The following is a 105644-nucleotide window of genomic DNA, read 5'->3' as shown; positions in this document are numbered from 1 at the left end:
GAGTTCCCTACCTCTGATGAGAGAGAAACGTCCCCTGGTGCTTTCAGGGGCTCCCTTTACCAGGGAGTACAGACACCCTCTTGTGGAAGCTGCCCAGCGTTCTATATAAGCGATACACACACCAACAAACCAGCACTCATGTCACAGCAAAAGATATTGTTCCTGTGGACAGATATTCTACCACCTTTCTGAAAAGCCCCAACCCTTGCTTTTACACTAATGAATCTCTTTGCAACATATATTATTATTCCTTGGAGAAATGCTGAATGTTTCTATATTCTTTTCATTAGTGACTGCTCCTTAAATCACATATTTCTGAGATTCAGAGCAGTTTTTCAGTGGGATTCAGGTAAAACTTGGTGAAAAATGGGTGATTCTATATCATTTAATTCCACTGAAAAGAGCAAACAGGAGGACACATCAATACTCAAAAGTTACTTCAGCAAGTAAGTTATTTCTCCCAGAAGAGGTGTTCAAAGAATGAAGAGCCTTAGCTTTTCATTTTGGACTAGCAAATACACTGTACAATGCAATGACCATTTTAGTAATTTTATTATTTATTACATTATTGGTGCACTGTCTGTTCCTTGAGTCCCCAGCATTATACTGAAATAACATTTCTCTCCCACAGCTCAAAAAGAAAAGCTACCAACTAAAAAGTACTAGTTTACTAACAATAGCAAGAAAGAAATACCCAAATGTTCAGAGTCTCAAATTGGAACAGTTGCCAACATCTTCAGACATATAAAATACTTTCTGTAGGCCGTGATGTCTGACATAAATACAGTGCCAGAGTAAGGTCATCCAAATCAAACCCATAAATAGTGGAATGGTGGCAGAAAATGCTAAAAAAATTACGATACTCATGTTCTTTTCCCCTCAGGACAAAAGATTCTCATCATGTTCCTTTTTGTTATGCCAGAAATATTTAACTGATTCATGTTTTGTGGTATAAATACATGTCACTTTCTGTTCCTGTTTCTTAAGACTTCATTTTAAGTACCATACAGATTAATTTGAACCAAAGTAAAGCTTTCTGATCTCTAAAAGTTATTTAGCTCTAAACCTTAACTACCACAAGTAAACGTTTGATGTGGGCCCAGTGGGATACAGCTTCTAACAAGCAAATTCAGCAGAGGTTCGAAGATGGACTTATGTGCATCTCTAGTGTTATTTGTAAACATCATCACTTTGCTTCAAGAGACTGAAGCAGATATTTCCACCACAGAAAACAAAGGGAACAGACTGTTTTCCATCTTAACACTATTGTCACAAGGAAGTAAAATCCAACAGGAGAGAAGTGACATAACCAGGCCATGGTTGATGCACATAGGCAATTCACAATAGAAGATAAGAATCACAGTGTGGGCAAGGCTAAACAGGGAAGCGAAAGCAATCCGTAGCACTATCTATAGTTAGCCCTGAAGTGGGAAGAAAAAGAATGATCTGGGTTCATGACAGGTCATGCAAAAATGCTGCTTTCCAGTTTCAGGAGCAGGAGGTTCACACTGGCAGCACTGCATGCTTGAACAACTCCTGTAATCAGTCAGCTAAAGTCACAGAGTTTAGGGCTTTTTTTTCTTTTTCCCTACAATCATGTTACTGCTTTTTTATATGCAAAAATTGCTAACAGAAAGCAAATTTCAAAATCTTAAGCATGAGTATTCATGGAAACCAAAGTTTAAACAGATCAGTAAACAAGAGAGACAATGACCTGATTTCCACTTGTTATAAATAGGACCACGCCTCACTCACGATGATTTTGTGTCAGTGCCTGGGGGTAATGACAGAATTTTGTAGTTCAGTAAACGCAATGCACTCAATATATTGGAAGTAGGGTAGAACATGACTTAACAAAAGTCTCTTCAAGTAGGTCCCTGGCAAGCAGTACTTAAAAGAAGTCAGCTGAGATCCTATCATGTACCTTAAATACTGCAAATTAAATATGAAACTTTCTCCTAGCCAATGACCTGGCCAGCCTCATTGTTCTGGTCATGGTAGCTTGGACAAATACCCCATAGTCTAAACATAAGAACTTCTAATTGCCTGAGGGTAGACATACATAGTGCACAGTCCTGTGAAGTATAAGAAGCAATGTAGCTTTGTTAACGATGTTTCTGCTTGCGCTAATAAACACCATAATTCTCAGCTGAGCTATTTTTTGCCAATGAAAGTAAGTATTCCAGCTTCTTCAGAGTTAACATAAATCTCTTTGCAACATACAGTGTTATATTTAATATTTCTATATTCTTTGTATTAGCAACTGCTCCTGAAATGACATCTTTTCTGATAGATTTAGATCTCTAGCGGTTTTTCAAGCCCGGCTCCTGAATAAGAGTCAGCCAGGCAGAGAAGAAAATCTTCAAACAGCTAGAGTGATCAGTCATGATGAAACAGCTCCATTTGAAGGGAAAATATTCCATTATACAACAATTTCTTGAAAGACATGCTCTGTACAACTCTAAATTAGAGACTAGTAGAATGAAAATACCATGATGATGTGGATAACACAATCCAAACTTTAACTGGCGAGTGTTTGGCAGTCTTAGATGCATTGCAAATGATTCTTCCTCCTTCCCTGTTTCTCAAGCAGAATCTTTTGGTTATAAAACACCAAATGAGCAACCATAGCGGTTTCACATGTCTGCAAACTGATCTGATATCAGGAAACTTTCCACTTGTGGAAAGTTTCATCAACAAACTTACTGCCAATACAAAACAGAAGCATCCTGCTGCCCTTTCTTGTTAAATGTCGACTGAAAGGTTTGTTTAATGGATTACTACCTTTCAGAAACGATACATGAATAGGTTTATTGCTCCTCAGCAGCCAGAATTACAGGAAAACTCCACGATGAAATTCATAGCCAAAATGGGAAACATCAGTACAGGTGTCTGGCAAAACAACAATCCTTAAATCTTATCACATAAACTACTTAATTAATTTTGTGCTGTGAACACAAACACATGACTGTTTGGGGAATCGTTTAGAATAAGAAACTGTAGTTATACTATTAACAAGGAGATTAATCATTTTAATAGCCAGAAACCTAATAACATCAAAGAAAAAATATAACTATGCTTTGATTCATGGTACGTGTCTGAATAATGCTAGTGTGAAATAATAAAATAAATGGAGACAAATTGTTCCAAAGAACATGTTTCGCTCCTGTGCAGCATTATTTAGTCTGTATTGTTAATCAGATTTGGCATATTCATAATTTTCAACAGGAAAACCAAAGGAAAGCTTGGGGAAAAACCCCAGATATTCTCCCAAGGCAGTAAAGGCAGGTATTAACAATGTTCTCATTCAACCTGTGTATGATTAAACATTGGTGTAGTATTTTTGCCATATGAATAAAATTTCATGAATTGCCAAAAAAAGCAGTCACATGAGCAAAAATGTTTTTCACCATGAAATAAGAAGATATATGTGTGAAAAAGCTCACAGAAAAATATAATGCTCTACCACTACCTCTAAATAAAGATGGCATACCTCTTTCTTGGACTTAATTTATGTTCACATCCTCTCAGACCTTGCCCTTTTTACCAGATTTGGGTAAAGTATGGTAATTTGTACTACTGATGCATACCAATTCATTTATATATTAAAGTATTTAAAACTCTATCTCACACATTACTGACAATTTTAAGGCAATTAAAAGCCTATCCAGTCCAGATTTTTATGTAAACTAATGGTTAAATAGCTCTCTCTGATGTTTTTGGTCTTCTCAATCATTTAGTTCTTTTTCATTAAAACAAAGAAAAAAAAAAGGGAGAAAAAAGCTCTAATTCTAGAACAGTAGGGGAGGAGGTTCTGAAAGTACACTGACTATAATTGTATTTAACAGAAAAGTACCAGGACAGTACTAATGTTTCAAATAAAGCACATATACCTTTAAGTCTGGTCAATTTGTGTGCTGGCTAAGTTAACACACAGAACACAGACCAGTTCTTTCATAAGTACAGCTTTTCTTCACACCATTTAATAATGCAAACAACTGTTACAAGTAAACATAGATTTTTATCTCCTCAAAAGGAAACTGGGCTGGGTTGAATAGGCCTGTAACCTCTCCTGCAGGAAAGATGCTTAATTTACAAACATGTTTAGAGGGAGCTTTTTTTGATTGTTTTCATCGAACACTATGTAATCAAAAATTAAAGCCTTCCAGGTGACAAGGACGGTCATGGTCTAATCATGCTAAGAGATGTGTGAAGATATTTCTGCACACAATTACATCGTAAGTGCAGGTGCCTGTTTCTTCGTAATATTTGCATCAGAATCTATGAGCAACTAGGTACAGATGGTGTATAAGTCTACAGAACTACAGAAGTTTTCTGTGGATTTTATATATCAGCTCCATGCACAGCGAGACAGAGGGTGCTTTCCTTAATAATACACCTTAGTATAATACGTAGTTTTAGAAAAATACATATTACTGAATATTGATTTAAAAGTGGCTTAATTTTGAAACAAAAAAATCAAGATTTGAAACTTTGACATTGCACATTGAGATATGCAAGAGTTAATAAAGTTCAATTATATTGCACAGTTTTGAAAAAAGTGTGATAAATCAGCTATATAATTTCCATATTAATTAGGTTAAACAGTCACCCTAATCAAAACCTTAGCTCTGTGAAAAGCATGAACGTGATTTTAAGTGATAAGCAGAAATTACTAGCAACACAGGAAATGAATTAAAATATAGTTTTTCTTCAAACAATTCAGATTTCAAATCACATCTGATACCTCCAAGAATTGTTTGGCTTTTTATGTTAAGTTAAAATGAACAAAGTTTCTTCCTTATTTCAATTAAACAACTTCAGTATTGCTCCTACCACGGCTATGTGTAGGAAAGCATCACTTACCGGAACTGACCACGAGGTGGTGATATTTGAATAGAAATGAGTTGTATTTGGTCCTAAAGAGGTTTCAGATGTGCTGAATAACATTTTGTGCACTAAGTTTTGGTTTAAAAAGAAACAAACACAAAAGAGCCAGGTTTCATGTGAATTGTTGCCATAAGTAACATAAGTAACGAGTGGTGTCCCTCAGGGATCGGTGTTGGGACCAGTCTTGTTTATTCATCACTGACATGGACAGTGGGATTGAGTGCGCCCTCAGCAAGTTTGCCGATGACACCAAACTGTGTGGTTCGGTTGATACCCTGGAGGGAAGGAATGCCATCCAAAGGGACCTCGACACACTTGTGAGGTGGGCTGATGCCAGCCTCATGAGGTTTAACCATGCCAAGTGCAAGGTCCTACACCTGGGTCGGAGCAATCCCAGGCACAGCTACAGGTTGGGCAGAGAAGAGATTCAGAGCAGCCCTGAGGAGAAGGACTTGGGGGTGTTGGTTGATGAGAAAACGAACATGAGCCGGCTTCAGTGTGCGCTTGCAGCCCAGAAAGCCAACCATATCCTGGGCTGCATCAAAAGGAGCGTGACCAGCAGGTCGAAGGAGGTGATCCTGACCCTCTACTCTGCTCTCCTGAGACCTCACCTGGAGTATTGTGTGCAGTTCTGGTGTCCTCAACATAAAAAGGGCATGGAACTGTTGGAACAAGTCCAGAGAATGGCCACGAGGATGATCAGGGGACTGGAGCACCTCCCGTATGAAGACAGACTGAGGAAGTTGGGGCTGTTCAGCCTGGAGAAGAGAAGGCTGTGTGGAGACCTCAGAGCAGCCTTCCAGTATCTGAAGGGGGCCTATAGGGATGCTGCAGAGGGACTCTTCATTAGGGACTGTAGTGACAGGACAAGGGGTAAGGGGTTAAAACTTAAACAGGGGAAGTGTAGATTGGATATAAGGAGGAAATTCTTTCCTGTTAGGGTGGTGAGGCACTGGAATGGGTTGCCCAGGGAGGTTGTGAATGCTCCATCCCTGGCAATGTTCAAGGCCAGGTTGGAAGAGGCCTTGGGTGATATGATTTAGCGTAAGGTGTCCCTGCCCACGGCAGGGGGTTGGAACTAGATGATCTTAAGGTCCTTTCCAACCCTAACAATTCTATGATTCTATGATAACATGCAGCCACCTGTCTATACAAAAAAAAAACCACTTTATTTTAAGCTTTTTAAACTGCCTAGCATTGAAACCTTAAATAGCAAGCTTGCAAGAAAACCATGACAGTTGTAAAGGGATTAAATGTTCTGTGCGAGGATCTATGCCATCGCCAAAAATCGTTGGCTTAAGGTATCTGGAAAGTAAACAGATGACACATTCACTAGGTCTTGCCCTATCAGGATCAAAACTGAAATAATAATGAAGCAATACGTTTGTAATCAAAGCATTCACCTAATACATTCACTCAGACTACATAGAAAGAAGAATTTAAATTATTTCTTTTTTTACATTAAGGGTGTTAAAACACTGGAGGAAGTTGCCCAGAGAGGTAGCAGATGCCCCATCCCTGGAAGTGTTCAAAGGCTAGGTTGGTTGGAGCAATGTGGTCTAGTAAAAGGTGTCTCTGCCTGTGGCAGGGGGCTGGAACTAGGTGAGCTTTCCTTTCCAACCCCAACTATTCTATGATGCACAATATTCATTAATACTGTAGTGTTACTGTCATGAACTCATTTGTTGCATTGAGCTGATACACCTCCTTGACAAACACAGAGTGTAAAAGGCCACCCGACTGGAAATAAAGTTCCACACTAAAACTGTACCTTGGCTTGAATTCTAGAATTTCAGCATCTCCATTGCTATTTGTGCAACTATATCACCACACAACCGGACCTGGACAGAAGCACTTTCACGTGTTGGGGTGCCTGAGAAGGTGCAGGCAGGGTCTCAGCAACCCCTCAAACACTATGAGGAGATGGAGAAATTGCTCTGGGCCCAGCTGCATCGCCACCCTCAGCATATCGCTGCAGGAAGGTACCAGGATCTCCCAAACCACCTTATGAGATAGCAGGCCTCTTCTTTCAAAGCTCCTGCCAGACTTGGCAAAACTGCGAAGAATCCAAATGGATTTTTTAATTCTTAGTATTATTTTACTTGCAGAGGCCTTTCCATGCTACATCTTGGTCTGGAAGGTACTCCTAAGAGGGCATAAATGTGAGAGAATCACAGAATGGTTTTGGTTGGAAGGGAAAGTTCATCTAGCTCCAGCCCCCCACCACGGACAGAGACACCTTCCACTACAGCAGATTGCTTCAGGAATGACTACCTCTACTCCATTCAAGGAATAACCACCTGTATTCCATTCAAAGAATAGCTCCCTCTACTCCATTTAAGGAATAATTATATCTTCCCTTGCCAGAACATTTTCTCCAGGATTTTGCTGTCAGGGGCTGAAGAGCTTCTCGCACTTGGCTCACAGAATTTATTGTTCAGATACACACACCTCTGCCTACAGCATGAAACACGCTCATCCAGGGAAGGCCATCGCCCACCAAATGAACGTGGTTTAAACCACACGGGACTTAAACTACAATCTTGAATAATTTACTGTTCTACAGGTGGGCTACAGAGGAGCAGTGAATACTCTAGAGCGCACAGACTGCAGGACAGGATTGTTGAGGTGTGCGTGCGCAGTCGGCAGCGCCCCCAGCCCCGCCGGGCGTGCCCGAGGAGGGCAGTCGGCATTCCTGCCCGTTTTTAACATTTATGGATTTATTTTATTGCCTTCCTTCTCCCGGAGGATCCCCCCAGGATACCCACCCCTCCCGCGCTGCTCTTGGGCCGGCCCCCTCATTGGCGGGCTCTGCCGCTCCATGGCCCAATCGCTAGCTACAGCGATCGTCATGACGACGGAGGACGCCGCACGGCCGAGGCAGCAGCATGGCTACCTACAGACCCGGGGTGCTCATCGGCAACTGGAACGAGGACTCGTGTCTGGGGGAGGTGAGGTGGAGACGGGCCCCTCTCCCCTCGCCAGACTCTTCACCTCTCGGTGTCCCCTCAGATTCCTCAGTACAGTTTAAACCTGAGGTTGGGAGTTCTGGGTAACATGCCTACCCCCTCTCTGTCTGCCAGGACCTCTTGAGGGATTTTCTTCATAAAAGAGAACGAGGAGAACTTCTAACACAGAGAATAAACAGGCTTCAAGACAACCTTTTAAGGAAGGTAATTTTTTTAAGACGATTATGTCAATCCTCAATGACTCCCCATAGACTGGAGTAGCTGTTATTAGTATCCTTTATGCATTAAGGATGCTATGGATTAACATTTTGAATGCTGAAATACTTCTGATATTAGCTTCAGATAATTCTGCAAAAAATTATGTATATTTCTATTCAGATACACCTGTCAGTGTCTGAGGATGGATTTGTTCATTTTGGAGACACAGTGATGCTTTTGAATAGTGACGACAAACCCTCGGTGGAGAATCCCTGTGGTGTGTGTGGCAGTCTGACCTTGGCAGTTAATCTGGATGAACTGTCCATATTTTCACCTCTACCATTGCAAACCCTTCATGGAGTTAGTGCAATCAAGAGTGTGGTCCCTGTGGGTAGAAATACTTTCTGTATTTTAAGGTTTGGAAATTTATTCGTTGTTTTCAATGACTACTTTAGCTTTCAGTACCTTGTTTTGAGAAATATGCAATGAAGTTTGCTAATATGCAAATGAATTTGAGGAAGATTAATTTATTTAAGGGACTTTAACTTGGGTTGTGCATTATGCTTGATTCTGTTCCACCTATGTGAATAATTCCAAGAAAATTTAAACCAGCTCAGAAATTGTGTGAAACCAGAATGGAGTTCACAGTATCATTTGATAAACTCTGCATCTGTTTTGAAGGTGGTCATATTTCAGCTGTAGAATAAAAAACGTGTCCTAATTTGACTTAGAATCATTATTCACTCTTCTGCAAGTAAGGTCTCTGAAGTGAAATTTGTGTTGATGCTTTTTCTGTACATGGACAGTGTTTTCCTAAAAAAAACCCCATTAACCAAACAGCATATTCCCTCTCTCAAAGACATATATAATTCCAGCTGTTTGTGGGAGAAGAAACAGAAGAACAGCAGTCGAAAGCTCTGCCTTAGTGCATGCATTTAACAATAGCATATAAGAGTACAAACTAACCCATATAATCCTGATTGAGCAAAACACTTTGGGTTAGACCGAAGAAAGAATTTTGGTGCTAAGAGCATAATTTAGGCCTTCTAGAACTGCAACCAAAATGTTTTTGCTTAGCTGCTGACTGAATGCTATTGAGTCCCTCATTAAAAAGTTTATCAGCTGCAGCTGAAAATACTTGGTGATCTTAGCACTTAATGTTTCTGTGAAAAGCAGAGATTATTCTGGAAATAGGGATATACCAGCATGCATGCTGATATAATGAGACAAATTACTGAATATCAGTTACATACATTATTAGCAACTTCTGTTAAGTTACATACAAACAAAACACACGCTGTTCTGCTTTTAGTATGTGATTCTATTGGTTTTTCATTGGTTGTTATCTCTCCACCCTGTATGTTAATGAATATATCCTAAAAAGTTATCAATACAGTCTCTTTCTATTCTGTTAAATATTTTAACCAGTAAATCATGTATGAAATGTCTTTTGAGTTAAGATATTTTGCCTATTTTTAAAGGTAAACTTCATACAACAAGTTGCCACAAGACCTAACTGTAGAGCAAAATTTTTTTTTTTAAAAAAGGTAAAGCTGATTTTTAAAATAGTTTCTTTCTTCCCTTTTACAATTTTAACAGTGTAGATGGAAGTGCACTGGGTGAACCAGTTAAATATGGGCAAGTCTTTGGTCTTGGGACAACAGGAGGGTTTTCTGGCCACATGGTAAGACAATAAAGCTGGTAATGGTAGCATATACTGATAGTGTGCATTTAATTACTATATATATGAAGCTGTACAGTGGTTCAGCATCTTAGCTTTACAGAACAGATTCAGAATTGTAAATAGATCAAGATAAGCAATACTTACTTAGAAAGTGTATGCAACTTACCTGAGATCAGGTGTGCACGCGAAGGGGGCTGTCACACAGAATGTGTAGATGAAGGAGATTTAAAAAAAAGAAAAGAAAGAAAGAAAATTAAAATTAGCTTGCGAATCATGAAGAAATTCATCATTAGAGGGAGATTTTGACTTTTTTTTACTTTAAATAATTCTAAAATGAGATTTTATTCCTTGTGAAGACAAATCTATAGCAGGTATATGAGGTAACATATATAATATATTCCACCATTCTGAGGGAGCAGATTTCTATTAATCATTCATATTGTTAACATGTTCCCCTCAGCAAATTAGAAGCAAATAAGACATTATGGATTACACGTGCACTCAAAATAAACTTTAAAAAAATTTTCCTCTCAGCGACCACTTTGGTGAGAGAGAACCTTTGGAATGTACATTCAATTTTAAATTATTATTCACCAGTCTGCATACAGAATAGCTACTTAATGAGTTTATGAACAGCAGAGGATCTATGTTATGGGATTTTCATGTGTATCTTTAGCTTGGCAGACTGATTTCTCAGGAGTCAAAAGAAAATAATGAGTTGAAAAATATTTTCTTAAATTACAGACCTGTTTCTTTTATATTTATACTGTCCTTATTGTATATTTTTATTTACAGTTGTATCTAGCAAGTGACCATAAATCATTTGTAAGATTTGCTAAAAAATCTTACCTTCAGCAAGTTTTTTTGACAGATGAGCTTTCTTATTTGACCCGCTGGCAAGCTGCCTTCTTGGATCCACAGCTGCGTCTTGAACATGAAGGATTTCCAGTTCCTGTAAGAAATTAAAACTGTAGAAAACGTTGTGAAGATTTAACTGAAACAGTAGATGGAGTACTTAGAAACAAGTTGTGTGCATTTTCATAGAATGGTTTGGGTAAAAAGGGACCTTAAAGCTCATTTCCAACTCCCTGCCATGGGCAGAGGCACCTTCCACTAGACCAGGTTGCTCCAAGCGCCTTTGAACCTGGCCTTGAACACTGCCAGGAATGAGGCAGCCACAGCTTCTCTGGACAACCTGTGCCAGCACCTCACCACCCTCACAGTAAAGAACTTCGTCCTAATATCTAATCTGAATCTACCCTCTTTTCAGGTTTAGTCACATGTTTTCTTTATGTAAGTTCTGACCTGTAATTTTAGGAAGGGGGAGAGGGAAGGAACAACCTCTTTAACCAGGAAATCTGCATATACAACTGTGAGGTTCTGGTGTTTATTTTGAGGCTGATTTGCTTGGTTTTTCTATCAGAATTTTTTTAAAGGTTGACGTTATCAAGTTGGGAGAACGCAGTACTTGGAATCTGCTTTTCGGCACTTCTGAGCAATAAATTCCATTTCCTGCATTAGGAGCTCTGATCAATTAAGAACTCCAACACATTAAATTTAAAAAGTATGAAAAGCCCCTCAAAACACCTGGATAAGTGGATGGCTTTCTAAATATGGGTTTTAACCCTTTGTAAATAAGTTAAGTAGATGGAGTATTTTTCTGTTCTACATACCTGTTGGTCTTCCTGAAGTGTTGCAGTATGGCAAAATACTACAAATATAACTGTTCCCCTACAGCCTCGAACAGTGACTCATTTACATGAATCAGCTCAGTAATATTTGACTAATACAGTCAAAATTATGTAACTGTCAAAGACAGCATTCTTTATTTACAGTATTGGTAAGTGAAAGTGACTAAAAATCAGTTCTGTTACATATAAAAAAAATTGCAAATTGGTAAAATAGAAAGGTCAATTTCTAGGCTGCATCCCCAAACCATCTGGATCTTTCATATGCCAAATATCAACTGTAAGAAGAATCACCCTGATGGCAGAGGCCACTGGAATGACTCTCTAATACTTCCTTGACATTTTACTTTTTAAGTGCCCAGCAGAAGGGAGTGGTTGAGAACTCCAGTTGTGTTTTGAAGTGCTCAGCAGGAGGGAGGGCTTAAGAACTCCAGTTGTGTTGAGAACTGATAAGGTATAAAATATCTCACTATAAATATACAGCACTCTTGAGTGATGCAGCTTACACTAAACAGTAAATAAAAACATTTCATTTGAATAAGAACAGTTAAAATCAGTATAAAAATTTCTGCCAAGTGTCTTCCCTTGGTTTTGTTTTTTTCTTTTCCAGGCAAACTCCAAAATTATTATTACCCATTGCCAAACTAATCGCAGCTTGGCTGTTCCAAGGAACTTTTGGACAAGGTAAGCATAATTTATGACTGGCAGGGATGTCCATAACAATGTGCCAACATCAAGAATTACTGTAAGAAGAAAGACAGATACTTTAGGAACACACTGATGAAATGGAAAAGAATGCAGAATGAATATTCTTGTTTCTCTTATTTTATTTTATTTTAATTAAGCATTGTAAAGGAGTATAGCAATTGTTTCCTATTAAACTCAGAGCAAGAGGTGACTGAGTATTTGTATCAGGTTTTTGAGGATGAAAGAAAGTCTGAAACTTTAAGGCTGAAACAGCTGTTAAGTAGCCAGTTTTCCTCAGTCGGAGAGAAACGGTGATGGGAACTTAACCAGCTTATACATACTGAGTCGGTGTACCAGAGCCTTATACTGATGGGGCTGCTTTATCTTTGAAGCTAGGAAAGTGTCATTTCCTCCTAACTTCAAATTCCTAAATTATTCATAGGAAACCAAGTGGGCTATTGCATTTCTTGTAAGGGTCTGATATTTAAAATTGGATGGTGATATTTCTGAGTAAGAGAAAACCTTGAACAATTTACAGATAATGCAAATCTGCTGAATTTGTATATGTATTCATTGCCCATCCCCATCCCCATTTTTCTTTGACTTTGCAGGTCTTATTTTGGAAGAGAGTATGAAGTAATTTGTCACACTTTTCTGGACACCCATAAAGCTGAAGAAGATAAGAATTACTGGGAAATAATTACAGGAGATCCCAGTGATGAGGATAGTACAATGATTGATAGGCGCAACCGTCCACTAGGGTGGATCAGAAAGAATGAGTCTTGTGAAGAGAGAGAATAAAAAAAATCCTAGCCTACAGCCAACAGAGGTCAGTGAGATTCTGACTCTTGGGTTTCCTGTTCAGATTCTAGAGATGCTTGTTTTAAAAATGGAAATGAAAGTCTACTGTAAGTAATATTGCACAATCTCATCATGGTTATACAGTGGGCAAAAACTAACAGAATTTTATGAATCATGCAGAATGTTAAAAATTCATGAACCAGGAAGGGTTCATTTTCCCATTTTCCCATTCATTGATGGCAAAAAATGTCAAAATCAAGGAAATCTAATACATTTGCACTAAACTACTGGCTTTCAGAGGGTACTAAACCAATTCTTCCAAAACCAAACCAGTGTCACTCTTTTTAAAATGAGTGTACAGTTTCCAGAACGCTGAAAACAAAACTCATGAACTGTCATTGGATACTTTGACATTTAAAGTTCATCTGAAAGAAAGTTGGTTGTTGAGCTTGTTCCACACTCTGCCTAGCACAATGTTGTGAATTATTGAAAAATCACAAATGAGCTGTCTCTATCTCAAGACTGGCTTCCAATTTATGGAAATGAACTTAAAAAGTGTATAAATTGATTTATGTTTGGCCATGTATTCTAAACATTTAAATGCCGACTGATCAAGAACTTGAGCACAGTGATACAGACTAGAGACTTCTGTCAGCTTTTTCCAACCACCACCATTTTCCATTTGCCTCCCACCCACAGAATTTTTCAATTCATAATCACTTCTACCAAGTTTGACAGCAAGGTAAAATTGTTAAAATAAGCCCCAACAATTCTCATGAAAATATATGTTAAAGTAGAAAAAGAATAAGAGAGACTGTAAGTTTATCCAGTCAGAAAAAGATTGCTATCTGTGTTCATATGTAATTAGACACTGGAGAATCCGCATAAAAAAAATGGCCCAATAATGGTAAATTGCAGCTGGAACTCATGTTTTTTTTTTTTTTTCTAACAAGAATATCAACCAAGCATGAGATGCAAAGACATGGAAAACAGATGTCATAGTTACCTGCCTTTATATGGAAGCTGAAACAGCATCACAGAGAAACTTAATGCATGACATTCCATTATATCCATTTAGTAAAGCCACATGCATACATATTCCATTTCTTACTGTACCACAAGAGTGGGCTCTTTCAGCACAAAGGAAGTGAATTTCTGAGTAAAATACTACTTAAATCTCAAAACAGATTCAAAAAGCCATCTATGTTCATAAAGATCAAATAAACCTTTAAGTATTACCAACACGAAACCACTAAACTTTCACAAAAGAAGGGACTGGTCCAAACATGTCTCAAAGCTTTATTCCCAGATAGGCTGTTTGAAACCCACTGACAAGGCTTCAAAATCTCTTGCCTTTGTTCAGTATAAAGTAAATCAGCAGACTGTGGGATGGGCTAACTAGCACTTGGCATAGAGGGTCTCAGAGCAGGACATGCAGGTTCGCTTTGGGGGAGTGTATCACAGAAGACAGGTTTCCAATCACAATCCTTGTGTGCAAACCTCCACAGGTCTGTTATAGATGGGGTATTATTGAGGAAATTATCTTTAGGAACTTTTTCTTTCACTTTCTATGTAAATATGTGAAATCTGACATGTAACTAATTATGCATGTTTTTATAGACACTGTTACTACTCCAATTTATAGAGATTAAAATTCTGCATGTTTTCACATTCTGCTTGGTTTTGTAGGTATTAAACTAGAAAAACTTCGGCTGCATGAGTGCACTGCAGTGTTTCTAATTTGACTGTTGTGGCCATTTATTGGTGTTGGGGATAGCTATTTCAAATCTGGCAAAGTCTCTTTCCTCTCAGTTAAATGTAAGAAACAAGAAGAGGCCTTAAACCAAAACCATGGCTGAAACAAAGTTTCGTGTGAACTCATGAAGGAATGAGAGCTGTGCGGGCAGAGTGCCTTCGCCATGGATAGGAGCTGTTGTGTGATTGTGCAAGCATTTAAGTGGAACAGAAGCAATGTGGGCTGTACAAAACCAAGTTTTGTAAAGTCTTAAAGGAAAACCAGATAGATACAGGAGTAGGTAATGTTGAAATTTGGTGCTGATTAAAATGGCTTGGAGACTTATGTGCATGATTTGATCAGTCTGCGCTCATGGGAAAGAACTTCCCAAGCTGTTGGAAAATAAAGAAAGTAGAATCAGCAGTTCCTGATCCCATTATCAGTTTTTCTTACCTAATACAGTTTCAAACCCACAGATTTGTGCATAGCTTCTTATACCATATAACGGCTATTTATAATACAGCTGATTTATGATATCAAATACAGATATTCATCTGCTACCTAGTTTTTAAAAACTGTTTTTTACAGTTCTTGTATTGTCCACATGATGGCACCACATTTTTCTAAATAGCACAATTACTGCTACATATGTAAAAGACCATGAAATGTTTAAATCCAAATGAGTCCCTGAAAATTGGCACAAAAGCCAATCAAGTTAAATCAGGCCTGAATTCTGGGCTAGGAAATGCCATTAATGTTTTATGGTGATTTTGGAAAATAAAGTTAAGCAACAAAGGGAGCTAGAACGTAGAGCACTGTGTCTTGCATACAGTCAGTTTCTTAAAGCTAATTGGAACATTAAGTAATTTGTAACCAAAACATACTTGGAGGAAATTATCCTTAGGAGTTTTTTCTTTCACTTTCTATATAAAGTTGTGAATGTATCTTTACATAGAAAGATGTGACAACCAATGCATGTTTTTATAGAGGCACTGTTATTACTTACTCCAATTTACAGAGATTATAATTCTGCACATTTTCACAACAGATTGACAAAATTCTGCTTTGATTTTGCAGGTATTAAACTAGAAAAAAAAAGTCGTGTAAAATGCACCACAGTCTGTCTGATTTGGCCACTGTGGTCATTTATTGATAAACACAGGATTTAATACAAAGACTTATGTAATTGAATATTAGTGCAGGATCTGAACAATCCTGCAACTGCCAGTTAGAGACACAGTGTGTTCTCGAATATAGTTCAGATTGCCATTCGGGTAATGGCAGTGATGCTTGCCTCATCTGCAAACCACTTTGCCGTATACCACGAAACACAAAATCAAGTATGAAGAAACCTTTTAATGCTTCTTCCAAATGAGACCCAATATGGATAGCTCTACAAAGTACACTGTGGGAAGAGAAAACTCACTTTGCCTCCATTCCAGGCAGCTCATAAGCTGTTAGCATGAAGCTGATCCTGAGCTATTAGTCCTTGCTGAGAGACAGGGTGCATTAGTTCAGATTTACTGCTGTGCTACTATAGCTTTTCAGAGGCCTGAGGCACTGAGAAAACTTACATCGGCACACGCTGTGCTGTACAGATGTGTTAGCAGCACATTATTGAAGTAAAGAAGTGGTACAGAGAGTTCATAGAGTCAGCAAAGAAAAGCTGACTAGTAAACTAGTTAACTCACACTGGTAACACTGGATAATGAAAATCCAGTTTTAAATCTGCTTTTCCTCTTCCCTCTCTTTTTAATGCTTACCCAAATCATATTTCCAATCACATCACTTCTATTCTGCTGTGCCACCTATCCCAAACTTACTGATTTGCTGTGGTTATAAAGTGCTCTTCAAGCACTCAGCACAAGTCCGTGGCCTGTCACCTTAATTACATCAATATCCTTAAGAGGCTATTTTTCTTTTCTGTGGTTATCATGAAGTATTGTTTTAGCTCAACTGATCAGAGGAGGAGGCCATAGGCAGGTTTGGTAACTGGATAAGACATCTGAGGGAAAAAAAATAAACAAAAAACAACCCCCCAGAAAAAGCACAGAGAATATTACAATAAGAAATTCCACACAACAGTGGAAGGAAAGTATCCAAGCACTGGAAAATTTGGTGGAGTTGGCAGGTAAGAGGGTGATTTTGATAACATCTGCGCCCACTCATCCTAAATTAACATTGCATGTCTGCTGTAATTTGAGGGGGACTGGGGAGGTGGAATGTTCTTTTAAAACCAAAGCTGTTGCTTTAGAAACACTCAAGACTTTTTAATGCATGAAAACTAAACTAAGAGGCCACAAAATAATAATACAGATATGAAATCAAAATACATTAAATACAAGTGGAAATTAGGCAATCTCTGTCATTTTGTCAACTACACTTCTATTCTATTCAAGGCTTTGTTCAAGTGTCACGTCCATTCTCTGCCTGACCTGCCTGTATACAGCCTTGAGAGAGGCAAGCCACAGCTTCTAAGCCCCCTGCTTCATGCTGGTTTGACTTCATCCTGGGAGCTGTAAAAGGGAATCTAGTTCTTAATACTGCATTCCTCCTGGATAAGAGGAGGAGTGGAAAGATCTGTCACCTTGCTGGATGTGTGCTATTTCAGCAGGGATATGAACAGCCATATAACGTCAACTACACTATTTGCATGCTAGGTTAGCATTACTTACAATGAGAAGTACAATCTGCAATAAAGACCACCCCCCTTTTGGTTTGGGAGGGATTTGTTTTGGTCAAAACTGTTATAAAAGGTATGTAATGAAACAATTGACACTTTTGTTCATTTTTTCATTGCTGGGCTTGTACAAGGCAGTCTGTTACCCAAGAGAAGAGAATCATCAGTGCAGCACTAGAAAGCATTACTACAGCACTTAGCTTTCGGGAAGTTTCTGTATTTTTTGGCAAGGAGGACTCACAGTGCAGTAGAATAGGCACAAACATTAAAAAATGCCTGATGACATTAATACCCTCATTCAGTGATGAAATTAATTTATACACATGCATCTCTGGTGTATGTTTACACGAGAAGCTCAGAGAGCTAATTTCACAACATCTGTTAAATGCTGCTTCATATAGTACGTCAAAACAAAACTAAACAGACCATCCAGTTACAGGCCAGCTAGTATATAAGTTTCTATAATGCTGGTCTTGTTTTAATTATAGGCTCCTTGGGGCAGGGACCATATCTTCATCTTTTTTTCCAAATACGAATAACTACAGCAAGTAGTTAACTAAGTAATGGCATAAAGTGGTTATTAAAAGTGGTTTTAAGATAACGAGAAATTGATGTAGACCTGGTGCAAATAAACAGAGATAAAGACATATGAAATCTATACATAAACCAGCACCAAATAGTAAACTCTTAGTGTGGGGTATGGAGCTGTAGCTGCCCAAGTAATTCTGACGTTAATAGGAGTTGCTAGGAGAAGAGCCCACAAACCACAGTGCTGTCCCTGTGGGTCTGACAAACCCACAGAGGGGAATAAGAATTATACATGGCAATGTTTACTTTCATACATATATTTAGTTATTTAATTATATGGCATAGTTAAAAATACCTAACCAACTTAAGTCCCATTTGCAAAAGTGACACCAGTCCTGAGAAACTGAAGAGCTGTTTCTGCAGCTTATTCACATTAGAAACTGCTAGGAATTAGGCTGTACATACCTTTGAAGATCTTAGTCTGACTAAGAAAATCACTTTCAAAATGGCAGTTAGCTGTTTCTGAAAATGTTACCTGTAGAATTTATGAAAACATTAAATCCCTAAACGAATGAAACCAAGAAACTAGAGAATAAGCAAAGCACTGAATTAAAGTTTGAGTTACTTTTCCTTTATGGGAAAAAGCTCTTAAAAGGCTAATTAACATGGATTATTGGTATAGGATCTCTAAAAGATGAAACATAACAGTTTGTGAAATTCACGTCAGGCAGCAATTTCTATCCACCTCCCTGGTTTCCTACTACTTTTCTTGCTTGAGCTTTCTGCCTCTTCTATATCCTGAAGAAATAACTGAGCAGTTGCTTAGGGAAAAGTTTAAGGTTCATCAGCTTTTCCGGTCTTTTTGCTGACAATTTTGGAAGCATCAGTTTAGCCAGAACACCCAAGATGTATTACAGACTTGCAAATAACTAGTGAATTTAACTGACCATGAAGAGAGGCAGCTTTTGCTATATAAATCTACATATCTATAGAAATAAAAATGAATTGGCACTGTATACACATACATACCCTGGGTTCTTTGGTGCTGACACAGAAATAGCATGTAGTTCAGCATATGCAGGAGAACAATCTTTCCTCATCTAAAAGTATTAATTGGTTTCTTTTGAAACTATCTAAACTAAGTAGTTCCTTCAGTGTAATCTTAAGTGGCCAGGGATATATTCAGGTCTGTAGCACATGTTGAGTAGAGGACCTAGATCACTTTACTGCATGATCAGTATTTCACAATTACTTTTAACTTTGGTGGCATAAATTCTGTGATGTCTTAATTTATTTTACTGTATTTTGTGAGCTTGCTGCTGAAGTGGCAGTTGAAATTTGCTTTTCAAAACTTTCCTATTGAAATACCAGCTTTGGAACAAACCAGCAATTCTGGCAGAAGTCACTGTATTGTACAAAAATTTTTATGACCAATAAAATATTTTTAGACCTTAAGTAGAACAAATGTTAGCAACTTGAGCAGGTTGCTGTGGTAATGGTAAAACAGTCTTTTGGGAGTCCCAAGCAGGCATAGTTGAATCTATCAGCATCCAACTCTAACAGAACGGGCAGATTTAAAGGTAACTAAAGAGCGCTTCCTGCCTTGTTGCCTGTAGAGGGGAAGGTCTGAGTATGAACCTGCAAATCTTACAGACGTAGTGCAGTTAACCCTGGCTGAGCAAGTTCTTGAAGAAAGCACCAAGACGCACATCAGAGGACGGGGCAGGCCACCCGGTGGTCACGTAGGTGTATGGCATTACAAATTCATGCTTATCCCTATTGTGAAGTAAAATGTATAATAGATTATAATTACAAAAATGGGGGCTGAGCTCACTTCTTAAGCGCATGGTAAATTGAAGTAGCTCAGGTGAGGGGTGGTAACTAACTCTGTGTTTTGGTTTTATGGCACCATTTTAGATCAGTGATCATAGTAGATAAAGAGCAAAGAGACTAAGCAGGCCAAAAATGCACTATGTTTGAGCTTTGGATCTCTGATTACTGTTTCAAACAAGCACAAAACTCCTTTCATTTCTCACTAAAATAGGTAATGAAATTCTGTTCTGCTCTCTCTCATACATGTATCATGCTTTTTCATTCTCCATTTACCATATCTGTGCATCAGTGTTTCTTCCTGTCAAATGGACATGACTCTCTCCTAAAGGAAGATAGTAAAAAGTATTTTGTGGATATATACATTTGCTCTCAAATGACACCAAATTTCACAGGTTGAATTAATAAAGTTATCAATCTTGATCAAGTTATCAATTTATCCACATTTCTTTTTCAAACACAAATGATGCTTTTTTTTTTAAAGGGGTCTGTATTTCCATCTCAATAATTACGATGTACAGACCTTGATACAACATAGCTTACTGTTCTCACTGCTCACTAAAAATGTTGATGCTTCCAGAAGTACTTGTAACTCAACACTTTCCTCTGTCCCATGCTAATTAATATCTAGCTATATATCAAGTGATTGTACCATGTTAGGCAGTTATGGAATTTTGCCCTTAAGTGCTAACTCATTTTGCACAGTATCACAGCTTGGGACTAGTGAATGGTTTCTACTAAACACTAGGCTTTATACAGTGTTCAGAAACACCAACACAAATTCCTGCTTCTTATGAAATTAGCTTAGCAAGGATTTGGGGAGTAACCATTTGCACTATATGGTTGATGTGTGCAACCTTTTCATTTAAGCTATTATTTCTGAGAACAGAATGTTCATTCATTACAGAGAGAATTGAGAAAAAGTGAATTTATACTACATATTTGGCCTGTTACATACACAACCATTAGCTGCTGGGTTTTAGAAGTGTTACGTGTAAGCCAAAAAGTGGTAAAGGTTTTTTGTCAGCCCATGTAACCTATAGCGATTTTAGGTTTTCTGCAGTAACCTAAGGTTCACATTGTAAAGAAAGATGTTGTCAGAATTTGAATAAATGCATAATAAGGTTTTCCAAACATATTTGAAGCCATTCTATGAAAGAACTTAATAACATTCTGTGGTAGGGCAGCAACTTCTCCAAATGAACAGTGCAATTAAGTGAGCCCAATACTCCTGTGTAACTGTCATGATCACCTATATCATCACCTAGAGTTCTGCCCACAACAGAACAGCATTGCTGGCTAAGAGGCTTCATGTGGGTGGGACAATGAATCTGAAACTGAACTGATAGGCAATGAAAGGAGTTCTTAAAAAGTTCAGAAAACACATTCATGAGAACAAAGTTACAGAGGGGAAAAAAAAAGAACACCAACTGAAGTTTTTCAAAATACATTTAAACTTGCAGAGCTAATCCCTTGGGATATGATATTAAACTCCTGCAGGTGAACATAGGCTATTTTCCACACAGAAATAAGCAATGATCATGTTATAATTTAATAGTCAAAAATAGCCATAGTTATAGTCTTCAATAATAAGCTATGAAGTATTGTGTTTATACTTTTCTCTTTCATTGATCAAAGTTAAAAAAGTTCATTCAAAGAGTGTTTTAGAGATCAAAAAATCCACCTTAGACACAGTTAAAAACAGTTTGCCTTGTATAGGTCCTGTAACTGCAAAAAGATCTTGGTATGATAAAGCCACTGATTATAGAATAGAAATTGTATTGGGTTTACAGCTCAAAGTTCATTGATCTATGTAACGTTTGTATGTTGAGTACAATCAGGGCAACACCTAATAAGTTATAATTAATAGCTTCACTTAGGTAAAGAAAACAAACCATTAGTGAGTTGGATCTATTTTATCTGATTTTGCCAATTACTATATTTCGTTCTTCCAATCCAGAAGAATATTAATGGAAAATATGAATGGCTGGGCATGCTTTTCAAGACACAACTAAACAGAAACAGCTCCCAGAATTGGTTATGGGAGTACTAACTGTTGAAATGAGATTAGTTACTATGCCCCCCAAAAAGTACATCTCTGCTGTGTTAAGTTGCATAGAGCAGAATAAACATTCCAGAAAGTTCTAATTACCTTAATGCTGAACTTTCATTTAACCATATTTCTGATTCCAATGTATCTGCCTTCAAATCCCAGTCCTCTGAATTCTGTCTGTACACAGACAACAAAGAAATCACGTTGCAAGAATCTGCTGGAAGAAAATAAAACAAATTCTTCAGTCTCTTACTGCAAAACACATTCCTCAGACTTCTTATAATTGTTTTCTGAACTCTTCCCACCTTGTTAACATCTGTGCTAAAAAGAGTGGATGCCAGACTTGGACATAGAGTGGCTCGCTTAACGCTTTATTCAGTAGTAAGCATGCTGTTTTTTCCTTGACGCTTTTTGGCACATGCATCCATTTTCAAGGCTACATCCAAGTCCATAGTGAGGGTGGGTGGCCTGGGGCTAGCTAAAGGAAAAAGTTGCATCCTCCAACCCCCCTATTCTCATTTCTGTTTGCTTGAGCAGCTTGAAATTAGCACAAACTGTTTCCCCCAGAGTCGAGGGAGGGAGAGATGGAGAAGTGAGGTTGGATGCACAGAAGTATGTGCTTGGGCTCAGTAGTTAGGCTAAGAACACCTGGGAGCTGTTATACTGACTTCAGCTGTTGGTGAATTACTCCATGCTGCTCTTGGGAGACTGGAAAGGACCTTTTGTGCATTGAGATTACAATTTTCTGTCTCATGGTATTCTGCTGCTCTAGGTAAGTGCTAGCTTTACCTATAACTACTTTGTCTGCTTTTGTCCATACAGCATTTTAACAGCCAATTGCCATTAAATTCTTTATTAAAGATATTAGAGTAAAGGATAAAAGTATAACTTTAGAGGTATAACCTAGCTGTATATTTAAAATGGCATAAGGTGTTTAAGGGTAAATAATAACAGAGGACTAAGAAAAATACGACTCAGAAAGTATTCAGACTGAGTACACAATACAAGTTAATAGTTATTTTGAGCTGGGAGGGATATGAAGAAAAGGGGATCCTAAGACCTACACCAAAACTGGGGTTAATTTCATATATTTACTACTCACCTGGAAAGCAAGCTTGCAATAGCAGAGACATCCTAATTGGGAAATTATACATGATTGTGTAGAAAAGCCACAACTATAAAAACAAAAAAGAACAAACAAACCAAACCCTAAAGGAAGGGACTGGACAAGGTGGCAGCTGAAATTTAGTGCAGGTAAGTGTGAGGTAACGTGTGTTGAAAGGAATAATTTGAATTATTCATATGCAGAGATGATTTGCAAAATCACTCAAGAAAAAGATCTAGGCGTTACTGTGGACAGCTTAATGGAAACTTCTACTCAGTGTGCAGTAGTGGTCAAAGAAGCAAACAAAATGTCAGGCTATATTAAAGATGGGTTAGAGACTACTACTAGAAATAATAACAAAACTATCAAATACATCAATAAAGTGTTCTTCATTGTAAGATTAAATTATTTAGCTTTCATTATCTGAAAAGAAACAGGCATCCCCTGGAAAAGGGAATTAAAAGGGATTTGGGGCACTTCTATAAAGTGAAAGATTTTTAGAGGCTGTCAGAATCATCATGGCCTTCAAAGTCAAAATACTTTCTCTAAACAACTTCTCTGCTCATCAGTTTGTAAACAAGGATAGCAGAAGCCACTGACCTTTGCTATATCTACTGAGATGAATGGATGAAAAGTGGCATACAGACTGTGGATGACCTGCTTTTGAGCACACAGCCTGAATGTCATTTCCCTGCTTCTCCAGAGAAAAGAGGAAAGGGTCAGTTCCTTACCGAACCTCTTCTCTGCTCTCCCTGGAGCCCAATCTGCAGGGCCTAATCCAGCACCACATTTTATACAGCTTAGGCTCAGCTGATGCCTATACTAAGCACCTTTTATTCATTCTGTACCTACTTCTCAAATCCAGTTTAGCACCCTAACTTGAGATCTTTCCTCCTTTAATCCTTTCCTTCCCGTTCTCCTGCACTTACATATCTGAACTATCCTCTGTTGCTTCCGCAATCTCACACCAGTTACCCCACTGCTCCAAACATGGCCTTTTAACCCACTTTCCCCTCACAGTAGGCACAGCTCACCAGCTTAGTTCCTTCAGTGTCTGCTGTCAGGATTATCAGCACTGTTGGATATGCATTAATTTGCCTCCCCTGCAGTACCTGCACAGCAGCCCATTTCCCCATGTTCTGCAGACCACCAAGAAGTGCATGATGATGTTGACATTATCAATTACTATCTACGGTAAATGACAAAGAATGAAATCAGAGCTTAATTTATCACAGAGGACCCCTTCTCTCCCTCCCTCGCCTTAGAGTTATAGCATGCATCAGTGCATATACTGCTTAGGTATTAAGGCAGAAGGTTTCTCTCCTAATCATTTGACATACTAGATTCAAAGCTGTCCTGTGGATTATGGACAATGATATACACCAACCTCTGTGGTTCCTAGGGTAAAGTGCTTGCTATAAATAGATGTCAGATTTGTAAATTTAACATTGTTTAGTCTGTGGGTAAGTGAGGAAAAAGGGAAACTCATTTTCTCAGCAGTGGGAGGGTGTGGAGTGTTGTTTTCTGCTGGGGAGTTTTATTTTTATTACTAAACTCTTGAGATGTCAGAGCCTAGAGATGTCACAAGGTCCATTTGCTGTTCTGGGCTGTGAAACCAGAAGGGGAAAACATGAACTGATGCAGTTTCATATAACTTACGAATGTGTTTAGCATTTCTGTGACAGTGAAGGCAGAAAATTTAACTGTTTCCTTTGTGAACTTTATTTTGTTTGTCTGGAATTTTGCTCTGTTCCAGCAGAACTGGCAGCAGCCTTGTCCGGAGCAGGACATTTTCCCATATAAGCAAAATAAATCCTAATTACAATAAAAACAGGAGAAAAAAAAGAAGAAAATTTAAAGTTGTGCTGTAAAATGGCATTATTACCTCTTTAACAGGAAGCATATGGAATAGTAGCGTGCACATAGGTCTGAGAGCCAGGAATAAATCAGTGCTAGTCTAGACATGCTGATTCCAGCTGTGGTCCTGAAACAAGCTGTTAGGGATAGAATTTGATTAAGTCTAATACCCATCTGGAGATGATGATGAACGAAGGCAGAATAGCACTGTCCTATCAGAGTTGTGCTAGAGGTACTTAGATGATTGCTAGGACACAGGCAGGAGGGCAAGAGTTACCCATTGTATTCCCTCTAACAGTGACTGAATCCACAGCCAGTATAAGAAATCAGCGTGGCACATCCTATGGAATAGTGTCTTATCACATTGCCACATTCTCTCCAGGACAGAAAAAGGAGGAGAGGAAATGTCTTTACCCAGTCCAGTTTTCCACTTCTTAGTATGTCCCTCACTCAGGATTTTGTCTGTGCTTTTTCCCCCACTGTGGCTATAACACTTCATTAACTAATATTTATAAGAACCCAGGAAGATGGAAAGCCTACATGTTATCTATTTAGGGTAATTACCTCACAAAAAAACATAAATAAATGTTGACCAGTGATGTAATTACAGACAGCAAAGAACTAGCAGTCTTACAAACCCTCACCAAAATAACTCCTCTCTCCTGCCTCCACTCCTGAAAACAATGAATCTGTCTGAAGTGGTCTAATATGAATATTTGCACCTCCTTTACTATTATCTTATTTTCACACAGCAAAAGCATCCTAGCTTGTGTCTGTTTGCTTTTGCTTGATTTCTGCCACCTTCAGACAAAACTCTTCCTCCAACTACACAGACTTTATTCACCAAAGAAAAAACTCCCAAAGCCCTTGCAGACCTTATGAAAGGCGTTTTCACTCACTTGGGTTAAATGAGCACTGTGTGTTTTCTTTCTCCTTTTTTTTTGGGGGGGTGGGGGGGGGGTGGGGGAAGGAGGTGAAAAGCAATAAATGAATCATTTCAACTTCGGGTGAGAAGTTTAGGTGTTGTATTTATACCATGCAACTACATAAACACAGAATGAGCCAGTTAACCAATGAACTGCAGGAATGAGAAGCAATGAGATGATCTAAAACATTTTAACACATTTTCCATATATTAGCCCTTGGACTAGTTGTGTTTTGCTTTCTTAAAACAGACACAAGTCAGTAAACGTCCAGAAGGAAAGTCTGAGGTTTTACATTTCTGTTTGTGGTACAGGAAAAGGGTTACGATCTCAGTGGTTGATTCAGTGAAATAACATCTCTTTTATACACATCTGCCTAGCAAGTAGGGCGGTAGTTGGAAATACCCAATCTAAAGTATTAAAGATTTGCTGGCAAATAGCAAGGCATTTTCTGCAAAGGAAAAGTTATACTGAGTAGTCACTTTGAATGCTTAGGAGTTACAGTCAAATATCCAAACACTGTGGAGTTACACTGCATTTATTATTTTGTCAAGTATTTAACACACTGGGAATTGACTGCTGCACAGTTCATAACCAAGAAGGCATGATAACAGTGGACTTTTAAGAAGAGACTTGGCAAAGGTAAGTTATATTTTTATAGCAAATTATTTAGGCATCATGCAGTTATCTTTTTTTACGTCAGCATGTATAATTTTCAACTGTTTTAAATTAAGAATTAAAGAGAGGAGTAAACAAATGACAGGTAAACCAGAGGTGTTTCACAAGCTATGTTTTTGTCTATTTACTGTCGTCACTGTTTTGTTTTTAAATGATATGAGAAATTTGAAGTAACAATCAGCATTATGACTTAACACAAAGATGCTTTGCATGGACATACCTTAATTTAGGACACTTTCATTTCGCTGCACATTTGTCCTATTTCTACTGGCACATATAAAAGCCAAGTCTTTTGTGAGTTTGTAGCTTTCTTCAGTTTTGGAGGCCTCTGTAAACCTGCAATATTAGAATAGGCAGAAAAGAAACAAAATCACAAATCAAATGATTCATTACTCAAAACAATTTTAAATCAACATAATCTCTCTGACTGGCAGTTAATTTTCATAAATAAGAACTATTAATTAATTTCAAAATGAGATGAAAAGGAGAGGGGATATGGGCTTATTGCTATTCTTTTTAGGTTAAGCCCATTGTTTTTCCAGAATTGTTTATACTCTTTGTACTCATTTCAACTCTGCTGTCTAACTGCATAGTTTATTCTTTAAATATTTTATTTTTCTTTCAAGAAGCAATGCAGAAAAATGCATTTCTCCATGAGAACTGGATAGGGGTAGTAATCCTCTGAAAACACATAGATATTTCCAAACTATTTTAAAATTAAACATTAACATGATTATCCACTACAGTTTCAGAGCATAGTTCTAACCAAGACATCCAAATGCAATATTTACTTGAATCTCTGTATGAACTAGCCTATACAGGAAATCAGTAAATTGCTCCAGAGTCTCAGCCTCAAAGGGGATACGTATTTGTTTAGTCATATACTATAAATAACTTCTGTAGACTCGAAGCCTTGCCAGCATTATTAGTGCAGTGTTCACTTAAAAGTACCCTTTATTATGAGCCTCATTAGTAACTGATTTATACAGTATGAGCCTACAGGAAAAACATGCAGGCAAGCATAGCACACATATATTGATGTTGTATTATCCATATTGCCAGTGTAACCTCTGTTGTGGTGCTAGTACGCTCCGAGTTGGGCAGCCCCTTGGGAGACACAGAAGAGGGGTCCTGGAGCACCTTTTGTTGCTCCTATGCAGGGGGATTGCTGTCAGGGTGGAGGTGGGAACAACACACTCTCCTCTTCCCCCAGTGTACCAGCCTGTGGCTGTGAACTGCTGACATAAAGCTGGGGGCTTGCCAAATTGCTGCAATTTATGCTGAAGGGCTGACCCAACAGATGATGGCCTCTTCATCACTTTTATAGCTCTTTGCTATTAGAGAGCACTGGTGATGTGATCTGCTGCTGTTATTTGCCTAGTGCTGTTATAATATTTATGCTGTCTATATTACAGTATGACACACACTGTACACTATAAAATATCTTGCATGCTTTATCATATGGAATAAACTTTGTATGCAATGGATTCTGCATAATACAAGATAGTTTGGGGTAAAATATCATTACTTGACATCAGCAAATTCTTACTCTTTTCCAGGAGTAGCTGTTAATTATTTTGTTTATTGTCCCATTAAAAAAAATCCAAAACAAAACAAACAACAAACATTTAATTATCTTATAACATTTTTCATCAAGAGTAATCCCCATCCCATGCATCCAAGAAAAAATGTGACAGCCACAACCAATTTTCATTGATGAGGACAAGGATTCAGAAGTGATGGAAAGTAAGCCTATCCACAGTCAGAACAGCAGGTCACTATCAGAGCTGGAAGCAGATCTCCAGACTCAGTACAGTGTTCTGCCAAAAAATGAGCTGTGCCTGACTGTTACTGCTTTATAGTGAGTGGTTTGTATTAGATGTGGTTGGTAAGGTTCAGTTATATGTAACCCAAGATTAATGCTGAGCTTAAACTGACATTGTCAAAATCTGAACTTTTTGCTATGCTCATTTTATAAATTTGAGTCCAGAAATACAAAAAAAAATACTTAAAAAATCCCCAGCTTTAAAACTCTGTCCTTGTATGTGTTCCCCAAAAGCATAGGTACTCTTACCTCCTGAATGTGTGAGTGAAGTCTACTAAGATTCATTTCCATGAATTAAAAGACAAAGTTTATAGTAATTTTAAAAGATATTGAAGAAAAAGGAAAGAAAAGGAAAAAGGAAAACCTGGGTTATGTTGGTGGTGTCATGGTTGTCTTAGAACATGATTTTGGACAACCACTTGGGATTTAAATTCCAAAAGAGACTGTTTCTTTTCAGAAATCCAAAGGCGATAATATTAATTCTTCTACAGAACCTAGTAGAAATTTGACCTCCCTGAGCACATGTCTGCTCCCATGTCAGTGGCTACTCCCAGGACCAAGCTTATGGGAATACATGGCATCGTGAGTTCCTCAATGTGCTCTTTTAAACATTCACAGACATACTAGCTTTTTGTGCATGTCCAGACAGCCTTTTCCAGATAGTCAATTCACAAGACAGCCATGTCTCTGGAGGCAATCTATCACACAATTGAATCATGTAGCTGCTCATTCCCTCCTTCAGCTGCAAAATGAATATAATACCTGCCATCTGAGTAACACCAATTTCTTATGGATGAAGGTATTTGTCCTGGTTTCAGCATGACAGTATACCTTCCACTCCCTGATGCTATGGAGCTTAATTACTTACTATCTGGTAGCCCTGGACTACAGACACTGTGGACCTAACAGTTATTTTAGCCAACATTTAAATTGAGGTCATCACAAAAAAAACAAAGCAACCAAATATTAGCCCATGAAATAAAGCTCTTTGGTGCCTCCCGCTCCATGGTCTCCCTTCCTTATCTTCAGAAAGGGTGCTGAAGTAGTGCCAAGCAGTAATAGCCAAGTTTTTTTTGACAAACACAGAAATAAAGCAAATGATTACCAGGACACAGCAATGTTTAAAAGAAATGGTAACTAACCTGTGTAACAACCTGTCTGAGGGTGTAGCAAGTTTTCAAGATTAGTGGAATAATGCATTTACATTCAGATTTAGTGCTTATTCAGCTGGGGCCATCAGTACAGGAATTAGAGGTTAATTTTGTCTTTGAAGGTCACTTAGACTAGCTAATTACAACTACTTCTGGACTTGAAACCGGCGGTTCTTTAGAAAAAACAAAACCCAAGAGCGGGAATCCTCTCAGGATCAGGACTCTCTCAGTCACTAGCTCCAAGCTATTTAACATCAGGTACTGCTCAGAAGTTGCAGGTTGATTTCAAAACATGGAGGAAAAGTCATCTCTAAAGACACTAGATCCTAGACTGTTTAGGATGCTACAGCTGACTCCAGCACCTATTCACATCTATGAGAGTGTCATCAGATCTCATGAAGCACCAAAAACATTTTCAGTTTGTGTCTTACCAGGGGCTATTTATGTGACAGATTATACCGTTTCACTTACGAGAAGTTTATAAAATAATCTAGTCACATCTTGCTGTCAAAAATAATGTGCCAACACACACGTGGTGTGCATTCCAACTAAAGTTGGTGTTTAAAAGATATAGTTTGCAGAAGTTAAGAGCAAGAGAGCTGCCATCACAGCTTTGTACTGCTGTCTTCAACACCATAAATAAAACTATCCACTTGGCTTCATTCCAGCTGTCACAGGCTTAGAGATAAAGTAAAGCAGCATGAATGTGAAAGGTCCTCAAGACTTCCTTAGTTCAGTTAAGCAACAGCCTGTATTGAGTAGCTTTGCCTCTGCTGGCACTAGGAATGACAAATAATCAGAATTAGCTGCTGCTAAAGCCTTGCAAGTTAAAATGACAACTGTACTTACAATGTGGTAAAGTCATCTTCTTCAGGCACAGACATCCAAAAGAAGAGACTGCATAATTCATCAATCACTGGCAGTACTATTTAAAAATAAACAAGCAAACAAAACCACCCAACCAAAACCCAAACCCAAAAACTCCACAACAACCCCCTCAAAAAAAAAAAAAACAAAAAAACAACCCCAAACAAAACCAAAACCGCACTCAAACCATCAAGTCCAGCAAAGCCAGACAGGACTATGCATGCTATCTGTGAAATACTAAAGGATGGCCGCTGGCCATCATATTTGAGAAATCATGGCAGTCAGGTGAAGTTCCCAATGACTGGAAAAAGGGAAATATAACCCCCATTTTCAAGAGGGAGAAAATGGATGACCTGGGGAATTACAGAGCAGTCAGTCTCACCTCTGTGCCTGGCAACATCTTGGAGCAGATTCTCCTGGAAGGCATGCTAAGGCACATGAAAATCAACAAGGTGCTTGGTGACAGCCAGCATGGCTTCACTGAGGGGAAATCCTGCCTGACCAATTTGGTGGCCTTCTATGCTGGGGCTACAGAACTGATGGACAGGGGCAGAGCAGTTGATGTCATCTACCTGCACTTGTGTAAAGCGTTCAACACTGTCCCACATGACATCCTTGTCTCTAAATTGGAGAGACATCAATTTGATGGATGGACCACTCGGTGGATAAAGAACTGGCTGGATGGCCGCACACAAAGAGTTGTGGTCAATGGCTCAATGTCCAGCTGGAGACCAGTAACGAGTGGCGTCCCTCAGGGATCGGTGTTGGGACCGGTCTTGTTCAACATCTTTGTCGCTGACGTGGACAGTGGGATTGAGTGCACCCTCAGCAAGTTTGCCGATGACACCAAGCTGTGTGGTTCGGTTGATACCCTGGAGGGAAGGAATGCCATCCAGAGGGACCTTGACACACTTGTGAGGTGGGCTGATGCCAACCTCATGAGGTTTAACCATGCCAAGTGCAAGGTTCTACACCTCGGTCGGAGCAATCCCAGGCACAGCTACAGGTTGGGCAGAGAAGAGATTCAGAGCAGCCCTATGGAGAAGGACTTGGGGGTGTTGGTGGATGAGAAAATGAACATGAGCCGGCTTCAGTGTGCACTCGCAGCCCAGAAAGCCAACCGTATCCTGGGCTGCATCAAAAGGAGCGTGACAGCAGGTAGAAGAAGGTGATCCTGCCCCTCTACTCTGCTCTCGTGAGACCTCACCTGGAGTATTTTGTACAGTTCTGGTGTCCTCAGCATAAAAAGGACATGGAACTGTTGGAACAAGTCCAGAGAAGGGCCACGAGGGTGATCAGGGGACTGGAGCACCTCCCGTATGAAGACAGACTGAGGAAGTTGGGGCTGTTCAGCCTGGAGAAGAGAAGGCTGCATGGAGACCTCATAGCAGCCTTCCAGTGTCTGAAGGGGGCCTATAGGGATGCTGGAGAGGGACTCTTCATTAGGGACTTTAGTGACAGGACAAGGGGTAACGAGTTAAAACTTAAACAGGGGAAGTTTAGGTTGGATATAAGAAGGAAATTCTTTCCTGTTAGGGTGGTGAGGCACTGGAATAGGCTGCCCAGGGAGGTTGTGAATGCTCCATCTCTGGCAGTGTTCAAGGCCAGGTTGGAAGAGGCCTTGGGTGATATGATTTAGCGTAAGGTGTCCCTGCCCACAGCAGGGGGTTGGAACTAGATGATCTTAAGGTCCTTTCCAACCCTAACTATTCTATGATTCTATGATTCTACAACAGACCCCCGAGTTCAGTAAGACCAAGATCAGGCTTCTGTAGAAAGTGGTGCCTGTACCAGATTGTAAAATACTGAGCTAATTCTGCCACTGGTACTCGGATGGGCTAAACACATTCACCTCTTTAGTACTGCCATTCATTCATATCTGGCTGTTCAAGGAGTAAAGGAGGAGGCAATAGCAAAGAATATGACAGAATCCAACACAGACTCACAATGAAATGTAAAACCAGACAGGTCCATATGCACCTTTTATACTCAACTCATGAAAAATACAGAGAAAATTTTCATATGATATTTTTATGTAGAGTAAGTTCAATCATAATTTTGGCAATTGATATTTCTCCTTTCATTCAACCTAAAGGGCCCCTTATGTCAGCCTACAGTTCAAGGGAACATAAACCAAAAGGAATGCAAAGTCAGATGAAAAAGAAACAGTATGTGACTGGAAATGTGTAGAGAAGAGGTAAAGTCATAACTTTTTAAAATATTTGTTTTAAATTAGAATGACACCATACAGGGGAGCTCACATAATGTTTTTACTACTCTGGTGCACAGTTATAAACTGTGTATTGGTCAATGGCTTTTAAGAAAATGATGGACCTTTTCTTCAGTACCAGATATTTAGCAGCTTCATAGCTGACATAAATGTTCTGTCATGTTTCTCTAAACCCAAGATAATCTCTTACGTGTAGTCTATATACCCAGTACAAAAATAATAAAATAGCAAACACAACCCACAACACTGTTAAAAAGGTTCAATACTTTCTGCACCTCATACGCTGCACCTTGGCTACATTCAACGCTCCTCACATTTATAGAGCTGTCATTTTTCGATCCCATGCTCTGAACACAGTATTTATGTAGATGACACGGTCCACTTTTTCTGCAAACAAAGAATTGCACATATACAGTAACATATTCTTCACAGAGTTCTAGAATGTGCTCTCAAGATGAGGTAAATATACTTTTTGATGGATGTACACTCAGTGTTAGACCCTCTTCCATGGAAGTATATGAACAATATTTTACAGCTTATCTCTAAGGCATTGCGACAAATAAGGACACCAGAATAAGGTGTGAGTGCATGTCATGCAACACATGTTTTTGGAAAGATAAGGTCTAGGAACTCTTATAAACTCACAGGAAAGCAATTCACTGGAAAACAGTCTAGAATGCTGTAGAGTGGGACACTATTATGAAAGAGTCAGGTAATAAAGTTCACAAAAGGAAGTGGATTTTAAAAAATGGATCTGAAGAAGGAGATCCAACCATATGAAAGCTGAAGCAAAAGAAGAAAAGATAAAAGCATGTAGAAGATAGAAGATGATGTCAGTACAGAGGTCAATGAGAGAAGGATTCGATAGAGACTTGAATATCAGGATATTTTTCCTAGTTGTTGTACTAGGAACAAATCTTGGAGGCAATGAATTTAAAACAATTAAAAGGAAGTACATTTTTAGGTAACACATGAAACTCATTGCCTCTGGATACTCTTGAAATCAAAATCTTAATGGGAGCCAGAAATGGATAAATTACAGTTGCATTACACAGGATTCATTTCATCTTTAGAAGAAAAAAAAGGGTCTTTGTGTTTCCTGGCAAGAGTTAGGTACTAAGTGGTGAAAGGATTTAGAAAGTGATTTATCTAATTTGACATAATGCAATACTTATCCATTATGAGGCAGCTGTAGCTTCTGCTAAAACAAGGCTATCCAATCATAATGTAAAAACCTCCAACAATATTGGAATACGTACAAAACCTCAGAGTGCCAGCCTACTGTTACCAACAAGGTACTCAGAAGAAAATCTTCCTGAAAGCAAGCTCTCTACTACCTCTCTCATTTTTTACAAGGTAATCCTTTTGAACCAATTGCTATTAGCAAGAAGGAGAAGGATACTGGATTAACTGTGCTCATAGGGTGACTCAACATGCCATGTTGCTGTTTTGACGGAAGGGCAGAGTGAAAGTTGCAAAACCCAAGGCAGTGATGACTAATCCAGTCCTGGCTTAGCAGCAACGAGGAGATGGATTGTCCTGTGCGACATAACTGTTGTCTGGAATATGGCAAAATGTGAAATTTGTGACTGAGTTTAAGTCAAAAGTAATTAAACAGCTTGCTGAGTAATGTAAGGAAAGGACAAAAACTAGAACACTCCAAACTATTGGCTTGCTTTCCTATTAACACAAGTAATATTCAGAGCTGGGTGGAGATCAAGACCGAGGCTAAGTGCCATCATTACTTCGGTTTGCTTTGCCCAGTACTAATGTTCTGTTTAAATTTATATGCTCCTTTTTGGAAAAGGTTATCACCAGTAGCAACAGGCAAAATATTTAGTACTGAATAGCCTGCATATTTGTCCACTAGAATCCTAACCTTTGGATATGGAAAATAATTTGGGGAAAAGAAGGATCAGCTCCTGTATCTGTTATGGTTCCAGACACATCCTGGTTTTAGTCAGACAAAAAAGAGCAACTGTCATAAAGAATAAATTCAGTGGCTCCTCTATTTCCTTCTCCCACCTCCAATAGGCGCTAACTCCAGACATCAGAAAAGTTACTCCATTTTATGGTAACTAGTACCTTATCCCATGTCAGAAGTATCACTCTACCTGTGAACAGTACTCTTTGACTTTTATTCTGAAGCAAGAGTTGCTGCCCCTTCTGCATATTATTCCCTTTAACTACAGATATTATTTCCATCAACTCACATCTTTGGGTGAAATCTTTGTCCTACTGAAATCAAAGGCAAAACAGCTAACTTCAAAGTGCCCATGATTTCTGCTATATTCTTGTTCCACATATTAATTCTGCTCTAGGTTTTAAGTACTTCCTTTTATTTGTTTGAACTCTCTTCATTTTACTGCATTCTTATTTTCCCATCCCTCACATGAGAAGGCAGTAAAGAAACGCATCTGATTTTCCTTATAGTACCTAATATCTCATAAACCTTTATCTATACAGCTCCTTTCTATAAAGGAGAGTCCACATAATTTCAATCTTCTAATACAAAATTCCAGCCTCTGATCAGTGTTCATTGCCCTTTTCCTGGTACCACACCTTACAGCTAGGTAGTGAAGATTGACCACAGTATCCAATATCAAAGCATACCGTTAATGCAACATGGCAGGCACAGCAGAGGTTCTCTCTCTCCTTTTCCTTGTGGCTTCTAAACCCCTGCTTTTCTGTTCACCACTGGGCACTGAACAATTACTGTACAGAGACGATGGAAAAAACTGCAAAAGGTTAGAGTGAAACAACATGAAAAATCTGCCCCTCCTTGTGATATTTATGTTTCTGCTGCTAGCCCTGGCTGAGGTCCAGATTCTGAATGAACAAAACTCCCAGTGGCTTAGGCACTACAGTATTCAGTCCATAGTCAGGAAATGCAATAGCATGTGACAATGGGAAGAAATAAAAAAAATAAAAAATAAAAAATAAAGCTTTCCAACGCTTTTGAGCTTTCAGCTCAATCAGTTTGGATCAAAACTCAGGACTGTTGAGATTTTGTGTGAATGAGTTCTCTATTGCTAAACAAAAACATGTGTGTGCTACAGTGTAAGACAGTTAAGTGGTAAACAGTATGTGGCTTTGCTTCCTCATTGATATTTCATTTGTAAGGTACTAGCACTATAAAACCTCATTTTATGTACAAGGCCACTGTTGTCTCTATTCAAACACAGTAAAGAATTCTTTCCCAAAACACAAAGTCATCTCCTTACTTCTCCTCCTTTCCAGAAAAGCTACCTGATAACTGTTGTTCGCTACTCAGTGTCTTGTTCCTTCTACAAGATTAGAATTTAAAGGAGTTGTGTAATGCTCCATGTTTATTGCCATCCAGTGATCCAGGCTAAAACTCTGCTCTTTATGACAGTTTTCCTTTGGGGAACTAATATCCTGAGAACTTAATTGTTGGGATAACAGTGGCAAATTCTCTTCTTTTTGTAAAAAACTTAAAATATAAATTAGCCAATTTTTTTCAGGACAGAGTGTTTCAGGGCTCCTGTAGACACTGGGCAGAGCAGAGATTTCATCTTCACTTTTTCTCCCAGGATGTACATCATTCTCATGGGGCTGATGCTTGTATTCACAGTCCATGTTTTATCTACAAGTCACAGGACCAGTAAACATGAGATCATATCAGTGCAATATTTTAAACATATTTTATAATTTCTCTCTCTCTTTTGCAAATTTAGTGTTAGTCCAACTGATCCAGGACCTTCAAGCCACAGAACACATAAGGCAGGAGGTGTCTAAGCACTTTCCTCTTGACCATTTCCATGACCAGACAGGGCTAGGTGTAAAATTCAGGTTTCTGTTTACATTTTCCTGAAAAGTATAGTATTTCTAGTTTGTGAGGACATTCCAAAGGAGACTCACTATTTCAGTAAACTCTTTCAGAGACAATCGTTTCTTTTATGGATCTTTTTTAATTTGAGGGTAACAATCTCACTAAGTACCTTATCACATAAATTCATTGAGAGAAAGTAGGTTTCTGCAGCAAGATTTTATTTGTCAGTGTGAGCAGAACTCAAGATTGACAACTGGGGACTGACTAGGGACATGGCAGAAAGGTGGCTGCCTGCTTCCACAATTGATGGTTGCTGCAACTCAAGTAGTGCTTCATGAGGGGAGCTGCCACAGCAGTAGAAGAGACTGTGAACCATTTACTTTATAGCGAATGAAAAGTGTAATTGAGGCAATTTGGAATCTGTGAAATAGTTCTTATTTCCTGGATGCTCTATGGAAAAAAAACCCAATATTCTGAGTCCTTGATCAGGTTGGATCATAGAGCTGCAGTCTAGCCCGTAAAGAGGAGGACTGGTAGGTTTAAAGGTCCATGCCACTTCGTGGTGAACAATACAAGGGCTTGGCATTCAAAAGTGACTCCTGCTTTGTTTTGCTACTGGAGCAGAAGTGGTCTATGAAATTCTTACTAGCTTAAAATATCTGCTAAATATTACAAGAAACATGCTTGCCACCTCAGCCTCCAGCAGGATATCCTGCACTTGATTAGCACAGATTCTGGCTGCCCCCCTATCCTTCCCCCAAGTAGGTTTCACATGCCAGAACCCCATCAATCGTAGGATCGGTGAGCGATGGGTAAAATCAAATGACACAACCTCCTTAAATGGTCTTTTCTTCTCTGGGTAGCTGGGACCCTGCTGGAAACAGTTTCCCCAATACTGCATCCCATTGCTTTTGTTTATCTATCCTTGCTGACATTTTCTTCAATTAGGAAACAATAGCTCCGTTCCAATGTACTGAGCAGAATTACTGAAACCAAGTCACGTGGCACCACAAGAGTGTGTTTTCAATTATTCACTCTGTCTTTTTTTGCCAGGCCTATGAAGAGGAACAGCCTTCTGCAGGAGTCAGGTTTGTCTGCCTCGCTGTTGTAAATTCCTCCTTTTGAATTTTTATTTTAGGATTAGGTATTTTTTAATTTCTCTTTTTTTTTTTAAATTTATTTTTTAACAGTAAATTCAACTCCCCAAGAGTTCCTTACTCTTTATCAGAAAACTTCCAAATCTCTAGCTCTTCCTACTGCCTGGAAATCCTAGACATCTGCAATAATTCAGTGCTAATAGTACTGTTCAGTAATGAATCTGACAAAGATCATAAGATATAGATTAAAGTGGGACATAAGATATCATGCTGTTAGCACTTGGTAATGTAAAACTCATCTAGTTCTTGCTAGTCAATACAAGTTCTATCTTTCCTACTGTCTGGTTAACAGCATTCAGTCTGGGAGCTACACCAAAGTATTTGCATCTTGTAAATGCTTGGTTCAACATCCAACCAAAAATTTAAACCAAATGGGCACAGATCAAATCATGTATTTTGTTTGCAGAAGACAGACTGAGTTAGGGCTTTTTAGACTTAAAGCTGGAAAAATAAAGCTTGGGGAAAAAATAATAATAAAAAAAAAAAAAACGGAGAAGGAACATTTGGTTTGCATTACAAACCACAGACAACTTCCATCAGGCATGCTGGAGGTATAAGAATGGCAAAAGAAAATGACAAGCAGTGAGTGCACTGGAGAAAAAGATGAATGTTTTGGAGAACTGACTTTGAAGTAATTGTCCGTGCCATCGATACCTTGAATTAAATTTGGTGGAAGATGGAAATGAATCATAAAGCTTCTCTGGCACTTGCAATATTATTTTCTGTATAATATAACATTTCTGGATATTTTTATTGGAAAACTTATAGACTATGTTTTTGGTACCTCCTATATTTCTTCCACTTATGCAATCCTGAATCAGCAGCTCTGGAAAGGATGTTGCCTTATTTGAGACTTAGGCTGTGAACTAATACTTCAGAGCAAGAACAAGTATTTAACTGGAAGCCTTCAGGTCTACTGCGTTTATTTTCACCTCAGCCACTGCCTTGCTTTAAGATATTAGGTAAGTCATTCAGGGTTAAACTTGGTCTTTGAGCTGATGGAGCTCTGTTGGGGGTGGGGAGGAGGAAACAGTTGATGCAGCAGGGCAAGAGAGACATTCTCTCTGCACGAGGTAAAATTCCACAAGAGCATTGCATGGGGGTGGGATGGCAGAATGCACTTAAAGCAATGTTTCCTTCACTGTTTCAACAGGTGCTTATATGTGTTCCCTGCATCCCAGATACTTAGCATAGTCAGAGAGGCATCCCTTGGAGTATTTAGTACTGATGGCAGTGCTCCCTGTTTAAGCTCAGCAGCTTTAGGCAGAGCAAGAAAGGACTACTGCATCTCTCCATCCTTCATTCTAGCATGCTGGTCTCCAGAGAGCTGTATTTTGACCATTAAGCTATCAAGTCTTCTGCTTACCCATGTGCTTAATAGCTGTTTTCTAATTCTTTCTCTTTGGGGAAATAAGAGCAGTTAATGCTTGTACATCATTGAAATCCTTGAACGAAAAGCGCTTTTTCTTATAATTTACCCCTGTAGGCAAGTTTGTTTAGGTCTGAATGTGCAGCTTGGACTCATTTCTGATGTTCTTATTGCTAGTGTCTAATAGCAATCACTAGGATCACAGAAACAGTGCTGATTCCTATTGCAGATTTTCAAGGGATATGTATTCCAGACACCTTTAGCAAGCACCTTGTTTTTTTTTCCACCCAGGTTGCTGAGGATAGGTACTTTCAGAAGTTTCCCTCACCCTAGCCATCCTATTGCTTTTTGAACTCCACATTCTGGACTAAGGGGCCAGATTGCATTTTTACCTACCTTCAAACATACATGAAAAACAATATCAGGCTGTACAAGATTAATTGCCTAATTCACAGGGGACATTAACAGGGTTTTCCCAACACAAAAATTGCAATTAGGTACATACATATAAAAGACAAAGCTCTAGGCCTACCAAAACACTTAGAAAGTATATTACTTTTTTTTTTTTTAAATAAAGAAATGAAGAAAATCTCCAAACCTTGAAAGTCTTTGCATATTAGTAGAGATAAATGTCAGTCAGATTTTAACTAATCAACAAAAAAAAAGCATACAAAGAATTGTAAACTTGTGATGCTGAATTATACCACCACCAACTACTTACTTCAGTTCTCAAAATTATACTTCTAATATAACTCATAGCACTTTTCATCTCTGTACTTCAAAATGAATTACTACATAGAGGCTCTGAAAAGTAGGTTCTCTCAACAGTGCAGGAGGGAAGAGCAATCTTAGAAAATAAGGTTCCAAATCAACCACAAAGCCCATGTGTTAAAACTGAGCTCCATCTATATCATACCTTTTCCCATTCCCTCTGACCACTGTGTCCTTACACTTGGGTTCAGATGTCCTTTTATTCATCATGTGCTCTGTGTCAGAAGGGAGCATGGCTGTGCTGTTGGGCAGTCCTCCATCCACATAGTGGCTACATTCAGCCACGGTTGCAAATCTTGTTATTCATACAAAGAGACACTGATAAAAGAAATAAGTACAACATTCTATGTACTGAAGGGAATGGAGAATACGGTAGCTCAGTTTGACCCTGAAAGCTTCCCTCATGCCACTGAGGGTAAAGGTGGGAGCCCAGTGACTTCAGTTCCAATGCTCCTATCCAATGGGGTTCGACTCTCCCACAGGAGCAGAGGGAATCCTAAAGACACACAGGACAGGGGCAGAAAACACACCAGCTTTGTGGAATGTGACATGTTCTCTGGATACTTTCAGACTTGAACTTTGCCCTGGAATAGTGTCCTGCTGGGAAATCCAATGAGTTCCAATACTCAAGGAACAAGTTTCTAAAGTGTTAGGGATTTGGAAAAGAGACAGCAGGGAGCAGAGCACTATTAGGACTGGTATGATGGGAAATACATTGTGATGGAAGGCTGCAGGAGCATTACCTATCAAAAATACCAGAAAGAACTGCATAAATAAACACCTTTTTTTTCCTTGGGAGATGAAGGGACCTCATTGCTGCTCCTCATTGCACACTGAAAAAGCTGTGTGAAAAGTTTTTTCTTTTACAAATTCAAATGGCTTCAGATTCACACTGAATTGTGTATCTTTCCAGCAGTACCATAAAACTCCCTCAGACAGGTACTCAGTGGCATAGTGTTTATAGCCTGTTTTTGTTTTCCTCATTACTGGGAGGAGGAGGAGGAGAGTAAGGGAGAAAATAATACTGCAGATTTATTATAAGGTTGGCTTGGCTTTATGATATGAATCTGGCTTGGTCAGAACTTGCAGGCCTCTGTTGTAGTTGTAAGAATCATTTAGAAAATCTGCTTACATTAATTTCTGTATCACCAGTGGCATTTCAAGTACATAGTGCTTACATACCTACTTAATTCTGCATAGAAGCAGAAGAAAAGCCCAAAACAAACACAACAACCCAGTTTGGAGCACAATGTACACACCTTTTCTCTCAATAGTATACCTGAGAAGTGTTTTTCAAATTACATGGATCTTCAATTTTGTATATAACAACTACAGCATCTTTGATTTATGCAAATCCTTAAGTTTCAAGAGGCATTTTTTCTGGAATGGCAGCATACAGTATCAATTACGTACTGCAAAACCAATAAGAAAGTGTGTGTAATAAACATGATAATAAAAATTAAGTTAGAAAGTCAACGTAACTAGGCTTCCTCTTGCTGAATTTTCAGCACTGACATACCTACCAAAATATTTCCAGAAGACTTTTTCTGAGAGAAAAAGCAAACAGTTTAACAAAGCTCCCCTTTGTTATCTTAACATGCTCATGACTTACAAAAGCTCCAACTTTTGCCATATTTTGACTGACTAGTATTTCTTCAGTTTTCTTTTAATTTTGTATGCTGAATCATACATCGAAACAGACCATTTGTAATGGGACTCTTTCCAATTGATATACTGGATCTATATTCCTTTATAGACTTCAATCCCTAATCAGATATTCACATCTTAAGTGCTTCACTGGATCTCTTTGTTACTGTTAAATGCACGGTCTTAAGTGAGGTCTGGTCTGCAAAGGTAGGAGTTTTATAGCAACCTAACATTCCTTACTCTCTCATGCCTAAGATCTACTTTTGCTAAACCACTTATAAATCAGATGTGCCAGGCAAGGAACTTAACCTCAACAATTTGATTAATCTTTGAATTGCAGTTGTTTCATGAATCAAACTTCAGAAGGAGCTTCGTCTTTCCAAATAATATTAGGAGGATAGAGTAATGCTTTAAAGTGTCTTCCTTTTCAATTTGGGATTTCAACATGCAAATTCAGCAGAAGCCCAAAGCGAGCAGCACAATGGAAACATGAAAAACATTTATTAGAAGCACTCCATTGTGCTTGGGGAGCATGGAAAGAGAATGAAAAGGTGAAGGAGAATTTAGTAGAGCACTGCACAGAAACAGAATTAGCAAGTCATAAGATATCACGTGGCTGTTAGCAGACTGAAAGGCTCTGTTGATTCGATTTATTCATTAGGGCTTTTCAGTAGTGTAGGTTATTAAGTGGGAGAAAGTGGGGTATATTACAACTTACTTTTTATATTTCCTTTCCTGGAGGATATTTAGCACCAGAGAAGCGGAGAAAGTTTCTGAAACTATCATGCCTCATAAATGGGAGAACGATAGGAAAAAGAGCAGCACCACCAGCTCTCTGAAGATGGATCGAAAGAGCAATGCTGGGAACAGGAAGTCAAGAAAGTTTCGCTCCATTTCAAGATCACTTATACTTTGTAATGCCAAAACCAGTGACGACGGGTCAAGTCCTGATGAGAAATATCCTGATCCCTTTGAGAGCTCTACCAGCTGGGGTCAGGAGGACTTTGATTGCTGTCCTAGAACACAAGTGCCATGCACATCAGAGACAGAAGACAGCCCACCTGATCCTCCACACGTGATCACCAGCACAGTCCAGTCCAAAGCTGCAGCAAACGAGAACTGCAACAACATGAGAAGAAAGTTACTCACTAAGGTAGGCAATTTGGTGCAGTATATTGTAATGTTTCCCACTGCAGCAGCTCCTAAATGGATTAATTCATACTTTGCAGGAGTACAAGATTTTACTTCTCTCTTTCAGCCCCAGTGAGCCTGCAGTGTTCCTGCTCTGTATAAACAGCATGAAAATGTATTAGCTTCCCTGCTGTTTTGCTGGAATCAGTGCCTGCTAGGCCACTCTCAGTGTATTCAGACTAGCACAGCTGGTGCTTTCTACCTGCAATATAGTATTCACTTCAAAATATAAAACTGCCGCCATAGTAAAGTACATTTGTAAAGTGATGCCAGGAGGTCTCACAAACTGTTTAAGAATGAATTCATAATTAATATTAAGAAAGACACAGGAGATTCAGCAGGCAGATGTTCTTTCTCTCTGATTAAGTAAGGAGGTAGTGATGGTTCTAAAATCACCAGCAATAACACTTTTTCCTAGAGATGTAAAAAGTCTTAACAGCCTCATATTACAACACTATTCTTTAATCAAGAAGTAACTATGTTAACCTGAATCTGAATAATTTTTCAGTCTGAACAATGTATTTTAGATGCCTTTAGAAAGTTCCTTTTCAGGAATTATCTTGGTTTTCTGACAATCCTGATTTAGGAAAATATCATATTTTTTTCTACTTCCTCTCTGTCCGTTGGTGTGATGCATGACAGGGACCTCACTGTAGGTACGACATGTCTTTTAGCAGTTTGGGTCCTCATGACACCTCCCTTATTATATGGCTTTTACCTGTGTGAATAGTGGTTAATGTGAAAGAACTGATTCTTTTGCTAAAATATTTCTTATATTATTTATATTATTTTTACAAACCTTTAATAGAAATTGGCTAAAACTAGACTTCTGCATCTAAATATGGAGAGCAGAGTGCCACCAAAAATCAGAATCTTCCCTTACTCCTTGAATTTCTTGCTAATGGTCACAGCATGCAGCTCAATAATCCAAAGGCTGCAGCAGTAAAGAGTTCCGGATATGAGATGTTTCAGCCTCTGGCAAAGTCCCAGCATAAGGACAAAACCAAGCCAACTTTCTATTACATTCTGACAGAAAACATAAACAAGTGACACTGACCCAAGTCCTAGAACACACTCAGTCACCTGCAAAACCATACCACTTCCTCCCTTTTGGAAATAGTCCATATGAACTCTGCTGATTTCCTTCAGTGACTGAAGAAGGAGCTGCTGCTGTGATGTCCCCCCTCTTTTAACAAACCTGAAGCACCTTCTCAGGCCTATGTCAGCTGCCACAATCTATTTGCTTCCGTACCTCCAAATATGCAGGGCTCCAATATCTGTTGTGATTGATACCCATATGAAACTACTCAGTATCTTACTGCAGACTGTAAGTTTAGACCATTTGCTTTATAGCTGGCAAGCAGCTCAAATAAGGATCTTGGGAAAAAAGCAAGTCTCATAAGTAATGCCATTGCAGATGAAATACAACTGCTAAGTGTATAAATCCACTCTTAGGCTGTTAGTGTCACTGAACAGGATGGTTCAGGATCATGGATGAGTGTTGACATAAATTAGTCAGCAACTCAGTTTGTTGCAGCAGCATGTGGGTTGCTTCGTGCCACTGTCAAAAATGGGTACATTAAATTCCCTCTCCAGAGCTCTCATAGCAATATAAACCTTCTGAAATGCTATTTGCTAATCTTCCATACCTTCCAGAGTCATGGATCAGTGTGTGATTCTAAAAAGTCTTATCTCAGAATGCTAAATAAGATGAACTTTGGTAACAGCTATACTGACCTTACTCTGCACTACTGTTGCTGAGGCTTTGCCCTGTGGTATGAAATCAATGATCTCTATCTTTCATGTGGCATGAGCCTATCAGGAAAATCTTCATGTACCATGTGTCTTAAAGTGTTTAAGTTTAAACCCTTTCTCTTTAAGAAAGGAGTCAATAAGTATATTTCAAGTCCCAGCATAACACTCGCTCTCCCCATGTGACACTTCAGAAATTCATGATGTGTGACTCAGAGCTGAAGGATCCTTGTCTTTGTTCAGGAAAATTGATTCCATTCTTTCTGTGGTGTTGCTGAGGATATTCCACTATTCTTCTGCTTTCTACTGCCTGCAGTCCTAAAAGCATGACTCTGAAGGTGCTAATAACTCTCACAGAACTGAACCATTTTATTTTTGCTGTCACACTGTAAGGAGAGAAGAATGTTTGAAAGTGCTGCATGATTTAATGTGCCTTGTGCATTTCTTCTCAAGAGCTAAGGGGGAACCTGGTACATCAGTATTCCACATACTAATTCCTCTCTTCTGTTCAAAAAGCTTAAGTATCAAAGCTTAAGCATCTGAGACATACTCTCATGTATGGAATTCACCATAACCATGAGCAAATCAGTGTTTCAGGACTTATGTATATGTATTAGAGGTGTTTTTTCCTGATTTCAAAATCTTTAGTATCCCAAAGAATATTTCTGTGTCCCTTACTAACAGTCTGAGAAACTAGGTTCTATTTACAATACGGAAATGACAGCTAAGAGGAGGATTTTTGAAGAGAGAGCACCTATGCATCATGACATCAATTCCTTTCATTTCAGTCTGCAACGGAAAATGTTGCTGTAGCCACTGAGGGAAGCACTGCAGCATGAGCACAACCTATATTAAACTACAGAAAATCACCACAAACACTTTGTTCTTACTGTACTACCTGTAGAAAAGACTTTGAGCTGGAACTCAGATCTTATCTCACAAAAGAGAATTTCAGAAGGCTGAAATTCTGATGATATAACAGGTGGAAGGAAATAAGGTTGAGACAAAACTTAAATAGAAGCTCATTCACCATTATTTAGCAGTTCATTATATTCATGGCAAAAACCTCAGTGCTCCATCCATGTGAACTATGCAGTTACTTCAGACATTTGGATGACCAGATGGCAATTCCCACCCTGCCAAGACACGGCCAGTTTAGTTCACACAGGGCCTTGTGTAACAGTCCTTAGCTGTTATGTCCTACTTTAACCTCAGCCTATCCTACTGCCACAGATATCTACCTCACTTTCCTGCTGCAGTCCTATTCCCAGTAATTTTTTTTTCACAGAAAAGCTGCCACTGTGATGTACAGAGAATGGAATTAAACAGGAGACAATCTGGGGAAAAGGAAAAGGAGATGGTAGAGAGAGTGTGGAATTGCAAAGACAGGAAAAGAGAAAACGGTTATGGGATACTTTAAAGCAAGTGAGGAAAGAAAAAGTCAGGAGCAGCAAAGTACATCACATAACTACTACCCACTTCCTATCAAATGCCACATTCTTCCTTCTTGCTGTCTCTGTGTCCTCAGCATCTTCTGTGCATTGCATCAGCAGCTTCATTCATCTACCTGTTCTCAGCAGGAAAGCAGCTAGAGATGTTCCCACTAAGGACTATCATTTAATAAACTTCCCAGCCATCTCTCTCCTTCTGCTTGTCTGATTGTACAAGAAAGCTGTAGAAGTACATAATGTGCACACCCAGGAAAAGAGAAGCTGTATCAAAATCTTAGAGCACATAACAACTTTGCCTTGTGAGACAGCACCTGAGAAAAATCTCAGTCCAATCCATTAATCTATACATCCTCTTCAAAGTATCTCATTATATATTCTAAAGATCAAAGATTCCCCTCCCTCCCCCATCTCTAATGTACTGGCAGCAACTATGACAGCAGATGAACAGCCCTTTAATTCATTCGGTTTCTGTGTTCCAGTGTTCACTCATATTGCCTATTGTTCATTGCATCTAGAGCACCCAAAATTACCTGGGTGTCATCTGTTCAGCCAGCTCCTGGACCACTTAGCTTCCAAGATTTGGTGTGCTTAGTCTGGTACAGACAGAGCTGGAAAGTCAGTGTGTCAGTGTATAAACAAGCAGATCTCTTTTATAGTTTACTTCTCACAGAATCAGCTATATTCAAGTGGCCTGAAAGGAAAACATAAAAACACTGTGAGCAGTGTCTGATACCTTGTGCACCAACACAGCAAACCCTGGAAGATGTCTGTGCCTGCTCATGTCCCTACAAAGCCTGAAACTATGCCAGCTGTAGGGAGAACACACAGGATTAGATAATATCAACTTCAGAGAAGAGCAGTCTCTGCTGGGCTCGAGAGCTGCTTCAAGCAACATTCCATTACCTCTTCCTTGCACCACCAATGCCCTGGGAAGCACCAAGAGTTACCAGCCAGAGGGGGTAGTAGCAGTGCTGAAGTAACATCTAGAATACACTGTAACAGGGAAGGGCTGACTACAGGAACTTTGGATCCAAACTGATCCGACTGCATGGTTTCACTCAGTTCTAGAGACTTCGTTATTCTTGCTTCTTTTGGTCCCTGACCCTCTGTTTGAAGGACAAAGATAATTTTTCTCCCTTGGTCACCACAGAATATAATTTCATTAACTCACTTTTATGCAAGTACCAGTTAGCTGGCCCTTTGGTACCAGGACAAGTGTTACAGCAACAGACCGTAAGGTCTCTAACATGAGCCTAAGGGCAGGATGGAAAAAACAAAGCCAGGAGAGGAGACTGCGTTTATTTAGGCATTCATGTGTCCTCCTCCTTTTTCCTACTTGTTCTCTCCCTCTGTCTTCCTGGCCTTCTTGCTTTTGGGACACTGGGGCCATGTTATCTCCAAAGTAAGTTGGGGAAGAGGCTGCTATGCTAAGACAGTGTGTGATGCAAAATGTGTGCCAGGGCAAAGACTCCCAGAAAAACATACCAAAGGCCAAATGATTGGTGAAAAGGTTCATCTGTAACATCTGATATACTGAATCATCTGCCTTGGGCAGAATCTTAATCCCATGCCACGTTTCTTGCATCATCCAAAGGCTTTCTAGCTTCTGCCATTTAATTAATTGCAAAGGGAATATGTTGCTGGGAAAATGAATTACATCTACTATAAATATTTTGGAAAGACCAAGGCATTGTCAGAGTCAGTGGAGTCATGTCAGTTTATGCCAGACAGAATCTGGACTTTCCTCTGCTAAAATAGATGCAGAAGTAAAATGGTTATTGAAGAAAATCCCCAAAGACTGTATTCTCTTACTGTTTCCCCTGGAAATCCCAGCCATTTCACAGTCAGGAGGTCAGAAAGCTAAATGTTTAAATTCATTATTGTACTGTTGTTAGATTATTTTTTGGTCCTTTTTTTTTTTTTCTTAAACCAGCAGTCAATCACCTCATTGTCATACACTTGGTTAGCTGAGTCAAAGACCTTACTTGAACTAGCCTTGTATAATACTTTACTTCATTTCAGACAATCTAACCACTGTGTTTTATGTTAAGAGCACACAAAAGTTTTTCAGCTTTCCACAGATGCCATGGTTACCCTTATTTCTAAACAACATCTGGAATTAGATGTTTTGAGATGGGACTGTAGGCTAGAAATGCCTAATGAAAGCATGAAGGGAAAAGAAATCTCTTAAATGGCAGATAGAAAAACATCCTCAAAAGCTTTGCACTTAGCATGACAAAAAAAAAAAAGAGTCGGGGAGCAGGAGAGCTGGCCTGGAAACACAAATTACTTTTCCAGAAGTAAACACATGAAAAATTAATCTACTCTCACCTGTGACAAAATTGCATTCAAGAAGTCTCTTGAACTCGAGCTTTACTCTTCATTGTGCAGCCAAGCAGATTCAGTTTAAAGACGTATTTTGCTTATAATGCACTCCCACAGACTTTCTTCATTTTGTTTTCAAAGCCATGAGTGGATATTATAATGCTGATACAAGTTTCCTCAGAGTCTTGAAGGTGGCAAAAGCCCCTTAATAAGCAGAGAGATTTTATTCACTTACAGCAAATATGTGTTTAAACATATGTCCTAATAAAGACAAGGCAAGGCTGACCTAGAATCCACTTGCCAACTTTATTTTAGCAAATTTTCAGCATTCATTACGTTCAGAGCTACAAATCACTTTTCAGAACAAACAGAACACTTTAAAAAGGAGTAGGATGCAAAATAAATGCTGTCTTTACTCTTGGAACCATCAGCAGTATTTCTATGCATAAAATAATGAGACAGGAAATAAAAAATATTAAAGAACAAAACCCAAAGCAAATTGACTGCTGGCACATGAACTGGTCAAATGTTTATTTTTCTAAAGAACAGCTTTTATTAATTTTCTGTCATGTTGCAATAACTTGGATGTGAATGTAGTGATCTATATCCAGGACCCAAAAAAGTGCAAAAAAAGCATAGATGCTGACAACATACAGATATTTGCCACATGTCCCTCCAGCCCCATAAAAACTTATTCTTTTTTAAAATGATTCACACAAATTAATTGCAGAAAGGATTGACACACGGAGCTAATTTCAAATGTAGTGCAACTTGGTAAAATGACTACAGATTTAAACAAACATTGTTCCCAAGATTTTTCTGCAGTGTACAACAGATTTAACCTCTAATTTCCTTCTGACTAAGTGCATACAACTTATTGCTTTGGGAAAGAATATTCATATCAGATTTTACTTGGTGTCATTTCACATGTATGACCCAATACAATCCCTAATTTCCCACCTGGCCTGTGCCCCATTGTACAAAATAAAACTCCTTTCCCAAAGGATTTATGTGGTACTGCAATGAAAAACTTCAGAGCCAAACCCACTGCACTTTGTGATGTCCTGTGAAACTGATTGAAGCCAAATAACTTCTGGACAATTAATTATGAGGATTTTTATAAACACCATGAACAAGATTTAGGAAGGTATAAGCATGCCTGTGCTCTTAACAGAGAGGAGTTGGGGACAGTCTGAAAAGGCCCAACATTAAGCTAAAATCAAGAACAAAATGAAGAGCTAACAGCTATGCAGATTTCTGTGCGCATGCCTGACCAGTATATATGAGAGGACACATAGCTATTTTAAGGGAGCAGTATGCAATAGTAAAGACTCCTAACAAGAGAAGATGGCAAATCCAAATTTGAGCTCTGATTGCAGAAAAAAAAAACCCAAACAATGAACTTTTTAAAAGACTGACTCTATAATACAATTATTCTTTCACTTCAACCCCAATCCATGATCAGCTGACATCCCAAAATACCAACAGAATAATTTCCTACCTTTACTACATATCTTACAGTTCTCATGTTTTTCAACAACCCTACTGAAAACTGTGAGTTTAATGGATGCTTCATGTATGCAGAATCTGGCCTGTAATTTCTTACTGATACCTAAAACAAAGGACCAATGTAAATAAACGGAAAAGGTAGCTGACATATTTTGCTACTCAAGGTCTGAAACTTTAAGACACCTGAATTCTAATCTTTATTTTGTTATCACACCAAAAGTTTCAAAACAGTGACACAAGATAGAAAAGAGCACAACGTAGTCCTGATTTCAGTTATGTATTTCCCAAGATATTTACCTTGGGTGAAAAGTAAATATAGAATTCAAACAATCTGGTTTAAGATAGAATTCTGTCCATGCTTATACACTTACCCATTACTCACTAGAAGCACTCTTCATGAACAGAAAAGTCTTCGTAAAAATTCAGACACTCCTCATTAATGGCAGACCATCTGGAATGCAAACAAGCCCACCGAGTGAGCAGGTCAGTCAATACAAGTATAGCCCTTATCCATTACCTACTGAATTCAGCCTGCATTGAGCCTAGGGCTCCAAGTTAAATACTTCATTCATTCACAGACTTAGATTTACTCTGGCAAGCTTCAGAATGGGAAATAGGCTTCAACAGTCAGCTCACAAGATAATGAACTTTATTGACATTGCTGTAAATTCGAAGTTTGTGTTTGCTGTCAGTCAGGTATGATGTGATGCCTATTGATTTGTGGTCAAAGGACATAATGATTTTAGCCCTCAGAGCTGGATGAACTCTAACCCCTACTGATGGTGAAGAAGATGGTTACACAGCTTTCCTTGTGCTATTAAAGGACTACAAATTACTGGAAATAGTTCGTGCCACTCTGACCAGGGGACCTGGGAGCAATACAGACAGTTGACCACCACTATGTCTTGTGGCCTGTCCTAACATATGAAATTTGCCTCCCCTTCAGAAATCTATACCTCAGTCATACAAATCTCTTGGGAACAAGCCTGGATCCAGGATACACTGAGAGCCCTCTTCACTTTGTGGAGTATGGAGAGGCTGGCGAGGGCAGAGGAGGTGGGTTCAGTTAGGAGCAGAATGAGTTAATACTTGAATTAGGAGATTTACTAAGCAAATGGAAAAGAAATTGTGTGCTAACTTTCCAGCTTTTCTTGTCTCTTTTATATTTTTAAGCATACGTGCATATGTGCTGCAGGAGTGTATTTTCTAGATGAATGTGCTGTCCTCCACGTGCTGAGTCAATCCATTCCTTGTTTATTTACTCATATGACTTAAGACACTATTTCTCTTTCTGTATGGCCATTTGTTAATGATTCATAACTCTGTTAAAAATGTGCTTGTAATTAGTCCTCCATATGCAACACACAGACTACAGCAACCTCAACCAGTCTGAAGTGGACAAAGAATCTGCACTTTTGCAGACCTCTCTGCTCCCCTGCCTCCTCTTAACAAGGCAGCAGCAGGGGTGGAGCTTTTAGTGTTTTGGATACACTTATTTTCCATTCAGACCTCTTCTGTTTTCCAGAGTATTTCCTTTTCTGACACGTTTATTTTCCTCCCTTACAATAGTTAACGTAGACAAAATTTATCCAGTTACTATGAAAAGTCTATCATCTGTTCTCTTCCCCTCTATGTAAAGGAACACTCTATTCTGATACTTCCCTCTTGTAGCCAGAAGCCACTGAAGCCTTTAGGAAAACAACTTTTTTTAAACACTGACTCAATAACACAATTATTCTTTCACAACTGCATAGTGCTAAAGGCCTGTTCCTGTTCTACTTGGAGGCAATCTGGTTCTAAGAACAAGAGCACTTTCTGTATTTCTTAAAAAGGTTCAAGATAACTAAGTAACTTTTAACATCCTTGGTACATTTTCTTTCATGCAACCTTTCATCTTCTGAATAGGACAGCTGCATCTGCAGGCTATGTGCAACCACAGGGAACAGCAGCTCAGGAATAAAGCTCTCCAGGAGCCCAAAATATGCATCTCTCTGGAAGGGGCTCACAGGCTGCCACGTGCCTGCTGGAACAGCAGCAAACAGGTACGTACAAGTGGAGTCAGCAGGCTTATTAGGGAGCCATTTGTCTGCACAGATTTTGCATGACCAGCTTTCTGTGACAAGCTATGCCTTGAAGCTTAGTTTCAGGGAAAGGCTGAGATGTTTGGAATCATTCGTTACACCACTTCCAGTTGGACAGACAGGTCAAGATTCTAGAAAAATAAAACTGTGAACATTCAGGGGTCTAATGCTTCCCAATTACACTAAGAAACAAAACCTGGAAGAATGAAAGACTATACATAACATCAAATTTTCAAATAGTTGCCCTATTAAAGGGCAATGTAGGATGTCACCAGCCTAGCAATGTAAGACAAAGTTCCTGACAGGGAATAAAGCAACATGTAAATGCAGGATGCTAAGAGAGGACGAATATTTTGCTGAAATGTAAGCTGTATGTGGAAAGGCAGTCACTGATCACAAGGACAGAGCAGAAGAGAGCAGCAGCAAGGGAAAATCCTAGCAGGAGGTGGGGTGTACCACACATCAAGACATCTCACAGCACCTCTCTTCAAGCAAAGGAAGGATTGCAGCTGATTCCTCATTTAGTGAGACACATAGCACAATAGTGCCATACCGTTCTTTGTAAAGCAATATGCAAATGTGTTCCTTTTTCTATTTTTTTTTTTAAGGGATGGATGTCTGAGCCCAAGGGATGAACTGTTAACACTAAATGGACAATCACTTAAAGATCTGTCCAGCAAAGAGGCTGAAACTCTCATTCACCCAACACGGCTGGTGAACATCATGATGGCTAGCAAAGTAAGTATGAAATTTGTGGTCCACTCCCACAAGCTGTGGGGTGATTTGAAATTAACTTGAGAGAGAGGGGGAATTTGTGCATCAGGCGTTTGAAGAACATGGTTTTGCTCTTCCTGACAAAATCCCAAACCTCTTGTGGTCAGACTCTGGCGACTTTCAGCATAGCTTTGTTTCCCCAGATAAACAGACGATATGGAGGCCAAGCCCCTGGGAAATTCTAGCAAGAGCTGTATGACCCCTCCTTTTAGAAACACTTAGCTTGCCAATGTTAATTTTCCATTTGGAAGTTGAGCAAAGACAGAGGTGGATTTAAGGGAAGATCCATGAATCCAGAAGACAGACAACAGGCACTGTACTGAAGTAGTTCTGTGGGTCTAGGATCTAAAAACCTCCCACAGTGAATGTTACTGTTACAGAGAGAGGGGAACAGGAGGCAGTGTTAGCAGGTCAGTAACCCTGGATTATCACCAAGTCTTTCCATGGAAAACCCTTTTGATCTTTCTTTCACGGAGTCCGTTTCACTGGATTAGAAACACTTCATTTCAGGCTTGCATTTCAGGCCTCTCATTCGCATCCCAACCAGATGGCACCAAAGGCTTTTTGCTTGCAAATTCTGGAGGAATTCTGGAGGATGATTACTGCACAGAGTTAGTCCCCTACCACACATTTACCACTTCGGAGATGATAGAACTCAGAAAGAGATTTGTTGCAGAGTCCATATCTTGATATTCAAGGAGAAAAAGGCACTTTCTGTTATCTGCAAATGGGTCACACAGAAAGCTATGTTATAATCCTAGGCTGAGAAAGAAATCCTGACTGGAGCTGCTATCAGGTCTGAGTGCGCCTCGTCCTAATACACCAGTGAACTGTCTCACCCAGATGTCTGCTGTATTCTGTCAAGATTTCTGTTTGTTTTCTCTCCTTTAAAAGTCTAAGTGTCCAGAGATGAACTACATTAAACGCCTGTAGCATAGTGCCACCCGAGTGGCAGCCAGGTGACTTGTGCATTTAAAGCCTGCACCAAATTAATTAAGGGTTAATAGCAAAGGCTTTTCAAGCTAGCTGGCTTGGCAAGAGAAACACTGCAAAATCGTTTTCAAAATGCCTCTTTATCTTCTCCGCATTTCTATTTTGAAGAATGTCCTAAGGGAATGGGACTGGAAAGCCCTAGTAGGATTTTGCTACTTGACAATGCCTCCACCTGCTGTCGAAGAGGAAAATTATCATTCATTAGTTCTTGAGGTATCTCCAAGTCAGGCTTCTGGAAGAAAGTGTTTGTCTTGTTTGGATCCAGACAGAGTAGAACACATAGATCCTGCTCTGATGCTGCTGTTGTGGCCTTCTTACCCCCTACAGAATATTGCTGAGCAAACCTCTTTTACATTTGGATGTCTACTATATTTCAGTTTTCATATGCTGTCTGTATTTAGTAATGCTTTTCCTTAAACTGTGATTCCCTCGGGCTCAATGGCATTCCCCATGTTGCAAAAGAAGCAGGACTTTCAGGAACCATACCCATCCAGAAATTATTCCCAACATCAACTCTTATCAGATGTGATAATTTATTTGTTTTCAAACTGTTCTAAAAACCTGCATTTAGAGAGCTGAATGTTTCATGTGCAGATTCTAAAATGCTAGAATTAGTGGCCATATTTTCCAAAGCAACAAAGAGTTTCCAAGTAGAAGGGGCTGAATCTTTGCAAAACACTAAAGCCTAGTCCACAAAGGTTTTTAAGCAATTGGATCATATTTTGACTAAAAAGTATCTCTTTGAAATGAAAAGTTAGATGCCTATCCCCCACTGCAAAGCTGAGGCCTTTCTGAGGTGATAGAGACCAATGACACAAAAGCATAAGTTATTTCAAGATATTAAGCAAGTATGGCTACAGTTTACCCACACATCAAAATACTTGCCTGTCTGAGCCAACTGGAGATTTCAAATCAATTTTCTGTCCATTTTGCATAAAACCCTGAATCTATTTCTATCTTATTACTTGGGCAAATTATAATCATTTTCTCCTTTATTATCTTGTTGATTTTCAATAATTTATTTTTCTCCATGCTTTTTGATTCAAACTAAAATTTATGCAAGACGAATTAGGAGAAATTTTATTTTCAAGTTTAGATCATTTTCAGCAACTTATTTTTTTTTATTTTTTTAAGGAAACACCAACCTGTAAGGAAAAGCCTTTCGAAATACAAAATGGTTTTCTGCACAATAAAGCTGCATGTCTACGGACTCGCAGTAACTCAACCAGTAAGTTGCAAAGAAGTACTCTTTTCTCTTGTGATAGTCTGGGAGTGCACAGCACTTCATCGTGTGATGGTACTGCAGTGATGAAAGAAACTGCAGCTGTTGTCCAAATTTAGTCTGGGATCTTTAGCTAAAAATTGCTGATGCATAAAAGCACCAGCTTTTATATTCACAGTCTCCTACAGTCAGATGTTTTGTGCATAAGCATCCAATTTTCTGTATTATACTGTGTTATATATATGTATTATGTAGCTGTATTCTAAATAGGCCAGTGCTTTTTTGGTAGGGAATGTTTGCTTTTTATTATATTTAATATCAATGGCTACCCCCACAGTGAGGATTAAGAAGATCACTCTCTTCACAGAGAGATTTACAAGGGAAAAAACATTTCTAAGTAACATTTACCTGATATGAATGTGCAGAAATGTCCAGCGCTTGAGAAATAACCATGCTTCTCCCCCCATGTCTGTCAGGCATTAACTCGTACTGGATAGGAGAGATGGACTGCACGGTGCCCCAGAAAGCCGTGCCCTTCAGAGACCGGCAGCCCCACGCTCTCCACACCAGCCGCAAATCTCTTTCCCAACAGCTGGACTTCTCTGGAGGCAGACCCCCGGTAAGTGACACAGGAAATCACCTGAAACACAGACAAAACTGCCTCCAACTAGAATGCCTCAACAACCTCAGCAGTCACATTCCCGCCAAAACCTACCTTGCAGACTCAGTCAGGGAAGATGGCACATGTGGCCTCCTCCACTTTTTAACCCCATCCGTCCTCTGTGAGGACTAAGAGTGGCACAGGCTCTGTGCCAGCAAAACGCCATTTTTTCATCATCATCTCCCTCCCGTTGCCGCAGCAGGTTTTACAGTGTGTGTCAGTCCTGCTGCGTGGTTCACACCTCCATGGTAGCTGCCCGGAGCCGCCTCAGAACTCATCCCTGAAGAGCCCTTCCTGAGCGATTTCCCGCCACTGGCTGTGGAGATGCTCCGTGCAGGTGGTCATAAAACCCCGGCCTGAGCTTTGGGCCCTGCCACCATGAGCCCCGCAGTCACCTCATGGCTCATAGTGACTGTCTTCAGCTGTGCTGGCTGCACAAGGCATCCTGCTTTCTGCTCCACAGTGAATCAGACATACTTAAACAACCCCATTAACGTGAGCTAGAGACTGACAGTCTCTTGCTCTCCAAATGGATGCCAAGTGATTCACAGATGATTGAGAGAGCAGAGGATGGGCAGGGTAGAGAGGGTGTTGGCGTTTATGGATGAAGGTCCCCGAGCTCAAGCCTGGAGTGGAGAGATGAAGGTGAAGTTCCTCACGCTCAGCTGCCACCCCCCACCCTGCCTAAGGCTTGGCTGGGGACTCACTGCTGCTCCCTGCCTTTTCCTGGACAGTCCCTCACCCTGGGGGCACCTTGGGTTTCCACAGGGTGAGGAGGTGACAAGCTGAAGCACACATCCCAACCTAACACCACTCATGCAGACACACTGACCTTCAGGGATATGCTGGGCTTCCTGCTGCTTGAGGGTCCTATGTGGTACATGCACCCATTGGCTGAAGCTCTTCGGCAGCATCCTGGTTTTCAGCATTGTTACCCACCACACACAGAAATACTAAACACGGTGCCCCACACAGAAGCAAAAGAAAATCGAAAACCTCCGATTGCCCATTCAGAAGCCCAACCATGGAATAAGTAATCAACCTCATCTAGCAGAGTTATGCTTTCTGGAAAGTATGTTTTTGGTATTGCACAGACATTTCCCTCTTAATCATGCTCTCAATCCCATGCTGAGCAATTAATCTTGTTTTCACTTCAAAATCGAGACTTATTTTCTCACATATGCAGAAGCTGAAATTCTGGCTGATGTTCCACATGCTTCAACACCTGTTAGTTTCACTTTGCTGCATTACTAAAAAAAGCATTGAACTCTCTTGGACTTGTAACAAGTACAATTAACACTGGCCCTGCTGAACTTCATGCATAGTTAGCTTTCAAATGACTTATGCCAGTGCTTAAATCAGTTTGCAATACCAAATTCCATGTTCAGACAGGAGGTTTTTATTGAATATTTCCTTAAAGTTTCATTAAAACAGGTCAAACCTCAGGGCTGAAGTTAGGAAATCCACTATTTATGGAATAAAGGGAGTAAAAGCCCTGAGAAATTTCTTACCTTGGTTATCAAGCAAAAAGGATGTGCTTCACCTGTTTCAGCAGTAGAAAGAAGCCTATGTGGTGGCTCAACAGAGGCAGCACAGGGTAGTTCACAGTCTGAAGAGCTTTTGTGAGCACTATGTTATTTTCTGGGAGAAATGCTTGAAAACAGGTTCTCTTTCTCCCAAGAGAAAGTTACTTAGTTGCAAGATGAGGGAAGGAGTTAGAATTTCTTGTTTCTTAGTTCAGTTCTTACAAGCAGATAAAATAATACTTGCTTAGGGCCCCTAATGTCCACAAATGGAATTGCGGCATGGAGAATCAAGTGAGGGCATAAATAGATCTTTCTACACCATTGCATCATCTCAAGGGATAACATTCTTAGTTTCACTCTGGCTTAGTTACTATGGGACAATTTCAACGAGCAGTGATGCTCTGAATAACAAGTGGCTTCTGAAAATCAGAGAGAATTGTTTAGGATTTTTTAAGCTTTAATATCTGGTACTATTTATGCCATGTGGTTATGAGGAGGAAAATTTGAAAAAAACAAGTTGTCCTAATATATGCCCAAGAATTTGTGGCTCTGCATTAAAATGATTTGTCTTTTTTTTTTATGTTCACAGGCAATTTCAAGGCCATCTAGGTCACTAAGTACAGCACAGCTAGTGCATGCATCCTGTGGCTCCCAGGCTTCAGTTATCTCAAACATCGTACTGATGAAAGGACAAGGGAAGGTAAGACTGGCACTGTTGGTTTATCATAGAATTTTACTTCATTTCACAAATGTAATCTGCAAAGTGCAGGGAAGTGACTTCAGGTATTAAAGTTGCCAGGAGTGATAAGTTACCATTCAGTTGGTTCTTAACCTTCTAAAGTATCTCTTTGCTGAAGCACAGTCTTCAGGTTCTAATAACACGTCCACATCTAGCTAGCAACACTATCTAGGCAAAGAATAAGTAGATGAAAAGTATATACCTAGGAAGGTCTATTGGTGTTGCTTAAACTTACAACACATTAACAGTTTGGTAGAGGGTGAAACAGAGATACCTCCATGAGATCTCCATCTGTGTGTCTGAAATTAGTAGTAATATCAAAATCTGATATGCTGTTTTTTATCAATCTCATTTATGGGAGAGGAAATCAAGGAGAACAGAAAATTTAATATCTCAAGGCTACCTACTGGTTCAAAGACAAAAAAATAAAACACTTTCCTGTGTTTGACTGTTTCTTCATGTATTATACTATTCCACTGACCATACTGCCCACGTAGGTAACACAGAAGAAACTGCAAATGAAATATTGTAGGAACTGAAAATGGCTCTCACACACTTTTTCTTCAAAAAAACTAGGGTTTGGGCTTCAGCATTGTTGGAGGGAAAGACAGTATTTATGGACCAATAGGCATCTATGTCAAAACCATCTTTCCTGGTGGAGCTGCTGCTGCTGATGGAAGGCTACAAGAAGGTGGGAAATACCACTTCTCTCCCTTTTCCCAGTCCAGGTTCCCAAAGAATGATACCTAAAGGCAAATTAAAGTGAAGCTGAAAAGAACCATAAGTCACTTTTACACCTGCATCCATTACTGTATTTTCAAGACTCCTTTTGAGTACATGTATGTATCATGTAGCCTATTGCACAATACAGTAATAATAATATAGTACAATTTTCTCTTCAAAAACAGGTGATGAAATCCTGGAACTGAATGGAGAATCTATGCATGGATTAACACATTATGATGCTTTACAAAAATTCAAGGTCATGTACTCTCCTTTCAGCAGTTTCTGTCTTTGCACACATGAACTCAACTCATTCATCCATTATCTTTTCTTTCTAGCAGGCCAAAAAGGGTCTTCTGACACTTACAGTCAGGACAAGCTTCAGCACACCTCATTCTGCTTCCAGCTGTCTGTCACCCCACTTGTGCCAATCACTGAGCTCTAGTACATGCATAACAAAAGAAAACAGCTCTTTCAGTTCAGAAAGTGCAGCATTTTCATTAAATGCTACAAAGCCCAATGACAGGGTCATAATGGAAGTTACCCTAAACAAAGGTAAGGGCTAAAATTAATTGAGCACTGACAAACAAGGCACTGATTGACAAAACACTGTTTATTTGCTCTCTGAATGTCTTTCCTCACTAACCTGATTCGTTTTTTGAACTAAGTTTTTTTTACTAGGCTAAATGAGATCTTGGTGCTTGTTAGTGCTAACTACTATCTAGCAACAGCAGGAATTTAAACACCATCTGTCCTCAAGAGCCAATAATTCATTTTTTCCACTAAAGCACTAAAGTCATACTCATATCCTGCATTTGAAAAAGTAAACCTCTTGGCAACAACTACCAATTATCAAGCAGATTATGCAACTCTTACCCATATTTATGCATGCAGTTAATTCCATTTTTGAAAAGGCTTAAAAGCAAATAAAATACTTAACCGTTGTAGTTCTTTCACCTCCTCTCCAACTGTCATCATTTTCTATTTATAAACAAACACAGAATGAAATAAACTTTTAAACATGGCAACAAAGCAACGAACAAAAGTCTCTATGCAGTAACAGTATGATTTACCAAACACTCAGCATGGGATTTGACATTAAAGTCACTGTCCAGAACAAAGATGGTAAACTCACAAAAATCTTAACCTGCATTATATAAAACAGAAAGGAGACTGAGATGATATAGCAAATATCAACAATAGCCACATATCCTTAATTCTTTTGATAATTTCTTTCCTCTTTTTTTTTCCTACTCTGTCTCCTTCTAAAGTCATTTGAATTCTTCTGTAATGACAGAATGTATTGCACTGTGTCTCTGACACACCAGTAATGAATTGCAAACCAGATCTTGGAACCCCCAAGCAATACTGGTGCGCACTCACTTTAATCAGGGAGTGGGGAGAGAGGAAAAAAGGAAAAGAAAAATATCAATAGGAACAACAGCTGATATTGAATGGGAAACATTCATGAACACAAGACTCTGGTTTGTATAGAAAAAAGTAACTAAATTGAAGAGAGTTTTAAAAAAGTTATCTCCAATGGCTTGATTTGACTGTTTCTTATGTCTTTTTTTTATTATTATTATCAATTCTTTCAGAGCCAGGTGTTGGCCTTGGAATCGGGTTATGTAGCATCCCTTACTTCCAGTGTATTTCAGGGATTTTTATTCATACCCTCTCACCAGGCTCAGTGGCACATATGGATGGAAGACTCAGGTAGGATGAGAAAGAGGGTCTGTCTTATGCCACAGGTTTTTCATTGCTCTGTTTTATGGTTTTGCATTTGATCTGTTTGGCCAGGAAGTAATACTGCATTCTGGGAGTTTGGAGTTTAAAGCATCTGTGTGCTATTCTGAGGGTTTTAGCATCCTTATTTAGGGTATGTGGGATTTCTATATATAGCAACCCCATGAAATGATTGTCTGTTGTCCAGGCTGGGCTAACTTTGAAGGTCTTAGACAAGCATACCAAAATCTTCCTGGAGGAGATTTCCAAATGTGAGAAAGTGTCCGGAAAAACCCAGACATATGGCATAATCTGCCTTGTTTGAGCCCTAGTTTTTCCTGTTGCAAGCTTCCCAAATTCTATCCCTTCTTACCCAACAGAAATACAGATTTGCTGAAATGAGATATACTGGGAGTGTAGAAATTAATTTTTGTAAGATTTATGACCAATTAGTATTGTAATGTCGAAAATATTTAGAATTGAACAGAACACAGAATTTCTACTGAAGGCTTTTTTGATTTAACTTCAGATGCCCTGTAACTTTCCTCTCTATATACCTAAGATTTTAGCTGAAAGAACTGTGATTTTTTCTATTATCAAGTTATTAATACATAGCAGAAACATTACATCCTTTCTGATCTTAAGTAACACTAGCAGACCATAAAGACATGAAAAGTGAAGTATTAACTTGAAAGGAAGGAAGGAAGACGTAGGTGGAAGCAGGAGCTGAGCTGTGTAGAGCAGAAAGATCAAAGACACAGTGTACATAGCTGAGCATGAAGAAAGCTCAAAGGTTGCATGCAACAAGGCACTTAGATCAAAAAAAAACTTGCTGTCCAACTCTTTCCCATCCCATTTTCTGTAACAGGAACAAAGAGACATAACGATTTAATCTGTGATCAAATTAGAGGTCAACCACATGAATCTGCTTTTTGTATATTTTCACATGGGTGAGACAAGGTCTGTTTTGTTTTCATCCTCAGTCTTTTTTCTTTTTTCAATCTCTCCTTAGGTGTGGAGATGAAATTATTGAAATTAATGAAGCTTCAGTACAAAATACGACTCTTAATGAAGTTTATGCTGTGCTAAGCCATTGTGATCCTGGTGCAGTGCAGATTATTATTAGCAGACATCCTGAACCACAGGTAGCACACTGTATTGTTTCTGACTTACAGTAAAGCACATACTGAGAACTAAGACTAAGTTTAACTAAGACTAAGTTAAGATTAGTAGGTGCTAATCTAAATCAGGTGAAAAAACATTGATAACAAAGATGATAATCTCTCTGCAAACATCACTGCACACAAACAAACCTGAGATGTATCTTGATTATAATCCTGTAAGATTTGAAGCTCACTGGCGACAGCCCTGCATGAGTTTCTGTGCTGTGAATAAGGAGAACACAGAAAGAACATGTAAGGAAGAAAACTGAAGTATATTTCTTATGCAAGAAAGAACTTGCAATAATAATAATTTCAAAGAGGGAACACAACCCCAAAAATGAAAGAAATGCTTACGCACCTATCTTTCAGTAGTTAAAATTTATGTCTTGCCCAGCCAATTTTTATAATTAATTCAATAATGAAGTAAAATATTCTTGCAAGATTTTTCTACAAAGTGTTTTCTAACACCAAAAAACATATAAATTATCAACCATAAATTTTCACATATATTATCGTAAAAACATGGTATTAAATTTTCTTTTATTGGTAAATCAGGAAATCCACTTTTAATGAAATATGCAAACGAACATCTTTGAAAGATCCCACTTTATCTAAAGAACTGATAGCATATCCATAGATATACTTCACCAATACTGGAATATATATAAATATAATAGTGTGCACTTACTTAGCTTCAAAATTAATTGATATGTGATATAACTAGATCTGTTCATTTCTATTAGAGTACTTCCAGGTCTTAGAAATTTTTGTGAAAGGAATAAATTCTTAAATGCTACTCATCACCCAGCAGCAATCTCATGAGAGTATAATGGCATGATATTTCCTAGGTGTCTGAGCAACAGCTAAAAGAAGCTGTTGCACAAGCTGTGGAAAGCAACAGATTTGGAAAGGAGAGACACCAATGGAGTACTGAAGGTAAGCGCATTCACTGAGATGTGGTAATTCTGACTTAAGCAGAAAGGAACAATGAAACAAAGGGACTCACAGGACAATGCTCCTAACATGCCTCCTAAGATACATTACCAGAGGGAGGAGGAAAGGCCACATGTGTCTGATAGCCAGCAAAAATTTCTGTGGAAGTTTCCTCTCGCTGTTACCCATCTTTTCCAATTCATAGCCTCAGCTTAAAGCTTTTCAAACAACTGTCAACAGGTGACAGGACTATAACAAAGAACTGCATGATGCAGGTGATGTCCTGGGGAAAAATGGCTTGTTAATCCCCTCATCAGGAAAGGCATATGTAATTGTGATTAGAGCTATTTGCCCGGTTCAGGTATAATAGCCTCTCACAGTAACATATTGCAACAATACTCTTTTTAGTGTCCCCATTCCTTCTGAAGGACCATAGGTAACAATCATCATCAGTAAAACTATATTGCTGATTTATATATACACACACATATATATGAAAATGTAGTGTTATTTGCTGTTCAAGAACATAACTGTTGAATCCTTTTCTACAAATGTTTAACGTATACATCATACATTTGCATCAACTAATGATGCCATTTAGCTGCAAATTTTATCAGCTGAATCTTAGAAGCAATGTATCTGAATGGACATTTTGAACATGTTCCTGATACAGGTGTTAAAAAGCTGGAAATGAGCTGGCATGGAAGACACCCATGCGAAAAACATATTGAAAGGAATGCTGCTCATTGTAACCGCAGGACACAGAAGCTAATGACCCGCTCCAGCAGTGACAGCAGCTACAACCCCAGAGCCTCATGTAGTAACGATGCTGCATACCAACTGACTGACTTGAAAGCAAGAGTACATAGCATTGATGTACCAATTACCAGACAACCTGGCCTTCTATACTCATTGTCTGGTAATAATTCAGAGAGAAGTTCCCCTCCTACTTGTGAAGGAGGTCAACCCTTGCAAAACACTAAGAAATCATCAGAGATCCTTGTTCGAAAACCTAAATCATCAAAACCCAAACCTCCACCAAGGAAATACTTTAAGCAGGACTGTACATGTAATGACCAGGGTAATGTGGACAGAAAAGAAAAGCTTGTGTCAGATGTGGCTGTATCACCTATTGCAAGTGTTCAGGTAAAGTAAAATTTGCAAAATGTTTCTTGTGATTGCACATTTGTGAGGCAAGGAAAGGATGGCAGGAAGAAGAGCATGGATGAAAGAGAGGGTGCACGTATGTGAGAACTGGGGGAAGAGGATGAGGCTCATGCATCTTGGTGAAGCCAGTTTAGTTCAAAACATGATGTTCAAACTAAGGTCAGAAGGCAGAGAAGAGTCTGGAGGAAATTTTCTTCTATATCAAGGACTCCGAATTAAAATCTCAATGACAGCAGCAGCAAGTCTGAGTTCCTCCCTCACTGTCAGTCCTTGTGAACATGTGCCACTGGTGGTATCGAGCACTCTCATGGTTCCGGTGTGACTGTAGCAGCGATGTGGTCTGTGCTGGGACTGGAGGAGCTTGTATAGCCTCTGAGGTCGGCTTGGTCAAATCATTTATGAAGTAGAGAAGTCATGAAACAATTTCTTTGTTTCAGTAGTGGATTCTTATTGGAAGAAAGTGCTAACGTTATGTAAAGCAGGTAATGTGGGGCTCATGCACATTTCATGAGACCGGATACTAAACAAACCCACTTAAATTGCTAGGCACATACAAATTTGTTGATGAGCTACGGTATTTGAAAAACTGAGTGTATATTTGTTGTTACTAAATTTCAGCTCCCTTTCATCTAAGATAGAACAGAAAGACAGTGTTTCACATTTGCATGAGCGTGAGGGACTAAGAGATCTGCATGTTGAAACAAAGCTGTGGTTTGTTTAAAAATGAAACCTCTTCCCCCAGGGTTTAGTAATATGCCAGTAGAATGTACAGATCTCAATGCAATGAAGAATAACAACCCCACCAAACAGCCAAGCCAGTTCCTAAGCTGCAGAGATCAAAACAAAACTATCTCAGACTGAAATCCATGTATAATGGATATGTTAATGACCAAGAAAGTTTCAGTTCACCATCTCATGTAAGGTCACTTTTTTACCATATGCTAAGAAGAAACTTGTCAGAAGCTACTAGAAAATCCTCTTCCAGAAGTAAAATACAGGGAAACAAGTACTTGTTGAACTTATCACTGCATGCAACTTGCTACTCCTTCAGTACTCAGTTATTCTAAATGATAAGGAGAAAACCTTATTTTTTTAATCTTTATTTCCCAGACATTTTGCATTAGTCAGTTTGAGGCCTGCATATCATCTCAGTTTCTTATAGGGGCTCTGTAGAATGTAAGGTTGCTTTTTCATGGCCAATAATGTTTGATATTTTTGACTGTGCTCTGAACTGCATCAGTAGAAAGATAACTGCTATCAATAAAGAGTAAGATCAAACTATATGTTCATAGTGCTTCGAAATTGGCTATTGAATATCTGATGTACATATCTAATAGCAACAGAGCCAATGCACAACTTTTAAGAAGGATCCTACTAAACAGGAGACAGAGAAAGCTTTCCTAGAATAAGAAAGTTACATAAAAAACACAACTACATTACAGAAAAGCTAAGAAATTATCCAATTACTGATTTTTTTCAGTACAATCTCATTTGTTTCTAGACCTTCACTTTCTGTCCTGTTTGGTTTTGATTCCTATTAGTAAATTAATCTTAAATCTTAACTACATAGCAGAAAGCACTTCCAGTGTCACAGCAGTGCAGATGGTAATTTGGTATCATCAGTTACAAAGGAATGAAGTAATTCTACAGCATGTGCTAATGATGTTGAGAGTTGCACTTACTGCAGCCTCAAACTAATCCTCTCACCCCATGTGTCCAGCTGAAACCAAGAAAGGGAGAGCTCTGAAACAGTAGTAACAATTTAGCTTGTCTGGTTTAGGCTTAAGGGCAAAAGGCTTCACCAGGAAAGAGAGTTTCATAAGAAGTTAGGGGAAATTTGTTTGACTGATTTGCAAAAGTCTACTGAATGGCTGGTTTTGCAAAAATTGAAAATTATAGTGAAAATTATAGTCTTTTAGTTTATTATTATTACTAAATTTGATATATTAATTGCATTTTTTACAGTCTATTTACAAGTGCAACCATAAAATATCATGCCAACATTATAGTAATCTACAATATATTAAGTCCTATGAGGATTAAATCCCAAACAGAAGTGAAAGCTTGATTTCTGTTCAATATTTCTTTTCAGATTAAAACCAAATGAAAATATGGCCAAGCTTTTTTCAGATTCATGAGGTGTGGTTTGTATAATTACATTCTGACACACTTCTGTTTCCTGTTTGTACAGAAGGAAGTTGGAGAGCCAGTGCTAGAGGGACATAAAACTGATGTAACCCACTGTGTCTTTACCACTTCTCCTACATCATATGATACTGAACGCACAACTGTTCCAGCGGGCAGAGATCAAGAAAGAAAAGCAAATATTGGTATGTTTAATTCCATGAACTTTCCTTTGCAGCTAAACCTAGCATTTAGGTTGGATTGCAAAATGGGTATCGAGCTGACTTCACCTTTCTCCTTAAATGTAGACTTCAACTCATATCTGTAATATCTGGATTGAACAGATGAAAATTAAAGTTATTGATTAATGTTTGGAAATAGAAAAAAGGAAAGTTAGCTCAAAAGCAGCATAGTAAGTGATTTATTGTAAAAAGGTGATAATGGACAGGTACACTATTACTGTATTTCTTCAGATGATACTATTTATATTGAAGATTTTATATTAAAGGGTTTTTCAGCATTCTAAAAGGCTTTTTCTGCAGTTTCAAGGCTCAAGTATTGCAATGGTACAAATAAGTGATAATAAATTAGTGTTTTGTAGAGCTAATTAGAATTAAGGAAACTTAATGATAAGGTAACTAGACAATCTTAAGAGGTTTCTTACAATCTAAACCATTATGAAATTCTGTAACTTGTGGCTCAGATCATTAAAAAACATGATGTCCTAAAAAATTTTCTTTATTTATACTGAAGCAGGTAACAGTAACTGTGCAACTGCACAAAAATATTTGCTGCTATTCAGCTCTATCATGTCTAACATCAAAATGCTTAATCAACCTATGAAGTAATTCTAAATTAGGAATATCTTTTAAGTTTTTACTTCATGGAAAAATACCACTGGACATGACTGCACAAATTTAAGGAAGCATAAATATTAATCAAAGACCTTACTGGGAGAGTCATTTTAAAGCAGGATATACTTATAAAGGCAGGAAAGAAAATTATTTTTTTAAATAATTTACCGTAACATCAGCTTTTTCACTTAGCTCCAAATATCACTGTGACTTTACCCGTCTGTTTTAACTATTGTAGCCTATGTCAGCACCCCAGAACTTCAGAAGTTGCAGGCCTTTTAGAAAAGGGATCTTGTATATAAGCAGGGAAGAACCTTGTTTTTCTGTTAATCTCAGTGTCAAGAGTTAGAACTTTCAGCTGAAGAGTTGTGAATTTTAAAAAAGCTTCTTTTAGAAAATTAAAAGATACCTATTGGAGGCTTGAGAAAAATTCAAATGTAATGAATTAATAACAATGCACAGATAAGGAATGGAGAAGTAGAAGGCTGCTCATTTATAAACTATGTTTTTCTAATACAGGGAATCCGCTTTCATCAATACAAAGACCTATACTTAAAAGACAAGCACGGGTAGATTATAGTCTTGATACAACAACAGAAGATCCTTGGGTTAAAATTTCTGACTGCATAAAAAGCTTATTCAATCCTACCATGTGTGAAGACAACGTACACTTAGATTTGCAACCAGGCATGGACACAAAGAAAGAGAATCAAAATCGAAGCAGCTCAGAAACAGTTCTGAAGAAATCAGAATCAGATATAGTTGGTTCAAAAGTACTAAAATCAGATGAAAATGACAGTGTGAAAAAGGGCCCTCCTCCTGTTGCGCCTAAGCCAGCATGGTTTCGCCAAAGTCTGAAAGGATTGAGGAAAGCAAATCCAGATGTAAAAACACAGGCAGATCAAAGTCCTCCTGACCTCAAGAGTATTTCCAGCACAGAACTGCAATCCAGTTTATGCCATGTCTCTCCTAGGGGATCATCAATAAAACAAAGAATAAGCTCATTTGAATCCTTGAGTGCTCCACAGTCACCTGAAAGAACACACCGAAGGTTTAGCCTGAAACCATCAGTCCAGAAAGAACACTCTCCCACTGAAACAGGGTCAGAAGTGGCCCCAGCCCGTTTAAACCAAGCCTTTCTCCAACATTGTGAAACTAGCCAACAGTCACCTGTGGTCATGGGTACAAAGAGCCTTGATAGATCTTCCTCTCCCAGGGAGGCCCTTGTGGCTAGCTCAGAAAAATGCAATAATGCCAACACTGGAAAGTCCTCAGGTCTCTTAACTACAGAAGCCATTGCAAATTCCCACCTTGTACGGGTAGCAAAAGCACACAGCCTAAGATCAAGAAGCTTCCCACTTACAGCTACCCAGTCTCTTGAGATGATAAAACCATACGATGAAAAGTGTAGCAAAATCTATTCCATCAGTAGCCAGGTGTCATCTGCTTTAATGAAATCTTTGCTTTGCCTTCCTCAGTCTCCAGCCTCTTCTGGAAACAGTGCATGGGAAACTCTGGACACATTGTCTCAGTCCTCTGTGGAGGATGATGGGACTTCCCTCTTACCTGCAAGTGAGAACCATCACCTGGACACTGGGTTTTCACTGAAGTAAGATACCATATTTAAAAATCAGATTTACAGATCAGCATTGGTGAGCATCTGCGCTGATCCACTGACAGATTAACATTCTAAGGCAGTAGCATACAATAGTACAGCACAGCCTAAATTAACAACTTTAGGGCACAAAGGTCGAATAACTCACATGACTGTTACACTGGTTTTAATTTGTACTATATAAACACGTGTATAGGTTAAACCTCCTCCTATGTAAACTGGAATATTTCTAGCATCTCCATAATAAAGGAGATTTAACTCTGGTTTTGCCTGCAGCTAATAGATTATTCCTACTCTTTTATGTGATGTATCCTACTTTTGTTAACATGCTAATGTGATTAATTTATATTCATATTGCATTTAAAGTATGTATTATGGGAGCTACCACCCCAGTTAAGTGGTAATAAGATCAAAAGATGTCTGCTTCAAAATTGTCTGTGCCATGCTTTTGTATATGTTCTTTCATAACTCGATGTTTTTTTATTCTTGCCACAATGCAACAGCCTCTCTGAGTTGAGAGAATATACTGTGAGCCTAGCAGACAATGAGAACAAGGAAGAGAAACAGGAACATGGCTCACCTCAAGCATCCGGTGTGTCAGGGCAGTCTGTCATCTCTCTGCTTTCCCCTGAAGAATTAGCAAAGCTGATAGAGGAAGTCAAATCACTAGACGAAGCCACCTTAAAGGTAAATCTACTTTTTGGTTTTGTGCACGATTTTCAGAAAGCTGTGCAGTGAATTCCCCAGGTTAATCTTCACAACTTGATATTATAACAAATAAAACAGTCATCTCAATATGTATCAGCAGAAACATTTAACTCGATCAAAAACTTGAACTCTTCAAAGATAACTAAGCAAGAGTAATACCCATTTAATTAACAAAATAACACTTATTCAGTGGGTAAGGTCAGCGTATGCAGAAGTAGACATTGATATTTTTGAGATTTTTCTTTTTATTTGGGTTGCCAGTCTGAGACATCCAATGCATCATTTATGGGATACTGAGCAACCTTTAGTCTTAGTGGATTAATCTAAAACTGCAATAAAGCTCAGAATAAGTCAAAATCAAATTAAAAAATATGCATTCCAGAACTGTAAAGACTTTTGAAGACTGCTTACACTGAAAGAAAAAGCAGACAACACCCAGAACTCTACATGGAAAATAGTTCATCTTCTGCTGGCAGCTATGTGTTTGCTGTGATAAGACACTCCAAGCTGTGCAAAAGCAGCATATCTGCATTAATGCACCAATGAGCCTAAGATAACACTGTTTGCCTCTTGGGTTAACTGCAGTGGCATGTCTCCCAGGTCAGTCCTGGTTTGTGTCTGTACTGCATGGAGCATGGGTAGAGAATTCATGTCTGCCTGTCAGAAGATGAGGCAGACATATTCTCATGTTGGAGACAAAATTCTTACTGACTGCATCAAGGTTTGCTAGTATGCTGCAATCAAAAAGCAGTTTGACAAGCAGAATTTCTGAAAGCCAAGTTTTGTATCAATTTGTGTTGCTTATCAACTTCCCATGTTAGCGTTTTTGATCCTGTTAGCAGTAAATCTATGTTGCAATGTTGCCCTCAATGGGAAATTAGCTTTCCATATCAAGTTGCTTGTTTTCATGGAATTGTCAGGATAAACACTGAGCAGCACGCACCTTCTGCCTGGTTGCAGCTGGCCAGTGGATTTAATCATGGAAGTAAACAAGACACAATATCAAAAATGCAACTACAGTTGCTCACATACTGAACATGATTGTGAAATTGTGGTCAAAAAAGCCACGTTTCCTTCAGCAACTAGGTTAAATGGGAGTGGTCACCCTATACAAACTCATTTTTGGGACAGCTTAATCTACCTATCAACAGAATATTGTTAAAAAATAAAAATAAGAACGAGAAGCAATTTTTAAGCTCTGACACTTGTATCAATGCGAGTTATGTGCTAAATTCTTTTCCCATTTTTTCAATGAAAAGGTTCTCTAACACGATTCAGTATTATTTTCTATTTCTACAGTACATATCGATATTCTTTATTATAATTCAACTAATGGCCCAGATCCAACTGATAGCCTGTTTAACAAATCAGAACAATTTTAGACACAGAATAGAGTTTTGTAAACTAGGTAATTGATAGGTAAATTTGATCCAAATTGAATACTATTCATCTCAGTATTAAGCTTGTGCCGCTAAGTCTCATTATAAAATGCACAACAGACAAAAAGGAAATATGCAGATTTCCCACTCATATTGACATATTGGAAAGTTTTTGACTTTATTTCTTTCTTTACCTAGGAATTTGATGATATCCACGTTACAATTTTGCACAAAGAAGATGATACCGGGCTTGGATTCAGCCTGGCAGGAGGCATTGATCTAGAAAACAAAGTGATAACAGTAAGTAGCATCTTTCTTTACAAATACTCTAAAACCAACAACTCCCTCTAAAAATACACAACTTACTGGTTTTCTACTACAGAGGCTGGCTTTTGGCACAATCAAAGTAGGCTGCTGTACTGATAAGAGTCAGAATCATAGTCTCAGATGGGTGAAAATAAGACTGCTGCGCGGAGCTTCCCTTTCCAGCTGACTGTCAGCGGTGTCCTGTTTTTCAGGCACCATACTCCCCAAGAGGTCTGAAATTCAAGGCAGGACAATACACAGCCCTCAGCAGGAAATAACCAACATCTTATTCACATGTTTATAGAAGACCGAGTGGTCAGGAGGAATGAGATAAGCATGTAGTCATTTAAGGGGTCTGGAGGCTAGAGACTACCTTCACACCTTCTACCTCCCACTGGCAGAGCAGCAAGGACAGGAAGTAGCATAAGCAAGGTACATATCATGGACAGCAAGGCTTTGGCCACTTGATAAAATGGGCTAAACAGATTGCCTAGCTGCTTGAGGAGGGCTGTGTGCAGGAGAGCTCTGTACAAATTATTTCAGTCCTCAGTCCTGAAACATGCTAGAAGCAACTTGCTCCTGGCAAAGAATGCAAAATGCACATTGTGAAAACTATTACCTGTTTTAGTGGTTTGTGCTTTTTTCTCCCTCTTTCCTTGGGTGCATGTGTGGTGACTGGACTCTTCAACAGGTTCACAAAGTGTTTCCCAATGGACTAGCATCTCAGGAAGGAACTATTCAGAAAGGAGATGAAGTACTATCCATTAATGGAAAGTCTCTTAAAGGTGTGACTCACAATGATGCTTCAGCAATCATGCGACAGGCTCGACAACCCAGACAAGCTGTTGTTGTCACTAGAAAAGCTAAAGATGGAGAAAATCTCAATGCTTCAATCAACTCTAGTACATCTTCAGTAGCAAGTGATGCATCACCAGAGTCTGGTAAGTCCAGTGGCATTGCCTTGCAGCCCCCCACCTGCTAAATGTTTCCTCATTACCTGAAATTCAGGTGTTCATAGCTCAGCTGAGTTAATTTGAGAGCCACAATTGAAGACAGCATGGTTAATAAAACACTCCTGAACAGACATTTGGAGTAACTTTGTTGGAAAGCAAAAGAATTAATGGATTTCTAGAGTAAAATAAACAAGTGTGATCCTCTCTATGCCTTTCTGTAGACGTAAAAAGATTATTATTGTAGTAATACATCTAAGTGAAGGTATAATGACAACTGTGTGAACAGAGATTATTTAATATTATTAGATTCTAGTTTACAAGATTTTATGAAAGAGAATTTTGGTTTGAACAAGCAATGTGCTATTGTTTGAGACAGCAGGTGGCTATACCTGAAGCACACAAGGTCAGATTTTTGCAAAACCTTTCACATTCTTCAGATATTTTTTTGTGGATTTTCTCTAGAGATCTGTGCCTTTATTTACATACTGCATCTTTTACAAACATTAACATCTTTGTAGTGTATATTACAATTTCATAACTAACATCCAGTATGTTTACCTTAAATTTTGTTCATTGAACATGTTTTTTTTTCATTTTAGCAAATGCCACCAGCTTTCATCTTTGTATTTCCGCTGCCACAAATTCAAACACAAATTTATCTCCCCAGCTTCCCAGGGGGCTTTATAATAGTAAAAAGAGGAATTAAAAGTTATAGTTTTCTCTTTCATTTGGCAGTTTATGGTGCCTTTGTAAACAAAACTGAAGTTCATTTTTTGTAACAGATGTTTTAGCTTTTCAGACTGTGTAGTGCCCATCTGCTAACATTCCATTTGTTTCTAGCAACTGAACATACAATCTGCACTGTAACTCTAGAAAAAACACCTGCCGGTTTAGGATTTAGCCTGGAAGGTGGGAAAGGATCTATTCATGGAGATAAACCCATCATCATCAACAGGATATTTAAAGGTAAATACACTTAAATGCGTACATGGCAAGTCCTTAGCTGATGCAAACCTGCACAGTTCATAACTGACTGCTGATTTATACCCATGGAAATGACATTTTTTTGGAAACGCAGCATTATCCTGTGCAGTGCCAGTAATTCATTGCCTGCTGAGACCAGGTGGTGTACACCAAACATGCTGGTTGTCCTTAATAAGTGAAAGATACATCAAAGCCTCTCCCACACAAAGAATTAAAGGAAAGTAATTTTCTTTCTCCAGGGACTGCATTAGAACAAAGCAGCCCTGTCCAGCCTGGGGATGAGCTGTTACAAGTGCACACAACTGCCATTCAAGGACTCACTCGTTTTGAAGCATGGAATATAATCAAGGCATTACCTGATGGGCCCATCACAGCTATCATCAAGAGGAAGAATCCAAGCTCTGTTACCACCAACTCATCCAAAACTTTGTAAGAGGAGGAAACTAGACTACTGCCAATATTGCAAACAGAAAAAAGGATTTTATTACTTGCAGCCATTTGGCTAGCACAGTAAGATACTCCAAAACTGCACATGAAAAGTACACATGATCTTGCTGCCAGTTAGAGAGCAAACTGCCTGAGATAAACTAAGATGTGCACAAGATGTGCATGATTCTTATTTCAACATTAAGAAAGAGATGTTTAAGTACAGAATTACAAAATTACTTTATTAATAATATACTGGTTGTAATAAAATACATGTCATCTATAGTACTCTCCTGTTTAAAGCCATTAACTTAAATATTGGAAGCTCATTCTGTGCTAAGTTTTCAGTCCTACTTTACAAGTCTTGCACCCTGCCTTACCTTCCAAGGAGGAAGAAATACGTCTACAAGCCTACATCTCAATGCTACCTTACAGACTGTGCAGAGGGCAGAGAAAGGGGGATGCAATTCTGTGTGTCAAAATGACAGTGTGTCGTAGAAAACTCCAGCTTTTCTATTTAAACCATAGAACATCCAGGACAGCCAAAACCTTCAAGGTAATTTTTTACTAGCAGTTGAGAAAGATATCAGCAGGCAAACATGGGGTGGGCAGGAAAGGAGTGTCTCAGGGTATTGCAAGGGTGCAGCAGGAAGCTGAGAGCAATACAGGGGAGCTTTTCCTAACCATTCTCTGGCCAGAGGTCTCCAAGGACTACAGCAAGAAAGTAACAAAGCCATTCAGAAGCAAGTTTTACCTTCTAACCAGACATTTTTTTAAAATGTCTTTGTGTTAATTTTGTAAGGAAAAGTACCAGTGAGAATATTAGGGAATTAGAAGTTCTGAGTCCAAATGTTTGTTCTGGAGATACTAAATAACTTGGAGACAAGCCTATGCTTCAAACGCTGCTATGAGCATTTTGGCAGTTGCTGCCTAAGCGGCAAATGGAATTCTGCCAGAAGCAGCATGTTTGTCTATGGCAAGATGGTCCTGTGCACGCATTTGCTCTTCTCTGACCTAATTCACCAAAGGGAGAGATGCTCCATCAGGATAGAAGTAGTGCCCAGATGGTTGAAAGCCAGATCGCTGCACTGGCTATTGTTCCTGGCCTTTTACCTTCCAGTAGCTGGGAATTTGTCGCACCCTTCTTCAGTTACTTAATTTCACCAAACCATAAGCTGTAGGAGTTCAGAAACTATTTTCTGTGCACTTAACACAATGTCATAGAAACAACAACTGAAAGGGAAATAGGGTAGACAGCAGAAGGTATTAGTTGCATCTACGCATATGACTTGCTCTGGCCTTTCCTCACAAGTCAGCTCTATGTTAATCCTTGAAAGAACATTCTTGACAAGCCATCTGCACCACACTTCCACACCCTTTCCCAATTGAGTTCTTTTCCAAAAACAATCCAAACAATTCTCAAAGCAAGATTTCTATGAATCGGTTAGCAACCAAAAGAGGAGAAATGTGAAAGGGAATCTTTTTATGCATTCTTTTTTTTAAATGGTACATACATAAAACTCTGAATATTTTTTTTTTTTTTGGGTAGAATTTCTTGTATTTGACTTTATCTGCATTATTGGTTTAGGCTTAACTAAGTCTAAGGCCTAAGGTGCATATAAAAGATTCTAAGATTTTTTAACCACTTGCCCATACCACCAATATAGAAAAACTGTACAGAAAGGATTTCTGTATATCCGATAGGATTATAGAATCTGTACAGAAAAGTGTGAACTCTTCAGCACTGGTAATGCTATTTCTCATAAAATGCACTTTTTGTCAGCTTCATGACTGTAACGAGAGAGACTAGACTAGTTACACCCATGGCACAGAGTGCCTTAATTACTTCAATGCCATCTGCTGAAGGTGTCCTCACCTGAATCAGCCATTTAATATCATCAATTTAAGAAATTACATACACCCACCATGACAGGTTTGAACTCGTTTTTTTCCAGAGGTGATGTTCTCACTTCATGTCCAAAGTTCTTCAGTTTTTGTATGCCTCTGCATTTCCTGGCATCTGCCAAGATCAAAAGAAGTGAAAACATGCTGTTTGACAGGCAGTGTGTCTCACTGGTGAATCCTCCAAGATCTTACGAGATGAGCTTTGCCAACACATTTCCATCTCCAGTTTGGCAGGCCAGAGGGCTGAATGTTAAGGACTTTTACTTCCTTCTGGGTAGAAAATTTTGAGCATGTAGAAAAGGGATTCTTAACTTATTCCAAGAAAGAGCCTCATCTATCACCTTTACTGCTCAGAGCAATAAAAAAACATTAACTGTATGACACATAGCTAATAAAAAAACCTGTTTGCAAAAGGTTTACTTGCAGAAATAATGAGTGGAGGCCTGAGCTCTGCTTCTTGAACTTTTTGCTGAGATATTGCACTTCATGCCTAATGACTTTAGCACATTTAGATAAATGTGTTATCAGCCTCTGTAATATCAGGGCCCAAATCTCATCAGTGAATTTGTTAGTCATCTTAAGTACAGAAAGCAGCAATTGGAAATTAGGACTACAAAAGCACAAAGAAGCTGGGAGGGGAAAGGATTATCACCAAAACACCTTTACCTACAGCTCTTGGGGAGTGTAAATGGAAGTGAAGGCTTTTCCCTTTCATTCCTTTCAGTTCAGAGAGATACTGGAGGTCTAGGTGGCTCTTAGGTTTCCTTGATGGGCAATGGTGGGGAACCATTTTAAAGGATGATCCAGGAAAAACAGTAGGATGTAGCAAAAAAATATTTATTTCATCACATGCATACAAGTTTTTACATCTTTGTATACAAAGGAGACTAAAAATTGTTTCACTTTAAAATCAATTCCATAGAGTGAGATTCACAGTGGAAGACTGTGTGCAAGTCCATGTCCTATACTAAATATAAAGTAAATACTAGGACAGAAAGCAGAGCACATTAACCTTGTTGATTATTGAGTTACAGCATTAAAATCACAACCTGTACTTAAATTCCTAATTTGGCAATTAGTTTTCCTTTTGTAATTATACATAATACACAGTAACATCTGACATTCCTGCCATAACCAGCACCATAAGTATTTTCAAAAGCTAGACCCATCACTGGACACAAGATCAGGAGCTGATTTCCCAAGACTGCTGTCAGGCAAACCAGTCTTAGAAAAAAAGCAACATCCTCATGGCCTGTCAAGACAAAGCTATAGAAAAGATTATTTACCCGTTACAACCTCTCACCACAAGTGAACAAAAAATGTTCAAGTGCAGTTAAAAATGGTCAAGTGCAGTTTAAAAAATGGCAAGTAAAGTGCTTAATCCTCTATTTACTGACACCATGTCAGTGCAGTTTGTTTCATAACATTGCGGAAATCACTGGTTTTGGTACAGAGGGGAGAAAGGAACAGGGTCTATTTACCAACCCACTGACCTACAAATTCATTTGCACGGCTAGACTTTGATTTATTAAAAAAAAAAAAACACTTAAGGCATATTTACTAATAGTACTGAAGCCTACTGGAACAAACAAGTAGGATCCTCCAACAATCCAATTTGTTCTGGCTTTTACCATTTGCTGGCTTGGACCCATTGAAGCATCTTAGCAGGTCTAAATGGGCTGGCAGCAAAAGAGCTACCTCTTCTTTTGGGGAAGGACCACTGTTCCACAGGAGCTTCAGAGACAAAACAGGCTGACCTACACCAAGCTAATGCTGTAGTGCTAAGTGGATTTTAGCAATGCTCCTCCTCACAGACACTGACAAAGTGTGGCCAAGAACAGATCCAATACATGCATTAGCTCCCTGCAGACAGCCACCAGTGCTGCCTCCAGGACTCTTCCAGCCTCTGGTGTGGTATTTCTCTATGAAAATGAAGGATATAGTATTAGAAAAGAATACATTGCTTTGCATAGACAGATAGAAAACACTGGTTTTAAAGTTCATTGCTCCCCTTTCACTTTTCCTAATATCTTTGCTGGTAGAAAGTCCTGTAGGCCAACTTCCTATTTCTACCCTCAAGCTGCCAGGTTTTTCCGTACCCTCAGCTGGTGAGGTCAGCAATTGGTCTCATCATGCTTTTAACTGCTTAACAGCTTTGGTCAGGTTACTGTAAAATCCAGCTATGCTAGCTGGAAAGAAGGAATCCACCACCGTTTGGGGAAGATAGCCACCAAGATCAGTCTGAAAGAAACTGAGGAGTTGAGTCCTGTCTGGTTCCCTGCAAAGACAATAAAAGTGATTTTTATAGCCAGGGGTTTAAGATCATTAAGAAATTTACAATGGCTTTTTATCTATTGTCTGATTATACATATTTCTAAGTACTTTTTTTAAGCAAACAACAGACATTTATTCCAAATTTCAATGAATGTGACTATCCCCACAAGTCGAATTACAGTTAAACTAGGCCCTAAATTAGATTCATGACTGTTTATGAATTATGGCAATGTAATAAACAACCAGATACTCATTTGCCAAAAATTAAGGCTGTATTTCTATGTTCTGCTGAATCTCTGCTTAAGAGGTCAGGGGGAATCCTACTGTGATGATGGATCCTGTAACATCAAAGACTTCCCTCTAGGAAATGAGGACAGACTAATATTCATTGGACAAAAAAAGAGAACAAAAAGGGCACTCAGTCATAACGATTACCAGTCAAAGGAAAACAGAAACATGCCATTGCCAAGAGGCTACAGATCACATGTGGCCATATACACACATCACACAACAGATAAGAAGGGCTTTAGAATATGTAACATTCAAATAGATTGCCGCTTACCCTGGAAGAGGTATACAGAAACAGCCACAGGGATAATTCAAACCTCTCACAAAATTTGGTCTAGGAGGACACAGCGGGTGTTCCACATTGGTTGCTATAAGAAAAAGCATTCAAGAGAAGTGTCATTTTCCCAGAAGATGATGAAAAGAGTCCTTGGTACTCAAAGCCCCAGCTGAGAAGCAAACTCGCTATATGAGAATATTTTTAAGAATGGAAGTAGAACCTTTTCAGCATGGGGCTGTGTCATAAAAGCAGTCAGAAGAGGCTATGGAATGGGGAAATCAAAGAAGTGTTTAATTTAGAAGCAATTATTACTGAGCTCTGAAGTAAGCATTAAGACACTTTGAGGGAGTTTCATTGAACTCATGTGGTTTCAGGGCACTGCTTTTCTTGAGAGGTCAATTCAAGTACTTCCAACAAATCCATGACACAGAAGTATGCCATGCCACTTGACTACTGAGAAGCTGCACTCTACCAAGTATATAAATTCCTGGCAAGGCATTCCTGAACAGGATGGGAAAATGGGACAGCTGAACAATGGGGCAATAAAAGCACTCACTTGTAACAGTTAAACAGGATGAAAGTGAAACAAATAAACACCCTTCCATGAAGTGGCAGACCTTTAAATATCAAAACTATTTAGTTGCATAAGAACAATTATTTCAACATACAGGAGTGGTACATTTATTCAATGACTTCACCAACTAGAGGCAGTGCAGAAAAATTTAAAAAACAGGATTTAGGCTAAAATGGGACTCCTTTTAGAAAGCTTGCAAATTCTTAAAACAACAACAAAACCATACACACACAAACACACACACCTGTTTTATAGTAAATTAAATACTTATTCAATCTCAAAATCATAGCAAGAGAAGAAAACACAGGCCAACAATATCATTATTTGAACATTAAGATGACTTATAGACTCCAAGAACAACAGTGTAGATAGACCACTAATACTTTATCTTCTGATAAAATACGTTGATCAGATGAACATCTACAGAACAATACGTTACTTATTTTTTATTTTATATTGATCTCTGGTACCTGCTGGTTATCTCCTAACATATTGTGAACATGTTGCAAACACAAGCATCTTACCAGCAGATAGCATCGTCCCATCTTCAAATTGCTTCATCAGTACCACATCCACAAATTCTCTTGGTGAAATAACCCTCATGAAAGCTGAAGGTGTCGTGGTTCTGCATATAGAGACAGCCTGAAAATTACAAAACAGAGGTATGTCAGTTGATGCTTTCAAAAGCACATCAGAAAAAAAACAGTATTTTTTGGTACTCTCTCACATATGCTTTCTAAACTGTACCAAAGGGTTCTGTTACACCCTTTGTTGAACAAACTCAAATTGACACAGCTAAAAGGCACTATGGTGTGCTGATGAAGGACAGATTAATGGAGAAAACCAGAGCGCTAACACATTGCTTCCAGGTTGATTAAGGTCAGCTACCACAAGGGATGTTGAAAAGCTAAGATAAGTAACAACAGTGTAGTGCAGGAATATTTAATGTTAAACACATATTTTATGCCTGCAGTATTTAGCCAAGAATATATTAGCAGCTCTTTTCAGAAAGATAAGACAATTGTTAAGCGAATATATACAATTTACAGAGAAGTAAAAGAAAAAAGATCTCTAACCCCAGTATCACCAGACTGATCCAGACAGAGGCTGCACAACTTCTGGAAGCATTTTGACTGCCCTGAATTTAACACAGGCTGCACGCCAGGAAGGTCTGCGCAGGGCCCAGCGCTCCTGAACCCCACGCTGCACTATCACACCAGAACGTTTTTTAAGGAACTTACATCACTGATGACTTCGATGACCTCAAAGTCCTTCACGTTTTGGTCCCACTTGGTCCTGAGCCCTCCGGCCACCGGCTTTATGCATTCCCAGACATCCACGGGGCTGGCAGGCAGGATCCCCTCTCCCCTGTACCTGCGGTGGGATGAAATGAATCCCAACCTCGCTGCTCTACCCTCCCCGGCCGCAAACAGCCGCGGCAGCAGCGCATGGCGCGATCCCGCACCACGGCACTTCGGGACCCAAACGCGGGGCGCCGGGCGTACTCACACATTGCCATCAAACTCCGCGGAGGGTCTCCATGACACCGAAACCTCGCTCTGCGGAAACGGGAAGCTTTCAGCCGCCGGGCCGGGTCAGCCCCCCGCCCCTCCGCAACCGCCCCGGCCGCTCACCGTGCGCCGGCAGCCCCGCCAGCCACTGGGGTCCTGCCGGTAGAACCCCATCTTCTCGGCCGCCGCCTCGGCGAGCGCCGCGGTGTCCATGCCCGGGAAGGAGGAGCCACCGCTCGGATGCCTCCTATGAGGCCTCCGTGCGCACCGCCCCCGTGGGCCGATGGCGGTAGCACCGCCTCCTCACCTGAGGGGCCGCGGCCTCACCCCGGGCCGGCCGGGTAAACTCGGCTCGCTTAACGGAGCGGAGAGGGAGGCAGGGCTCGGGTTAGCCGTGCAGGGTAGGCCAGGGCCGCGGTGACTGAAGCGTGGCTCCCCCGGGCAGCTGGTAACAGAGGGCCTCGTCTCAGGCAGCAGCCGCAGCCACTAGGCCGCAGGCAGCCGCCTCCGGCCTTCACAACCGGCAGGGAGCCAGGGCAAAGGATCTGCTGTTCTCTTACCTAAAGATGGGACTCGCCCACTTAGGACGGGCTGTGGTGCGGCCATGCTGGTCACACCTCCGTGTGAGGCCAGCGAGACACCGCAGGAGGCCCATCTTCCATGCAGCCCTGGGTGGCATGGCACAGTGTGGTGGAACCACCTGGAAGGAGACTGCAGCTCTGGCTGAAGGCCAGTGATCCTTTTATCCCTGTGTAACCCACATGACATGGAGGAAAAAGAAAAAAAAAAACCAAAAAAACAACAAAACCCCCACCAAAATACCGGAACAATCTTCAGAATCTAAAGAAGGTTAAAAATTGGAATGATGTGTTAAAAATAGAAGTAAATTAGGCGTCATGAAGCAAGTTTTTTAGAAGCCATGGACAGAAAGTTTTCTGCAGGGAAGCTTATGAGGCTGGACTGAGGAATCTTGCCAGGAAATTAATAGATGAAGGATTTCATCCAGAAGTCTGGCATGTATTGCTACGATCAAATAACTCTGATAACCGTGCAGTACTGAACAGACTTTAAACTCACCATTCTCTGTAGTCAACCTGTTGCTGTTTGGAGACACACCATATTCAAGCAGGGTCGATCAGGGTGTACTGTAAATAGGAAGCTACTTACCTGCTGAATTTATTCAGTGGAGGCATCTTTAGCTGTGACTGTGTCAAAGAGACAAAGAGAACCTGATGCGACATGTTTCTGTACAGCTTTATTTGAAGTGCCCCAAGTACATAGTTTTCAATTTTCCAGTAGGTGGGGGTTTGGTTTTTAACAGCATAGCAATGAATAATAAATTGGAGTAATTTTCCAAATTTCAGAACTTACAGTTGTGGTATTAAAGCAAGATACCATCAACAGTAAAACACAAGGCTGACTATGCTCGTCACACCTTGGGTAGCTATATACACTGTTGTTGCAAAGATTATGCCATAGTTACTCTGGTAGACCTCAAACATCAACTACAACAAGCTCACGTACATTAAAGACACAGAAAGGCTGGGGTGCTGTCTCAGACATTTGAGCATACTAGTTCATTAGGCTCAGACTTATTTAGGTCAACACTGTTTTTTGATTTCTTTTTGTTGAGTTTTGTTCCAGGTTTCGGATACTTTTCCTTGCTATGAATGACTTGAATGTACTGGTCATTGCCGCTGTTCTGCGGATCACTGCTGGATTCAATGGAAATGGAATCAGACTCTGTTAGAGACTGCTCCAGCTTTTGCTTTGATTTTGGTTTCACACGAGGCTCAGGGTAGTTCAGGTGCACTTTCTTGTAAGTATATGGTGGCCTATCCAGGTCTAGCTCAAAACCATCATCCCAGGATTTGTAATGCACTCTGGCTAGATCTTTGCTCATAAGAATGTGGCCATCACCATGATCCCCAATGTAAAACCGTGGTGCTGGGCGAAGATCAGACAGTGAGCGTGGGCGATGGGATCTGTTCATGAATTCTCTACCAAGTTCCTCTTCATCCTCCTCATCTTCACTGGGATGAGGGGAATACATCTGGTGTGGTGTTCGAACCACATATCTCCTGATGTTTTGTGGGTACAACTCAATAATACCTTCTGGTTCCCCCTTCCTGAAGTGCCTTTGCAGTCGGGTGGTAGAACGCAGCGATTTTTTGTGGGTCTCATTTTCATTAACAATAAAATACCTGGTAGCATATGGTCTACACTCCACAAAAACAGGAGCTCCTGCCCCAAGGGCATCCGGATTTACCTGCCGGATCCCTTTTCTGAAGAGAGGCTCAGAATGAACATCTTCAGTGTGCTTTTTGAAATTCACTGGTGTGTAGGGCTTTGTTTTAGAGAGATCACTTGCACTCCTATGCACAATGCTTGGGTACCTTTGGGAAGAGGGGGAAGAAAGAAGGGAGATACTGAGATACACACATCTATTAACATAATTAATAAATAAAGTATAAAAAGTTCATTGCTCTGGAAGTCAAACTCTAGATTTAAGGGTGGAAATTCAGCTAGACCTGCACAGGCATTCTGCACCAAGTTCCTTTACGTTTACTGTGTTTGTCTTGTTCATGGAAAGAGGATCCTGCACATTTTTAGTTATGTGCCTGAGGGGAAGCCTGGTATTTATCTTTGCTTGAGGTTTCAAAAGTTTTATAATCCCATCTCAATTAAGGGAGAGTTAAAGAGGTGATGTAACCAGCAATCTGAATAGTATCCATGAATGAATCTCCTTTTAAAAAATTCTTCAGCAATTTTACTATTCCAGACAGTTGGAATACACAGCTATTCTGTAAGCACAGGTATGTCATGGAGCTGCGGAAATAAAAGCCATTTCAAAACCAAAGCAGACTTGCCTGTTTGTGATAAGATCGTTTCTTGGCTTCTGTATACTTGATGCTGAGCAAGCTGGTGTTAAAGAGGTTGAAGTTGTGGGAGTTGCGTTGATGGGTCTTGCAACATCAGCCGAGGGCACAGTTTGGGGCACAGACTGGGAAATGGTTTGTATTCTGGTGCCTTTGGTCACGGGAGATTCAAAGTTCAGGACACTGCCATTCTTTCGGGGAGTTGAGGACCGAGCAGAAGACTCCTGGCTAATATCAGTTTCTTTCTCTGGTCTCTTGTCATTCCCATCCAGATTTTGGATTCTGGCTAGAAAACAAATTATTACAGGAACCACTGAGATTTCTAAATTTAGAAGCTGCAGTGGCTTAAATTCATCCTGTAGTCATGGGATCCAGTGCTGACAGAACCCACTGTGTTCAGAAAAGAGAAAGTGGTGCCACACTGGGAGACATGGTGATAAAGGGGTGCATTGGCATGCTATGGTACATGGCAGGTGTAGCACTGGGGGGCATAGAAAAGACACTGGGTATTGCACTGCAGGAATTTGAAATGGGCAACAAGCCAGTGTCTCTTGTCCAGAGCCCCATTTTAGTACCCAACGCACACCACTTCCAGTATGAAGGTGGCCAAATTCAGCAAGCTGGTTCCAGTGTCTGTGGTGGCCGCAGCCAAAAGCTGAATTTGGCTTCTGTTACAAAGTAAATCTAACTAGGACACATACCTTTTTGCCCTTAATAGTCACTCCTGGTCACTATATTACTATACACTGGGTATTTCACCATCTATGTGTCTGCTGGAGAGCCATAAGGGTGTTACGGTAGCATTAAAATCCAGCCATAAGGCTACTGAATCATGTCTTTGGCTTGGCAAATTTTTACATGGTTCCTTTCACTGGGAGTTATTAGAGGGATGGCATCCTTTGTGTGGTTTCTCATTGCTGAAATCTGAGAAGTGGAAGGTACAGGTTCAGATTCCCTCAGGCACAATAGACAATTAAGTCTGAAATCTTTTCATAGCTAATGAAATATTTCACCATCACAGGTGAAAGAATAGGGGCCATTCCCTATCTCCTCTTCTGTCTGAATTTTATGCAAGGTCTGACGTGATTTGAATCATCAGAGATGCCTCCCAGGTTCTGCCCTGTTGGTGGTAAAAGCAGTCCAAAGATCCCAGCAGAGTTTAGGTGTAAACTACACACCTTGTCTCAGTGCTTTCAAGATTACGTCAAGCTGAGCTCAGAAACCATCTAAAAGGAGGACTCTACAGGAAACAGTTTTTAAAATGTAGTTGAACTTCCCTGTGTGTATGAGAAGTCAAAATGTTTTTTAAATACAAGTGCTTCATTAATAGTAGCATTTCTAAAGCTCACTGACTTACCTACTGCCATCTGAACCACCTTTTTCTTATCTTCAGTTCTTTCCTAAAATATATTCAGAAGAATAAGCAGCACTAAATTATTATGGATTAGAGAGTAAATTCACTGCTGTGTAAGGACAAAAAAAACACAGGATTGGTGTTACATTGTAAAACACTGAAAATTAGATATTTAATCAGGCTAGTTCCTTAACTGAGGACCCACCAAACTGCATGTAAAAGTACTTTTCCCTGTACTTACTGTTTGGATCTTCATTCTCAATTGATTGTTGGTGTATTTTAATGATCTTGCAATGCTTTGTAGATAATAGATCAGCATGCTAGAAGTGAAAGAGGTGATAATGAGTCACTTCAAACATTCCTGACAGTTTTCTCTTTGAGGGTTTGTAGGCCAGCAAAATGATACACAGGTTTATAGTTGCTGCTTTGTAGTATTTCTTTTATAATGTGATAATGGATGTGGCCTTCTTTCAAGCAAACACTCATGAAAAAGAAATGATATTGAAAAGAGGATTTAACAGCAGTTCTAATTGTGCCTATGTTTTTTGCTGTTTTTTGCAGGTCTTTTCACTGTGCTATAACCCTGGGTGCATTTCTAGCTTTTTTTTTGTTTCAATTCTGGACATGCTCAAAATGAAAATTTTGATAAATACTTTCTTGTCTTTTTTTCCCAGTCCAAGGTTATGGAACAGAGACAGTAGAATTACAGCTGAGTTTGCTCACTCATACCAGTCCAATTTTGTTGGCTGACTGGAATAGCACCTTGTTTACACTGGCACAGCCAAGATCAATGCTGGCCTGACATAATGGATTACACTGGCTTTCAGATGAGGTAAAGTCTTACAGCTAGACTTCGTACTGCAAACACGTGTGCTTAGCCATCGGTTTGAAGCAGTCAGTAGATCTACTTAAATTTGTAAATATGTTCATATTTACATGGCTGGGACAAATTACAAGTAGGAAGTAGAGCTTCAGTCTTTTGGATTTATCACTGGTTGGACAAACCCTGCATTCATCTGTAGTTTACAGGCAAAAAATCATACAAAGGTACATGCAAGACAAACAATACTTTGCAGAAGCAAAGTGATGTTCAAACAGCTCAAAATAAATATGAATTCCCAGATGTGAACAATTATTTAGGAACTAGAGTAAGAAAGAACTACCTCTGGAAAGTCTGCAGCAGGTTATATTACATTAACACTTAAGTGCAGACCTTCATAATTGATTTATCTTGTCAAAAATCAGGGTGACTGAGTAGCCTCTTTAAATTATAGACTGAGCCCTGTTCACAGTCATAAACTGAACATGAGAAAATGGAAAATTAATTTCTGAGGAGCATTTGAGGGGGAAGAAGGATCTTAAAACTCCCTGGAACCAGCAGCACTGCAAACCTTGACACAATGTAGGGAACTTGCTCTAACACAGCATCCCAGAACAAGAAATGCCTCTTCAAAATGTGGTAACAGTCTTTTTAACATACTATAATTCCTGTCTGATCCATATGCCATATAGTCAATAAGGTGTTGTTTTGTTGTGTTTTTTTTTTCCCAGACATGCTTAATAAAATGACAATAATGCAGTGTTTGCTTCTCAGTATCAGTGTTTGACTCTCCAGAGACAAAGCTAGTATTAATACAACCAATTTAACCTGCCTGTGAAAACCAAAGTACTTACAATAATAGTAATAGTGCAGGGAGAACAACCACAGGACTGCTGATGTAAGTAATCACCGTGTTAAACCATGTGGGAAAATCACTTTTAATTGTTTCAGAAACAATATCATATATTTTTTCTTGTCCACTACAAGAGGGAAAGAAATAAATGTAAAATTAAATTGTAAGAAAGCCCTAATGGGAAAAAAAAAGGCAATTTAATAATTATTTGCTTTTTAACAATTTTTCCAAAGCACAGAGGCATTGGCCAGGCTTGGAGGGTGCTTGACTTGAGACACAAGACAGTGATATGTGCCAGATTGCTCAATGGCACATTACACTGTGTAAACATAAAATAACTGAACCATGATATAAAGCAAAACATTGAGCTTCACTCAGAACATTTACTTATTCACCCAATTAAATCTAAAACTGGCAAAACATCGGCAGCAGCAGAACACTGTCCTATCAGCTTTTTTTAATTGGCAATTTGGGTATTGAACCCAATGAATTTATTGTGAGAGGATGAAATAAAGTCTTTGCACTTTTCATTTATCCATTATAACTTACCTAAAGGGACCACAGCTTAAAGATGGCTTATATCTGGCAATAGCAAAAATTGTTGGTAACATGCATAAGAACAACATGAACAGCAACATGGCCAAGTAGAAATTATTTGATCTGCAAGAAAACATAATGTTTCAGATTATACTAATCAGAGAGAAAAACAGAGCGAACAGGAAAGGTGCAAGTCTCTATCTTCCTAATGAGTTCAAGATCTACATTTCTGAAAGATCAAAATCATTCTGCTATGATTAGAAAGTCTGAACAGAGCCAGTTTAAACAGGCTGTTAATGATCAAAATCCTATTTGCACCGTTTTCCAGATACCACTGCTGCAGACAGAGAATGCTTTATGGCACTCTTCAATAAAACCTGACCTTAGTGCCCAGTTGTGTTGGGGAAGAAAAAGAACAGTAGCAGAAGTTGATTAATCTTAAAAACATGTTAGAAATAAGTGATTCTTAAGAATTAAAGATGCAGTAAGTTACTTCAATTTTGAGTAAATAATTAAGATATTCACCATGATAGAAAAAAAATGGATAAGCATATTGTGCAACTTTACAAACCCTGAAGTTTCTCACTGTTTTTTTCCACAGACCTTTACTATCAGTATTGTCAAATTTGACTGCCAACTTTCTGAGCTAAAACCTTCTGTTATTTTGCTCCTATACACAGAAGACATTTCTGTTGCCTGCATTTGATTTATTCTTTATATTTTGTTGTCATTTTGACTAACCGAGATGCTCTGAAAACCTGCTGATGTGGTACATTACACGTTAACACAGCCCAGCTCCTCAGGTACATGAGTCCAATCAACTTGAGAACATTGAATGCTGGTAAGCAAGGTGAAAAGAAAGCTCCCATCCTGGAAAAGTAATATATCAGTGCTCAGTGTTGCCAGAAGCAATTTTAATAGTGAAAGAACATAGAAAAAAACCAACAAACCAACAGCTCACCATGAACAGATGATCTCTTATTATAATAAGGTATAAATGATGGCATTAACAATATCCTACTGGAATAGGTTTCACTGGAAATCATCAGATTAACTTGGTAATCAGCCAACAAAGAAAAATCTCTTCTGGATTACATACCAGATCATTCCTTGGTTGTAGACTAAATGCAGTACATTCTCTGCAATTTTGAATTCTCCATATTCTGGCTGCAAGAAGCACAGTGTAGGATTAATACCTTGTCTTAATCTTTATTTCAGATCATTTATTAGAAGCATTTGACAAAAGCAGACAGCTCATAGACTGAGATGTCTAGCTCAAATACCAACTTTTGGCTGGCAGTGGGAACACAGTAAAAGCTAGTAAGTGGATTAATTCCTCTCTAGTTCACTTCACGTCTTTAGTTAAGGACAAAGAACAGTCCTCGGCCTTTCATACCAACAGCTTCTTGCTAAGCAAATATTACTAGCTGTAGTTTTCTTAAAGGGCTATGTGCTTTTGGCTATGGTCCCTTGGACCACTGTCTGCATTACGGATAGATGTTACAGATACAGAAAAGATGATGTGGGGGGCAACTCTGCGCTGTCTCTGTGCTTTGACTCTGGGATGGCTCCGTGATCTTGCTTTGAGAAAGACAAAGATTTTAGCACCACAGCCATGCTTGAGAAAAACATCCAATCTCTTCATTTACCCTGTGCCATTTACCCACTACTTCCCATTTACAGGGAAGGAGCCTACTCATCTTCAGTATCTTAGTTTGATAAAATAAAGACTGTACTTACAAACTTGCTTTCTAGATCCCAGCACCAGCAATCACTTAAATATCGGACACACAGTCCACGGAAAAAATCAATTAGCAGGATGCTTGCAACTGTGAAAATCATGTCGATAATTGAAAGCTTTAGCATCTCCTGAAATACATTATTCACAGGTAATGAGTCATGCTGGAAGCAAATGCATGTGGCTCTTCTTGCATTTGTACTTGTATTTTGGCTCAAGCTTAGTATCCTGATAAAATATGATTTAAATATAAATAATTTCCTTTTAAATTTTTCCAGTTTGACATTTCTCTTACTTGTCTTTGATCTAGCAAAGAGAACAAATATAATGAAACTTCCAGTGTTCCTGCTATTGCTTACAGCAATAAAATTCTGGTGATGATGGCTTCAGGCTTTCTTTTCAATGACTGCTCTGAAAATTTATCTCCATAAACTGAAATGGGATGGTTTTTCTACTGTACCCAGTCCTTTTTATTACACTGACTGTTACGATATGTACTTGCTAAGTGTTTCACAATGACAAATGCTTATTTTTCAAAGAAAACCAAACCCCAGTGGCAGTAGGATCATCAAGCCATAAGAGACCTGTTTACTGCTTATAAATGAATGGGGTTTTCCTATATTTAACTGAATCTTAAAAACGTACAATTAAATAAAAAGGTTCATTTCCAGACATTTCTAGCCCATTCTGGTGGAAAAAAAAACCAACACAAAAACCACCCAAACAAAACAAAACAAACAAACAACCCCCCCCAAACAAGCAAACAAAAAAAACCCCAAGCCAAACCCAAAAAACTACCAACCAAAAAAACCCACAAACACCATGCACACTAATTCGAAAAATTTCCTGATGATTTGCAACAGGGAAAGTGGCATACGGGAATAGAAATCAGGCTAATAAACCTAGGGGAGGTCTGCTGTTCCAAACAATTAAACAGGACCTTTAATATTGCGCACTCTGGAACAAGGAGCCTTGCAAGTCAGAAGCATGCTATCATCAGTCAGTCTAGTAGCTTAAGCAGACATGAGACACTGACAGTGACCAAAGCAGACTGGGATCAAAGGACATCTTTTGAATTTTGTGTGGTTAAAATGTGTTGGTTCCACTGCTAGTCACTCCAAGTAAAGGTGTCGTATGCTTCACACAGAGGGAAGCAAAATTGTCATATTAAGTCTGCAGATTTTCTGCAGTCTAACTGTGGGAACATGTATGCATGGCTCTGCATGGATCTCTAGAGATCTGTCTCTACAGAGCTGATGACACAGACCAAAGACTGCCAAAAGAACATCTGTTCAACACTAACCACATTGTAGATAACGAACAAAAAGCAAAGCTTGGCTCTGCGGCCATGTAACTTCACACTGACTTTCTACACAATCCTTAGCTAAAACCTGGAATTTATATAAAGAAAAGCCCTAAAATTGAACACAGCATAAAGTGATTTTAATATTTTTGTCAAATGTGGGTTAGGAATATGTTTATGACATAATAAAACAGTTACTTACTTGGCCAACATATGTCTCCCAGCACTGATCCTGTGGATTCTGGGTGTTAGAGTTTAAGGAAACTGTTCTGTTAACCAGTGAGTCAGAGACTGTCATGCCTTGAGTGCGACTCTCTTCCAGTGTGACAATGCCATTTCTCTTAAAGTGTACATTGGGAATAGTTGTAGATAAATTGTCTTCTTTAGAAGGAGTTTTAGTTGTTGAGAAGGTGGCAAAATTGCTTGCATTGTGGTTAACGTCAGAGTCCTGAAATAAGTGTTCCAAAAGCTACTTTTTCAACTGTATGTACATGCAGATGTCTGCACCCTCTACAGTGTACACACAGAGGCATCTCCTTGTGTATTTTTAAGCAGCAGTTAAGTGACTGGCTTTTCTTTTTAATTAATTATTAATAGTTAAGCAATGCACAGGAACCTATTTATCATGTTATATCAGCAATCAGATGGATCCAGTTATCAAAAAAAACCCTGCAAGTAGTTGTAAATGAACACTGCAAACTGAACTTAACAACCCTAAGTTGTAATGATTTAATCAATTTCAAACAAATTTTATCAGGATTTATATCACTATCTACATTATGACGCCTATTTATCTCTAAAGTCTACTAGCTTTACACATCAGAAAACATCAAGTTAAACTTACAGTGACACTCATACTGTCCACTTTATCCAGGAGAGCAATGATTAAACTGTAAAGGTTTCCCAGGTATAGAACAAGAACCCTGAAAACAAGAATAAGTTATCAGCATTGTTATACCATTGAATTCTCATACATTGTCTGGTTTGGTTGGACTAAAACGTTCTACCAGAACACATCTCTTCCTCCCTTTCTCCTCACATCATTTCTACACTGCTTGATGCCCCTACCTGGCAAGCTGGAAGCGAAGAGTGGTCCTTGGGTGGTACATCTCCAGAGCTGCCACAAGCTCAAAAGCAGAGGGTGCAATCATTGTAATCAGTGACACAACTACGCTTACCTACAGAACAGAAAGATGCAGCGTTTTTGTAGCTTTTCATGTGGATCATCTGTGGTGCCATGAGTGAAATAATGCTGATGCACATGCTTTGGTGACTGCTTTTCTTGGAAGAGATGCTTAAAAAAGTTATTATTGACATTTGTAGTAACACTACTTATGATCCGAAATTATCAATCTGGAATATCACTCAGGAATCTTTATTCCAGACATCTCAGCTTTAAAATTACTAATCCTGATTCTCACACAGAAGCGGCATAAAGACACTGTGTACCTCATTTTTTTCCCAAAGAGTCAATTCCTTTTTGGTGCGCTCTAACTTTTGGGATCGATCCACGACAAAGTATATAATGTAAATACTTCCAGCAAGCGAGAGAAGCACAAGGATGTTTGCAATAATTCTTAAGCTTATAGTCACTGCCCTGGAAAAATAAAGAAAAGACACAGTCAATACAGTAGGTCTCATGACACCAGGGGTCTTTTCTAACATGGTTTTAGAAGTATGAGACAAGCAGATTAGCACTGCTATCTACGTTGAAACAGTGGTTTGAAAAGTATCTCTGATCTTATATACATACAAGTTTTTGCTTTTCTTCTTTTCCTGCTCTTCCAATATAGCTTCCTTGAAAGAAAAACAGCATTATCATTTGAATAGAGTTCAACAAAAATAATGCACATGTATTTCACAGAAGATAATCACATATACTAATAAAAAACTTGACATTCTGGAAGTGCAAGTAGATAAATACCTCTCTGCCCTGCACAGCTTTTTAGGAATGATTAAGTGAGCTCAAATAGCAAAGGAGATTTCGGAGAAGCTAATACACAGTAATCAAATAACTTGTGCACTTTCAGTCATGCATGGTCAATGGGGTACAACCAGAGACTGACACTGCCACATCTTTTTGCAGGATCCGTGTGTCAGCAATGTAATACAGAACTGTCAAAAGTTATCCTCAGTCACAGAAATAACTAAATATCATAGCTTCTTAATTTACCCTTGACACAATTTGAAGTAATTTTGTTCAATGAGTTAAGGAGAATACACCAAATTTGGGAAATAAATTACTCTTGATGATAACCCCAGCTGTTCTTAAATTCTAAATGGAAAACATCTGTGTTTAAAGCAATTTGCTAATGTTGAGAGATCTGCAACATGTCCCTAGACCATTTGTTACAGAGAGATGAAATAAATCACAGAATTCATAGAATATCTCCAGTTGGAAGGGACTTACAAGGAAAATCTAGTCCAATTCCTTGCTCCTTGCAGGACTAACTAAAACTTAACCACATGACTAAGAGCATTGCCCATATGCTCCTTGAACTCTGAACATGCTTGGTGCTGTGACCACTTCCCTGAGGAGTCTGAATAATAGCTGGTAAAATAATGAAGAAATAACAAGAAATGATGCACAGGAAATTATAAACAAGCTTTAATCTTGGACAATCTGGAGAAGGTCTTTTTACAAAGACATGTAGTGATAGGACAAGGGGAAATGGCTTCAAACTAAAGGTAGATTTAGATTAGATATTAGGAAATAGTTCCTCATTGTGAGGGTGGTGAGGCCCTGGCACAGGTCGCCCAGAGAAGCTGTGGCTGCCCCATCCCTTGCAGTGTTCAAGGCCAGGTTGGATGGGGCTTGGAGCAACCTGATCTGATGGAAGGTGTCCCTGCCTGTGGTAGAGGGTTAGAACCAGATATTGTTTAAGGTCCCTTCCAATCCAAACCATTCTATGATTCTCAGTAAAAGAGAGAGATAAAGCTTACTGCTATTTTAAAAAGCATCTTGCAAAATGTGAGGTGGGGTGCTCCTGCTCCGCCTGTTATGAATGAATCCCTAAGGCATAAAACACTTGCTTTGCATAAAAAAATAAAAAAAAAATATGAAGTTGTATATTTTCCTGACAAATCCTTTGTTAACATGAATTTGATTCTATTACTCAATTAAATTGCATCTAACTTCTGTCTGTCTAACTTCTTGTCTCACATACAGCGATATTAAATAAAGCTCTTCCAAAGAGGAACGCAGTGGCCTTGCTGGGACAGAACGACAGTGTCAGCAGGTTTGATGTGACTGCAGTACTACACAGAAATAATGATACCCACACTCCCATAGACAAACAGATCTGTAAATGAAAAGGAAATGCAAGGGAACAAGAGGAAAAACTTATATATCTTACCAATTAACAAACAAAACAACTGTAAAAAATTTGAGGGTCAGTTGCTCACCCTAATGCTATTAACTATGGCAGCAGCTTTGCTCTCTGCAGCCTCGGGGTTTCCTATTAAATAGTCCCAAGCACAGAACAGTCTCCAACAAAAAGTGTAATTTTCATCAGAGGCACTTGCTAAACTCATTCTTGAGTTTTTTGCCATTCTGTAAAAAAAATAAAATAAAATAAGAAATATTCAACTGTTAAGGCATGAATATGAGTATGAAAGAAATCACTGGTTTGGCTCAGAGTCTACGCCTTTAGAGCTATCAGAAGTTTGCAGCAACTCGTGTCATTGTTGGCAGTGTTCTGAAGAGAATAAAACAGGGTGGGGTTCAGAGCATGACTTTCCCTTCTGTTCTAATGCAGAAGTGACTCACTGTGGAAGGGCAGTTTGATATTGACATTCTTTATAGCTGACAAGTAAGCAAATAAATTTCACCAGAGCATGGACTTAAACATATTTCAATTTTACGATCTACAGGTAGGATCCAGCTGGAAGATACCACCACTAAGAGCACTGTTACCGTGATTACGAGGTAGTTTGGCAAAACCAGCAATCATGCACAAGATCTGTTTGTTTCCTGTATTGTTTTTACCCTCAAAATATGTGTTATTGTCAAATAGAAACCAGTGCCCTTTTACAGACCTTGGGAAAAAGAAAGAAAACCCTATGTACTCATCTCAGATAAGCAAGATAGCAGAATATTGCAAAGCGTGAAAAATGAAATGAAAATTAATAGCTTATGAAAGGGCATCCAAAAGGACAGCATCAAAAAGGGAACTGTAAGCAGCTAAGCAAAGAGTCAGTGAGCTAAGGCAGAAGGGGAAGGGCTAATCATACCCAGGAACTGCAAGTGTGTAGATCAGTGCCAAACATACCAGTGACCCTTGGCACAAACCAGCAGGTAGAATAAAAATAAACGAAAAAGGAAAGTTTGGCATCAAAACTGAGAGTTGTTACAGGCAGCGCTCAAAATGTCCCTGGACTGCATTGTGACAGGTAATAGGTATCCAGAAGGGAAATTGAAAGCAGATCAGGAGAGGATAGAGTGACCTTGCTCCTCTCCAAGCAATGCACATTCCTGGATTTATGGTCAGCACTAGCAGCCTTGCTCTCTTTGCTAACTCCTACTCCTGGCCCTTCAACAACAAAGAAATGAAGCTTACATTTGAAGGGGTGCCACATACCAGCTGAAATAATGCAAATTATATTACAATTAGCATGGGGGTTTTGTACTTGTATTTCAATAGATGGGAATAATAATGCTGAAAGCATTATAGTTAAAATGTAAATTTTTGTCATAGCAATATTTATACCAGAAAAGAGGAAAATAGAAAGGACCTCAATGAGTGTCAGACTTTATACAAACACAAAGCACACAGATCATTTCCTTTGGGACCCTCCTGTTATAGACTGGGATATTGAAAAGAGATGATAGCAAGATGAAGAGCAAACTAGAATTAAACACAGCCTGCCTCCCTGATACTGGCAGACTCGAGCAGATTAATAGAACTATGCAGAATAAATACAGAGGAAGCAGGATAAATACACCATTATGATTGCCTGAACACACAAGCTTATTAACAGCAATAAATGGGAAGTCTTACTTTTTTAAGAGAATGATGAAGCTGTAAGCAAACACTGCCATTCCAACAAGGAAGTAGGCAAGAGGCAGCCGATACCCAGCTTTCCCAATCTTCCTGTCATGACCATAGTAGCCATAAAACAAAACAGAGTACTGGAGGTAGCCCTGCAAAGATCATAGCCCATAAATAAGAGCAGTAACTCATGATAACAACAGAATAGCGATAGTGAAACAATGAAGAGTGGTTTTAGTCTTGCCCCTAGTGACCAGATGGTGTCCAGGTCTTGAGCAGATTTAACATGTTCCTCAGGAATGGTCTTTCTGTCTGTGGTGCCAAACGCTGCCCCGGCCAGTAGCTGGGAAAGAGAGAGGAGGTCTCAGACACTGTGTGAGCCCATCTGACCCACTGGTGCCCAGCAGAACCCACCAAGAGCCATCCACACAGATGATACCACCAGGAGAGCGAGTATTAGGACTCTCCTTGTTCTAAACTAGAAACTCCATGAGAAATCCTGCATTCATCTCCCACTAAACCAGGTGGGTTATTTGTGTTTTTCTTGCTATCTGTGGTTTACCAATGAGGAAATTTAGTGCTCTGTAGACATCTTCGAAATGGCTGAGAAATGGAAAGACATAACTAAAGCCATTAACAAAATAGCTTTAGAACCTATGTTAATTTTAAGCATTTTAAAATTAAACATGGCGGTGTTTGATCTCAGAATGGTATTTCAAAATTAAATCTACTTTAAAAAAAATGAAAAAAAAAATTAAATAGATACCCTTTTTATTTCAGTTTATTTTTTGTTTTTTTTTTTTTCCTGGGGGTACTATTTCTTTTTTATCTTAGCTAAAATGTTGTCTGATAACATTATTAAAGCACAGATTAGGTGAAGCAAAATAATATGTATGAATAATTTAACAAAGTTAACAACTAGCCTTACTTGCATGCAAAAGCAAACAAAATTGTGGCTGTTCAGAACTTCTAGAAAATAAGTTCTGATGGACAGTAATCCAGAGCCTGTAGAGGGATGTTATATTTTCTGCCTGTAAATGACACTGACAGGACTTGAGTATGCTCAATACCAGCTACAGCTTTTAGGATTTGGTTCTCCATTTTAGTAATCAGATAAAAACATATTCTGTAAAAGCATAAGTACCATGTTGACAAAATATCATCTCTTAACACTGATACCAACAATCTCTTCTCCTTTGGCAGATAAATCCCTCTTAGCAGGTGAATTCATTTTTAAATAATTCATTTTAAATTGTACATTGCAAACTGATGTATGCGTGTAAGTGTGGCATTTGCTTAATTCGGAAAGTAAAGTGCAGCAGTAGGCATTTTTATGTAAATATTAACAGCATGTTCTTACCTCTGGTAAGACTACAAATGCTCCTGTCATTATAGTAAGTACAATATTGATTCCAAACAGCCATCTCAGGAAGATGAAGTAAGAGGCTACTCCAGACCCAAAATGACCTTAAACCACAGAAAAGTTATCTGAGCTGCACAGTCTATAAAAGCTCTTATCATTTATTCATTAAGTATTATTTGAATACTAAAACAATGGAAACCCCTTTCTTATTCATGCAGGGCATACAGCAAAGTAGAGAAAATGTAAGGTTGTCATTGAAGAAAATAATTCCAACACAAACTCTGTTCGGGAAGTCCCACAGTTACCAGCAGCATTTAAGCAAGGAGCAAGGAGGCGTAACCTAATTGCTATGTAATGTTAAGGCCTGCTTTAATTCAACTGAAAGACTCAAGGGCTGGTGATGCAGGTTACAACCACACTTGACCCTGGGCAGATCTGGGGATGCTGGCCCGAGGATGCTGCCCCAAGGACTCTGATAAACTATAACCAAATCTCACTGCATTTTCAGAACCACAATAGGACAAATTATACTTTTTAAAAGCTAGCCCCCACTGAGACCATAAATGAGTCTCAGTGCAGTGCCTAAAAGTGTCTAAAGCACCAAGTGCAGTGTCTAAAGCACCAAGAAGAAAAAACAGTTTTAAATGAAAACAAAACTGCTGAAAGTGTGCATTTAACACTCCCATAATATTATTTAATTCAGTGTATTAAAAAATTAACGCTCAGCATTTTAAAAAGTGCTTTGCTGTACAATACCATTAAGACTTTACACTTACTTTCTATTTTCTTTATTCTCATTTCCCAAGGAATAAAAATGACCACAAAATTATATGCAAGTCGAATAAACTTTCTCCAAAGCTGAGCAAAAAAGCAGAGAAATGAGAAATATGACAGTTATGCATGTAAAAAACCCAAACAAACAAACAAAAAATCCCAAGAAAATTCAGAGTATTTTGCTCATATGTCTCATTTTGTATCACGAAAAGTATTACAAGCATTAATAACTAAGATCTTGGAGCATGTCTGAGAGCACAGTCAGGAGCCACTAATCTACATCTTTTACACATAAAGGCCATGAGGAACCAACAGAAGGAAGCCAACAGGTGCCATTCCCTGTCACCCTTGGTGGCTGTGGAGGGGAAGAACTGCAGAGAAGGGCCAGGCAGCAGCTCCAGGCAGCTGAAGTCATCCATGTTGAGTCCTGCCAAGACACGTCACCTCCCTATAGTTTATGAGGGAATCCCACTGCAATACCTCTAATAAGTTTGATTTCTAGGACAAATAAATGAACAACTAACTACAAAATTTAGAGAAGCATAATGCCTAAGAGGAAATTTTCTAGAAGTAAGACTTTTTTGGTTTTGTATTCAAGAGCAGCAAATTCAACTATTATATTCTCAGCTGACGCCAGTAGAAGACCTGCAGTTATATTTTCTAGAGTATTTATTCAAACTCAACTTTTTGCACAGTCACAGGAAAGCATCTTCCTGCAGACACTGGGTTGTACATACACATGTGGGAGAAGAAACAAAATCTGCATGTGCAAAATTGAGCGCAGTTTTGGATGTGTTGAATTAGAGCTATAACATTACACTATCAACAAAAATAATATTTATATATTGTGTGCTATAAAGTTTTTTTAGTACAGCTAGATGTTAAAAACCCCCAACCCTGTATTTTAGGCAGCAGCAGTGTCAATATCATATGATGTAATCTAATCTCCTAAAATCAAAGAGGAGTAAATAACATTTTAGTTGCTGAATATATTATCAATCTCTTTGGCCAAAGTTAATTAATTTTTATGGTGCTGTGGGTATTTTATTGCATGAAAGGGAAGTATTTTAATTACACAAAGAAATTCTAAATGCTGTGAGTTGCATGGAAATCGCTGGGATGGTTACTTTCATTTGAAAACAGTGGGCACCAGGCTGAGAAAGGAATCAAGCAGCTTGTGCCAGTTGTACTGGAGATTTATAAAGTATACAAAAATGTCCATGTGGGAGTAGTATTTGCTAAAATTATAATTAGATAGCTGTCACCTCTTTTCTTACCCACCGCATACCTGAACAGGTAATTTATGCTCTTAGAATCCAGAGTATGGGCATCTAGCATTAATGGAAAATGTAAAATTAATTGAAAAAGTAAAAAACTACAAAGCAAATATAAAATAATTGAACTGAGAAGGAAAAAAACCCCACAAACCTCCAAACCCTTCCACGTTGATTTTGTAAGTAATAGCATGAATGGATTGTCCAATTCTGAACAGTGTGCATTTTGCAAAGTTTAAAAACTCATTTAAAAATGTGTACACTTACAGTTGCCTTTTGTTCTTAGTACATGTTCAACCACTGAATTCTTAAATCTGATAATATAGTGCTTGTTTTGCTGTGCCACAATTCTTGTCTCCTTGGTCACCATGCTATTTTCTAAGAAAATACATGAAAATGAAGCCCTTCCAATTAAAAAACAAAACACAACTCATTCTGTTGCATTTGCCAAATTTAGCCTTGATGTACTGATGCAAAGGCTATGTTCCCTAATTTGTGCTGGAAAAAAAAGAGAACAGTTCCCCTACATATAATGAGCGGTGCTGAATTATATCCCTGTGCTAAGTATCTTCAAATACACACAACAGAGGTAATTAGTTTAGATACAAACTTTTATTCACTGTGAACTCTTAAGATGAAAACCTCTGTGTTTTATAGGAAGGGGAATATGAGGAAGTAATGAGCCCAATCTCTGATTTACTGACGTAAATTGCAGACCCTTAGCACTCCTCTTTCTAGGTAACACTAATCCTACTCAGGTCAAAGTCAAAACCCAGTATTTGTTTTGACAGCATTTGTTACTTCCACTGCATTTGCCACACACGCAAAGGCAGAACAAGGATAAATGATTCTTTCCTAGCTTGGAAAATGGTACTGTAAACCTTTGCTGCAGGCCAACATAACAGAAAAACAAATACACATGCAGCCTTTCACTGCTTCACATGAATAAACCACATGATGTTCTATTTTGCTGTTACAACCCTGCCTTTTTGAATGACAATAAGTCATTAAAAGTCTGCTCATTATGATGACAAAAATATTCCTGACTACTTACATGACTAAAGATCTTTCCTCTGCTGGTTGTATATTAGGGACAATTTCCTAGATGTTATTAATTTCCAGAAATTATGGCCAGGGTCTATTTTCAGTGGTGTAAATAGATTTGCTAAGATTAGATTCAAATTCTTTTGAGTATTATGCAAGCAAAAATCTTCTTTAACAATGTATGTACTATAAGCTATTGCCTTCCAAACTAAAAGCTAGACACATATTTCATAGTAAACTATTGATCTGTGGCCCTGGAGTCTGGTGAAATAGCTCTTTAGAGAATACTGGCATTGTGGTGTTGATATCCCATCCCCATTGCTCCCTGTAGCAGGCATCAGTATTTGTAAATTATTTGAGAAGGAAGTGTATACTGTGTTCATAGAAGGACCATCCCTCAACACATCAAATGAGTCTGCAAGAATGTAATTAATAAATTCACAATATGGAAAAAAAGAAAAAACAGCAGCTTTAAACTGCTTTCCCCCCCCTCGACACAGTTCCTGAGTCGGAGATCAGGACTGTAGAGCAAATGTGCTTCTAAGAATGAAATCTGCAGGTGACTGTTGGTATAGAAAAGAGCTGTAATTTAATAAAAAGCAGGCATACCTCTGCCCCAGCAGCTTGGTAACCTCTTGTTCTAGTGAGCCTCCCTTCATACTTCAGCACAATCTCCTTCGCCTGTCTGCACAAAAAGGTGGAATTCAGTCAATATTGATCCCATTCCATGGAGCCCCTTATTCCGTGCAAGTGGCAACTATCAAAGTTATCAAATTCTCCAAAATACAATCGTGGATTTTCTCACCAATAAACCCTTATCCAAACAAAGCTTTTTTCCTTTTGCTGTTGAGGACTTACTGACACTGTATAACCACTGGGAATTTTTAATGAGAAAACTCAGCATTCAAAAGTTTGACTGCAGGAAGAGTTTTCTATTCCTCTAGTTTTTTAATCTGTCCTTTTGATTCAAACTCTGGTGCAACCCAAATGAGTAAAATTAAAATATCCCATTATGGTCTGGTGAATCTCATGTGAATACTAACACCTCTTCTGCAAACATGGTGGAGCGCACTTGCAAGAAGCAAAGAGGTGCAGTATTCATCTGGTCATATGCGGTCTTTGACCTCAGCAGAAGGGGGATGGTGAACAGCAAAATCTCATCAACAAGAGCAAAAAGGCAGCAAGTCCCAGACTCTGCCTGAGGAAAAGTCCCTCTTTGCTTTGAAGGTTGCAAAGGGTCTTCACTGCTGCTGGGGATTCCTTATGACTAAAATGGCATCCTAGAATCATACAGAGGCTTATGAGAAAGATGTCAGATGATAAAGAAAAATAAAGCAAGCCCAAATAGATCTTGCTTTGAAAGACCTGACACAATTCAGACAGGTGGCCCATACAGTTTGGTACCCACTCTTTCATTGTAAATTTGGGATTATTAATATAATTACTGCCATTCACTACGTATTAACTGGAGATTTTGATCAGCTTCTGCTTTCATACTATGCAATTACCTTTAAAACAGTGGACTGCTTTTCCTTTTTTGGGACAGAGTGAAATATTTTAGCTTTAAAACGTATTACTGAGCATTACCAATAGCCTTTCCTTAGACCACTGAATAGCTGACACACTGTTTTAATAGCTAATAGCCAAAGCGTGGTTTCAGTCTCTCTTTTCTGCACAGTCACTGGCTAAGGGGAGCCACGGGCATGCAAAAGAGACAACTTCACCTGGAGACTTTCCAACCCGAGGCTTCTGCCTTCGGCCAGCTCTTGGATCTTGTCAGAGCTCCCTCAGAGCATGCTTTCCTAGCAGCTCTTAATCATTTCTGTGCGCAATCCCTTCCAGGTTACACTGAAATAGAATCTCCTAAGGCTGGAAGCACTGTCATAGTCAGGGAGATTGAAAGCTTTGGTGCAAACACCTTTACCTGAGTGCTCTCAGCTTCTGCCTCATTGGCCACGGCCGGCAGCGGATATTGGACATAATCTCCTTCTGGTACTGGATATTCTGGAAGACCTGCTCTGGATCATGGCTCTCAGCCTTTTCTTCACTGATATCTTCATCTGAGTTGCTGGCAGCCCAACACACACCCCATGAGAGGAAAAACAAGACAAATTTTTCCCATTCAGATCTCCAGCAGACTGTGGATCTGCACAGGATCTAACCTCTTAGAGCAATATAAAAGCAGTGAGCTTGGGAACTCACACAACTTTACTGTTTTAAGGTTGATGAATAATTTGGATGATTTCCCCATCTCCAGGACGTGCCTCTTTCCCTCCTCACCACTTGCCGCTCAGTTGTAAATTATCTCTACTCCCCAGCACAAATCCCAGTCTTTCTCTCCAAGCTTTTCCAGCCATAGAGCTTGTACACCATGCTAGCAAGACATTCTGTATATTTTTCTAGAACAAAGTGCTGTCTAAACATTTCCAGCACAAGCGCTGGCGATCATTTATTTACTATGTGGTGGTGGACTTTTTTTGTTTATTGTAATAATGATAAAATATTTTCCTGTTAAAATGGGGGGACAAATGCTTAGGTCATGCTCACCCTTTGTTGCTGCTCCCTGCTGAAAGGGATGGGAGTGTGGGACTCCACACACCACAAATTACTTGTCCCCGTTAAAAAGATTCATTTGCTTTGATGCAGATTTCTGTGGATGATTATTAAAATCATCTTTTCTAATGCTGTCACCACCTTTGGTAAGCTACAGCTCTTGCAATTCTGTATCTGAAACAGGGTGTTGTATGTGAAACAGCAGCAGTATTCATTCTTGCACAGGCTTAGGTCTATAAACCTATGGTGACTGCCCCTGAATGAAATGAAGGGATCTGAAGTACTTTGACAACCACCAGCTAGGAAGTTTTCTAACTGTATTGCTATATACTTGTTGGGAAAGTTCCCTGCAATTCTGCTGAAGAAGCAACACCTTTTAATCGCTTAGAAATAAATCACAAACTAAAGCATGCCTCGTAAGAGCATTCAAAGACATGCTTCCTCAGACCACTGACCACCAGTCCACAGTCTTGTCCCCTCAGTCACAGGGGACATTTGAGGGAAATGTGCAATTACACAGGAAAAGTATTGAGAGATTTCTTACCCTGCTATACCCCGAACTCATTGGAGTCATACTGTTTTATGCACAGTGTTTATGTTGCAGTATAGAACGTAACTCTTGTGAAAATAAAAGACGTTTGACATACATCTAAAGACAAAGAAAAGAATGAATTTTCTCATGCTCCTTTCCATGTTAAAACAAAAGTCCCTCTGTCTAAATCAAAGTAAAAACACAAGATCCCATTTCTGTGCTAGATAAGGCAGATTTGCTCTTCAGGAGAGGAGAGTCTCTTACCTGTGGGGTGGCTCCTGGTAGGTGTAGATGCTGGCGTGCCGCTTCACCGTGCGATACTTCTTGCAGGACTTGGCAGTTTTCACTGCAGCAGAGCCCGTCGCTGCTGCCATGGGGGCAGGTGAAACTCTGCTACACGAGAAGGAAGCCTTCAGTTCGCTGTCAGATGTCTCATATGCAGCCAAATGTTATTAAGTAAAGAGCAGTGAGCGACTGCAAGCCCTGCCGAGCAGAGGATTGCTGCCTGCGCCTGGTGCTCCAGCCGTGGAGAGGACCTTAAAGAGGCAGTGCACAGCAGTCCTGGCCAGGGTGCTTTTAAGTGGGATGCCCAGAAGTAAGGTAGGAAGCAGAGTCCAAGAGTGGGCCAGCTGCAGGGCTTAATTCAATGAGGTATTCCCTCAAAATGCCATCCCACCACACTGGTCTGATCTGAGTGATGTTTCCAACATCAATGTACTGTTGACACCTGTGCTTCATGTGCTTGAGACAATGTTCTTCTTGGGTAAAGTAAGACAGTTTGCATTTTGGCCTTTAGTAACAGAGAAAAACACAATGCCGTTCTCCCACAGGATTTCCAGATCCTCTCCTAGAGGGCAGCCCTGACAGAGCATCATGATGCTTCTTTCCTGGGCCCTGTACCCAACCCCTCGCTATTCATTATACCTAAATTTATGGCTTTTCTCTTGGAGGTATCAAACCACCTGCTACTCAGGCAAGAACAGATTACCAAGCAATTCACTGTTTCTTGGCAGTTGTAATATCTCAATTATGTTCAACTCCATTAATCAACTGTATCAGTCATTGCTGTATCATCTTTAGCATTTACTGTAAGTACTGATTAGATCAGTGATAACAATAATGGTTACTCCTAGAGATAAAACACTGCAAAAAATGACCATCTGATGCTCATTTCCCATTTCTTCTGCTCTTCTGAACTATTTGTTACAAAATTAATTTAATAGATATGAAAATGATCTTTAACACAATCTCTTTAAAGATAATTTATGGACTGGTGCTGTGAGCTTGAGGAATAAGGATGGCATTCCTTCATTTCACAGGAATGATGCACTCAGTGCCTATAATGCTTACATATTATTATATCATTAACTAGCATCATATGGGCATGAACTTCCCAATTCAGTCAAAGTATTCATGTCCATGATAAAACTGATAGCAAAACACTAGTTTTCAGTTTTGACTGTCTCAACCAAAATACAGTAGCAATTGCTTTTGCTCAGTTACGTCAACTCAAGAGGTAACCCATCCGTTTAACCCAAGATTAAGCACTGGGCAGCTGACATGCTGCACTTGCCAGCAGTTGTGTATTCATGGGGTAGTCTTCCCTGACACCATTCCTGTAGTCAGCATCACCACCATCCTCTCCCATCAGCATCTGTGTGATACTGGTGTTGCATTGTCAGGAGAGAAGAGACTGCTCCAAGCTTTGCTGGGACCAGGGCAGCTGAAAAGCTTGACGTATTGTCAAGTGAATTTGCAATGCCCTTCTCCACCATAGGAGTTGTGGGTATTCTGGGTTACATTATCAAAAAAAGAGCAAAACTGACAAAGAAAAATTGACATGAATGGTTTCTATGGCCATAGTATGATGCTCAAAATGTTGGAGAAAAAGGAAGAGTTTACAGAGAGTTTTCACTTGTTCCTAACTTGGTATTTTCTCTCCTTAATAGCTCTATGCACAATGCAGCAAGGGTTTCAGTTACATAAATCAATGGTCTGTTGTAGTTAACTTTTATTTGCAGCCTCTGACAAGAAAGAACATCAAGTTCTCTGCTAATATTCCTGTAGAGAATAGCACAGGCTGCTTTTTCCTTCTGCCCCGAGTTAATCTAAAATATTGCCACTTGCTGAGAAACGTTACTTTTCCATTAACATGGTTCTGTCCATTGTACTGTACTTATTTAAAGAACTAAAGGGCTGACTAATCACAAGCCTGATTATTCATACTCTAGAGTTACTTGCATGGTTTTACAATTTTGAAAGGGTAAGTCCATTGGGTGTAACTCACTCTACACTTTTCAGATTATAAGGAAGGACCACATAGAGATGACTGCATTTCCAAAATGTAGCCAACAGTAAAGCCCAGAGCACATATGCTATGTCTTATGTGAAGCTTCCCCAGAAATCTGGGAGAGATTAAGACTTAATATCACTTGTAGTTTCCAGGGATTACTAACTTTCACAGACAAAGCAGTATCCTTTAATGTGATGGCGATGTAGCAATACCAAAACCACTGAAATATCAACATTAATGATATACATAGATTTAATTAGCTAGTATATCTTAACATGTTAACAGGGAAGATATTTTTTTTTGTTTCCCTTTGTTAGAAGAAAGCCTGAAGTCTAAAAGACAAACGGACAATGCGTGCCTGACATTTATATAGCTCTAATCTTGCCAGTGCTGGAGTCGCATATGTAATATGAAGTTGCTACCAAACACTAAAAAGACAATGAGCAGCAAGAGACTTATGAATTCAGAGTCCATCTGACAGAAGGATGTGGAGTGCTATATAAGAGAAAATAGAAAGCAGGCTTTGAGAGCTTATCCCTGAAGTTGGTGGCATCCTCTGTCACCCATGATCCCTGCAATGGCCCCTTTAAAGAACTCAAGTATTAACTCAGACCACAAAGAGGGTTTTCATTTTGCTTTTCAACTCAGCAAGCAGTTTAGCAACCAGAACACCCAGCTGCCCATTTCAATATGCTCTATTGAATCCAGAAACCCACTGGGGTTTGTTTTACTCTGAATGAATACTACAGAGGTTATAGATTTGATTTCAATTACCATTAACTGGATGTAAAACAGGACATTAACCTTTTACTGCAGAATTTATAGTGGCAGCTCTCTGTGCATAATAGGAAGCCTCACATTTGATCCATAGGATCATTTTGCATTTTCAAACACTTATGCAGGAAAAAGCTGGGTTGGTGTACTCTGCTTGCTGAAAATTCAGGCAAACAGCAGACTGTATTTTCCATGCGTGTCCATTACCATGGAGTTTCAATTTAAATTTTACCCATTAAATTTTCCAGCACTGAGGTTAAATTCTAGGACCTTTTCAAAATCTCCCTGCTTGGGAGATTCACAGCACTGCTGATCCCAATTCCATGGTAAAAAATCCTGGAAGGACTGAGTTTTTCAATCATCTCTGCGTAAAAAGAATATTGTACCTCCTGATCCTTAAATGCATAAAACAGACGGGGGAAAAAAAGCATTTGGAAACATTCAAAAAGTTGACCTGTACATCTTTAAGTGAACTAATTATTAGTAGTGCTAAAAACATTCAATCCCATAGAAACCAGCACTAGGTAATGCTGTACAGCATCCAAATTTGTGTGAAAACCCTGGAACTCCTCTTAGCTTGAGGATCTTTACTTTTAGAGCTGAAAGAACCAAGATCAAGAGACAACCCAGTTGGACTTCAGAGAAAGATGTTTCATTCTCAAATTACAGTCTCAGTTCACCTGTTTAGTCATAGACTAAGAGAGATAGTCAGAGTCCCGAGAGATATTATAGATGCGCAGCTGGATGTAAGAGCAATTATGGGATTTCCAGGTTAACAATGCCAAAGCCATTGTCTTCACTTACTGAGAGTAAAATTGATCTACTGAACTCCTCTTAAGTCATTGTCTCCTCATAAGAGTTTTTGGACAGTTTAATTCTATACAGTAGGTTTTGCTTTCCAATTTTAGCATGTTCATAACTCTTGCTGACATTTATCAGATTTGGATCAAGGGGAATACTCCCATCATAGTTCAGTTTTCTTTGTGGATTCACATCCCACATAAAAAAAATTCCATTTAAAAAGCTTCTCCTGTGCAATTAAGTGATCTTACATCATCATAAGATGACTATTTTTATTCTTGGATGAGTATCATGGCTATTAAAATATACATTTCTGTGACAGTACAATCCACAACAGAATATATTGAATTATCAAGAGTATTTTAAAGCCTAATGCCAAGAGAGAGGCTAAGGACAAATAGAAGGGGAGCAGACGGGGGTAAAGACAAAACAGAAGCAGCCACATGTCAAGCCAAGCACCCACGGTGGGGCAGAGCAGGCCCCAACAGGTATGTTACAGGCAGTTTAGCTGATGCACATGGCTTGCAGCACT

The 105644-nt window shown here is 39.1% G+C and overlaps 4 protein-coding genes and 1 long non-coding RNA gene across 10 annotated transcripts; 2 read left to right on the top strand and 3 right to left on the bottom strand.

Moving 5' to 3' along the window:
* Window positions 1-7731: 7731 nt before the first annotated feature.
* Window positions 7732-14566, top strand: CFAP161 (cilia and flagella associated protein 161). Its single transcript, XM_062630030.1, has 7 exons — window positions 7732-7841; window positions 7974-8063; window positions 8238-8473; window positions 9657-9741; window positions 10537-10695; window positions 12040-12113; window positions 12728-14566. The coding sequence occupies exons 1-7, from the start codon at window positions 7779-7781 to the stop codon at window positions 12915-12917; spliced, it is 897 nt and encodes a 298-aa protein (XP_062486014.1). The 5' UTR covers window positions 7732-7778; the 3' UTR covers window positions 12918-14566.
* Window positions 14567-26133: 11567 nt separating this feature from the next.
* IL16 (interleukin 16) lies at window positions 26134-72688 on the top strand. Of its 3 annotated transcripts, XM_062629958.1 has the most exons (24): window positions 26134-26270; window positions 32245-32346; window positions 37226-37260; window positions 38154-38291; window positions 41867-42269; window positions 51250-51386; window positions 52034-52163; window positions 54327-54420; window positions 54891-55033; window positions 57191-57301; window positions 57917-58031; window positions 58249-58322; window positions 58405-58618; window positions 59662-59779; window positions 60801-60933; window positions 61800-61887; window positions 62558-63030; window positions 65243-65381; window positions 66549-67638; window positions 68148-68331; window positions 69930-70031; window positions 70729-70978; window positions 71831-71956; window positions 72214-72688. In XM_062629958.1, exons 5-24 carry the CDS (start codon window positions 41901-41903, stop codon window positions 72405-72407), a joined length of 4284 nt encoding a protein of 1427 aa, XP_062485942.1. In that variant the 5' UTR covers window positions 26134-26270; window positions 32245-32346; window positions 37226-37260; window positions 38154-38291; window positions 41867-41900; the 3' UTR covers window positions 72408-72688. The 3 variants fall into 3 exon arrangements, with proteins under 3 accessions (XP_062485942.1, XP_062485951.1, XP_062485962.1); XM_062629978.1 differs by lacking the exons at window positions 26134-26270; window positions 32245-32346; window positions 37226-37260; window positions 38154-38291 and adding an exon at window positions 50291-50400 and having other exon boundaries at window positions 42139-42269; XM_062629967.1 differs by lacking the exons at window positions 26134-26270; window positions 32245-32346; window positions 37226-37260; window positions 38154-38291 and having other exon boundaries at window positions 41242-42269.
* Window positions 26265-46197, bottom strand: LOC134169474 (uncharacterized). 2 transcript variants are annotated; one of them, XR_009966897.1, is made up of 4 exons: window positions 46041-46197; window positions 42178-42235; window positions 39649-39787; window positions 26265-26642 (listed from the first exon to the last, which is right to left on the bottom strand). It is a non-coding gene; the product is annotated as an uncharacterized LOC134169474 (long non-coding RNA). The 2 variants fall into 2 exon arrangements; XR_009966894.1 differs by lacking the exon at window positions 26265-26642 and having other exon boundaries at window positions 38312-39787.
* Window positions 72689-75126: 2438 nt separating the features above from the next.
* STARD5 (StAR related lipid transfer domain containing 5) lies at window positions 75127-79557 on the bottom strand. 3 transcript variants are annotated; one of them, XM_062629998.1, is made up of 7 exons: window positions 79353-79548; window positions 79228-79277; window positions 78960-79092; window positions 78243-78360; window positions 77142-77235; window positions 76405-76583; window positions 75127-76227 (listed from the first exon to the last, which is right to left on the bottom strand). In XM_062629998.1, the coding sequence occupies exons 1-6, from the start codon at window positions 79440-79442 to the stop codon at window positions 76436-76438; spliced, it is 633 nt and encodes a 210-aa protein (XP_062485982.1). In that variant the 5' UTR covers window positions 79443-79548; the 3' UTR covers window positions 75127-76227; window positions 76405-76435. The 3 variants fall into 3 exon arrangements, with proteins under 3 accessions (XP_062485982.1, XP_062485993.1, XP_062485973.1); XM_062630009.1 differs by lacking the exon at window positions 76405-76583 and having other exon boundaries at window positions 79353-79557; XM_062629989.1 differs by having other exon boundaries at window positions 75127-76583; window positions 79353-79545.
* Window positions 79558-80605: 1048 nt separating this feature from the next.
* Window positions 80606-104662, bottom strand: TMC3 (transmembrane channel like 3). Its single transcript, XM_062629947.1, has 22 exons — window positions 101509-104662; window positions 100084-100227; window positions 98769-98844; window positions 95844-95925; window positions 95065-95171; window positions 93949-94047; window positions 93714-93856; window positions 92119-92266; window positions 90467-90510; window positions 90163-90310; window positions 89782-89891; window positions 89558-89636; window positions 88916-89161; window positions 87413-87541; window positions 86772-86839; window positions 86414-86542; window positions 85685-85795; window positions 85137-85262; window positions 83704-83782; window positions 83466-83508; window positions 82100-82394; window positions 80606-81625 (listed from the first exon to the last, which is right to left on the bottom strand). The coding sequence occupies exons 1-22, from the start codon at window positions 101616-101618 to the stop codon at window positions 80785-80787; spliced, it is 3357 nt and encodes a 1118-aa protein (XP_062485931.1). The 5' UTR covers window positions 101619-104662; the 3' UTR covers window positions 80606-80784.
* Between the last annotated feature and the right edge of the window lie 982 nt (window positions 104663-105644).

The sequence above is a fragment of the Pezoporus occidentalis genome, unplaced genomic scaffold (assembly GCF_034315485.1).
Source record: "Pezoporus occidentalis ecotype Australia unplaced genomic scaffold, CSIRO_AGI_Poc_V1 ctg11, whole genome shotgun sequence".
Taxonomy (NCBI): Eukaryota; Metazoa; Chordata; class Aves; order Psittaciformes; family Psittacidae; genus Pezoporus; species Pezoporus occidentalis.
Note: the sequence above shows the minus strand (reverse complement) of the source record. Positions and strands in the feature narration are given on the sequence as shown.

Bases quoted from the DNA above. Each gene is read 5' to 3' on its own strand.
- CFAP161 (XM_062630030.1), top strand. From the start codon at position 7,779: ATGGCTACCTACAGACCCGGGGTGCTCATCGGCAACTGGAACGAGGAC. The intron at 7,842-7,973 runs GTGAGGTGGAGA...TCTGTCTGCCAG, and splicing joins AGGACTCGTGTCTGGGGGAG to GACCTCTTGAGGGATTTTCT. The intron at 12,114-12,727 runs GTAAGCATAATT...TTGACTTTGCAG, and splicing joins CCAAGGAACTTTTGGACAAG to GTCTTATTTTGGAAGAGAGT.
- TMC3 (XM_062629947.1), bottom strand. From the start codon at position 101,618: ATGGCAGCAGCGACGGGCTCTGCTGCAGTGAAAACTGCCAAGTCCTGC. The intron at 89,637-89,781 runs GTAGGGGCATCA...TCTTGTTTTCAG, and splicing joins CTTCGCTTCCAGCTTGCCAG to GGTTCTTGTTCTATACCTGG. The intron at 83,509-83,703 runs GTAAGTACAGGG...AATATATTTTAG, and splicing joins TGAGAATGAAGATCCAAACA to GAAAGAACTGAAGATAAGAA.
- IL16 (XM_062629958.1), top strand. From the start codon at position 41,901: ATGCCTCATAAATGGGAGAACGATAGGAAAAAGAGCAGCACCACCAGC. The intron at 54,421-54,890 runs GTAAGTTGCAAA...CATGTCTGTCAG, and splicing joins GACTCGCAGTAACTCAACCA to GCATTAACTCGTACTGGATA. The intron at 57,302-57,916 runs GTAAGACTGGCA...CAAAAAAACTAG, and splicing joins TGATGAAAGGACAAGGGAAG to GGTTTGGGCTTCAGCATTGT.
- STARD5 (XM_062629998.1), bottom strand. From the start codon at position 79,442: ATGGACACCGCGGCGCTCGCCGAGGCGGCGGCCGAGAAGATGGGGTTC. The intron at 79,278-79,352 runs GTGAGCGGCCGG...CCGTTTCCGCAG, and splicing joins GGCGGGGCTGCCGGCGCACG to AGCGAGGTTTCGGTGTCATG. The intron at 78,361-78,959 runs GTAAGTTCCTTA...TGTAATTTTCAG, and splicing joins TCATCGAAGTCATCAGTGAT to GCTGTCTCTATATGCAGAAC.